At 46.8% G+C, this 144,179-nt stretch overlaps 1 protein-coding gene across 1 annotated transcript; it reads right to left on the reverse strand.

The window, feature by feature from the left end:
* Positions 1–44,082: 44,082 nt before the first annotated feature.
* BRF2 (BRF2 general transcription factor IIIB subunit) lies at positions 44,083–83,602 on the reverse strand. Its single transcript, XM_085634946.1, has 5 exons — positions 83,479–83,602; positions 55,203–55,371; positions 52,098–52,157; positions 48,424–48,745; positions 44,083–45,401 (listed from the first exon to the last, which is right to left on the reverse strand). The coding sequence occupies exons 2-5, from the start codon at positions 55,354–55,356 to the stop codon at positions 44,684–44,686; spliced, it is 1,254 nt and encodes a 417-aa protein (XP_085491072.1). The 5' UTR covers positions 55,357–55,371; positions 83,479–83,602; the 3' UTR covers positions 44,083–44,683.
* Between the last annotated feature and the right edge of the window lie 60,577 nt (positions 83,603–144,179).

Genomic DNA, 144,179 nt, shown 5'->3' on the forward strand with positions numbered 1-144,179 from the left:
CCAATCTGCCCCATTCACTCCAATCCGCCGTACTCCATTATACCGCAATCCGCCCCATTCACTCCGATCCGCCGCACCCCATTATACCCAGATCTGTCCCGTTCACCCCAATCCGCCCTATTCACCCCAATCCGCCACACTCCATTATACCCCAATCTGCCCAATTCACTCCAATCCGATGTACTCCATTATACCCCAATCTGCCCCATTCACCCAAATCTGCCCCATTCACCCCAATCTGCCCCATTCGCCATAATCCACCGCACTCCATTGTACCCGAATCTGACCCATTATACCCCAATCCGCCGCACTCCATTATACCCCAATCTGCCCCATTTACCCCAATCTGCCCCATTTACTCCAATCTGCCAGAGTCCATTATACCCGTCTGCCCCATTCACTCCAATCTGCTGAACTCCAATATAACCCAATCTGCCCCATTCACTTCAATCCGTGTTCCATTATACCCCAATCTGCCCCATTTACCCTAATCCGCCACACTCCATTATACCCCAAACTGCTCCATTCACTCCAATCCGCTGCACTCCATTACATCCTAATATATACCATTTATTCCAATCTGCCACACTCCATTATACCCCCAATCTGTCCCATTATACCCCAATCTGCCCCATTTACCCCAATCTGCACCATTTACCCCAATCTGCCGCACTCCATTATACCCCAATCTGCCACATTGACTCCAATTCACCACACTCCATTATACCCCAATCTGCCCCATTCACTCCAATCCGCCGTACTCCATTATACCGCAATCCGCCCCATTCACTCTGATCCGCCGCACCCCATTATACCCAGATCTGTCCCGTTCACCCCAATCCGCCCTATTCACCCCAATCCGCCACACTCCATTATACCCCAATCTGACCCACTCACTCCAATCTGCCACTCAATTATACCCCAATCTGCCCCATTGACCCCAATCTGCCCCATTTACTCCAATCTGCCCGAGTCCATTATTCCTGTCTGCCCCATTCACTACAATCCGCTGCACTCCATTATACCCCAATCTGCCCTATTCACCCCAGTTTGCCCCATTCACTTCAATCCGTCATGCTCCATTATACTCCAATCTGTCCCATTCACCCAAATCTGCTCCATTGACTCCAGTCCGCCGCACTCCAATATACCCCAATCTGCCCCATTCACTCCAACCCGCCACTCCATGATACCCCAATCTGCCCCATTCACTCCAATCCGCTGCACTCCATTATACCCCCATCTGCCCTATTCACCCCAGTTTGCCCCATTCACTTCAATCCGCCGTGCTCCATTATACCCCAATCTGACCCATTCACCCCAATACACCGCACTCCGTTATACCCGAATATACCCCTTTCATTACAATCCGCCACACTCCATTATACCCCCATTTGCCCCATTTACCCCAATTTGCCTCATTCACTCCATGCTCCATTTTACCCCAATCTGCCCCATTCACTCCAAATCAATGCGCTCCACTATACCCCAATCTGCCCCATTCACTCCAATCCGATGCGCTCCATTATACCCCAATCTGCCCCATTTACCCCAATCCGCCGAACTCCATTATACCCCAAACTGCTCCACTCACTCTAATCCGCTGCACTCCATTCCATCCTAATATACACCATTCATTCCAATCCGCCACACTCCATTATACCCCCAATCTGTCCCATTATACCCCAATCTGCACCATTTACCCCAATCTGCACCATTTACCCCAATCTGCCGCACTCCATTATACCCCAATCTGCCACATTTACTCCAATCCACCACACTCCATTATACCCCAATCTGCCCCATTCACTCCAATCCGCCGTACTCCATTATACCGCAATCCGCCCCATTCACTCCGATCCGCCGCACCCCATTATACCCAGATCTGTCCCGTTCACCCCAATCCGCCCTATTCACCCCAATACGCCACACTCCATTATACCCCAATCTGACCCACTCACTCCAATCCGCCACTCAATTATACCCCAATCTGCCCCATTGACCCCAATCTGCCCCATTTACTCCAATCTGCCCGAGTCCATTATTCCCGTCTGCCCCATTCACTACAATCCGCTGCACTCCATTATACCCCAATCTGCCCTATTCACCCCAGTTTGCCCCATTCACTTCAATCCCTCATGCTCCATTATACCCCAATCTTTCCCATTCACCCAAATCTGCTCCATTCACTCCAGTCCGCCGCACTCCATTATACCCCAATCTGCCCCATTCACTCCAACCCGCCACTCCATGATACCCCAATCTGCCCCATTCACTCCAATCCGCTGCACTCCATTATACCCCCATCTGCCCTATTCACCCCAGTTTGCCCCATTCACTTCAATCCGCCGTGCTCCATTATACCCCAATCTGCCCCATTCACCCCAATCCGCCCTATTCACCCCAATCCGCCACACTCCATTATACCCCAATCTGCCCAATTCACTCCAATCCGATGTACTCCATTATACCCCAATCCGCCCCATTCACCCCAATTTGCCTCATTCACTCCATGCTCCATTTTACCCCAATCTGCCCCATTCACTCCAAACCAACGCGCTCCACTATACCCCAATCTGCCCCATTCACTCCAATCCGATGCGCTCCATTATACCCCAATCTGCCCCATTTACCCCAATCCGCCGAACTCCATTATACCCCAAACTGCTCCACTCACTCCAATCCGCTGCACTCCATTTCACCCTAATATACACCATTCATTCCAATCCGCCACACTCCATTATACCCCCAATCTGTCCCATTATAACCCAATCTGTCCCATTTACCCCAATCTGCCCCATTTACCACAATCTGCCACACTCCATTATTCCCCAAGCTGCCCCATTCACTGCAATCCGCTGTACTCCATAATACCCCAATCCGCCCCATTCACTCCGATCCGCCGCACTCCATTATACCCAGATCTGTCCCGTTCACCCCAATCCGCCCCATTCACCCCAATCCGCCACACTCCATTATACCCCAATCTGACCCACTCACTCCAATACACCACTCAATTATACCCCAATCTGCCACATTGACCCCAATCTGCCCCATTTACTCCAATCTGCCCGAGTCCATTATACCCGTCTACCCCATTCACTCCAATCTGCTGTGATCCATTATACCTCAATCTGTCCCATTCACCCAAATCTGACGCATTCACCCGAATCCGCCGCACTCCATTATACCCCAATCTGCTCCATTCACTCAAATCCGCTGCACTCCATTATACCCCAGATCTTCCTCATTCACCCCAATATGCCTCATTCATCCCAATCTGCCCCACTCCATTATACCCCAATCTGCCCCATTCGCCATAATCCACCGCACTCCATTATTCCCCAATCTGCCCCATTATACCCGTATCTTCTGCACTCCATTATACCCCAATCACCCCAATCTCCCCCATTCACTCCAATCCGCTGCACTCCATTATACCCTAATATACCCCATTCATTCCAATCCGCCACACTCCATTACACCCCAATCTGCCTCATTGACTCCAATCCACCACGCTCCATTATACCCCAATCTACCCCATTCACCCCAATCTGTCCCATTCACTCCAATCCGCCACGCTCCATTATACCCCAATCTGCCCCGTTCACTCCAGCCTGCCACATTCCATTATACCCCAAACTGCTCCATTCACCCCAATTCGCCCCATTCACTCCAATCCGCCTCACTCCATTATACCCAATCTGCCCCATTCACCCCAATCTGCCCCATTCCATTAAACCTCAATCTGCCCCATACACTACAATCCGCGGCACTCCATTATACCCCTTATCTGCCACATTACCTCCAATCCGCCTCACTCCATTATACCCAATCTGCCCCATTCACCCGAATCTGGCCCATTCACCCCAATCCACTGTGCACCATTATACCCCAATCTGCCCCATTCACCATAATCCACCACACTCTATTATACCCCAATCTGCTGCACTCCATTATAAACCAATCTGCCCCAATCTGCCCCATTCACTCCCATCTGCTGTGCTCCATTATACCCCATTCTGCCCCATTCACCCCAATCCGCTTCACTCCATTATACCCCTAACTGCTCCATTCACTCCAATCCGCTGCAATCCATCATACCCTAATATACCCCTTTCATTCCAATCCGCCACACTCCATTATACCCCAATCTGCCCCATTTACCCCATTCTGCCTCATTCACTCCACCACACTCCATTTTACCCCAATCTGCCCCATTCACTCCAAACCGACGCGCTCCATCATACCCCAATCTGCCCCTTTCACTCCAATCCGACGCGCTCCATTATACCCCAATCCGCCCCATTTACCCCAATCCGCCACACTCCATTATACCCCAAACTGCTCCATTCACTCCAATCCGCTGCACTCCATTCCATCCTAATATACACCATTCATTCCAATCCACCACACTCCATTATACCACCAATCTGTCCCATTATACCCCAATCTGCCCCATTTACCCCAATCTGCACCATTTACCCCAATCTGCCGCACTCCATTATACCCCAATCTGCCACATTTACTCCAATCCACCACACTCCATTATACCCCAATCTGCCCCATTCACTCCAATCCGCTGTACTCCATTATACCGCAATCCACCCCATTCACTCCGATCCGCCGTACTCCATTATACCCAGATCTGTCCCGTTCACCCCAATCCGCCCTATTCACCCCAATCCGCCACACTCCATTATACCCCGATCTGACCCACTCACTCCAATCCGCCACTCAATTATACCCCAATCTGCCCCATTGACCCCAATCTGCCCCATTTACTCCAATCTGCCCGAGTCCATTATTCCCGTCTGCCCCATTCACTACAATCCGCTGCACTCCATTATACCCCAATCTGCCCCATTCACTCCAACCTGCCACTCCATGATACCCCAATGTGCCCCATTCACTCCAATCCACTGCACTCCATTATACCCCCATCTGCCCCATTTACCCCAATTTGCCTCATTCACTCCACGCTCCATTTTACCCCAATCTGCCCCATTCACTCCAAACCGACGCGCTCCACTATACCCCAATCTGTCCCATTCACTCCAATCCGATGCGCTCCATTATACCCCAATCTACCCCATTCACCCCAATCTGTCCCATTCACTCCAACTCGCTGCGCTCCATTATACCCCAATCTGCCCCATTCACTCCAATCCGCCACGCTCCATTATACCCCAATCTGCCCCGTTCACCCCAACCCACCACATTCCATTATACCCCAAACTGCTCCATTCACCCCAATTTGCCCCATTCACTCCAATCCGCCTCACTCCATTATACCCAATCTGCGCCATTCACCTGAATCTGCCCCATTCACCCCAATGTGCCCCATTCCATTAAACCTCAATCTGCCCCATACACTACAATCCGCGGCACTCCATTATACCCCTTATCTGCCACATTCACTCCAATCCGCCTCACTCCATTATACCCAATCTGCCCCATTCACCCGAATCTGTCCCATTCACCCCAATCCACTGCGCACCATTATACCCCAATCTGCCCCATTCACCATAATCCACCTCACTCTATTATACCCCAATCTGCTGCACTCCATTATAACCCAATCTGCCCCATTCACTCCCATCTGCTGTGCTCCATTATACCCTATTCTGCCCCATTCACCCCAATCCGCTTCACTCCATGATACCCCTAACTGCTCCATTCACTCCAATCCGCTGCAATCCATCATACCCTAATATACCCCTTTCATTCCAATCCGCCACACTCCATTATACCCCAATCTGTCCCATTTACCCCAATCTGCCTCATTCACTCCACGCCGCCACGCTCCATTTTACCCCAATCTGCCCCTTTCACTCCAATCAGACGCACTCCATTATACCCCAATCTGCCCCATTCACTCCAATCCGCTGCACTCCATTACATCCTAATATACACCATTTATTCCAATCCGCCACACTCCATTATACCCCAATCTGCAACATTTACTCCAATCCACCACACTCCATTATACCCCAATCTGCCCCATTCACTCCAATCCGCCGTACTCCATTATACCGCAATCTTCCCCATTCACCCCAATCCACCGCACTCCATTATACCCGAATATACCCCTTTCATTACAATCCGCCACACTCCATTATACCCCCATCTGCCCCATTTACCCCAATTTGCCTCATTCACTCCACGCTCCATTTTACCCCAATCTGCCCCATTTACTCCAAACCAACGCGCTCCACTATACCCCAATCTGCCCCATTCACTCCAATCCGATGCGCTCCATTATACCCCAATCTGCCCCATTTACCCCAATCCGCCGAACTCCATTATACCCCAAACTGCTCCACTCACTCCAATCCGCTGCACTCCATTTCACCCTAATATACACCATTCATTCCAATCCGCCACACTCCATTATACCCCCAATCTGTCCCATTATAACCCAATCTGTCCCATTTACCCCAATCTGCCCCATTTACCCCAATCTGCCCCATTTACCCCAATCTGCCCCATTTACCCCAATCTGCCACACTCCATTATTCCCCAAGCTGCCCCATTCACTGCAATCCGCCGTACTCCATAATACCCCAATCCGCCCCATTCACTCCGATCCGCCGCACTCCATTATACCCAGATCTGTCCCGTTCACCCCAATCCGCCCCATTCACCCCAATCCGCCACACTCCATTATACCCCAATCTGACCCACTCACTCCAATACACTACTCAATTATACCCCAATCTGCCACATTGACCCCAATCTGCCCCATTTACTCCAATCTGCCCGAGTCCATTATACCCGTCTGCCCCATTCACTCCAATCTGCTGAACTCCAATATAACCCAATCTGCCCCATTCACTTCAATCCGTGTTCCATTATACCCCAATCTGCCCCATTCACCCCAAACTGCCCCAGTCACTCCAATCCGCTGTGCTCCATTATACCACAATCTGCCATATTCACCCCAGTTTGCCCCATTTACTTCAATCCGCCGTGCTCCACTATACCCCAATCTGTCCCATTCACCCAAATCTGCTCCATTCACTCCAGTCCGCCGCCCTCAATTATACCCCAATCTGCCCCATTCACTCTAATCTGCCACACTCAATTATACCCCAATCTGCCCCATTCACTCCAACCCGCCACTCCATTATACCCCAATCTACCCAATTCACTCCAATCCGATGTACTCCATTATACCCCAATCTGCCCCATTCACCCCAATTTGCCCCATTCGCCATAATCCACCGCACTCCATTGTACCCGAATCTGACCCATTATACCCCAATCTGCCGCACTCCATTATACCCCAATCTGCCCCATTTACCCCAATCTGCCCCATTTACTCCAATCTGCCCGAGTCCATTATACCCGTCTGCCCCATTCACTCCAATCTGCTGAACTCCAATATAACCCAATCTGCCCCATTCACTTCAATCCGTGTTCCATTATACCCCAATCTGCCCCATTTACCCCAATCCGCTACACTCCATTATACCCCAAACTGCTCCATTCACTCCAATCCGCTGCACTCCATTACATCCTAATATACACCATTTATTCCAATCCGCCACACTCCATTATACCCCCATTCTGTCCCATTATACCCCAATCTGCCCCATTTACCCCAATCTGCACCATTTACCCCAATCTGCTGCACTCCATTATACCCCAATCTTCCCCATTCACTCCAATCCGCCGTACTCCATTATACCGCAATCTGCCCCATTCACTCCGATCCGCCGCACCCCATTATACCCAGATCTGTCCCGTTCACCCCAATCCGCCCTATTCACCCCAATCCGCCACACTCCATTATACCCCAATCTGCCCAATTCACTCCAATCCGATGTACTCCATTATACCCCAATCTGCCCCATTCACCCAAATCTGCCCCATTCACCCCAATCTGCCCCATTCGCCATAATCCACCGCACTCCATTGCACCCGAATCTGACCCATTATACCCCAATCCGCCGCACTCCATTATACCCCAATCTGCCCCATTTACCCCAATCTGCCCCATTTACTCCAATCTGCCTGAGTCCATTATACCCGTCTGCCCCATTCACTCCAATCTGCTGAACTCCAATATAACCCAATCTGCCCCATTCACTTCAATCCGTGTTCCATTATACCCCAATCTGCCCCATTTACCCCAATCCGCCACACTCCATTATACCCCAAACTGCTCCATTCACTCCAATCCGCTGCACTCCATTACATCCTAATATACACCATTTATTCCAATCTGCCACACTCCATTATACCCCCAATCTGTCCCATTATACCCCAATCTGCCCCATTTATCCCAATCTGCACCATTTACCCCAATCTGCCGCACTCCATTATACCCCAATCTGCCACATTTACTCCAATCCACCACACTCCATTATACCCCAATCTGCCCCATTCACTCCAATCCGCCGTACTCCATTATACCGCAATCCGCCCCATTCACTCCGATCCGCCGCACCCCATTATACCCAGATCTGTCCCATTCACCCCAATCCGCCCTATTCACCCCAATCCCCCACACTCCATTATACCCCAATCTGACCCATTGACCCCAATCTGCCCCATTTACTCCAATCTGCCCGAGTCCATTATTCCCGTCTGCCCCATTCACTACAATCCGCTGCACTCCATTATACCCCAATCTGCCCTATTCACCCCAGTTTGCCCCATTCACTTCAATCTGTCATGCTCCATTATACCCCAATCTGTCCCATTCACACAAATCTGCTCCATTCACTCCAGTCCGCCACACTCCATTATACCCCAATCTGCCCCATTCACTCCAACCCGCCACTCCATGATACCCCAATCTGCCCCATTCACTCCAATCCGCTGCACTCCATTATACCCCCATCTGCCCTATTCACCCCAGTTTTCCCCATTCACTTCAATCCGCCGTGCTCCATTATACCCCAATCTGCCCCATTCACCCCAATCCGCCCCATTCGCCATAATCCATCGCACTCCATTGTTCCCCAATCTGACCCATTCACCCCAATCCACCGCACTCCATTATACCCGAATATACCCCTTTCATTACAATCCGCCACACTCCATTATACCCCAATCTTCCCCATTTACCCCAATCTGCCCCATTTACTCCAATCTGCCCGAGTCCATTATACCCGTCTGCCCCATTCACTCCAATCTGCTGACCTCCAATATAACCCAATCTGCCCCATTCACTTCAATCTGTGTTCCATTATACCCCAATCTGCCCCATTTACCCCAATCCGCCACACTCCATTATACCCCAAACTGCTCCATTCACTCCAATCCGCTGCACTCCATTACATCCTAATATACACCATTTATTCCAATCTGCCACACTCCATTATACCCCCAATCTGTCCCATTATACCCCAATCTGCCCCATTTACCCCAATCTGCACCATTTACCCCAATCTGCCGCACTCCATTATACCCCAATCTGCCACATTTACTCCAATCCACCACACTCCATTATACCCCAATCTGCCCCATTCACTCCAATCCGCCGTACTCCATTATACCGCAATCCTCCCCATTCACTCCGATCCGCCGCACCCCATTATACCCAGATCTGTCCCGTTCACCCCAATCCGCCCTATTCACCCCAATCCCCCACACTCCATTATACCCCAATCTGACCCATTGACCCCAATCTGCCCCATTTACTCCAATCTGCCAGAGTCCATTATTCCCGTCTGCCCCATTCACTACAATCCGCTGCACTCCATTATACCCCAATCTGCCCTATTCACCCCAGTTTGCCCCATTCACTTCAATCTGTCATGCTCCATTATACCCCAATCTGTCCCATTCACCCAAATCTGCTCCATTCACTCCAGTCCGCCACACTCCATTATACCCCAATCTGCCCCATTCACTCCAACCCGCCACTCCATGATACCCCAATCTGCCCCATTCACTCCAATCCGCTGCACTCCATTATACCCCCATCTGCCCTATTCACCCCAGTTTGCCCCATTCACTTCAATCCGCCGTGCTCCATTATACCCCAATCTGCCCCATTCACCCCAATCCGCCCCATTCGCCATAATCCATCGCACTCCATTGTTCCCCAATCTGACCCATTCACCCCAATCCACCGCACTCCATTATACCCGAATATACCCCCTTCATTACAATCCGCCACACTCCATTATACCCCAATCTGCCCCATTTACCCCAATCTGCCCCATTTACTCCAATCTGCCCGAGTCCATTATACCCGTCTGCCCCATTCACTCCAATCTGCTGACCTCCAATATAACCCAATCTGCCCCATTCACTTTAATCTGTGTTCCATTATACCCCAATCTGCCCCATTTACCCCAATCTGCCACACTCCATTATACCCCAAACTGCTCCATTCACTCCAATCTGCTGCACTCCATTACATCCTAATATACACCATTTATTCCAATCCGCCACACTCCATTATACCCCCAATCTGTCCCATTATACCCCAATCTGCCCCATTTACCCCAATCTGCACCATTTACCCCAATCTGCCGCACTCCATTATACCCCAATCTGCCACATTGACTCCAATCCACCACACTCCATTATACCCCAATCTGCCCCATTCACTCCAATCCGCCGTACTCCATTATACCGCAATCCGCCCAATTCACTCCGATCCGCCGCACCCCATTATACCCAGATCTGTCCCGTTCAACCCAATCCGCCCTATTCACCCCAATCCGCCACACTCCATTATACCCCAATCTGACCCACTCACTCCAATCCTCCACTTAATTATACCCCAATCTGCCCCATTGACCCCAATCTGCCCCATTTACTCCAATCTGCCCGAGTCCATTATTCCCGTCTGCCCCATTCACTACAATCCGCTGCACTCCATTATACCCCAATCTGCCCTATTCACCCCAGTTTGCCCCATTCACTTCAATCCGTCATGCTCCATTATACCCCAATCTGTCCCATTCACCCAAATCTGCTCCATTCACTCCAGTCCGCCCCACTCCATTATACCCCAATCTGCCCCATTCACTCCAACCCGCCACTCCATGATACCCCAATCTGCCCTATTCACTCCAATCCGCTGCAATCCATTATACCCCCATCTGCCCTATTCACCCCAGTTTGCCCCATTCACTTCAATCCGCCGTGCTCCATTATTCCCCAATCTGCCCCATTCACCCCAATCCGCCCCATTCGCCATAATCCATCGCACTCCATTGTTCCCCAATCTGACCCATTCACCCCAATCCAACGCACTCCGTTATACCCGAATATACCCCTTTCATTACAATCCGCCACACTCCATTATACCCCCATCTGCCCCATTTACCCCAATTCGCCTCATTCACTCCATGCTCCATTTTACCCCAATCTGCCCCATTCACTCCAAACCAACGCGCTCCACTATACCCCAATCTGCCCCATTCACTCCAATCCGATGCGCTCCATTATACCCCAATCTGCCCCATTTACCCCAATCCACCGAACTCCATTATACCCCAAACTGCTCCACTCACTCCAATCCGCTGCACTCCATTTCACCCTAATATACACCATTCATTCCAATCCGCCACACTCCATTATACCCCCAATCTGTCCCATTATAACCCAATCTGTCCCATTTACCCCAATCTGCCCCATTTACCACAATCTGCCACACTCCATTATTCCCCAAGCTGCCCCATTCACTGCAATCCGCCGTACTCCATAATACCCCAATCCGCCCCATTCACTCCGATCCGCCGCACTCCATTATACCCAGATCTGTCCCATTCACTCCAATCTGCTGAACTCAAATATAACCCAATCTGCCCCATTCACTACAATCCGTGTTCCATTATACCGCAATCTGCCCCATTCACCCCAAACTGCCCCAGTCACTCCAATCCGCTGTGCTCCATTATACCCCAATCTGCCATATTCACCCCAGTTTGCCCCATTTACTTCAATCCGCCGTGCTCCACTATACCCCAATCTGTCCCATTCACCCAAATATGCTCCATTCACTCCAAACCAACGCGCTCCACTATACCCCAATCTGCCCCATTCACTCCAATCCGATGCGCTCCATTATACCCCAATCTGCCCCATTTACCCCAATCCGCCGAACTCCATTATACCCCAAACTGCTCCACTCACTCCAATCCGCTGCACTCCATTTCACCCTAATATACACCATTCATTCCAATCCGCCACACTCCATTATACCCCCAATCTGTCCCATTACAACCCAATCTGTCCCATTTACCCCAATCTGCCCCATTTACCCCAATCTGCCCCCTTTACCCCAATCTGCCCCATTTACCCCAATCTGCCACACTCCATTATTCCCCAAGCTGCCCCATTCACTGCAATCCGCCGTACTCCATAATACCCCAATCCGCCCCATTCACTCCGATCCGCCGCACTCCATTATACCCAGATCTGTCCCGTTCACCCCAATCCGCCCCATTCACCCCAATCCGCCACACTCCATTATACCCCAATCTGACCCACTCACTCCAATACACTACTCAATTATACCCCAATCTGCCACATTGACCCCAATCTGCCCCATTTACTCCAATCTGCCCGAGTCCATTATACCCGTCTGCCCCATTCACTCCAATCTGCTGAACTCCAATATAACCCAATCTGCCCCATTCACTTCAATCCGTGTTCCATTATACCCCAATCTGCCCCATTCACCCCAAACTGCCCCAGTCACTCCAATCCGCTGTGCTCCATTATACCCCAATCTGCCATATTCACCCCAGTTTGCCCCATTTACTTCAATCCGCCGTGCTCCACTATACCCCAATCTGTCCCATTCACCCAAATCTGCTCCATTCACTCCAGTCCGCCGCCCTCAATTATACCCCAATCTGCCCCATTCACTCTAATCTGCCATACTCAATTATACCCCAATCTGCCCCATTCACTCCAACCCGCCACTCCATTATACCCCAATCTACCCAATTCACTCCAATCCGATGTACTCCATTATACCCCAATCTGCCCCATTCACCCCAATTTGCCCCATTCGCCATAATCCACCGCACTCCATTGTACCCGAATCTGACCCATTATACCCCAATCTGCCGCACTCCATTATACCCCAATCTGCCCCATTTACCCCAATCTGCCCCATTTACTCCAATCTGCCCGAGTCCATTATACCCGTCTGCCCCATTCACTCCAATCTGCTGAACTCCAATATAACCCAATCTGCCCCATTCACTTCAATCCGTGTTCCATTATACCCCAATCTGCCCCATTTACCCCAATCCGCTACACTCCATTATACCCCAAACTGCTCCATTCACTCCAATCCGCTGCACTCCATTACATCCTAATATACACCATTTATTCCAATCCGCCACACTCCATTATACCCCCATTCTGTCCCATTATACCCCAATCTGCCCCATTTACCCCAATCTGCACCATTTACCCCAATCTGCTGCACTCCATTATACCCCAATCTTCCCCATTCACTCCAATCCGCCGTACTCCATTATACCGCAATCTGCCCCATTCACTCCGATCCGCCGCACCCCATTATACCCAGATCTGTCCCGTTCACCCCAATCCGCCCTATTCACCCCAATCCGCCACACTCCATTATACCCCAATCTGCCCAATTCACTCCAATCCGATGTACTCCATTATACCCCAATCTGCCCCATTCACCCAAATCTGCCCCATTCACCCCAATCTGCCCCATTCGCCATAATCCACCGCACTCCATTGCACCCGAATCTGACCCATTATACCCCAATCCGCCGCACTCCATTATACCCCAATCTGCCCCATTTACCCCAATCTGCCCCATTTACTCCAATCTGCCCGAGTCCATTATACCCGTCTGCCCCATTCACTCCAATCTGCTGAACTCCAATATAACCCAATCTGCCCCATTCACTTCAATCCGTGTTCCATTATACCCCAATCTGCCCCATTTACCCCAATCCGCCACACTCCATTATACCCCAAACTGCTCCATTCACTCCAATCCGCTGCACTCCATTACATCCTAATATACACCATTTATTCCAATCTGCCACACTCCATTATACCCCCAATCTGTCCCATTATACCCCAATCTGCCCCATTTATCCCAATCTGCACCATTTACCCCGATCTGCCGCACTCCATTATACCCCAATCTGCCACATTTACTCCAATCCACCACACTCCATTATACCCCAATCTGCCCCATTCACTCCAATCCGCCGTACTCCATTATACCGCAATCCGCCCCATTCACTCCGATCCGCCGCACCCCATTATACCCAGATCTGTCCCATTCACCCCAATCCGCCCTATTCACCCCAATCCCCCACACTCCATTATACCCCAATCTGACCCATTGACCCCAATCTGCCCCATTTACTCCAATCTGCCCGAGTCCATTATTCCCGTCTGCCCCATTCACTACAATCCGCTGCACTCCATTATACCCCAATCTGCCCTATTCACCCCAGTTTGCCCCATTCACTTCAATCTGTCATGCTCCATTATACCCCAATCTGTCCCATTCACACAAATCTGCTCCATTCACTCCAGTCCGCCACACTCCATTATACCCCAATCTGCCCCATTCACTCCAACCCGCCACTCCATGATACCCCAATCTGCCCCATTCACTCCAATCCGCTGCACTCCATTATACCCCCATCTGCCCTATTCACCCCAGTTTGCCCCATTCACTTCAATCCGCCGTGCTCCATTATACCCCAATCTGCCCCATTCACCCCAATCCGCCCCATTCGCCATAATCCATCGCACTCCATTGTTCCCCAATCTGACCCATTCACCCCAATCCACCGCACTCCATTATACCCGAATATACCCCTTTCATTACAATCCGCCACACTCCATTATACCCCAATCTTCCCCATTTACCCCAATCTGCCCCATTTACTCCAATCTGCCCGAGTCCATTATACCCGTCTGCCCCATTCACTCCAATCTGCTGACCTCCAATATAACCCAATCTGCCCCATTCACTTCAATCTGTGTTCCATTATACCCCAATCTGCCCCATTTACCCCAATCCGCCACACTCCATTATACCCCAAACTGCTCCATTCACTCCAATCCGCTGCACTCCATTACATCCTAATATACACCATTTATTCCAATCTGCCACACTCCATTATACCCCCAATCTGTCCCATTATACCCCAATCTGCCCCATTTACCCCAATCTGCACCATTTACCCCAATCTGCCGCACTCCATTATACCCCAATCTGCCACATTTACTCCAATCCACCACACTCCATTATACCCCAATCTGCCCCATTCACTCCAATCCGCCGTACTCCATTATACCGCAATCCTCCCCATTCACTCCGATCCGCCGCACCCCATTATACCCAGATCTGTCCCGTTCACCCCAATCCGCCCTATTCACCCCAATCCCCCACACTCCATTATACCCCAATCTGACCCATTGACCCCAATCTGCCCCATTTACTCCAATCTGCCAGAGTCCATTATTCCCGTCTGCCCCATTCACTACAATCCGCTGCACTCCATTATACCCCAATCTGCCCTATTCACCCCAGTTTGCCCCATTCACTTCAATCTGTCATGCTCCATTATACCCCAATCTGTCCCATTCACCCAAATCTGCTCCATTCACTCCAGTCCGCCACACTCCATTATACCCCAATCTGCCCCATTCACTCCAACCCGCCACTCCATGATACCCCAATCTGCCCCATTCACTCCAATCCGCTGCACTCCATTATACCCCCATCTGCCCTATTCACCCCAGTTTGCCCCATTCACTTCAATCCGCCGTGCTCCATTATACCCCAATCTGCCCCATTCACCCCAATCCGCCCCATTCGCCATAATCCATCGCACTCCATTGTTCCCCAATCTGACCCATTCACCCCAATCCACCGCACTCCATTATACCCGAATATACCCCCTTCATTACAATCCGCCACACTCCATTATACCCCAATCTGCCCCATTTACCCCAATCTGCCCCATTTACTCCAATCTGCCCGAGTCCATTATACCCGTCTGCCCCATTCACTCCAATCTGCTGACCTCCAATATAACCCAATCTGCCCCATTCACTTTAATCTGTGTTCCATTATACCCCAATCTGCCCCATTTACCCCAATCTGCCACACTCCATTATACCCCAAACTGCTCCATTCACTCCAATCTGCTGCACTCCATTACATCCTAATATACACCATTTATTCCAATCCGCCACACTCCATTATACCCCCAATCTGTCCCATTATACCCCAATCTGCCCCATTTACCCCAATCTGCACCATTTACCCCAATCTGCCGCACTCCATTATACCCCAATCTGCCACATTGACTCCAATCCACCACACTCCATTATACCCCAATCTGCCCCATTCACTCCAATCCGCCGTACTCCATTATACCGCAATCCGCCCAATTCACTCCGATCCGCCGCACCCCATTATACCCAGATCTGTCCCGTTCAACCCAATCCGCCCTATTCACCCCAATCCGCCACACTCCATTATACCCCAATCTGACCCACTCACTCCAATCCGCCACTTAATTATACCCCAATCTGCCCCATTGACCCCAATCTGCCCCATTTACTCCAATCTGCCCGAGTCCATTATTCCCGTCTGCCCCATTCACTACAATCCGCTGCACTCCATTATACCCCAATCTGCCCTATTCACCCCAGTTTGCCCCATTCACTTCAATCCGTCATGCTCCATTATACCCCAATCTGTCCCATTCACCCAAATCTGCTCCATTCACTCCAGTCCGCCCCACTCCATTATACCCCAATCTGCCCCATTCACTCCAACCCGCCACTCCATGATACCCCAATCTGCCCTATTCACTCCAATCCGCTGCAATCCATTATACCCCCATCTGCCCTATTCACCCCAGTTTGCCCCATTCACTTCAATCCGCCGTGCTCCATTATACCCCAATCTGCCCCATTCACCCCAATCCGCCCCATTCGCCATAATCCATCGCACTCCATTGTTCCCCAATCTGACCCATTCACCCCAATCCAACGCACTCCGTTATACCCGAATATACCCCTTTCATTACAATCCGCCACACTCCATTATACCCCCATCTGCCCCATTTACCCCAATTCGCCTCATTCACTCCATGCTCCATTTTACCCCAATCTGCCCCATTCACTCCAAACCAACGCGCTCCACTATACCCCAATCTGCCCCATTCACTCCAATCCGATGCGCTCCATTATACCCCAATCTGCCCCATTTACCCCAATCCACCGAACTCCATTATACCCCAAACTGCTCCACTCACTCCAATCCGCTGCACTCCATTTCACCCTAATATACACCATTCATTCCAATCCGCCACACTCCATTATACCCCCAATCTGTCCCATTATAACCCAATCTGTCCCATTTACCCCAATCTGCCCCATTTACCACAATCTGCCACACTCCATTATTCCCCAAGCTGCCCCATTCACTGCAATCCGCCGTACTCCATAATACCCCAATCCGCCCCATTCACTCCGATCCGCCGCACTCCATTATACCCAGATCTGTCCCATTCACCCCAATCCGCCCCATTCACCCCAATCCGCCACACTCCAATATACCCCAATCTGACCCACTCACTCCAATACACCACTCAATTATACCCCAATCTGTCACATTGACCCCAATCTGCCCCATTTACTCCAATCTGCCCGAGTCCATTATACCCGTCTGCCCCATTCACTCCAATCTGCTGAACTCAAATATAACCCAATCTGCCCCATTCACTACAATCCGTGTTCCATTATACCGCAATCTGCCACATTCACCCCAAACTGCCCCAGTCACTCCAATCCGCTGTGCTCCATTATACCCCAATCTGCCATATTCACCCCAGTTTGCCCCATTTACTTCAATCCGCCGTGCTCCACTATACCCCAATCTGCCCCATTCACTCCAATCTGCCACACTCAATTATACCCCAATCTGCCCCATTCACTCCAACCCGCCACTCCATTATACCCGATTCTGCTCAATTCACTCCAATCCGATGTACTCCATTATACCCCAATCTGCCCCATTCACCCAAATCTGCCCCATTCACCCCAATCTGCCCCATTCGCCATAATCCACCGCACTCCATTGTACCCGAATCTGACCAATTATACCCCAATCCGCCGCACTCCATTATACCCCAATCTGCCCCATTTACCCCAATCTGCCCCATTTACTCCAATCTGCCCGAGTCCATTATACCCGTCTGCCCCATTCACTCCAATCTGCTGAACTCCAATATAACCCAATCTGCCCCATTCACTTCAATCCGTGTTCCATTATACCCCAATCTGCCCCATTTACCCCAATCCGCCACACTCCATTATACCCCAAACTGCTCCATTCACTCCAATCCGCTGCACTCCATTACATCCTAATATACACCATTTATTCCAATCCGCCACACTCCATTATACCCCCAATCTGTCCCATTATACCCCAATCTGCCCCATTTACCCCAATCTGCACCATTTACCCCAATCTGCCGCACTCCATTATACCCCAATCTGCCACATTTACTCCAATCCACCACACTCCATTATACCGCAATCCGCCACATTCACTCCGATCCGCCGCACCCCATTCTACCCAGATCTGTCCCGTTCACCCCAATCCGCCCTATTCACCCCAATCCGCCACACTCCATTATACCCAATCTGCCCAATTCACTCCAATCCGATGTACTCCATTATACCGCAATCCGCCCCATTCACTCCGATCCACCGCACCCCATTATACCCAGATCTGTCCCGTTCACCCCAATCCGCCCTATTCACCCCAATCCACCACACTCCATTATACCCCAATCTGACCCACTCACTCCAATCCGCCACTCAATTATACCCCAATCTGCCCCATTCACCCCAATCTGCCCCATTTACTCCAATCTGCCCGAGTCCATTATTCCCGTCTGCCCCATTCACTACAATCCGCTGCACTCCATTATACCCCAATCTGCCCTATTCACCCCAGTTTGCCCCATTCACTTCAATCCGTCATGCTCCATTATACCCCAATCTGTCCCATTCACCCAAATCTGCTCCATTCACTCCAGTCCGCCGCACTCCATTATACCCCAATCTGCCCCATTCACTCCAACCCGCCACTCCATGATACCCCAATCTGCCCCATTCACTTCAATCCGCTGCACTCCATTATACCCCCATCTGCCCTATTCACCCCAGTTTGCCCCATTCACTTCAATCCGCCGTGCTCCATTATACCCCAATCTGCCCCATTCACCCCAATCCGCCCCATTCGCCATAATCCATCGCACTGCATTGTTCCCCAATCTGACCCATTCACCCCAATCCACCGCACTCCATTATACCAGAATATACCCCTTTCATTACAATCCGCCACACTCCATTATACCCCAATCTGCCCCATTTACCCCAATCTGCCCCATTTACCCCAATCTGCCTGAGTCCATTATACCCGTCTGCCCCATTCACTCCAATCTGCTGAACTCCAATATAACCCAATCTGCCCCATTCACGTCAATCCGTGTTCCATTATACCCCAATCTGCCCCCTTCCCCCCAAACTGCCCCAGTCACTCCAATCCGCTGTGCTCCATTATACCCCAATCTGCCATATTCACCCCAGTTTGCCCCATTTACTTCAATCCGCCGTGCTCCACTATACCCCAATCTGTCCCATTCACCCAAATCTGCTCCATTCACTCCAGTCCGCCGCCCTCAATTATACCCCAATCTGCCCCATTCACTCCAATCTGCCACACTCAATTATACCCCAATCTGCCCCATTCACTCCAACCCGCCACTCCATTATACCCCAATCTGCCCAATTCACTCCAATTCGATGTACTCCATTATACCCCAATCTGCCCCATTTACCCCAATCTGCCCCATTTACTCCAATCTGCCCGAGTCCATTATACCCGTCTGCCCCATTCACTCCAATCTGCTGAACTCCAATATAACCCAATCTGCCCCATTCACTTCAATCCGTGTTCCATTATACCCCAATCTGCCCCATTTACCCCAATCCGCCACACTCCATTATACCCCAAACTGCTCCATTCACTCCAATCCGCTGCACTCCATTACATCCTAATATACACCATTTATTCCAATCCGCCACACTCCGTTATACCCCCATTCTGTCCCATTATACCCCAATCTGCCCCATTTACCCCAATCTGCACCATTTACCCCAATCTGCCGCACTCCATTATACCCCAATCTGCCCCATTCACTCCAATCCGCCGTACTCCATTATACCGCAATCCGCCCCATTCACTCCGATCCGCCGCACCCCATTATACCCAGATCTGTCCCGTTCACCCCAATCCGCCCTATTCACCCCAATCCGCCACACTCCATTATACCCCAATCTGCCCAATACACTCCAATCCGATGTACTCCATTATACCCCAATCTGCCCCATTCACCCAAATCTGCCCCATTCACCCCAATCTGCCCCATTCGCCATAATCCACCGCACTCCATTGTACCCGAATCTGACCCATTATACCCCAATCCGCCGCACTCCATTATACCCCAATCTGCCCCATTTACCCCAATCTGCCCCATTTACTCCAATCTGCCAGAGTCCATTATACCCGTCTGCCCCATTCACTCCAATCTGCTGAACTCCAATATAACCCAATCTGCCCCATTCACTTCAATCCGTGTTCCATTATACCCCAATCTGCCCCATTTACCCCAATCCGCCACACTCCATTATACCCCAAACAGCTCCATTCACTCCAATCCGCTGCACTCCATTACATCCTAATATATACCATTTATTCCAATCTGCCACACTCCATTATACCCCCAATCTGTCCCATTATACCCCAATCTGCCCCATTTACCCCAATCTGCACCATTTACCCCAATCTGCCGCACTCCATTATACCCCAATCTGCCCCATTCACTCCAATCCGCCGTACTCCATTATACCGCAATCCGCCCCATTCACTCCGATCCGCCGCACCCCATTATACCCAGATCTGTCCCGTTCACCCCAATCCGCCCTATTCACCCCAATCCGCCACACTCCATTATACCCCAATCTGACCCACTCACTCCAATCTGCCACTCAATTATACCCCAATCTGCCCCATTGACCCCAATCTGCCCCATTTATTCCAATCTGCCCGAGTCCATTATTCCCGTCTGCCCCATTCACTACAATCCGCTGCACTCCATTATACCCCAATCTGCCCTATTCACCCCAGTTTTCCCCATTCACTTCAATCCGTCATGCTCCATTATACCCCAATCTGTCCCATTCACCCAAATCTGCTCCATTGACTCCAGTCCGCCGCACTCCAATATACCCCAATCTGCCCCATTCACTCCAACCCGCCACTCCATGATACCCCAATCTGCCCCATTCACTCCAATCCGCTGCACTCCATTATACCCCCATCTGCCCTATTCACCCCAGTTTGCCCCATTCACTTCAATCCGCCGTGCTCCATTATACCCCAATCTGACCCATTCACCCCAATACACCGCACTCCGTTATACCCGAATATACCCCTTTCATTACAATCCGCCACACTCCATTATACCCCCATTTGCCCCATTTACCCCAATTTGCCTCATTCACTCCATGCTCCATTTTACCCCAATCTGCCCCATTCACTCCAAATCAATGCGCTCCACTATACCCCAATCTGCCCCATTCACTCCAATCCGATGCGCTCCATTATACCCCAATCTGACCCACTCACTCCAATACACCACACAATTATACCCCAATCTGTCACATTGACCCCAATCTGCCCCATTTACTCCAATCTGCCCGAGTCCATTATACCCGTCTGCCCCATTCACTCCAATCTGCTGAACTCCAATATAACCCAATCTGCCCCATTCACTTCAATCCGTGTTCCATTATACCGCAATCTGCCCCATTCACCCCAAACTGCCCCAGTCACTCCAATCCGCCGTGCTCCACTATACCCCAATCTGTCCCATTCACCCAAATCTGCACCATTCACTCCAGTCCGCCGCCCTCAATTATACCCCAATCTGCCCAATTCACTCCAATCTGCCACACTCAATTATACCCCAATCTGCTCCATTCACTCCAACCCGCCACTCCATTATACCCCAATCTGCCCAATTCACTCCAATCCGATGTACTCCATTATACCCCAATCTGCCCCATTCACCCAAATCTGCCCCATTCACCCCAATCTGCCCCATTCGCCATAATCCACCGCACTCCATTGTACCCGAATCTGACCAATTATACCCCAATCCGCCGCACTCCATTATACCCCAATCTGCCCCATTTACCCCAATCTGCCCCATTTACTCCAATCTGCCCGAGTCCATTATACCCGTCTGCCCCATTCACTCCAATCTGCTGAACTCCAATATAACCCAATCTGCCCCATTCACTTCAATCCGTGTTCCATTATACCCCAATCTGCCCCATTTACCCCAATCCGCCACACTCCATTATACCCCAAACTGCTCCATTCACTCCAATCCGCTGCACTCCATTACATCCTAATATACACCATTTATTCCAATCCGCCACACTCCATTATACCCTCAATCTGTCCCATTATACCCCAATCTGCCTCATTTACCCCAATCTGCACCATTTACCTCAATCTGCCGCACTCCATTATACCCCAATCTGCCACATTTACTCCAATCCACCACACTCCATTATACCGCAATCCGCCCCATTCACTCCGATCCGCCGCACCCCATTATACCCAGATCTGTCCCGTTCACCCCAATCCGCCCTATTCACCCCAATCCGCCACACTCCATTATACCCAATCTGCCCAATTCACTCCAATCCGATGTACTCCATTATACCCCAATCTGCCCCATTCACCCAAATCTGCCCCATTCACCCCAATCTGCCCCATTCGCCATAATCCACCGCACTCCATTGTACCCGAATCTGACCCATTATACCCCAATCCGCCGCACTCCATTATACCCCAATCTGCCCCATTTACCCCAATCTGCCCCATTTACTTCAATCCGTCATGCTCCATTATACCCCAATCTGCCCCATTCACCCCAATCCGCCCCATTCGCCATAATCCATCGCACTCCATTGTTCCCCAATCTGACCCATTCACCCCAATCCACTGCACTCGATTATACCCGAATATACCCCTTTCATAACAATCCGCCACACTCCATTATACCCCAATCTGCCCCATTTACCCCAATCTGCCCCATTTACTCCAATCTGCCCGAGTCCATTATACCCGTCTGCCCCATTCACTCCAATCTGCTGAACTCCAATATAACCCAATCTGCCCCATTCACTTCAATCCGTGTTCCATTATACCCCAATCTGCCCCATTTACCCCAATCCGCCACACTCCATTATAGCCCAAACTGCTCCATTCACTTCAATCCGCTGCACTCCATTACATCCTAATATACACCATTTATTCCAATCCGCCACACTCCATTATACCCCCAATCTGTCCCATTATACCCCAATCTGCCCCATTTACCCCAATCTGCACCATTTACCCCAATCTGCCGCACTCCATTATACCCCAATCTGCCACATTTACTCCAATCCACCACACTCCATTATACCCCAATCTGCCCCATTCACTCCAATCCGCCGTACTCCATTATACCGCAATCCGCCCCATTCACTCCGATCCGCCGCACCCCATTATACCCAGATCTGTCCCGTTCATCCCAATCCGCCCTATTCACCCCAATCCGCCACACTCCATTATACCCCAATCTGACCCACTCACTCCAATCCGCCACTCAATTATACCCCAATCTGCCCCATTGACCCCAATCTGCCCCATTTACTCCAATCTGCCCGAGTCCATTATTCCCGTCTGCCCCATTCACTACAATCCGCTGCACTCCATTATACCCCAATCTGCCCTATTCACCCCAGTTTGCCCCATTCACTTCAATCCGTCATGCTCCATTATACCCCAATCTGTCCCATTCACCCAAATCTGCTCCATTCACTCCAGTCCGCCGCACTCCATTATACCCCAATCTGCCCCATTCACTCCAACCCGCCACTCCATGATACCCCAATCTGCCCCATTCACTCCAATCCGCTGCACTCCATTATACCCCCATCTGCCCTATTCACCCCAGTTTGCCCCATTCACTTCAATCCGCCGTGCTCCATTATACCCCAATCTGCCCCATTCACCCCAATCCGCCCCATTCGCCATAATCCATCGCACTCCATTGTTCCCCAATCTGACCCATTCACCCCAATCCACCGCACTCCATTATACCCGAATATACCCCTTTCATTACAATCAGCCACACTCCATTATACCCCCATCTGCCCCATTTACCCCAATTTGCCTCATTCACTCCACGCTCCATTTTACCCCAATCTGCCCCATTCACTCCAAACCAACGCGCTCCACTATACCCCAATCTGCCCCATTCACTCCAATCCGATGCGCTCCATTATACCCCAATCTGCCCCATTTACCCCAATCCGCCGAACTCCATTATACCCCAAACTGCTCCACTCACTCTAATCCGCTGCACTCCATTCCATCCTAATATACACCATTCATTCCAATCCGCCACACTCCATTATACCCCCAATCTGTCCCATTATACCCCAATCTGCACCATTTACCCCAATCTGCACCATTTACCCCAATCTGCCGCACTCCATTATACCCCAATCTCCCACATTTACTCCAATCCACCACACTCCATTATACCCCAATGTGCCCCATTCACTCCAATCCGCCGTACTCCATTATACCGCAATCCACCCCATTCACTCCGATTCGCCGCACTCCATTATACCCAGATCTGTCCCGTTCACCCCAATCCGCCCTATTCACCCCAATCCGCCACACTCCATTATACCCCAATCTGACCCACTCACTCCCAATCCGCCACTCAATTATACCCCAATCTGCCCCATTGACCCCAATCTGCCCCATTTACTCCAATCTGCCCGAGTCCATTATTCCCGTCTGCCCCATTCACAACAATCCGCTGCACTCCATTATAACCCAATATGCCCCATTCACTCCAACCCGCCACTCCATGATACCCCAATGTGCCCCATTCACTCCAATCCACTGCACTCCATTATACCCCCATCTGCCCTATTCACCCCAGTTTGCCCCATTCACTTCAATCCGCCGTGCTCCATTATACCCCAATCTGCCCCATTCACCCCAATCCGCCCCATTTGCCATAATCCATCGCACTCCATTGTTCCCCAATCTGACCGATTCACCCCAATCCACCGCACTCCATTATACCCTAATCTGCCCCATTCACTCCAATCTGTCGCACTCCATTATACCCTAATATACCCCTTTCATTACAATCTGCCACACTCCATTATACCCCCATCTGCCCCATTTACCCCAATTTGCCTCATTCACTCCACGCTCCATTTTACCCCAATCTGCCCCATTCACTCCAAACCGACGCGTTCCACTATACCCCAATCTGCCCCATTCACTCCAATCATATGTGCTCCATTATACCCCAATCTACCCCATTCACCCCAATCTGTCCCATTCACTCCAAACCGACGCGTTCCACTATACCCCAATCTGCCCCATTCACTCCAATCCGATGCGCTCCATTATACCCCAATCTACCCCATTCACCCCAATCTGTCCCATTCACTCCAACTCGCTGCGCTCCATTATAGCCCAATCTGCCCCATTCACTCCAATCCGCCACGCTCCATTATACCCCAATCTTCCCCGTTCACCCCAACCCGCCACATTCCATTATACCCCAAACTGCTCCATTCACCCCAATTTGCCCCATTCACTCCAATCCGCCTCACTCCATTATACCCAATCTGCGCCATTCACCTGAATCTGCCCCATTCACCCCAATGTGCCCCATTCCATTAAACCTCAATCTGCCCCATACACTACAATCCGCGGCACTCCATTATACCCCTTATCTGCCACATTCACTCCAATCCGCCTCACTCCATTATACCCAATCTGCCCCATTCACCCGAATCTGGCCCATTCACCCCAATCCACTGCGCACCATTATACCCCAATCTACCCCATTCACCATAATCCACCACACTCTATTATACCCCAATCTGCTGCACTCCATTATAACCCAATCTGCCCCATTCACTCCCATCTGCTGTGCTCCATTATACCCCATTCTGCCCCATTCACCCCAATCCGCTTCACTCCATTATACCCCTAACTGCTCCATTCACTCCAATCCGCTGCAATCCATCATACCCTAATATACCCCTTTCATTCCAATCCGCCACACTCCATTATACCCCAATCTGTCCCATTTACCCCAATCTGCCTCATTCACTCCACGCCGCCACGCTCCATTTTACCCCAATCTGCCCCTTTCACTCCAATCAGACGCACTCCATTATACCCCAATCTGCCCCATTCACTCCAATCCGCTGCACTCCATTACATCCTAATATACACCATTTATTCCAATCTGCCACACTCCATTATACCCCAATCTGCCACATTTACTCCAATCCACCACACTCCATTATACCCCAATCTGCCCCATTCACTCCAATCCGCCGTACTCCATTATACCGCAATCCGCCCCATTCACTCCGATCCGCCGCACCCCATTATACCCAGATCTGTCCCGTTCACCCCAATCCGCCCTATTCACCCCAATCCGCCACACTCCATTATACCCCAATCTGACCCACTCACTGCAATCCGCCACTCAATTATACCCCAATCTGCCCCATTGACCCCAATCTGCCCCATTTACTCCAATCTGCCCGAGTCCATAATTCCAGTCTGCCCCATTCACTACAAACTGCTGCACTCCATTATACCCCAATCTGCCCTACTCACCCCAGTTTGCCCCATTCACTTCAATCCGTCATGCTCCATTATACCCCAATCTGTCCCATTCACCCAAATCTGCTCCATTCACTCCAGTCCGCCGCACTCCATTATACCCCAATCTGCCCCATTCACTCCAACCCGCCACTCCATGATACCCCAATCTGCCCCATTCACTCCAATCCGCTGCACTCCATTATACCCCCATCTGCCCTATTCACCCCAGTTTGCCCCATTCACTTCAATCCGCCGTGCTCCATTATACCCCAATCTGCCCCATTCACCCCAATCCGCCCCATTCATCATAATCCATCGCACTCCTTTGTTCCCCAATCTGACCCATTCACCCCAATCCACCGCACTCCATTATACCGAATATACCCCTTTCATTACAATCTGCCACACTCCATTATACCCCCATCTGCCCCATTTACCCCAATTTGCCTCATTCACTCCACGCTCCATTTTACCCCAATCTGCCCCATTTACTCCAAACCAACGCGCTCCACTATATCCCAATCTGCCCCATTCACTCCAATCTGATGCGCTCCATTATACCCCAATCTGCCCCATTTACCCCAATCCGCCGAACTCCATTATACCCCAAACTGCTCCACTCACTCCAATCCGCTGCACTCCATTTCACCCTAATATACACCATTCATTCCAATCCGCCACACTCCATTATACCCCCAATCTGTCCCATTATAACCCAATCTGTCCCATTTACCCCAATCTGCCCCATTTACCCCAATCTGCCACACTCCATTATTCCCCAAGCTGCCCCATTCACTGCAATCCGCCGTACTCCATAATACCCCAATCCGCCCCATTCACTCCGATCCGCCGCACTCCATTATACCCAGATCTGTCCCGTTCACCCCAATCCGCCACACTCCATTATACCCCAATCTGACCCACTCACTCCAATACACTACTCAATTATACCCCAATCTGCCACATTGACCCCAATCTGCCCCATTTACTCCAATCTGCCCGAGTCCATTATACCTGTCTGCCCCATTCACTCCAATCTGCTGAACACCAATATAACCCAATCTGCCCCATTCACTTCAATCCGTGTTCCATTATACCCCAATCTGCCCCATTTACCCCAATCCGCCACACTCCATTATACCCCAAACTGCTCCATTCACTCCAATCCGCTGCACTCCATTACATCCTAATATACACCATTTATTCCAATCCGCCACACTCCATTATACCCCCAATCTGTCCCATTATACCCCAATCTGCCCCATTTACCCCAATCTGCCGCACTCCATTATACCCCAATCTGCCACATTTACTCCAATCCACCACACTCCATTATACCCCTATCTGCCCCATTCACTCCAATCCGCCGTACTCCATTATACCGCAATCCGCCCCATTCACTCCGATCCGCCGCACCCCATTATACCCAGATCTGTCCCATTCACCCCAATCCGCCCTATTCACCCCAATCCGCCACACTCCATTATACCCCAATCGGACCCACTCACTCCAATCCGCCACTCAATTATACCCCAATCTGCCCCATTGACCCCAATCTGCCCCATTTACTCCAATCTGCCCGAGTCCATTATACCCGTCTGCCCCATTCACTCCAATCTGCTGAACTCCAATATAACCCAATCTGCCCCATTCACTTCAATCCGTGTTCCATTATACCCCAATCTGCCCCATTCACCCCAAACTGCCCCAGTCACTCCAATCCGCTGTGCTCCATTATACCCCAATCTGCCATATTCACCCCAGTTTGCCCCATTTACTTCAATCCGCTGTGCTCCACTATACCCCAATCTGTCCCATTCACCCAAATCTGCTCCATTCACTCCAGTCCGCCGCCCTCAATTATACCCCAATCTGCCCCATTCACTCCAATCTGCCACACTCAATTATACCCCAATCTGCCCCATTCACTCCAACCCGCCACTCCATTATACCCCAATCTGCCCAATTCACTCAAATCCGATGTACTCCATTATACCCCAATCTGCCCCATTCACCCCAATCTGCCCCATTCGCCATAATCCACCGCACTCCATTGTACCCGAATCTGACCCATTATACCCCAATCCGCCGCACTCCATTATACCCCAATCTGCCCCATTTACCCCAATCTGCCCCATTTACTCCAATCTGCCCGAGTCCATTATACCCGTCTGCCCCATTCACTCCAATCTGCTGAACTCCAATATAACCCAATCTGCCCCATTCACTTCAATCCGTGTTCCATTATACCCCGATCTGCCCCATTTACCCCAATCCGCCACACTCCATTATACCCCAAACTGCTCCATTCACACCAATCCGCTGCACTCCATTACATCCTAATATACACCATTTATTCCAATCCGCCACACTCCATTATACCCCCATTCTGTCCCATTATACCCCAATCTGCCCCATTTACCCCAATCTGCACCATTTACCCCAATCTGCCGCACTCCATTATACCCCAATCTGCCCCATTCACTCCCATCCGCCGTACTCCATTATACCGCAATCCGCCCCATTCACTCCGATCCGCCGCACCCCATTATACCCAGATCTGTCCCGTTCAGCCCAATCCGCCCTATTCACCCCAATCCGCCACACTCCATTATACCCCAATCTGCCCAATTCAGTCCAATCCGATGTACTCCATTATACCCCAATCTGCCCCATTCACCCAAATCTGCCCCATTCACCCCAATCTGCCCCATTCGCCATAATCCACCGCACTCCATTGTACCCGAATCTGACCCATTATACCCCAATCCGCCGCACTCCATTATACCCCAATCTGCCCCATTTACCCCAATCTGCCCCATTTACTCCAATCTGCCCGAGTCCATTATACCCGTCTGCCCCATTCACTCCAATCTGCTGAACTCCAATATAACCCAATCTGCCCCATTCACTTCAATCCGTGTTCCATTATACCCCGATCTGCCCCATTTACCCCAATCCGCCACACTCCATTATACCCCAAACTGCTCCATTCACTCCAATCCGCTGCACTCCATTACATCCTAATATACACCATTTATTCCAATCCGCCACACTCCATTATACCCCCAATCTGTCCCATTATACCCCAATCTGCCCCATTTACCCCAATCTGCACGTTTTACCCCAATCTGCCGCACTCCATTATACCCCAATCTGCCACATTTACTCCAATCCACCACACTCCATTATACCCCAATCTGCCCCATTCACTCCAATCCGCTGTACTCCATTATACCGCAATCCGCCCCATTCACTCCGATCCGCCGCACCCCATTATACCCAGATCTGTCCCGTTCACCCCAATCCGCCCTATTCACCCCAATCTGCCACACTCCATTATACCCCAATCTGACCCACTCACTCCAATCCGCCACTCAATTATACCCCAATCTGCCCCATTGACCCCAATCTGCCCCATTTACTCCAATCTGCCCGAGTCCATTATTCCCGTCTGCCCCATTCACTACAATCCGCTGCACTCCATTATACCCCAATCTGCCCTATTCACCCCAGTTTGCCCCATTCACTTCAATCCGTCATGCTCCATTATACCCCAATCTGTCCCATTCACCCAAATCTGCTCCATTCACTCCAGTCCGCCGCACTCCATTATACCCCAATCTGCCCCATTCACTCCAACCCGCCACTCCATGATACCCCAATCTGCCCCATTCACTCCAATCCGCTGCACTCCATTATACCCCCATCTGCCCTATTCACCCCAGTTTGCCCCATTCACTTCAATCCGCCGTGCTCCATTATACCCCAATCTGCCCCATTCACCCCAATCCGCCCCATTCGCCATAATCCATCGCACTCCATTGTTCCCCAATCTGACCCATTCACCCCAATCCACCGCACTCCATTATACCCGAATATACCCCTTTCATTACAATCCGCCACACTCCATTATACCCCAATCTGCCCAATTCACTCCAATCTGATGTAATCCATTATACCCCAATCTTCCCCATTCACCCAAATCTGCCCCATTCACCCAAATCTGCCCCATTCACCCAAATCTGCCCCATTCACCCAAATCTGCCCCATTCGCCATAATCCACCGCACTCCATTGTACCCGAATCTGACCCATTATACCCCAATCCGCCGCACTCCATTGTACCCCAATCTGCCCCATATACCCCAATCTGCCCCATTTACTCCAATCTGCCAGTCCATTATACCCGTCTGCCCCATTCACTCCAATCTGCTGAACTCCAATATAACCCAATCTGCCCCATTCACTTCAATCCGTGTTCCATTATACCCCAATCTGCCCCATTTACCCCAATCCGCCACACTCTATTATACCCAAAACTGCTGCATTCACTCCAATCCGCTGCACTCCATTACATCCTAATATACACCATTTATTCCAATCCGCCACACTCCATTATACCCCCAATCTATCCCATTATACCCCAATCTGCCCCATTTACCCCAATCTGCACCATTTACCCCAATCTGCCGCACTCCATTATACCCCAATTTGCCACATTTACTCCAATCCACCACACTTCATTATACCCCAATTCGCCCCATTCACTCCAATCCGCCGTACTCCATTATACCGCAATCCGCCCCATTCACTCCGATCCGCTGCACCCCATTATACCCCAATCTGACCCACTCACTCCAATCCGCCACTCAATTATACCCCAATCTGCCCCATTGACCCCAATCTGCCCCATTTACTCCAATCTGCCCGAGTCCATTATTCCCGTCTGCCCCATTCACTACAATCCGCTGCACTCCATTATACCACAATCTGCCCTATTCACCCCAGTTTGCCCCATTCACTTCAATCCGTCATGCTCCATTATACCCCAATCTGTCCCATTCACCCAAATCTGCTCCATTCACTCCAGTCCGCCGCACTCCATTATACCCCAATCTGCCCCATTCACTCCAACCCGCCACTCCATGATACCCCAATCTGCCCCATTCACTCCAATCTGCTGCACTCCATTATACCCCCATCTGCCCCATTCACCCCAGTTTGCCCCATTCACTTCAATCCGCCGTGCTCCATTATACCCCAATCTGCCCCATTCACCCCAATCCGCCCCATTCGCCATAATCCATCGCACTCCATTGTTCCCCAATCTGACCCATTCACCCCAATCCACCACACTCCATTATACCCAAATATACCCCTTTCATTACAATCCGCCACACTCCATTATACCCCCATCTGCCCATTTACCCCAATTTGCCTCATTCACTCCATGCTCCATTTTACCCCAATCTGCCCCATTCACTCCAAACCAACGCGCTCCACTATACCCCAATCTGCCCCATTCACTCCAATCCGATGCGCTCCATTATACCCCAATCTGCCCCATTTACCCCAATCCGCCGAACTCCATTATACCCCAAACTGCTCCACTCACTCCAATCCGCTGCACTCCATTTCACCCTAATATACACCATTCATTCCAATCCGCCACACTCCATTATACCCCCAATCTGTCCCATTATAACCCAATCTGTCCCATTTACCCCAATCTGCCCCATTTACCACAATCTGCCCCATTTACCACAATCTGCCACACTCCATTATTCCCCAAGCTGCCCCATTCACTGCAATCTGCCGTACTCCATAATACCCCAATCCGCCCCATTCACTCCGATCCGCCGCACTCCATTATACCCAGATCTGTCCCGTTCACCCCAATCCGCCCCATTCACCCCAATCCGCCACACTCCATTATACCCAAATCTGACCCACTCACTCCAATACACCACTCAATTATACCCCAATCTGCCACATTGACCCCAATCGGCCCAATCACCCCAATCTGCCCCATTTGCCATAATCCACCGCACTCTATTGTACCCGAATCTGACCCATTATACCCCAATCCGCCGCACTCCATTATACCCCAATCTGCCCCATTTACCCCAATCTGCCCGAGTCCATTATACCCGTCTGCCCCATTCACTCCAATCTGCTGAACTCCAATATAACCCAATCTGCCCCATTCACTTCAATCCGTGTTCCATTATACCCCAATCTGCCCCATTTACCCCAATCCGCCACACTCCATTATACCCCAAACTGCTCCATTCACTCCAATCCGCTGCACTCCATTACATCCTAATATACACCATTTATTCCAATCCGCCACACTCCATTATACCCCCAATATGTCCCATTATACCCCAATCTGCCCCATTTACCCCAATCTGCACCATTTACCCCAATCTGCCGCACTCCATTATACCCCAATCTGCCACATTTACTCCAATCCACCACACTCCATTATACCGCAATCCGCCCCATTCACTCCGATCCGCCGCACCCCATTATACCCAGATCTGTCCCGTTCACCCCAATCCGCCCTATTCACCCCAATCCGCCACACTCCATTATACCCAATCTGCCCAATTCACTCCAATCCGATGTACTCCATTATACCCCAATCTGCCCCATTCACCCAAATCTGCCCCATTCACCCCAATCTGCCCCATTCGCCATAATCCACCGCACTCCATTGTACCCGAATCTGACCCATTATACCCCAATCCGCCACACTCCATTATACCCCAATCTGCCCCATTTACCCCAATCTGCCCCATTTACTCCAATCTGCCCGAGTCCATTATACCCGTCTGCCCTATTCACTCCAATCTGCTGAACTCCAATATAACCCAATCTGCCCCATTCACTTCAATCCGTGTTCCATTATACCCCAATCTGCCCCATTTACCCCAATCCGCCACACTCCATTATACCCCAAACTGCTCCATTCACTCCAATCCGCTGCACTCCATTACATCCTAATATACACCATTTATTCCAATCCGCCACACTCCATTATACCCCCAATCTGTCCCATTATACCCCAATCTGCCCCATTTACCCCAATCTGCCCTATTCATCCCAGTTTGCCCCATTCACTTCAATCCGTCATGCTCCATTATACCCCAATCTGTCCCATTCACCCAAATCTGCTCCATTCACTCCAGTCCGCCGCACTCCATTATACCCCAATCTGCCCCATTCACTCCAACCCGCCACTCCATGATACCCCAATCTGCCCCATTCACTTCAATCCGCTGCACTCCATTATACCCCCATCTGCCCTATTCACCCCAGTTTGCCCCATTCACTTCAATCCGCCGTGCTCCATTATACCCCAATCTGCCCCATTCACCCCAATCCGCCCCATTCGCCATAATCCATCGCACTCCATTGTTCCCCAATCTGACCCATTCACCCCAATCCACCGCACTCCATTATACCCGAATATACCCCTTTCATTACAATCCGCCACACTCCATTATACCCCAATCTGCCCCATTTACCCCAATCTGCCCCATTTACTCCAATCTGCCAGAGTCCATTATACCCGTCTGCCCCATTCACTCCAATCTGCTGAACTCCAATATAACCCAATCTGCCCCATTCACTTCAATCCGTGTTCCATTATACCCCAATCTGCCCCATTTACCCCAATCCGGCACACTCCATTATAGCCCAAACTGCTCCATTCACTCCAATCCGCTGCACTCCATTACATCCTAATATACACCATTTATTCCAATCCGCCACACTCCATTATACCCCCAATCTGTCCCATTATACCCCAATCTGCCCCATTTACGCCAATCTGCACCATTTACCCCAATCTGCCGCACTCCATTATACCCCAATCTGCCACATTTACTCCAATCCACCACACTCCATTATACCCCAATCTGCCCCATTCACTCCAATCCGCCGTACTCCATTATACCGCAATCCGCCCCATTCACTCCGATCCGCCGCACCCCATTATACCCAGATCTGTCCCGTTCACCCCAATCCGCCCTATTCACACCAATCCGCCACACTCCATTATACCCCAATCTGACCCACTCACTCCAATCCGCCACTCAATTATACCCCAATCTGCCCCATTGACCCTAATCTGCCCCATTTACTCCAATCTGCCCGAGTCCATTATTCCCGTCTGCCCCATTCACTACAATCCGCTGCACTCCATTATACCCCAATCTGCCCTATTCACCCCAGTTTGCCCCATTCACTTCAATCCGTCATGCTCCATTATACTCCAATCTGTCCCATTCACCCAAATCTGCTCCATTCACTCCAGTCCGCCGCACTCCATTATACCCAAATCTGCCCCATTGACTCCAACCCGCCACTCCATGATACCCCAATCTGCCCCATTCACTCCAATCCGCTGCACTCCATTATACCCCATCTGCCCTATTCACCCCAGTTTGCCCCATTCACTTCAATCCGCCGTGCTCCATTATACCCCATTCACCCCAATCCGCCCCATTCGCCATAATCCATCGCACTCCATTGTTCCCCAATCTGACCCATTCACCCCAATCCACCGCACTCCATTATACCCGAATATACCCCTTTCATTACAATCCGCCACACTCCATTATACCCCCATCTGCCCCATTTACCCCAATTTGCCTCATTCACTCCATGCTCCATTTTACCCCATTCACTCCAAACCAACGCGCTCCACTATACCCCAATCTGCCCCATTCACTCCAATCCGATGCGCTCCATTATACCCCAATCTGCCCCATTTACCCCAATCCGCCGAACTCCAGTATACCCCAAACTGCTCCACTCACTCCAATCCGCTGCACTCCATTTCACCCTAATATACACCATTCATTCCAATCCGCCACACTCCATTATACCCCCAATCTGTCCCATTATAACCCAATCTGTCCCATTTACCCCAATCTGCCCCATTTACCACAATCTGCCACACTCCATTATTCCCCAAGCTGCCCCATTCACTGCAATCCGCCGTACTCCATAATATCCCAATCCGCCCCATTCACTCCAATCCGCCGCACTCCATTATACCCAGATCTGTCCTGTTCACCCCAATCTGCCCCATTCACCCCAATCCGCCACACTCCATTATACCCCAATCTGACCCACTCACTCCAATACACCACTCAATTATACCCCAATATGCCACATTGACCCCAATCTGCCCCATTCACTCCAATCTGCTGAACTCCAATATAACCCAATCTGCCCCATTCACTTCAATCCGTGTTCCATTATACCCCAATCTGCCCCATTCACCCCAAACTGCCCCAGTCACTCCAATCCGCTGTGCTCCATTATACCCCAATCTGCCATATTCACACCAGTTTGCCCCATTTACTTCAATCCGCCGTGCTCCACTATACCCCAATCTGTCCCATTCACCCAAATCTGCACCATTCACTCCAGTCCGCCGCCCTCAATTATACCCCAATCTGCCCCATTCACTCCAATCTGCCACACTCAATTATACCTTAATCTGCCCCATTCACTCCAATCCGATGTACTCCATTATACCCCAATCTGCCCCATTTACCCAAGTATGCCCCATTCACCCCAATCTGCCCCATTCGCCATAATCCACCGCACTCCATTGTACCCGAATCTGACCCATTATACCCCAATCCGCCGCACTCCATTATACCCCAATCTGCCCCATTTACCCCAATCTGCCCCATTTACTCCAATCTGCCCGAGTCCATTATACCCGTCTGCCCCATTCACTCCAATCCGTGTTCCATTATACCCCAATCTGCCCCATTTACCCCAATCCGCCACACTCCATTATACCCCAAACTGCTCCATTCACTCCAATCCGCTGCACTCCATTACATCCTAATATACACCATTTATTCCAATCCGCCACACTCCATTATACCCCCAATATGTCCCATTATACCCCAATCTGCCCCATTTACCCCAATCTGCCCCATTTACCCCAATCTGCCGCACTCCATTATACCCCAATCTGCCACATTTACTCCAATCCACCACACTCCATGATACCGCAATCCGCCCCATTCACTCCGATCCGCCGCACCCCATTATACCCAGATCTGTCCCGTTCACCCCAATCCGCCCTATTCACCCCAATCCGCCACACTCCATTATACCCAATCTGCCCAATTCACTCCAATCCGATGTACTCCATTATACCCCAATCTGCCCCATTCACCCAAATCTGCCCCATTCACCCCAATCTGCCCCATTCGCCATAATCCACCGCACTCCATTGTACCCGAATCTGACCCATTATACCCCAATCCGCCGCACTCCATTATACCCCAATCTGCCCCATTTACCCCAATCTGCACCATTTACCCCAATCTGCCGCACTCCATTATACCCCAATCTGCCACATTTACTCCAATCCACCACACTCCATTATACCGCAATCTGCCCCATTCACTCCAATCCGCCGTACTCCATTATACCGCAATCCGCCCCATTCACTCCGATCCGCCGCACCCCATTATACCCAGATCTGTCCCGTTCACCCCAATCCGCCACACTCCAATATACCCCAATCTGACCCACTCACTCCAATCCGCCACTCAATTATACCCCAATCTGCCCCATTGACCCCAATCTGCCCCATTTACTCCAATCTGCCTGAGTCCATTATTCCCGTCTGCCCCATTCACTACAATCCGCTGCACTCCATTATACCCCAATCTGCCCTATTCACCCCATTCACTTCAATCCGTCATGCTCCATTATACCCCAATCTGTCCCATTCACCCAAATCTGCTCCATTCACTCCAGTCCGCCGCACTCCATTATACCCCAATCTGCCCCATTCACTCCAACCCGCCACTCCATGATACCCCAATCTGCCCCATTCACTTCAATCCGCTGCACTCCATTATACCCCCATCTGCCCTATTCACCCCAGTTTGCCCCATTCACTTCAATCTGCCGTGCTCCATTATACCCCAATCTGCCCCATTCACTCCAATCCGCCCCATTCGCCATAATCCATCGCACTCCATTGTTCCCCAATCTGACCCATTCACCCCAATCCACCGCACTCCATTATACCCGAATATACCCCTTTCATTACAATCTGCCACACTCCATTATACCCCCATCTGCCCCATTTACCCCAATTTGCCTCATTCACTCCACGCTCCATTTTACCCCAATCTGCCCCATTCACTCCAAACCAACGCGCTCCACTATACCCCAATCTGCCCCATTCACTCCAATCCGATGCGCTCCATTATACCCCAATCTGCCCCATTCACCCCAATCCGCCGAACTCCATTATACCCCAAACTGCTCCACTCACTCCAATCCGCTGCACTCCATTTCACCCTAATATACACCATTCATTCCAATCCGCCACACTCCATTATACCCCCAATCTGTCCCATTATAACCCAATCTGTCCCATTTACCCCAATCTGCCCCATTTACCCCAATCTGCCCCATTTACCACAATCTGCACCATTTACCACAAGCTGCCCCATTCACTGCAATCTGCCGTACTCCATAATACCCCAATCCGCCCCATTCACTCCGATCCGCCGCACTCCATTATACCCAGATCTGTCCCGTTCACCCCAATCCGCCCCATTCACCCCAATCCGCCACACTCCATTATACCCCAATCTGACCCACTCACTCCAATACACCACTCAATTATACCCCAATCTGCCACATTGACCCCAATCTGCCCCATTTACTCCAATCTGCCAGAGTCCATTATACCCGTCTGCCCCATTCACTCCAATCTGCTGAACTCCAATATAACCCAATCTGCCCCATTCACTTCAATCCGTGTTCCATTATACCCCAATCTGCCCCATTCACCCCAAACTGCCCCAGTCACTCCAATCCGCTGTGCTCCATTATACCCCAATCTGCCATATTCACCCCAGTTTGCCCCATTTACTTCAATCCGCCGTGCTCCACTATACCCCAATCTGTCCCATTCACCCAAATCTGCTCCATTCACTCCAGTCCGCCGCCCTCAAATATACCCCAATCTGCCCCATTCACTCCAATCTGCCACACTCAATTATACCCCAATCTGCCCCATTCACTCCAACCCGCCACTCCATTATACCCCAATCTGCCCAATTCACTCCAATCCGATGTACTCCATTATACCCCAATCTGCCCCATTCACCCCAATCTGCCCCATTCGCCATAATCCACCGCACTCCATTGTACCCGAATCTGACCCATTATACCCCAATCCGCCGCACTCCATTATACCCCAATCTGCCCCATTTACCCCAATCTGCTCTTCACTCCAATCTGCCGCATTCCATTATACCCCCAAATCTGCCCTACTCACCCCAATCCTCTGCACTCCATTATACCCCAATCTGCCCCCTTCACTCCAATCTGCTGACCTCCAATAGAACCCAATCTGCCCCATCCACCCCAATCTGCCCTTCACTCCAATCCGCCGCACTCCATTATACCCCGACCCGCCCCATTCACTTCAATCCGCCCCATTCGCCATAATCCACCGCACTCCATTGTACCCGAATCTGACCCATTATACCCCAATCCGTTGCACTCCTTTATACCCCAATCTGCTTCATTCACTCCAATCTGCCGCACTCCATTATACCCCAGATCTGCCCTACTCACCCCAATCCTCTGCACTCCATTATACCCCAATTTGCCCCCTTCACTTCAATCCGCCGTACTCCATTATACCCCAATCTGCCCCATTCACTCCAATTTGCCGCACTCCAATATAACCCAATCTGCCCCATTCACCCCAATCCGCCCCATTCGCCATAATCCACCGCACTCCATTGTACCCGAATCGGACCCATTATACCCCAATCTGCTGCGCCCCATTATACCCCAATCTGCCCCATTCACACCAATCTACCCCACTCCATTATACCCCAATCTGCCCTATTCACTCCAATCTGCTGAACTCCAATATAACCCAATCTGCCCCATTCACTCCAATCCACCGTACTCCATCATACCCCATTATGCTGATTCACTCCAATCTGTCGCACTCCATTATACCCCAGATCTGCCTCATTCACCCCAATATGCCCCATTTACCCCAATCCGCCGCACTCCATTATACCCCAATCTGCCCCATCCAATCCGCCATACTCCATTATACCTCAATCTGCCCCATTCACTCCAATTTGCTGCACTCCATTATACCCCAATCCGCCCCATTCACCCCAATCCGCCCCATTCGCCATAATCCACCGCACTCCATTGTACCCCAATCTGACCCATTATACCCCAATCTGCTGCGCTCCATTATACCCTAATCTGCTCATTCACTCCAATCCGCCACGCTCCATTATAGCCCAATCTGCCCCATTCACCCCTATCTGTCCCATTCACTCCAATCCGCCGCGTTCCATTATACCCCAATCGCCCCATTCACCCCAATCCGCCGCACTCCATTATACCCCAAACTGCTCCATTCAATCCAACCCTCTGCACTTCATTATACCCTAATATACCCCATTCATTCCAACCCGCCACACTCCATTATACCCCAATCTGCCCCATTTACCCCAATCTGCCTCATTCACTCCAATCCGCCACGCTCCATTATACCCCAATGTGCCCCATTCACCCCAATCTGCCGCACTCCATTAAACCCCAATCTGCCCCATTCACTCCAATCTGCTGAACTCCAATATAACCTAATCTGCCCCATTCACTTCAATCCGTGTTCCATTATACCCCAATCTGCCCCATTCACCCCAAACTGCCCCAGTCACTCCAATCCGCTGTGCTCCATTATACTCCAATCTGACCCATTCACTTCAATCCGCCCCATTCACCCCAATATGCCCCAGTCACCCCAATCTGCCCCAGTCACCCCAATCCACCCCATTCCATTATACCCCAATCTGCCCCATTCACTCCAATCTGCCGCACTAGATTATACCCCAAACTGCCCCAGTTACTCCAATCCGCTGTGCTCCATTATACCCTAATCTGCCCTTCACCCAAATCCGCCGCACGCCATTATACCCAAAACTGCTCCATTCACTCCAATCCGCCGAACTCCAATACACCCCAATCTGTCCCATTCACCCAAATCTGCCCCATTCACTCCAATCAGCCGTACTCCATTATACCCCAGATCTGCCTCATTCACCCCATTCACCCCAATCCGCCGCACTCCATTATACCCAAATCGGCCCCATTCACTCCAATCTGCAGAACTCCAATATACCCCAATCTGCCCATTCACTCCAATCCGCTGCACTCCATTATACCCCAATCTGCCCCATTTACCCCAATCTGCCTGATTCTCTCTAATCCGCCGCGCTCCATTATACCCCAATCTGCCCCATTCACCCCAATCTGCCCCATTCACTCCAATCCGCCGCACTCCATTATACCCCGACCCGCCCCATTCACTTCAACCTGCTGCACTCCATTATACCCCAATCCGCCCCATTCACCCCAATCCGCCTCATTCGCCATAATCCACCGCACTCCATTGTACCCCAATCTGACCCATTATACCCCAATCTGCTGCGCTCCATTATACCCCAATCTGCCCCATTTACCCCAATCTGCCTAATTCACTCCAATCCGCCGCGCTTCATTATACACCAATCTGCCCCATTCACTCCAATCCGCCGCGTTCCATTATACCCCAATCGCCCCATTCACCCCAATCCACCGCACTCCATTATACCCCAAACTGATCCATTCACTCCAACCCTCTGCACTCCATTATACCCTAATATACCCCATTCATTCCAACCCGCCACACTCCAATATACCCCAATCTGCCCCATTTACCCCAATCTGCCTCATTCATTCCAATCCGCCGCGCTCCATTAAACCCCAATCTGCCACATTCACTCCAATTCGCAGTGCTCCATTATACCCGAATCTGCCCCATTCACACCAATCCGTCCCATTCACACCAATCACCCCACCCCAATCTGCCTCAATAAACCCAACCCCAATCTACCCCAATAAACCCAACCGCAATCTACCCCGCTCTACCCAGACTCCCCTCTACGCCAATCTGACCCACTTCACTACAATTAGGGCTCCCGGTTTTATGGTATCTATTTTTTTGCCATTTCCGTCTGTAATTATCCGTATTTATTTTTTGGGCATTTTTTCTGTATTTATCCACATTTATTTTTGCCACACGCAAAAGAAGACGCTACAGCTAGTATTTTTCCACTTTTATGTAAATTAAAAACACAGCGAAAATAAAATGCCTTTCTACACTTGAAGTTGAAGGCATTGAGTAAACTTAGTGCTGTACTACTTCTATAATATACAAGAAATGCATTGCATTTGTTAGTACCACAGTATTAATTGATCCAACTTTCGAGTGCTACATACATTAGCCGCAATTCCCACAGTAAAAACGTCTGCTTTTTTCACAGTAATTATTTTTTTTTTTTTAATGTTTCCTTACCGGTGCTTTGGTAGCCATAGTTCATTCAGGGCACCTGTTGTCTTTTAAACTGCTTGTCATTGGATTAAAAATAAAATCAAACAGCCCAGAGCACACAGAGCAAGTGCTAAAACCTACAGAGCTCCTAAACTGGATGTGCTCTCAACGTCGAACCCCCACTGATTTTTAATTGCTGGACTGGAACCATCTCAAAAGGATACAGGCCTTTCTGTGTCTCTAAAGTAGTAAGGAAAAGGAGTGCTGTACGCCGAAAAACAGCCCCTGCCAACAGGAAGGTACCAACCCCCCTTGCGCCCCCACGATTAATGCACTTGATTTATGTCGGGCTATCAGTGAACATCATTGGCAAATTACACAAGGCCACAAGTTCCCCACAGTACTCTTATTGGGGAAAGGATATTTCCTTCTCTATTACATTCTAGTCTTGGTATTCTCCCACTCATCTGCACTTCTGGTCTGTCTCACTCTTGTCACTGTTGTCCTACTTTCCTCTTCCTTCTTTCTCAGTTTTCAGCCTGTCCCCATCTTGCTCTGGATTAAAGTAAGTCCAGGCTCCCAAAAAATGTGTTCTGGGTGATAACACCTTCACAGACGAGGTGCTGCAAGTACTGCAGGAGTGAGGGAGACACAGGTCAGGACCCTAGTTCAACAGGTGCAGTGTGCTCTTGGGCAGATGTGTACACATGTGTACTCCTTCTGAGTGCAATAAAATGAGTAAAATATAGTTGGGCGTAGGTGGCAGTAGTTATTTGTAGCTCTGCGAAGCTGCAAACCTGAAACAGCAAGCGCTATATAAATGAATACGTTGTTGTCACATTACACTCGATGCTGGAAAACGCATCTCTGTAGCTTGTGTTTGCCGTGTCTTTGAACCATGGCAAGGGGTGGAAAGGAGAACGCCTCACTCTCTGTCTCGATTCAGCCCAGGGGGGCCTTTCTTCACGGGGAGGAAACGCCAGGCATTCCCTGAACAGACCAGGCCGTGTCTGCCTCTCATGACATCGAGTTCAGGAAGAAATGCCCGTCCCTGGCAGTCCATTGTTGAAGGGCAAGGCGTGAACCCACAGCTCCTGAGTAAACGGCTCCTGGCACCCCAACACCAGGGTCTGGTGGCAGCAGGCACAATGGGCTGGTGTCAGCTTTCTCAAGGCCCGTGCCTTGTTCAGTTTTTATCAGAGCACCCGGGGAGCTTAGCTGCGATAAGCCCCAGGAGTTAAAAAGTTCTTGAGGCCAGCTCTCACTTCTCTTTGGAACTCCACGGGATGCAACAGCCCCTCCCCGACCTCATACAGGCTGTGGACAGCCAATCTTCATTCTGCCTGCAGATGTTATCACATTTAGAATGACAATGGGCCGTCTGCCTTTAACATAACGTGCACTGCAAGTGAGTGTATTTGAGGCAAGTGACTAGATTGTAGCAGAGGAGCTTAACGTGCGCCCGAGGTGTGCTTCCTCACTGCTGATTAGCACATGCCAGAAGGGGACCTCATCCATGCACAGATTTACTAGTATTTTTCTGTTTCTAAATATAAATACAGACAAAGGAAAATGTGTTTTCCATCTGTATTTATATGTAGAAACGTCAAAACGGAAAACCGGGAGCCCTAACTATAATCTATCCCATTCTACTCTACCCCACTCCAATCTACCCCAGCCCACTAACTTTTAGACATGCTGAACAGCAGCCACATTGTTGTAGAACAGGTCTAAAACACATCGCCAAAGCCAATAGCTCTTGCATAGGCGAGACCTATTGTCTTTACCAATGCTTGCTTCATAAGGTATTATGAGAAGTTACCCGAGTCCGGAGACCCCAGCTATACCGAGACATACATTTTCCATATGTAGATTGAAATTATATAGGCAGCGAGTTTAAAGTAGTTCCGTTCCAAGTCGAAGATCAGCCACTTCACTCTATGTGGTCATGTATAAATAAACATTCTCTAACTGAAAAATGCAAACAATTAAAGCGAGTCTTACGGGATAGCTAATCAAAGGCACTCAGTCACCCATAAACATCAACAAACAGTGGACATTAACTCAGAAAGCCCAAGCAACAGCCAACAGTAAGAAAATAGGAGCGCTCTTTTATTGTCATTCACTCCAAAGGAAAACTGCAAGGGCAAATATTACAAATGAGCGGTGTACAACACCAACCAGTGGATATCACCGGAAAAGTCAGTCAGGTTGCACTTTCTAATGCATCAAGTCCTCTTACAACACTAAAGTCGATTACTTTGCTGTCTACCCTGAAGTGAAAGGTGGTCAACAAATACTCCGGCTTCAGTGAACTGAGTGAATAATCCATAAGTGGCACAATTCAGGATGTAGTGAGGAGGTTTGGTTATCAGCAGAACGTTTCAGTGCAGCTCCCTTAAATCACATATGCAAGTCTTCCTTGAGCTAATTCTTCTGCTTGTGCAGTAGTGGGGATTGTAAAGCGATTCACATTGTGCACTTGGCTGAAAAAGAAACACAATCCAACGGTGCTGCTGGGGAAGTAGGTTTGGAGGCAGGGTTGGTGACTTCAGAGCAGTCTATCTGAGCTGTGGGGGGTGGGGGGAGGGGAGAATCCGTTTCAGCGCTGAAACATGGCCACACCTTTTACTACTCATCAGCCTCCTCCTATCTGGGTCATCAATGGTCAAATGAACATTTCATCTCAGCTCAGTCCCAAGGACGTGCCTTCAAATACTCATCCATCTCCTCCTGCGTACGCAACAACTGTTCTATTTCACTGTCAGAAATGTCCTCCTCTCCTGTGCAGGCCTGGACCTCAGACTGTTGTGGCATTTTAAGTTTTTTTCTTGGATTTTCAACACATGGTGGAAGAAACAACCTTTTTACCCCTGGTCCCCGCCCGTTTGCCAGTTTACCAGAGGGAAGGCAGGTCCCTTCTGATTGGTCATGCTGTTCATCAGTCATGCTTTCTGAATCATTCCTTGAACGAGACTCCTGTTGCTTAGTGCTTTCTGTGTGGAAAACAAGAGACTGTTTGAGCAAAAAGTTTCGGTGTTTCAGGATATCACCCAAGCACTGGACGGCCGTCTTGGCATTCTTGGGGAACTTATTTAGCCAGGGCAGATTGGAAGCCAGTCTTATTAGAACGCTGTAAATTTCTTTAAGCCGCTTTGTTGATGGTGGAGGCTGATCAATTTCCGCAAGTTTACAGAAGAAGGGAAGGGAGTTCTTCAAGCGCGAGGCTGGGCGCAGCGACTGCCATGCTAGGTAAGCAGCAGCGGTGATGATGGGAATGGGATGACGGCCGGTCACTAACCACGTATCACTGGCCACTTCCATGATCTGCAAGGTCCTCTCTGCCATTTTGTTTGCATCCTCTGAATGCGGAGCTGGAATGCTGCCATCACTCCGACACAGTCTGAAACTGGAAAAACAATACAGGGAAAGAGAACCGAGAGATGAATGAGGAGTTAGTCTTTGTTTAGGATCAGTCTTTTTTGAGTTTTGGACAACATCAACACAGCGATCTAACCTCAAAGTAAAAACAAAGGTTTATTGTTAAATCAACAAAGAATGGCTCAATTATTTTTTCACTACTAGTGGAATATTTGGGAAGACGTCCTGTCAATTTCAAAAGCTATAGGTGAAACACAACCGTTTCACAAAACTATTAAGTAAAAGTAATTTCCCCTGCATCAAAAGTGACCAACGGGTAAGAAGCTTCTGGGTCTCTGACCGCCCTTCACTCAAACTCAGGGGTAGTTGGAATTAAACATCTGGTTTTGTACATTGGTTGTCAAATCGGAAACCAGATGAGGATTTTAAGCTAATCATGGACGTAAAACTTTTATAGCAGGAGCTATAGTGCTACAACAGACCATCCAGTGCTGTAGGATCAAAGTTTAGGTAATATACTAAAAATTCAATTATTGCATATAAAATAAAGACACATTATACAAAGAATACATTGAAATTCTATTTTAGCGAATGAAAAATAATGATCAAGTAATTTAAAGATTTAAATTGAAAAAATAGTATGTACTTGGATATGCATATTATTGTTCTCAGTCATGCTACAGTCTGTTTTTTTCTATTTCTCAATGAGCAGCAGCCAGCAAGGAGATCTACGGAGAAGGGGAGTAGACTTATAATTTGACATTACTAAATCAAAGGTTGCAAGCAGGTACTTAAAAATTCAAGGTGTTGTACTGGTTAGGTTGTGGTATTTTATCTAGTTCAGTGTTTGTAAAGGTCGGGCTTAAGATTAATAATATATCGTAATTTGCTTTGAGGGTGTACTTACAAGTGATATTGTGAGGTTTGTAATATATTGTGCTCGGTTGGGACTGCACAATGTATAGTTTTAAATAAAAAAAAAAAAACCAAAAAAAAAACCACACTATAGACACCATCAATAAATGCTACTTCTTAAAAAAATAATGCTTCCTGATTTTATATTTCTTTTCTACACGTGGGTTGATGATCCGAGCACTGACGGGGACTTTAAAGATCTGATGCGTGCTTAATGACCCCTTTAAGCATGGGTAGTGTTGAGGTGGACATTTGTGTGGTATCAAAGGTGTCCATAAGAAAATCCTCCTCTACTGGGTCTGTATGCAGGGCTACCCCGTGGTATTGGGCAGCTCTGTGGAGGAGCTGGTTGAATCCGATATTGTCCTCGGGGGGGGGGGGGGGGGGGGGAAGGGGAGGGGGAGGCCTGGAGGGATAAATGTTACCCTGTGGGGTGTAAGGGACATCTGGGACACTGTAATCATCCCATGGGTCAGGGGAGCCAGTAGGGGTAGGGTCCCCAAGGGGTTGGTCGTCCGTACCTCCCCCTGCACCATCCGATGTGTTATCATCATCATCTATTGGGGTTGGTGATGGTGTGGGAGAGTGGTGTGGGTGGGGGAGGAGGAGGAGGAGAAGAAGGAATCCTTAATGGAGAGGTAGCAAACTCTCTCTTCTTTGGCGGCGGTGTGGGCGCAGGCATTTCTAGTGGTCTTTTCTTCATGCTGAGCATTAAATGACCAGTCTTAGGATCCTTCATTAAAGTCTTTTGGGTAGGATCTGGACGAAACAGTTCATCTGTGGAAGACAGATCCTTCGGAGTAGAGGGCTTCGGTGCCGTAAGTTCTTTGGGCGTCGACTCGATAGCGGTTCGAGGCTTGGAACCGTGTAGTTTTGAAGTGTCTATCACTTGGAACCGGTTGCTGTTTTTTCGGTTCAGAGGTCTTTGGTTTGAAAGAATCGGGGCCTTTTGGTGGGTGTTTTTTTAGTCGGCTCCGAGGGTGTGGTCGGTGCCGAGGAACTGGTGCTAGGCTTCGACGCCGAGTGCTTCGATGTGGGAGCAGCGATCGGCGTGGATGAGGTCGAGGACTCCTTTTTCTTCGGTGCCGGAGTTGGCTTGTCGGTACCGAGGGTAGGCTTACTCGAGCCGGAGTCGCCTAAAGGCTTAGTAGGATTCTTTACCGGGCCCAAAGGCGGGGCATGGGAAGCAGCGTCTCGGCGTGCACCTGGGCCCAAAGGTGGTACCGAAGCCTTTTTCGGCAGTGTCGAGGGAGGGGGTGGGTAGGGGTCGACGTCTGTACTCACGGCCCTTTGAGCTGAAGTGATGTCTTCGACGTCGGAATCGTCTGATTCGGAGGCGCCGATGATGGCTTCCTCGACTCAACCCTGCTCCGGAAGATCGACGCCCTCTTGAAAGATGCAGTCGGGGGTCGAAGATGACGAGCGCGCCATTGATCTTCGAGCTCATCGGTCCCGGATGGTCTTTTTGGAGCGGAAGGAGGCACACGCTGGACAGTCTCTGGCCTCGTGCTCCGGTGAGAGGCAGAGGTTGCACACCTCATGTAGGTCGGTGTGGGGAAACTTCGACCCACATCGAGGACACTTTTTAAATGGCGTCCTTTCCATGAGCCGGAGATGAGGCCCGGGTAGGCCCGAAGGCCTTTGTTGACGACCGGAATCAAACACTTTGAAGTTGAAGGGTCGCGTGTGGTTGGAAAACGCGAACGAAACAATACCGTCGAGAAGGGAAGGATTGTGCGTCGAAAGAGAAAACCGCTAACAATCTAGGATGGAGCCAATGCCCATGCGCACTATGATCCAAAGGAGGAGTCACACACCTCCTGACTTCCAAAGACTTTCCAAGACAAAAACAAGTGCAGACATCCGGGCCCAACACCAGATGGCGATCTATGCAGTGTGTAATCTGCAGCTCATATGCCTCGAACATGTGCTTTTTAAAGAGAACCTACACTTATTTTTGAAATCATGATTTAAGTGCACACTAAAAAGACTGTTCAAGCAGTCTGTAGCAATCACAGATGTGTCCTCTCCCTAGGGCCCCTGCTAACACCACTCATTGTTCAATAAACAGGATTAGTTGCTAAAGCTTCTGTGTATAAAATGTTTCTGTAAGTCACAAATGAAAGAGGACTTACCTCTTGCAGTGTGACTTTACCATTTCAGCCAAGCTCGCTGCTGGTACATCTAGCTCCAGTTCCTTCACAAGCCGGCCATATGTGCTGGCAAACAACAAAGAGTCTGCATACAGGAGCGAGCAGATAGTGCCCATGGTCAACGGCCAGGAGTGCTGTCGGCAGGTGATGTAGACGCAGCATCCCACTATGATCTCCTTCTTTGGCAGCGAGACTTGGTGAAAGGATGGGTGATGAAAAGCACGCTCAAAGTAGGATACAGCAGTGTCTTCAAAGGTATTAGGAAGTCTAAGTGTCCTGCACATATTGCGCACACGTATAATCTCTGAAGAAAAACAAAGAGACCATAGGTAACTCTTTTATCCTTAAAAGAGTCAAAAAGGCAAGAAAAAGTTGTAGTGGTAATACATAACAAAAAAGAAAGGGAATAGAAGGGACCTCTTCTCTGGGCAAACCACAATACATCAAACAGTAACTAAAAGCCGCTACAAATTTTATACAATGCTTCATATGAAAACTGTGAACCATTCTATAAACAAATAAAAGGAAAGCTATGTAAGAAAATGCAATAAGCTGATAAACGTATAATGGAAAGAGAAAGAGCTCAAATATCAAAGATGGAGACGAAAGGCAGAGATGGAAGTACTGTGGGACAAAAGAGTAGAAAGTGACAGAAACAAAAAGGCATAAAAAAAAAAAGGTTCAGCAGGAGAAAAAGTAATGTGAGCAAAACTTTTTATCCACTTTTTTTGATTTAGTTGAAGGGCTGGAGTCCTGTGCGTTGGTGGCAAGCAACAATGCTTTCAGGGCAAGTACATATATATTTTCAGTCTATGCGCAACAATTGGCAGTGCTGGACTTTGCTTTTCAGAAGTGCGAGTTACTGATCACTGACTAACAGTAGCACACAGACTACCTCTAGGAGAAAAGCAGCTATGAAATAAGAACCAGGCTCAAGCGTACTTAACAGACTATGATTTCCAAACTAGACTATTCATATACTAGGGAACCTTAAAGCAATATGGTTTGTACTGACAGGAAAGTTTTGAAGTATACGCCTCATTTGTGTGATTTGCCGTCCCACTTACGTAAAAGCAGACTTTGACCATTGTAATGATCCTTACTTAGAGAAGGCTGAGGAGGTGACTAGTCTGAGCAACCTCAATAATATCATCATCATCATTTAAGCTTTATTTCGACTGTTCATAAAAGCTATAATAGACATACAAGATAAAACAGTTAAAAACGTAAGAGAAAAAAGAGAGTTTGTACCGCGCATCTCACAATGGGCACGAGGAGGCTTCAAATCACAAAATTGTTGTTTTGGCAGCAAATTGCCTGCATGGCTAAAACATGTTAGTCCAGTGTGTAGAAGTCACTTAGGGTGCTCCATTAGACTACCCACAACAATTAATATTGAAAACAAGCCCATGTATGAGCCGGCAGATAGATACCATACCTGTTCGGCAACAGCGAATTAGGAGTTATGCATCATATAAAATCATTCGTACATTTAAAAATAGGATTCGTTGGTTAAAAATGAATGTGAAATGTAAAAAAACGAATAAAATATAATAAAAGCATCTGACAGAGGATCTCACAGGTTAAAAAAGAAAGCTTGGAGCTGTGTTAATGAACAGGGGGAGCTGGCACAATCTTACAGCGGTTTGGGTGTATAAAATAAAGCTTTGTACACAGCAAACGGGTTGATAACCTTGGGGCCCTCCCATAACAATCTGGCTGTACAATCAATCTGCAGTTAAGTGCTTGTGCAATACGTCTAATGCAGTTGAGGGTATCAAATTTAGTAGCTGGGGCCCGAAAACAACTTGGTCAACCTGGCCATTGCTGAAGTGGGTCATTATTAATTTCACTACAGTACTGAAGTGGGTAAATCCTCTGGTGAGTAATGTTAATGCGGACACTGTGCATCCCTCAAGCTGGTAGTTTGGAATCGGTTGAAGGCGAGTAATTGTCTAATGCATCCTATGTTCAATCTGTGGCATGCTTAATCAGTTTTTGAGAGTGCTTCTAAGCAGACTGATGATGTTGTAGGTGAGTGCTTTAGTGGGTCTGATAGAATACCTTCTGACTGAGGAAAGTGGAGAATGGCAACTAAGCAATGTCGAGTCTTCTCGATTACCAAACTGCGTGGATTTTTGCCAAAGTAAATTTACTCTCTGCCACCATGTGCATGATAACTAGTGCAAAATTGCAGGGGTGAAAGAGCCAGCACAAGCTAAAGGGAGGGCCAGCACAGGTGAGACGGAGGGCCAGAGCAAACAAGAGTGAAGGTGAGGGCCAGCGCAAGCGAGAGCAGGAGGGATAGCCAGCGCAAGCGAAAGTGAAAGGGGGGGGGCCAGGGCAAACAAGTGCAAAAGAGAGGGCCAGATAAAGCGTCAGCAAAAAAGCAAGCGCATAAAAGTGTAAGAGCACACAAAGAACGTGTGTCATAGAAAGCAAGAGCATGCAAAAGGAAGCGAGAGCGAGTAAAAGAGAGCGAAGACGAGAGCACAAAGGAGAGAGAAAGAGAGAGCGCTAAATAGCAAATGAACACAACAGGGTGAGCAAATGCAACAGAGAGCAACCATGTGGGATAGAATAAGCAGGCACAAAATAGAGCAAGCAAGCGCAAGAAAGACAGCCAGGACGAAAATGCAAAATAGAGCTAAAGAGCAAGTGCAAAAGAGATCAGAGATGAGAGTGCAGAAGACAGTACACAACAGAGCGAGAAATCACAAGAGAGCAGAAAATTGAGCGAGACCGCAAAAGTGAGCAGGCGCAAAGAGTGAAAGCAAGCACAAATGAGGGTAAACAGTAAGAGAGCAGAAAAGAGCGCAACAAAGCAAGAGAGCACAAAAGGGAGCCAGGGCAAGAGCACAAACACAGCCAAAGAGTGAGCATAAAAGAGAGCTAAATAGGAAGCGTAAAAGAGCAAGTGCTGCAGCGATCGAGCAAGCAGAGGGCAGGCAAGAGAGCCAGGATGAGAGCGCAAACTAGCACCAATAAGCAAGTAAAAAAAAGAGTACACAAAAAGGTGAGAGCTCAAAAGAGCCAAAGAGTGAGCACAAAAGTAAGCCAAAGGCAAGAGTGAAAAGCAAGTCAGGACGAGTGGACAACAGTCCACCCCACGCGCACAAGAGCCAACAAGAGGGGCCCCACCCCCCACAAGAGCGTGCCCCCACCCTCCACAAGAGTGGAAAGAGGGGGGGGGTGATCCCAAGAGCAGAAAGGGGGGGCCAGACCCCAAGAGCAGAAAGGAGGCCCCACTGCAAGAGCAGAAGGGGGGTGTCCCCAACAAGTGTAGAAAGGGCTCCCCCACAAGAGCAAAAAGGCCTCTCCCCCACAAGAGCAGAAAGGGGGGGGGGGCAAGCACCAACAAGAGGAGGGTGCAAGGGCAAAGGAGAGCAAGCGCAAGACCTATGCTGCCTGGTGAGGGGCCCAATCCTAATGCCAGGAACTTTCAGCCATGGGTCTGCTGCCGGCTAGACCAGACTTCAAAAACAAGTTGGATAGATTTCCATGATTAAAACTTGTTAGCTTTAAGCTGATTTATAATCCTTTATTGGAAATACTCTGATGTGGAAAGACTGATGTTCAGCACGGACCTGCCTTAGTTTTATTGCCTAAAAGTAGTGGGCAACAAGTGGAAATAATAAAAAAAAAGTTATTCTTACCACGCAGTTTACATCTACTAATGCTATCCTTCTCTCCAGTGCTCTCTGAAAACCGCACACCTGCAAATACAAAAAAGACACCAGACATTTCTTTAGCCTCATAACCATGTTTTTTTTTTTAATGTATTGGTTTCCGTTTCTTGCAGCAAAATACAAAAAAAACTGTTCATCCTCAGGATACATCATTAAAAGATCAATTCTCACAAGCGAATAATAAAATGCTAGCAAAGTTCTTCAATCGTAAAGTGCAGGGTATAAATTAAACAATATCAACCATACCTCAGAAAGTGAAAGTCGTAAATTATACCACAGAAGACAATAATTATCACCTAAAGGTTTAACCAGAAATCATAATCTTAAGAAAATCTTTGCAGATCATTAAATTCATCAAATAAATAACACTGTTCACCACTCAAATTAAAATGGTCATTATAAAAAAATTCTTTGCGATGGCAAGTTCATAAAGGTGCATTCTAAGTATTCGTATTATTCATAAAATAGAATCAAGTGCAGTGCATCAGTAACAGAATGCCGTTTCCCCCAAAATATTTGTCCTGAACTCCGATGCCCCCAGATCCATCCTTGCATTCACTGCACGTAGCATACTGTAGTAGTTTCTAAGATACCTTGACTCCATAAAGTAAATAAAACGGCATTTCATTTAATAAACAACTCAGCTAACTTCCAGAGCTTACACATTCTTCCTTTCCCTATCCTCTTCGCACACAGAAAGCACTTAAGCATATACAATATTCACTTTACCCATCAAGGATTGCAGTTTAGGAGGATCCTGCAATTTTCAAAGAGCAGTTATTATAGATTGTGCTAATAACATTGCAATAAACCACTAACTACGTACCGGAGCTGGTTTAATTTCCAAAAGTTGGGAACAACCTAACAAAAGTGCATTCACATCTACCATATACTCTATCCCAAGGGAGACCCACATACACCTCAGAGCCCCTACCCAAAATGACTGAACACCATCACATTCCCAAAAAATATGAATCAAGTAACGTATTCTGTGCATCTAGAGCATTCCTCTAAGATATTTGAATTATATTTTTGTAATAGTGAAGAGGTGTAGCACACCATCCACTGAGCGTAGAGTTGCTTCTGAAAATTTGCACCTCAATGCTTTAAAACGAAAAATATAAAGCCTCCAACCACTTTCCCCTGTGTAGATTTACCGTATTTTTTGATACCCATTTACTCCGATTGGCATGGAACAAGACCGTACAATCACTCCCAACAGAACGCAGCCAGCCTACCCAATAGCTGTTTTTCTTGGCTCTCTAGTAAATTGAAATAGCACATGAATCCATTCCTAGTAGGTTCAATTTGGAAAGGTTGAGGATTCCGCAATATAGAGGAAATTTGTAAACATGCCTATTTGTTTTGAGCCCAAGCTATATAAGACTAGGCTGAAGCACCTCCCAAGCAATCAATTCAATTCTCAATCACCAACTTTACCCTAGTTACTCTTCTCCCATCGGACTGAACCTTTTACCAGTTCATCAGAACATAAAGGTTCTAATAGGGGAGTCCGCATGTATCTTAGGAATCCGTAACCATCGAAAAAGTTGCTTCTGTTTAACTTTAAAAGTCAGAAGGGAGCGAATTCTCATCTCTTTAGGGTTCTTCGTTTGGGGAAAGGTCGGATCTAGGTGGAAATGGGCTCTGTCACACATAACCCGAAGAAGGGAATTATGAAAGGTCCGACACTTATGAAAGTCATGGTACCCATCATAAATTATTAAATGAGCAGCAAAATAATACAACCTCCAATTAGGAAGCCAAACAGAAAAGGTGTGACGTCCGATATCCTGCTAGCAAGAATTTTCATAAACATTGTATAATCCCTGTTGCCATCTATTGTATCTTTCTTACGAAACAAGTAAAAGGGGGAGGGGGGGGCGGGGAGGAGTGCGGGTGTAGAGACTCTTCAAAATATTAAACAAATTCTTCATGAAAATTCCGGTTTCTGGAAGCAGCATTCAATACCTCTCTGATGAAAACCAATCTTCTCCTGCAGGTTTCCCTCTAAACCAATAAAGGGCAATAAAGATATCAGCCAGGCTACATTATGTGCTGCTTCATTAGTTAACTTCTGGAGGCAAATACCAGCAGTAAAAAACAGCTCCCTCTTCCTCAGAGGACTATTGATCTGCAGGGTATAAAGGAGCTAAGTGCTCTTGAAACATTCCCTTTATTTGAGATGGTTCATGCATCAAGGTACCCATTAAAGAATTCAAAAGTTTAATGCTAGCATTATTTACTTGTCTGGATCTAGGCAGGCCAGCAGCCTCCCACTCACTTTACCTGCCTCGTATACTTGTTGACCAAATGTCCTAATATTTAGAATGTGCCTCTCCAATTAAACAAAATGATGTAGCTTATTCTTAGTTAGCTCTCTTTCCTTGAGATGTTGGGGGTTAACTACCTGCGTAAGATTAAGCTCTGCACACAAATTTATTTTATTTTTTTTCAATAAAGTGGTCTCCGACTGTTCCCTACTTTTCATATTTTTTATTTTTATTTTTTTTAACCTGAAAAGCAACAATCTCCCCCCCTGCATGGGCGCTTTAAATGCCTCCATCCATTTTTAATTGAAGAAAAGGGTTTATTCTAATTTTAAAAAACTGGTCCAGGCCACATTTCTTTAAAGGAATAATCTGCTAAAAGGCTCCATTTACAGACCAATGATTAGGGAAGACTGGTTTATCAGAAAAGGTCACCTCTAAACTAATAGCTGCATGATCTGAAAATGGAGTTGGAATAATTAAGGGAGAGGAAATGAACTAATCTTTACAAGTAAGAAAATAATCTATCCTGGGGGGCGGAGCAAAATCCAACCACAATTCTCAACTCAGTGTTACAAACCGCCTCGACATACACCAGTGCTACCTGCCCATCCTCTTGTGGATTTTAAGAGCTCTGAAGATCCTGCAAGGTGTTTATAGTGCTTTGCAAAAGCCCAAAATAAAATAATAAGATTAAAAGCTCAGACTCAGACAAGAAAATTATTTGGCACATAGCAGAAAGTGAAGACTGACCTACAACTGGACTCCTTTCAATTAGTACCAAGCATTCCAGTTCACTCACCTTGTGAAAAGCCTTCCTCTGCCTGTGTGGTAGTCAGGAGTCCCTCTGTCAGGATAAATCCACAAGCAGCACACACCAACTGGTTCTGGGAGTAATGAGCGTCATCAACTATGTCTGAGGACCCACAATCTGGGCATTTGCTCAAGTCAGACATTCTGGAAGTTGTGCTCTACAAAACAATAGAAAGGTTAATTACACTACACAGTGGCATGCTGAAAAAGCACAGGTTTAAACTAAGCATAGACTAAAGACTTGGTGATCACATTGTCCCAGCTACTAAGCGCCTCCTAAGCAGGATGCAGTTGGCTACACACCACCCCCATGTACGCACTTTACAAACATACATTATAATAACATGGCACACTGTATAGCGCGTTTCAATGACAGATGACGTACAATTGCTGCAATTTCTATAACCATGAACAAAACAACTGCCCACAAAAGATCAACTCATTCCTCTTACCCGTGCAATTCCTGGTCAAATGGTGTTATCAATGATTGACTACCCCTTCTCTCAGGCTGCCTAAATATGTAACAAAAAGGTAAGGAGGCGACATGTCCTCTATTTATACAGACATTCCACACACTCATCCCAATATCCGTTGATTATTTTTTAACTCTTAAAATTATATTTTTCCACTAGCTTCTGTACTTACGGATTGCATGGAAGCTAATGTCATGGATGAACATATTCTGAGTCATCTCAGAGTGAGAGGGACTCGTAAGGTAAGAATCTAGGATTGGGTAAATGGGTGTGCTTTCGTTAATACTAGTGCATTGCACAGAATTTCGAAGTGCTCATTAGCTGTAAAATGCACAGGTGCCTCTGCAGTACATATTCACTGACTGAGCTGCCTACCACCAGTTCTGGCCAAGAACAAAAAACAGGGGAACCCTACTCACTAAGGAACCAGGGTAGGTAAAGTACTTTCAGAAACAATGGTTCCTGTGGACTGGTGTTATCTTTTATGATATTAATAATTTGCGTAATAGCAATGTGAAGGGTTAATGTGCTGTCAGAAGGCAAAGAACTACCAATACCAACGATTGCATATATCACATCAAATGTTATGGTGTAGAACTGAGCAGTATATACAATATCAGAAAAAATGAGACAAAATTAAATAGACACTTGTGAGTATTGTCCCAGTGAAAACAGGAACCTCAAATAACAGTGCTAAATTGGGACAGTATTTTTTACAAGGTTTCCATAATTCTTTAAAAGTCGACCATCAAGTATATACAAAATGTGCAGCAGCTATATACAATGATATGCACTCATTAATGGTTCGCTTTGCGTTGACGGCGTTTCGATACTCTGTGCGGTGTAGGGTATCATCAGAACCTAGGGTTGTAGGGACATCTACAGAGAACAAGCATTTACAATGCAATGTTCTCGGCATTGTTAAAGTTAGAGCTATTGGCATTGCTCATGACATTATTTTTGTTTATGTTTTTGTTATTAAAACATTTAAAGAAACGGCATTGTTATTTACAATGTCAATAGCTTAATCTCTCTCAAATGCGAGACCTATTGCATTTGCACCCACACACAAAGCCACACACACAAAGCCACCCACACACACACAGACAGACACCTACACAGAGCTATTCACATAGAGCAACCCACACACAAATATAGCCATCCACACAGAGCCACCTACACACACACAGTTGCCCACACACAGACAGAGCCACCCACGCATAGAGCCACCTACAAAAAAAGCCACCCACAAAGAGCCACACACACACACACACATAGAGCCTCCCACACACAATTTATGAGGACACAGTTCCAAATTCAGCAGCTGTGGCCATAGGGCCACATCCTCTCCCCCACTGAACACTATACTGTCCCACTGAGAAAAACTCACACTGCCTTCAACTACAACCCAATTGCTGACGGCTATAAACACCTGGATGAGGCTCAATTTAAATGACGCAATAGACAAGAGCAATATGCGGCCTACAAAAAAAAGTAACATCATCCTGGAAAAAGCAAACACTCATAGGGGAATGCAAAATTTAGCAAACCATGTGAAATGCAAGCAGGAACAACATTGTTACCTTAACGCTTTTACACTCACTATTCAGAAATCAGCGAGTGCTTTTGCCTGAAAGGGGCCTTGAATGGTCCCAGTTCAATGTCCATTGCTGATATCCTTACAAAACGTTAGCAGTATGGTAAAAAGACCATATCCCTGGACGCAGAGCCGCAGTACACATTTTGGTTTTCCAATCCACACTTTGCAGTACCTCCAGGAATGGTGCACTAGATGCAAGCCCAGGGAAAACAAAGACAAGAAAACAAAAATAGCGCTTCACTGTCAAACTCTGTAAAAGTGGCGCTAATGTGTTTGGGTGTGAATAAAATCAATCTGGCCAGTTTGCTACCACTCTGTCTTACTTTATGTAGTTATTTTTCATATTTTTAACCTTTTATTCCAGATGCTGCACCTTAGAATTAAAATACGACATTTCCAACAAAAATGAATTTCTGTTTTGGATCCATTTCAAAGGGGAGCAAATAAAAGAAAGTAGAGGAAAGAGAGTGAGAACCCTATCTTGAAGTCAAGGCTTTCAGTAAGAGAAGAACTGCTAGACAGAAAGAGAGGGAAGAAGGAAAGAGTGGGGGGGGGGGGGCGCTGAAGAATTGTCGCACATGGCACCACCAGCACTAAAGCCGGCCCTGTGTGCGTCGAAGGTGCTGTACAAACCGTCAGATGCCCTTAACAAGTGCGGAATGAAGGAGGGAAGCCCTACCCCGTGATCCAGTGGAACATAGCTGAAGTGCAAGCACCTCTTCTCCTACTGCAATGCCCTGTGCACCAGTAAAATCGAGTACAACTATACAAATGCACGCGCCCCTTCACCCACTGCAATGCCCCGTGACGAGCCCCTTCGCCCACTGCAATGTTCAGTGTACCAGTAGAATATAACAAGGGGGAGTGCGCCCCTTCGTTCGCTGCAATGCCCCGTGCACCAGTAGATATAACAAAAGTACAGGCGCCACTTCGCCCACTGCAATGTTCTCCTGGCAAAGAGTACAATATATTTTCTTGAATTGTTTCCAGTGAGAACCACTGTAGAACTTAAGCACAATATACCCATGTTCCCATGGGTTGAGGGTTGCTCTTGTAGCTATAATCGTTGCTAGAAACCAAAGTCTCACAGAATATGACCAATGGCATAATCAGAGAGGCTATTACCAGAGTGCTCACATAATGAGAAAGCTACCATAATTTGCCACTTCGCTGCACAACACCAAAAAGGACACGTTGATTTATTTATCAAGTACAGTGCCTTAACACATACATAATTTTAAAATGCAGTATGTTTGTGACAATTAAGTGAGTCAGAACAAGATTTGCTATCATGTCCATTTTTTTGGAAACAGAGTTTAAAAAAAAATGCATATGATGGCCATTAGATTCCACTCATCATAAACCGCACTCTTTCTGATCCCACGACTTAAGGCCAAACGTGTGGCATCCCTCAAGTAACTTTTTTTACTTCAAGCATTACCGATACTGAATATTATATATGCAAAATCTTTCCAACCATACACACCGAAAGGGTGCCTAAGAACCCAATGCAAATCAAAGCACTTTCCGTCTTTGGCTGTGGTAAGAACAGGGCCACTGGAATTATGTGGTAGAGTCGACTAAATTATGCTGCAAGAAAAGGCAAATTATGTGGCATATTGCAGCACCGGTTATGATAGTATTACTGCATTATTTTGTAACGTTTACACATGGTAATACTGTCTGGATAAAGAGTTCACCTTTATTTGTACCAGTTTTCAACCAAATACAGAAACAAGCAACTGAAAGATGAGCACCTAACCTCTGTGAAAGAGTTTCCAATGCGCGCAAACACATTTCACAGCATTTTTAGTAACTTTTGATCCGTTTGAGCTGGAAACTATTTTGTTGTTGTTAAAATCTACAGATTATGGAGCAGATGAAGTATTATACGGCGAATCCAGTAAATCCATAATTATGAGAGATAAGCAGCGGCTGCAGAATTGCAGAATTCCAGTGGCAATGGGCATGAAGTACTATACTTATGCACCAATGCAATATAACACAATAACCATGTGTGACCATTGTGCTTTAAAATACATATTTCTTCCAAAAATTCTATCTAGGGCCTCGCCATTACTAGGTCCACCTGCAATACGGATTAATTGCGCCACGTAAATATATTGTTCAATTTGATTCTGAAAAGTTAACAGGTATGTATTTTCTGCTACATCTATTACGAGAAGGAGGTGGCATCAGCACTCAGAACACTGAATCTAAGCCTGGGCTACTTGACTGGAGACAGTAACCAACACAAAACAGATGAAGAGTTAAAGGTGCAGGTTCCAGACGGTGTAATCCCTTTGGGCCTGGGCCCGCACGAGAACACAATATTCCCTAGAAATTGTTTACAGAGAATTAGAGAGGATTACTCACCTTCTTTGACTCCTGACTGCTCATAGTTCTTGATCTGGGTTTTTGAGTTCTTGGCATGCGCTTTGTCACTATTGCCTGAAACAGTAGCCTCCCAAACAAGCACACCACTGCCTTTCTCCAAGGCAAAGCAGAAATGTCTCGGAGAAACGCAGCGGCGTTTTCCGATTCGGGGGCGTGTTTCTTTTTCTCTCCTCTTGCCATTGGCTGGAGGAGAGAAAAACACGCCCAGCTAAAAGCAACGAAAAAACACGCCCCCGAATCCGAAAAGGACGGGGCCTGTTCGGAGTGACAAACCTCTTCTCCAATGGCTGGCCAGCATTTAAAAGGCCAGCCAATGGAGAAGAGGGGCGGGTTCAAGCCCCTCTTCTCCAAGTCATTAAATCTCGCGAGCGAGACTGTGCGAGCGCAGCCTTCGCTAGCCGAGACCTAAAAAGGGGGGAGTAGAATCAGCATAGGACCCAATTAATGGCACAAATATGACTGAAGGGAGAAAGACTGTAGTGGGAATACCAGATAGTTACGCGCAGCCATGTGAGGAGTGTGTGCCAACCGTGGGTGAAAGGAATAGAAAAAGATACCTCACAATGGGTACTAATTGTGGAGAAAGGAAAGGTTAGGAGCCATAAGCACAAGGCAACAACTGCTTGATAGATTGGAGAAGGCTAAGAAAAAGCATGTCAGAACCGAGCTTCATGCTCGTATGCGGACGGAATACCTGAAGGAAGGGATTATACCACAGGGACTTCAGATTAGGAACGTCTCAGGCATCTTTTGTGAAGATCCAAAATTCAAAGGCAATTTCAGTCATATTTCTACGAAATGTTCACGCCACTGGATGGTCCTGGGTGTAGAAACAGCACTGGAACATGCCAAGGCAGAACTCAAAGAGATTGAGGAACTTCTCAGTGGTGACGGGATCTCAGAGGAAAGGAAAGGTTAGGATTTGAAGCTAGGAGTTATTCTTATTTAAGATTCAAAGCCTAGAGTTATTTACTTATTTAAATTGCATATAGGAGCTTTTACCCCAGTTGTGAGAGGAAGGGAGGGGCTGCTCGTCAAGGATAGCACAGCGTTTCAGTGGATAAATAATACACTATAGCATAGGATGGCTATTAGTGTGACGTGGGAACTCTCTAAAACAAGGGGGAACATATTAGCATTTGTCTTTCAGATACAGACTTTTTAATTTTGGTAGTGGAGAAATCATTACTTGTTGGCAATGTGTTCGGACCTAGGAGCTCCTGTTCCATTCAATATACGTGATTATGCTTTATTTTTGCCCTGCCCTGTAGGTACGGTCATCACTATTGTTGGGATATACAAGGCGGGTCCTGTGGGGAACAGGAACGGTGGTTAATTACCGGTGTCATGCCAAGTTTCTAATTATCACCGAAAAGGGTCCTGTATTTATCAGAGACCGGTTGTTTAGTGCGCATGGGAGCGGTTCTGGCAGGGATCGCATTTACCTTAGTTAACCAAGAGTTCTCCCAAATCGCGGGACGGTCCGCCGCGTGGTTTCATAAAGCCGCTTGAGTCAGCTCTGACCTGGATCCGATGACAGCGAGTGCCTGTTAACAGGCTTCTAAAAAGTACGAGATCCCGCAGAAAACGGAATGGACCATAGGCATCATTGTAGATTGCCGCGAGGTGGTACCATCCGGTTTTCGGTAACCAAAAGTAACTAGCATTTACAATGCAATGGTCTCGGCATTGTTAAAGTTAGAGCTATTGGCATTGCTCATGACATTATTTTTGTTTATGTTTTTGTTTTTAAAACATGTAAAGAAACGGCATTGTTATTTTCAATGTCAATAGCTTAATCACTCTCAAATGCGAGACCTATTACATTTGCACCCACACACAGCCACTCACTTAGAGCAACCCACACACAAATAGAGCCACCCACAGAGCCACCTACACACACACAGAGTTACCCACACACAGACAGAGCCACCACGCATAGAGCCACCTACAAAAAAAGCCACACACACAGAGCCACCTACACACAGAGCCTCCCACACACACATTGCTACCCACACACACAGAGCCACCCACACACACAGAGCCACCCACACACACACAGAGCCACACACACACACACACTGACTCTGTAAATATTTAATATGTATTTGTGTAACCTTAATCTCTTCAACTTTTCTAAATATGTAATCTGTAATGAATATGTAACTTAAAAATATGTAACTCTTGTCATGAGTACCGTAGTAGCTATACGTATTGTCACCTATTACTCAGAATTTCAAATGTAATGCTCTTTGCTCTATTGTAAAGCGTTGGGACACCTTTGGGTAATGTCAGCGCTGTGTAAAAACGCATAATTAAATGGCAGTCCCAGATCTTTAAAAAAATTAACGCAGACAAGGATTTGTAATTTTAGTTGAGTTAATTTCATCCATTTGAACTAAAAGACCTAAAAAACAATCAATCGAAATAGAAAAGTACTAGACAGGAGCATTGCGTCCATGGTGACGAGGAGGCATCAGCTAAGAGTAGGTGATGGTTGGCAGTCATGGATAGACAAGGACTCCTCCTACGAGTTGGCATCCTGTGGATTTCACATTGTGGGCAGCAGAAGCACGGGGGAGTCTTAACAGCCCCCCCCCTCACCAATGCATCAGTTTTTGCACACTCTGGTTCATCGACCAGCTTTGAACTCGCTCATTCATTAATTTTCTCAGAACACGGTGAAACGCTTTATTTTTATTTGTAGTTTTAAACAGGCGAACTAGGCCCAATGGCATTGGAGCACTTTACATACGCACCAGATGACTTTACACAAGGTCAGATTCACTATTAACGTGTTTAAGGCGAGATTAGGTGATTTGTCCAGAATCACAGGATGCTGAGCCGACGCCGGGACTCTGAAACTGATTCCAAAGTCGATAGCTCTAGCCGTTAGCCCACATCTCCTCCCACATGGGTCAATTAGAGAGCTCCGACAGCGAAAGCAGTTAAATTATCTTTATGCAAGTAGAACACCACATTAATGTTTTCCTAACAAATGCCAAAGTGGTGGGGACGGCTTTGTGCTATTATGCAAGCACCCCCAACCTCGCCTCTTTTTCCACGCATGGTGTGGTCTACTCCAGAGCAGCCCGAGTGGGAGATCAGTGCCCCCCTACATGGACAACCCTAAGCCCAGACCTACGCACCACGACCCCCACTCATCTGCCACCTCTCCAAACCCCAGGCTGTCCATACATATGGACCGAGGGTCGTAGCTGGGCCCAGCAGGAGGAGATTGCCTCTTTATCTCGGCGCCCTCCCTCTCCCGCACTCCCCCCAACCCCACAACAATACAAATAACTTCACAATGTCCCACTCGCCTCCCCCAAGCTTCTCACAGTCCCCGGGACGTCTGGGGCGGGGGTGGTGCTTGGGGCCCTCCTCATCACCCATTGGCTGTGACTGCAGTGGGCGGGACCGGCTCAGGAAGTGGGTGTGTCCGGAGACTGCTGAACTCGGAAAAAAAAGGTGACGCGGGGGGCTCACGTATGCTCCTCGTTATTTGACAAGGTACAGCGGGGGCATGGTGAGGGAAACGGGGACCAAGGCCGTCCTTCCCCTGTCACCCTGCCTTGCCCTCTGTTCAGGGGGTGCAGCTCTGCACTCCTCTAGCACGGCACCCTCTGTTTTTTTTCTTTTCAGATTTATATAGCGCATACTCGACACGAAGGTATTGCAGCGCTTCACATGAGCACAAGTTTAGAGCATACAATTCTATAGTTGCATTTGTTTCCTCGTTGCACTACTTAACCCCCACTAATCCCCCGGTACTGCAGAACTTCAGAGGGGACGAGCACCAGCCGGGCCGTGTACGGGGTACCATGGTGGACGGGGATGACGCCACGAACACCACCATCTTTCTCCGAGGTCAAGCAGAAATGCCTCGGAGAAACGCAGCGTCATTTTCGGATTCGGGGCCGTGTTTTTCTTTCTCTCCTCTTCCCATTGGCTGGAATGTTTACATTCCAGAGAGAAAGAAACTAAAAAACACACCCCCGAATCCGAAAAAGACGGGGCTTAAAAATGGACAGACGCCCCTCTCCTCCAATGGCTGGCCTCCGTTTAGGAAGCCAGCCAATGGAGAAGAGGGGCGGGTTCAAGCCCCACACTTAGAAACCTAAGATCTCGCCGGCGAGACTGCGCAAGCGCAGCCTACGCAGGCCGAGACCTAAAAATTGAAGAAAGACCTGAGGTTAGAATAAAAAAAAAAAAAGAAAAAAAAAAAAAGAAAAAAAGAGTAAATAGAATTTACGAAAAGAAGGAGAAAGGTTTGGCACAAGATGGGCTTGCGAGTTCAGGCTATATATTGCCGGCATGGCAGATGTACTTACGATATCAGGGATGCTCGACATGATGTTTATGTATTTGTGCCGGCGCATGTATCTAATTATGTTGAAGTGACAAGGGTGCATGCGATAGTAAAAATTGCGATCACGGTTGTCGGTAAACATGAGACATAACTTTTCAGATAGAACACCGCATCTTCACTGTAGTACGATTGTAATAGAGATCACATTAATTATGTATTACACAGTAATGTAGCATGGCTCATGTGGGTACATAAATAGTGGCTGTACGCTGCAGTGTTTCCCTTCATTGTCCGCATAGTCATTTTAAGACGACTGGTCATTCGTTAATATTCCATGCATCATTGTGATTTAGCCAATGGCATTAGAGCATGTTCACTGTCCTACATTGCGGGCAACATGTATAGCAGTAAATAACAGTAAATAACATATTTGCTATGTCCAAGAACCACTAATATGTATAACCACAGGAACTTACACATGGTGTGCTATTAACAAACACTCAGAGATCTGTGACACAAGTATTGGCACAAAGTATGTTATTTACAAGCAAGTAATCCGTGACACACAAGGATCAGGCAATGGTAACAACTTAGCTGTATATTGCCCCCAGAGTATGCTGGAACAAACTAGGTCTTGTATTTACATATATCGAAAAGCATCTGGAGGACAACTGGAGATTGCCTGTATGTGGATTTCTCAGTGTGAGTGGGTGTATCCTAATGTCTCAGTGTAGTCACAAAACCTCACCATTCTTCAACAGAGTTGAGGCCCTCCTCTATGAAGTTAATCCTCTCTATCCAACGACATTCAAGTCGTTGTAGAATTTTGGAAATGTCTCCACCCCTCTCTGGGATATTGGCAAAATCAATTACTTGCCACTTGATGTCATCTGCTGTGTGATTTTTCTCATCAAAATGAGAGACCAGGGGAGCATTGATTACCGATCTGAGTATCTGACTCCTGTATTGTCCAATCCTGGCTTTCACTGGTTGCTGGGTTTGTCCGATATATGGGAGGCCATATGGGCACCATATGCAATATATGACGTTGCGTGTGTTACAATTGGAGAAAAATTCCAATGTGTGTTTGACAAGTGAATGTTCAAATGTTTTGGTGTTAGATGTGGAAGGACATGAGACACCGTTCCCACATTTATAGTGTCCTTTGATTTCTGGTAGGCCCCATGCTGAGTGTAGTGTGCTGGGTCTGCTCGTGTTTGTCTCGGTAGATGAGCTAACCAAGTGGTCTTTTATGTTTTTCCCACGTTTGTAAGCAAACATGGGTATGTCAATGCGTGGGTCAATACTTCTGATGATATCCCAATATTTGGTTATCAGGTTACGGACTTAACTCGTGTGAGTGCCAAATGTGGTGACACAAATAAGTCTGTCTACTGACGGTTTTTCGTTAGTTTTTAGGAGTTCCTCCCTGGGGCAGAACCAGGAATGGTTCAATGATTTTCTCACCAATCTATTAGGATAGCCTCTGGTGACAAGCTTGGCTTTCAATATTGCTGCTTCACGCATGTAGTCTTCTTTGAGGGTACAATTTCTGCGTAGACGCAAAAATTGACCAAAGGGTAGCCTATCACATAGGGCACATGGGTGGTAGCTTCTATAGGATAGAAGAGTATTTCTCTCCGCCGGTTTCCTATGCAGGGAGGTGTATAACATCCCATTTGCATGATTAATGTTCAGATCAAGGAAGGAAATGGATGATCTATCCACAGTAGACGTGAATGTTAAATGTGTTTAGATACTGTTGAGGTACACAACAAAGTTGTTACAATCTAATTCACTGCCTGTACAAATAAGAAAAATGTCATCAATGTATCGTTTCCAACATTTAATGTTGGCACGGTACAAATTGGTGACACTTGATGCAAACTTCTGTTCAACATAGTCTATATATATATATATATATATATATATATATATATATATATATATATTCGCCAAATTTGGCGCAAAACTGCTCCCATGCTGGTACCTGAGCACTGTTGGTAGTAACTGCCACCAGATACAAAGTAGTTTGTTTGTAGTGCAATGCGAAGCAATGATATGCTAAAGGAGGTGGGTACCTGGATTTTTCTAGGCCTTGTCTCTAGTAACATCTCTATTACCTGAATACTTTCCTCTATGGGTATGTTTGTATAGAGTGAGGAAATATCAAGGGTCCCTGGCCAGTCAGAGTCAATATCATATGGCATTCCTTTAACCGGGTTGATCATATACATCGTATCTCTCACATACGTTTCCTTGACAGGGACAAAGTCTTTAATAAAATGATCTATATTTCTCCCAATGGGCTCTAAGATAGAACCACATCCAGATAAAATGGGGCGACCTGAAGGATTGGTGGTACTCTTGTGTATCTTTGGTAATGTATACAGGACCGGGGTTCTGGGACATTCTGTATTAAGGAACTCAAACTCCTTTTTGGTGATATATCCTTCATTAAACCCTTCTGTGGTGAGACGCAGTATGTCATTGCGAATATCTGGTAGTGGGTTGGCACACAATTTCTTATAGAGCTTTTCTTCTCTAATTTGTTTTAGGATCTCTGTGTCATAGTCCTTACGGTCTTGAACAACAATCCCGCCCCCTTTGTCAGCAGGTTTCAGGATTATGGAATTATCGTTTTTTAGTGCATTAAGTGCCTGACACTCTTGTAATGTGATGTTATAATGTATGTACTGTTTAGTAGTTTTTAATTTGTCCAAACCTTGTAGTACAAGCTTCTCAATAGCAAGTAGTTCAGGTGGCATCATAGCATTGGTGGTAAAAAAAAAGGTTGACGTGGTTGTAAGCCTGTTACTAAGTCTTGTGGGATTGGTTGGTCTTGTGTGATTGGTTCTTTGTCGCTGAAGAACAATTTGAGACATATCTTTCTAAAGAATTGGAAGATTTCTGCTTTTAAGTTGAAGAAGTTAGTTCTTTCTGTTATCACAAAGGATAAACCTTTGCTCAGGAGTGATATTTCTGAGGATGACATTATGTGATGAGACAGATTGAAAATGGCAATGGTTGCCATTGTGTCCATGTCTAGTCCTAGTACGGTTGGGGACCCCACTAATAGTGTTTGCGACGTGTTTGTCGTTCCCCTGGGTACTGATACCAGGTCTTGCATTTGGCTGTCCCTCCTCGATCTAAAAAAAGGCTTTCCTGAGCAGTTACCTGTTCTGCTGGGACCTGGTTGGGCGTCGGAATCATCTGATCCTCCTGAGGATTCAGAAAATGTAATGGGTTGGTTTCTCCTGTACCTTCCCCACGTGTTCTGTCTGTTCTGATTCCCAATCGTGGTGTAATAATCGTCTCTAAGAAAGGGGAATGATCTTTCTTTCGAAAAGTTCTTAATGTCTTTAGTAACCTTATCTGCCTTTTTTCTTCAGTTCAAAGGAATTGAAATCCTAAACAGTTTTATTCAATTTGTCCAACAATGTTTTGGCCTCTGAGAACCCGTCACCACTGAGAAGTTCCTTCTCTAACTCCTCAATCTCTTTGAGTTCTGCCTTGGCATGTTCCAGTGCTGTTCCTACATCCAGGACCATCCAGTGGCGAGTGTAGCTCCATAACTGGCTGAGGACGATTTATATGAATGCAGTATTTGTGCAGTGTGGAGCAATGAAGTGAGCAGCGGGCGAAGACGGCAGGCACTGTCAGGTGTAGGGTGTATTAACTGGCCATTGCTGTAAATCGCTGTGCTGAACTGGACTGTGGTCTGTGCAGAGCCCCGTTTTGAATGGTTATGAAATGGAGGCTGGTGGGGTCACTCTCTAAACAATAATCCTGTGGATTGTTCGATCTCAACTACAAACAGGTCCTGTATTAGCCTCGACTTCGCGGATCAGTGCGACGTGAGGGGTACCTAGATGCCAGCTGGGGCGGTGAGGAATACAACTATTGGCGTGAAGTATTGCAGCTGGGCTTGTTGGTAGTTACTAGAGCGCTTGGCCTGAAATCATGGGAAAACTGGACAAAACGCAGCCTTGCCTCACTTTTGAAATGCGCAAAACTGGGCGCACACAGGGCAAGATGGCATCAGACTCAGAGGCTGAGGCCCCTTCGGATATGGGGCCTACCCTCGAATCCACGCTCCTCGCAATGCAGCAAAGCCTGCTGTCGATAGACAAAATCAACGCCTTCAATTTGCGAATGGATCACACGGCGGCAAAGTTGGACAAACAAGGTACGAGATTGGGAGAGGTTGAACAAAGAGTGTCCACCATTGAAGACTATGTGCAAACGGTATCTGAGAAATCTCTCATCGTGGAGAAAGTGCTCGCCCTAATACAAGCAGAGAATGATGACTTGGAAGCTAGGTCAAGGAGGAATAACGCATGAATAACGGGGCTTCTGGAGTCCACAAATGCCGGAAAGATGGAACTATATATCGAGGGATTACTTAAGGACATTTTTGGCGCTGAGAATTTATCACTTATGTTGATGGTTGAGCGGGTGCATCAAACTTTAGCGGCGCGCCCCAGTCCTGGAGCTCCACCGCAGCAGATTATGGCAAAGCTGCTGAACTATCATGATCGGGATACAATTCTTCGGTTGACACAGGAAAAGGGGCAGATCACGCAACAGGGGAACGGGCTTGCCTTTTTTCACCAGACTTCACTAATACTGTCCAGGCTGCACAGAGGGAGGTCATCCCCACTAAAAAATTGCTCCAAGTAGAGGAAATTCCATACGCCATGTTGTACCCAGCGAGGGGGGGGTGGAGTCTAGGATTTTCACGAATCCAAAAGCCGCAATGGAACATGCGAAACGACTAAAGAAACGGCAACGAGGCACAACGAATAACCCAGATACAGATGAATAGTGGCTTCAGGATGGTAACTAAGGCTGGACGGTAATGCATGGTGGGGTGCTGCATGGCCTCAGCTGGCGGACTGGAATGTAGAAGTGTTCTGCACTATTGCTTGATTTAGATCTGCCTGCAGCTTTTGCTATAATAACATGCCTCCTGTGTGAATTGACTACGAGACTATGATTCCACAGCGGTGCACGTTAAATATGAGAGACTTTGATATGTTGCCAATGCACCATGTATGGCGAAGAGGCATGCGGCCGTGTTGTATAATAAACACAGTCGGCCACTAGTGGAGGGCTTTATGCACCCTAGTGCCCTCATATGGGTGCTCCCCATTTATTAATTTGGGTTCTTGGGGGGGTGGGGGGGGGGGGTTTATTGTGTTCTGATTGGGTTGTCTTTGGCAGGTTGGGGGTGCTGAAGTTGGTGGGGGGGTGAGGGAGGCAGTGGCGCTTGGGGCCGATAGTTCAGATTACAGCAGAACGGGGTTGTTTACAGTTTACACTACGGCAGTGTGTGATGAGTGATATACCTATAACAAAATGACTTTTAATCTGGTACAGGTGATGCGATAAAACTAATGACCTGGAATGTACGTGGGTTGAATAACCCTAATAAAATTCGAAATGTGCTCGCTTATTTTTGATAGGCAAGTGGTGCAGGTTGCGTTTCTCCAGGAGACGCACCTTACTAAAATCACAGAACTACATGTTGGCTCTCAGTGGGCAGGGTGCAAGTGGCTTCCTCATGCTCTTCATACTCTAGAGGTGTGATGATCTTAGTTAAGAAAGGGACCCCCATATACATTTCTTAGTTCGGAACAGGATGAGCAAGGTAGGATAATACTTGTTTTGGGCAAGTTGGGGGATAAGATGGTACTGTTTGTTAATACATATGGGCCTAACTGATGATTCCACCTTTTTTAATGACATATGGAGACGAATTTCCTCCTACCCTACATCATTATTCATATGGGGCGCTGATTTAAATGTGTGCTTGGATACCAGATTAGACCGTTCTACCAATGGGAAGCAGGTGGCTCTGATTTTGACTAAGTTGATGGAGGCAGAGAGCCTTATTGATGTATGGAGATCACAAAATCCATGGGTGAGGGAGGGTACATGGGTCTCTACAGTGCATGGATCGTAATAACAGCTTGATTATTGGTTGATATTCCGGGTGGCGGCCCCTGAACGGTCTTGGTAAAACACCTGGCGAGAACATGGTCGGACCAGTCATCAGTGCTTATTGAGCTGCACAAGACCTCCGTTTCAATGGCGGTTGCAACCGTCCTTCCTTAAGGACAGTTTTCAGAGCTGAACTTAGGATGGCAATTCATAATTTTTTCTTGGAGAATGAAGGTTCAGTAGACAGTGCAGGCAGGATATGGGAGGCATTTAAAGTAACAATAAGGGGAGTGTGTATGGGGGCACAGGCTTGTGTGCTGAAAGACCTTAGAATAGAATAAGAAACCTAGCAGATATAATTTGCATGTTAGGGCGGGACTATGAGCGATGTCCAACAGCCGCTGTGTTGGCACAGATTAGAAAGATGGTCTCCGGGCACAATCAAACTGCAGAGCAGGAGATACTGCATAAATCGCGGCGTTCCAAGGCACCTTACTATGGGGAGGGTGGATGACCTAGTCGCTCGCTGGCGCATAGGCTGGCAGCCCCTAGGGAACAAAAGCACATTACTGAGATTCTTGATAAGGATGACGTTGTTAAATATTCCAAGCCTGACATTAGTAAAATATTTATTGACTTCTATTCTAAACTATGTGGGGTCAGGCAAGAGACAGCAGAAGTTGATGTGAATGCTTATTTAGAGGATATAGCGTTGGGATGGTTGTCTGATGGGCAAAAAGAGTATTTGGTGCAACCATTTGATGAGGAGGATGTCAAGGAAGCAATCAGGTATCTTCCTACCTGTAAAGCGGCAGGGCTGGATGGCCTGTCCAGCAAGTTCTATAAAACCTATATAGATAAAATTGCTCCAGAATTATTAAAAGTCTTTGCAGAAGCATATGAGACTGGTGTACTTCCCCCTTCCCTTAGGGAGGCCTTGATAGTTACGCTTCTGAAACCTGCGAAAATAGCAAATAGATGTGACTCTTACTGACCGGTCTCCCTCATGAATTTAGACACGAAGATTCTGGCTAAAATGATAGCAGCTAGGCTACAACCTTTGATCCCTAGTACTTCCGGACCGGACCAATCTGGGTTTGTTCCTAAGAGATCTACGGTGCACGATTTTTGCAGCATTACATCATTTGGATCCAGTAACTCTGGCAGTTGCTGTGCTTCTTGATGCAGCAAAAGCATTCGATTCCCTCAAATGGAGCTATATGTTTGTGGTGCTACGACGATGGGCATGCCGCCTTTTTTTAAAAAATGGATCCAGATATTATACACCAACCCGGTAGCACGAGTGCAAGTAAATGGATGGGTGTCAGACTACGTTGCAATTTGTAGGGGCACGCGACAGGGCTGCCCATTGTCCCAGCAATGTAATCACTGAACAAATCTCACGTTGGAGGCATCTGCGATTGTCATTCGCAGATAGAATCGCTGTTGTGAAAATGAAAGTGCTTCCCAAGTTGCTGTATGTTTTTATCAACATACCAATTAAGCTAAATATCGCCTCTTTTCAAACATTACAAGCTTGCTTACGGTCACTAATTTGGGCTGGCAAGCAGCATAGGTGCTGCTCGAGCACGCTGACATTACCCTTCGAAAGAGGTGGCTTTGAGGCGCCAGATATACGTTTATATTACCTCTGTGCTCAGGCGCAGTTTGTGCACTACTGGCTGTTTCGGCAGAAATACATGCATTTGTCGGTGGAAGCAGATGTGGTGCATCCAATGCCATTGCCAGCTAGGATCCTCCATAGCAGTAATAGTGGTAATAGCAGGGAAATTAATCAAGTTGATTGCACGGTATGGGCATGAACGCTTTAACCAAACGAGCGGGCAAAGTACATCTATGCACCAAATTTGCCAATTGAGGCACATCCGGGGATATCAGTGGTGCAAGAACCGGGGGCTCTTAATATTCTTCAGACGGTGGAGATTACAAAATTGGGAGATATGTAATGGAAGAGAACTTTCCTAACAATGGCAGAGATTCAAGCTGGGCAACAGAATACACTCATGCAAGGGCTTATATATGCCAAATTGCGGGCAGCGGTCTGAGCTATGTGGCCTGATTTTCAAAAGGAACCGCAAATGCTGAGGGCATTGCAGACTGTTTCGAGGGGTGGTGAATGTAGGGGATTGATAACTAGAATATATTCTGCTTCTCAACATGAAAATGAATGGGAGGATTCCCCAGCATTGGAAAAATGGAATGCTGTTTTAGAGAACCCCATGTCACATGAAAATTGGGAAATGTGTTGTAAAGTGACGTCTAACTGCCCTTTGCAATCTGCAAATTATTCATTTTAAATATATACAAGAGATATATTATATGCGTGTTAGGTTGTTTAAATTTAGTCTGCGTGAAGATGCAAGGTGTATTAGATGCCGTCAGGAAAGTGCGGTCTTCTTGCACTTGGCGTGGTTGTGTCCTGCCATATTTAAATTTTGGAGTGGGGTTGTAGGAGCAATATCTGAAATGACATCTGACAGTATAGCTTGTGAACCGGAAGTGTGCCTGTTAGGTCTGTTGAATAAATTCAAGCCATGTAATAGACGGATTGTGGCAATAGCTAAACTTATGGCTAAACATGTAGTTGCAATGTACTGAAATTCTAACACTGTACCGACTTTGAGAAAATGGGTTTGTGATCTTTTATATCGTAAGGAACAATTGAACATGTACACAGAGGAGTTACCGGAGATCTCTAGGCCCATTGATTTTTGGGCTCCACTGCTGCCTACCCGATGGCACACCCTGATATGGTTTAGATAGACGCTACTATGGGTTTTACAGAATATGAGAAACATTGGACGATGTGTTATGGTATTGCTATGCACTGCTGTCTTTATGATGCTTAGCTGTAATGCCTGTATATGCCTCCTTTTCTTTCTATCTCATAAGGTTGGGATAGGGTAGAGGGAAGGGGAGGGCTGTTTGAACAAATGGTGGTGGGGGTGAAAGAATCGCAATAGTGATCGCTGAATCCTACATTGATGTAATTCACCATTGACAAGGTCTGTGATTGCATTATTCACTGTATGGTATATTTGCGATTTAATTTTTAACAATTTTAAAAATGATAAAGTGGACACTCTAAGTCAACAAAGCAGCTCACTGGTGTAAGCAAAACGTGGGATGCAGGGTTAATGTGGCCAATAAAATCATTATAGCCTGCAGGGTCAGGCGGGTAGGACCCTTGCCAAAAGACACTGAGGGGGGCTGTGTGGTAATACATTTTAAGGACTTGAGCTTTGTACATTTCTTACTATCTACTCTGTATCATCAGTCACATCAAATCACTAAAATAGGTGCTTTGCCTTTGGATTATTTTTACTGGTGTCCTGACAGACCAAGGGGAATGACTTCTTATCCACTATGCCTCTGGCCCCATCTTTAACTTCTAATTGTTCAGCTAGTACACCACTTGCTTCTTTCCGAACTTCAAACCGATTTGGCCCATTGCAAAGTCTGGCAGATATAGATGGACGTACCCCGTCTCCCAACCAAGACAGTCTTTTCCTGTCACACCCGCCACTAATCTTGACCTCGTTTTAGATTATTCTTTGGCTGCATCTACACCTCATATGGTTAAGCCAGCCCCTGTCTTACCTAACTTACCTTTGGGCCTCTGGTCAAGTCATGGAATATAGACTGAATTCGACATAAATTAGCAAATGAAAACTGGCCATCAACAATAAATAACTGACATAGTTAGCTACCAAGAGACATGGTCAAATGATCCTATTTATTTACATAGTTTTGAAACCTTATACATACCTGCCATTCCTTCACCTACTGGAAGAAGGATAGGAGGCCTGATCACATTTATCTCGTTGGCTTAAATGTTAAAGTCTTATTTTCAAGCCCCAGGCTTCAGATTTGATAGGTGTCCCAGTCAAATGATTTAATATAATTTTAATACATTTTTATCATAATTTGTTTTGTTTTTTTAAACACAGCCGAATATATTGACGAATTGGAAGCTATTCTTGAAAGACTACTGTCTAGTGAAAAGAAGCATATTTCATTTTGTGGGCTGATGATCTTAATATCAGCATGTGCAATCTTAGTGGTAAACAGGTTTGCGGAGTCACGAACGTAAAGGGCGAAAATGTTAGCCAACTTTACCCCTAATGCTTATGGGGAAGCTCTTAACTGCTTAAAACTCACCCATGACCTTTAATTTTCATGGGGAAGATTATAGCAATCCCATCTACCTTTGTTGGTAGGGGGTGTGATCAATTTCATCTTACTCTCAGAGGATTTGAGCTCTCGGAGGAGCCACGAGGTACATGCCTTTCCCCTGAGCGATCATCCTATTATCATAAGTTTTTCTTCTCCTGCTCAAAACTGCTCTAGACTAACAACTACAAATACTTTGTTTACTGAGTAGCACAAGGAGAAGCAGATAAATGGGCTCAAATTGATGCACATAAGTTATTCAAAGATCTGGTTAGCAAGAACCCCGAGGCGGTTGCAAATTGTCTCTCAGAAGAGGCAATGAAGGAAAATTATGGAGCGTTTCAGACCTGTCCAAGTTATTTCATCCAATGCAGACTAGAAGTAAACCCACCAGTGCCTGCCCAGTCCACAGATGGTTTAACGCAAAGTGTACTATGGCTTACAAAGCCCGAAAAAATGCCACCAACACGACACCCCGCAACTCGATAATAGTCAGGGTGGTTAGGAAGGCCTATTGATAGGCACTTCATAACAGAAAAAAAGAATCAAGACAAAGCTTGGGACGATTTTGAAAGGGACAATCAAGCATTTTGGGAAGTTATAAAATCGACTTTTTTTTTTTTTTTTTTTTTTTTTTACACGCTGTCGGGAATTTATTGCCTCATTCCCAAACAGGAATTGGTGACGGATTTTGAGCACATATTAACTTGAAAAACTCAAATTCTGCAAGCTTCGTTGAGTCCCCCACGATACCAAACTAACATTATCAGAGTCTATCACTGTAGCGGACGTATCCAAAGCTATTACTAGTTCCCCTGCAGGAAAGGCACCAGGCCCCGATGGGGTACCTGTTGATTTATTTAAGTAGAATATCACTTTTTGGGCCCCTTTACTTACCAATGTTTTTAGAGCCATCATTAAAACTGACCTATAGATGCTTGGCGTGAATCAATCACCGTACCCATCTTTAAGAAAGGGGAAAGGAGTCGCCGGCAAATTTATCATCCCATATCCTCATCGGATTCTTCAGCTAAATTAAGCAGGTGTGTTATCCCAAGTGTAAGAAACTGGCTCTATATATACTGCACCAAAGTGAGATACAGTGTGTATGCAGTCCAAGAGTCTCCAGAGGTTTGCCAGAGGTTAAAGTTAGATAGAACCTTACTCTCTAAAGTGGTAGCTTGGTCGGGCAGTATCAGAGGACAGTGTAAAGAATTTGATGTACACAGTCAGCAAATGGTCTCACACACAAGAACTGAACTCTAGGCCAATTGTTTTGTATAAAAATATATACTGTTTTATTTCTAGAACCAAGCAAACCTGGTACAGGTAAGCATTTAAATACTTTGCAGTAGTAATCTACTTGTTTGAACACAGTTCAGAATTGCAGTATAACTGGTACTGGTTTTGATTACAGGTTGATGAAAGCAGTTTGCAACACATTGCAGGTATAGTACATTCAATTGAATGGGCTTTTTAAGTAAAATGCAGTTAATTACTTTTCAGATAACGTTTCTAACCACAGGACGGGATCCTAGATTCAGCCCTGGGACATTTCCTGAAAACAGGTGAGTAAATGCGTTTTGGTTAAAAGGTATGATTTTTAAGGAATATTATTGTATTTCAAAAGTTGACACTTAGAAACTTTTTCACATAGAATCACCAATGTTATCCTGTGGGAGGAAATTCACTTGGCAAGTAAGTTATGTTATCATTACTTTTTCTTACTCAGTGCTGGATCCTGGATTCAGCACTGGGACATTTCCTGAAAACAGTTGGGAAAATGAGTTTTGATTAATCGGCTGATTTTTAAGGAATATTTGCAGTTTTCAAACGTCGACAATTAGAAACTTTTTAAGAGAAAAGGTGTCAATGTTATCCTATGAGGAAAAATAAGTTATCGGTTTCAAGGTAAGTAATCGGTCTTTTGAGTTAGGGTTCTGGGGTTAGACTCAGGGTCTCCCAGGGTCAGTGATGCACTGTTGTTGCACCTTCAGCGCCACTCGGGCGCAGAGTGTTGAGGCCCAATGTTATCCTATGGGGATAGGGGGACTCCGGTTGGTGGCTGCTGGCAAGCAGGCCACAGGGTTGTGGAAGCAAAGCTCCTAGGGTTAAGCTCAGGGTACGTTGGGAACCCAGTTAGCACCAAAGGTGCACCCTCAGTGGCGCTAGTGCAGCCGGGTGCAGGGTGCAGTTTTGAGGTCGGGTGCCCTGTTGAATTCAATATACATTCCCCGGGACAAAGAAACACTGCAGGCTCAGGGACGAAGATCTTCCAGGAGGGACCACGACTTCGAGGGGTAAGTTGGGATGGTTAGGCACCACTGGGTTGGGCACACAAGGCCGTGGGGCGTCGGGTGCAGGGGTGCCTTTAGACATCAGATTTTCTTACCTGCTCTGGTCGCGGTAGGGGAGGTCTCCTGGATTGAGGCTGCAGGCGTCGTCTGGAGGCTTGAGGTAGGTCACCGGATCTCGGGTCAGGATCGCCAGGGGGACCTCCTCGTGGTGTTTGTTCACTCGAACAGGGGCCGGGCTTGGCGGGTGCAGAGTGTGCTGGATTCGCGGGTCCTGGCTGGCACCAGAAGCTGCAGTTCAAACACATCCGGTGATCACAAGAGAAACAGCTTGGAAAGTGAATGCAGGCAGGTCCTCCGGGGTTTTTGAGGTTGCTGGCCGCTGGACACGCCGGGGTTTTGCAGGATGAGGTTCGAGGGTAGACAGGCCTGTAGGGCTGGGGCCAAGTCAGTAGGCGTCGTCCTCTTGTTAGCTCTGCACGGCTTCTTGTCCTTCTTTTCTTGTGGTTGCTGGATCCGAGGAAGGAAGGTTCAGGGTGCCCCTAACCACTATAAATTAGGGGTGCTACAGGTAGGTAAAAAGCAGGGACCAATGGGTCCCTTCCTTGGGGTGAGTACACCCCCTATTTTGCCACTCTCCAGTGGGAGGGGGGCAGGAGCCTGTCCCTGGTTGGCTGGGTCCCCCATCCTCAAGATGGCGGGGACTCAAGGTTGTGCGTCACCTCGCCTCCCCCACCTTAGAGGTGGAGTTGGCAGAGGTGGGCACATCTCTCTTCCTCACTTTGTTTTTCCCGCCAGGTCTCCCGCCCAAAGTGGGGGGTAGAACCAGTGGGGACCAGTTGCCGAGTACAGCAAGTGGTCTGGAAAAGCTCACAAAGGTGGCATGCCTTTGAAGCTTCTCCTTCGTGAACCCTGCCCATCCTGGGGGAGGAGGCTTGGCACCTCGTTCCAGGATGTGCATTGTTTCAGGCCCCCCCGAGAGCAGCAAGCTCTCGGCCCAGGGGTCCAGAAACATGTCTGGTGGTGGCAGCCTGCGCAGCCCCTCAGTCAGGTCACTGGGAGTTGGTCGAGTTTCAGGGGGCATCTCTAAGATGCCCTCTGTCGTGCATTTTACATTAAATCCCACACTGGCATCAGTGTGGGATTAATGTGCTGAGAAGTTTGATACTAAACTTCCCAGTCTTCAGTGCAGCCATTATGGTGCTGTGGAGTTCGTAATGACAACCTCCCAGCACCATATACTCTTAATGGCAGCACTGCACTTACAGGGCCCATGATTGGACCTGGGCACTGTAGAGGTACAGGGCTCATGCACCTGTACCCTCACCACTGGCATAGGGCACCAAGCTAGAGGGGTGACTGATGTATGCCAGGGAAGTGGTTTGTGAGCATGGCACACAGGGATGTGGGCCATGTCGTCTCTTGGTTTTGTTCTGCACCCAGACACCCAACCTGCAAAGGCAGTGTGTGTGTGCCAGGGTACAGGGCCTCTTAGGGTGGCACAACTGGTGCTGCAGCCCTTAGGAGCCTTCTCTGGTCACAGTGCCCTGGGTACATGGGGTACCATTTACCATCTCTAAGATGCCCTCTATCGTGCATTTTACATTAAATCCCACACTGGCATCAGTGTGGGTTTAATGTGCTGAGAAGTTTGATACTAAACTTCCCAGTCTTCAGTGCAGCCATTATGGTGCTGTGGAGTTCGTAATGACAACCTCCCAGCACCATATACTCTTAATGGCAGCACTGCACTTACAGGGCCCATGATTGGACCTGGACACTGTAGAGGTACAGGGCTCATGCACCTGTACCCTCACCACTGGCATAGGGCACCAAGCTAGAGGGGTGACTGATGTATGCCAGGGAAGTGGTTTGTGAGCATGGCACACAGGGATGTGGGCCATGTCGTCTCTTGGTTTTGTTCTGCACCCAGACACCCAACCTGCAAAGGCAGTGTGTGTGTGCCAGGGTACAGGGCCTCTTAGGGTGGCACAACTGGTGCTGCAGCCCTTAGGGGCCTTCTCTGGTCACAGTGCCCTGGGTACATGGGGTACCATTTACCAGGGACCTACCTGTGGCCAGAGCTGTCAATTGGGTTTTGTTTTGGGGAAAGAACACAGGCCCTGGGGTCCTGACTGGCAGGGCCCCAGAGTGCATCAATTCAAAGAGTATCAGTAGTCTGGCAACAAAAAAAGGGGGGGGGGTTTACTGCAACAGAAACCCACTTTCTCACACTAAGTAAACGTGAAGAATGGGCAGAGGCACACTCCTTTTCTGAGGTACAGTTTGGTTTTAGACCATACTTTTGTACTGTCGAACAGGCACTTATTCTCTCCATACGTCAAGGCCAGGAGAGGAGCCATCCATATGGGATTCATGAACCTCTCCTGTGCTTTGGAACTAGTGGATAGGGAAAGATTGTGGGGATTGATGGAAGCAGCAGGCCTTGAACCTCCCCTACTAGACTTTGCAAAAAGACTTCATTGGGACACGCTTATGAAGTTATACACAATCCTGTGACTGTCCACAAGTTATAGAAGTTACCAGAGGGGTAAGGCAGGGCTGCATATTGGTGCCCTTATTTTATATAAATGCTTTAGATACATTTTTTGTCTATAGAGCCGTAGATGTTCCTAGAATAGGATCACATCTTGTTCTCGTACTTTTGTACGTGGATGACGTGGTCCTTTTGGCCCATACTGCAAATGCGCTACAGATTCTTTTATATGGTTTTAATGATTTTTGAGCGCTCTTAATTTACAGATGAACCAAAGGAAATCTTTTGATTTGACTAGCGGTCCAAGATTTACTCATTTAAAATTGCTTCATATTGGAGGATTTCCCATTAATGAAATCTCAACATTTAACTATTTGGGTATACTTTTTTACTCCAAAATGACATGGACTAGATACTATAATTGCCCAACGAGCACAGAAGATGCTGGCCTCTAGTGAAGCAGGTTTTAGCTTTGCAAAAAAGCTGGGTCATAGGCCATTTAAAGAGATGATTACCCTCTATAAAAGCAAATGTGTTTCAGCAGGCTAACATAGGGTGGGATGTGGGCTTATGCAAAATTAGGCCCCCTTAAAATTATAGAAAATAAGTTCTCGAGCAGGATTGTTATCAATCACCAAATCTACCCCAGCCTCATTTCTCATAGTGAATTTGGCCTGTGCTTCATAGAAGACGAGGCAAGCTTGGCACCCATTCTCTTTTTGCAAAAAGTGCGTGTTACTCCTGAACTAAGCTTCTCCCGCAAACTAGTGGAGGACTGCCGCAAATTAAGTAATCCAACAGCTATTTCATGGTTAGCATATGTTAAGAAATCTCTCAAATAGAGGGAGAGAGGGAGGAAGAGAGAGGGGAAGAATTGTATGATTTTTTTTAATGTGGTCACCATCGCTCAATATGTCCCGCTCTCCACAACCATTGATATTGAGCCATATCTCAGTTGTGTAGGGAACCCAAAGTTAAGACTTTACCATACCCGTTTAAGACCATGCACAGTTCATTACCTAGTGTCATTTCGTCAAACAGGGTCTTGGTTTAAATCACTCCCATGTTACCCATGTAATGGCATTTCGACTCCATCTACCTCACACGTTATGCTTTTTTTGCACATTGTATCATACTTTTAGAGCCCATTATTTCAACAGTTTTTTGCAGGCCAGGACTTTTAGATCACATAAGAAAGGGTTGCAGTATTTTCAGCACCTAAAATTCACAGCTTTATTTCATGTGGCTTTAAGTTTTATTGCATCCGCTTTAAATTTAAGGAAGATGTACACTAATTGATTAGGACTGAGTCTTGATATTCGTTCAAATTAGTTTTATTAAAATAATTATATTTCCCATTTATAAGGGTATATAAATAGTTTATGCTACAATAGAGCTTTTTGGAAAACGCAACCATGTTTCTCTGCATTTGCTCGCTGTGGACTTTTTGGGAGACTATTGTTTAATAATGACTTTTTAAGCTTCAACTTTCAAATTGTGTATCGATTTATTTTTGCATGATGTGCATATATTTTCTGTGTGCTTTTATGGTCATTAATTTGACTGAATAAAGAATTTTGATTGATTGAAGTTCAAAAGATGATTGATAGCACACAAACTAATCAAGCTGGGAACCGGTGGTTAAAAAGGTGTCCTGGGTCTTCATTCCCCAAATAGACCACAGCTGGGGTGGCAATGATTACAGTGGACAGCCAAAGGACTGCTTCTGTCTTGGGCTCTGAGAAACCATGTTTACATAACACTGTTTACTTGCAGCATATTTAAGTAAAGTGATAAAACTAGGATTAGATTCAGAGTTCCATGACTATCGTAAAAACTGCACCACACTGAGTGGTTGTGTCTGCCAACCCCAGTTTATTTCCCATACTTGAGACTGAACCAGCGGGCCGTGGAGGAGACAGCGGTTACAAGGCAGATTCTCCTTTTTAGGTCTCGCATGAGCCAGCGCTTATAGCGCTGCTTTGGCGAGAGTTTTAGTAAGCGGGTTTTGGAAGTGCTAACCTAGTGGCTTTTTTCAGGCCTCCAGCTTGCGTTCGCAATGGCGTGCACAGCTGCTATACTGGTTTCTAGCATTCCTCGCATGGCCGGCTTTCCTCCCCCTCTCTCACCCGCTCCTCCCCCTCCCTTACTGCACGGAAGAGTTTCGTGAGATGCTAAGGAGGTAACAGACAACAGGCGCCACTGGGCTCAAAGCCAGACATGGCCATCCAGCTTGATTAATGGCTTGGCATTTGCAAGTGTTACCAGTACACAAACCACGGGCGCCAGGAGAGGACAAGCCATACCAGACATCCACCTTAATTTAAGTTGCAACTGTGCTGCAATTCCGTTTCGATTTTAACACAAAATCTTTTATGCAGGAAAAGCTTCACATTTTTAGGTCTCGCTGATTATATCAAAAGTAAAGAAATAGATGTTTTTTTTCTATTTCTTTACTTTTGGTATAATCGCAGCACACACGCTTTACTTTTAATATTACAAGTAAAGCACGGGTACCGCGATTATACCATAAGTAAAGAAATAGAAAAAAACATCTATTTCTTTACTTTTGATATAATCGCGGCACCCGCACTTTACTTTTAACATTAAAAGTAAAGCGTCGGTGCCGCGATGCTGGTTTATAATCTTAGTATTTTGCAAAGACTACATCCTTTCCTTCAAAGGACTCAGCGCTCCTTATTTACTTTAACACCAGTTTGCATTCAAGATCAAACAATGAAGACTTCCCCTACTTTCATGATAATGAACTGCAGAGAGCTCACTAATACTCTAATGCCTCTGTCAGGGATTTGATGCTTCCTCACACCCTGTGTAAAACATTGGCTCTATATCAGACCTGTGTTCCCTGAGTCCACTCCTCCCCAAAAGGCTGGCCTTCAGTGGGTCAGATTTCACTCATGTCTACAAAGATATGCACGTTGGGCACACAGTTTAATCTAACACGAATCTAACATACTGAATGTGACCCAGAGAGACAACAACATTTACCTCTATTAAGAGAGCCCAGCGCAATACGTGAATGGCTACAACAAGATGACTAATTCAAATTTCAGAAAGTGTGTGTAAAATTCTTGATGTTCTATCTTACTTGAAGGGTGAAGGGTGAAAGGTGATACCTCAAGGTACCTTGCATTCAGTTCAATTCAGAGCCGCAGCATCATTGTCCCTACTGCCAGCACTTCCCGCTGAGATGAATGGTTTAAATGATGAACCACCAGGCTGCTGTGAGGCCCTTAACAAATAGTTCTGTACACTGTGAAACCCCTACTATAGTACCACAGCCTCAAGCCTTCCAATGAGCCTTCCCAGTCAGCCTTCATTGGATAGGTGGGAGAAAGACCCAGGTGTGCCAGTCCTCCATACTAAAGATCTCGGATGTATGCCAAGCCCTTTGTTAAATAAACATACGTGACACCAGAGCAGCAGGGCTAAGCTGTAGTTGATGTAAAAAGAGAATCCTCAGAGCAGCAACACCCATTGAATGCACACGTGGTCAGCTTTCCAGGGCGAGGTTTCCTGTATAATGTAGATCTCAAGGACGAGCTCTGCTAACTATGGAGCAGCAGGCAAAACTAACAAGCATTGGCATAGCCAATAGGCCTCGCTTTTGGGGCCTTATAAGTATTTAGTTATACAGCACAATATCCTCGGTGCAACAACAGCAACTGTTGCATGGCTAAACACTTATAAGGTCCCAAAGGCGAGACCTATTGGCTATGCCAATGCTTGTTTTACTTGATTTTATATTGTGATCTTTTTTCCTTTCAGCTTTGTTTTAATTTATCTTTAAAAAATGTCTCCCATGGACAAGCAGAGCCATCCAAAGCGTAATAACATAGCTGTAAAATATTTATGAGCTTTGCTTGAATTAAAGACACGTATGTTCCTGGTTTCCGACATTATGGTACTCGATTATCTGGTAAAAAAAAAAAACTATGCTTCGGTCTCTGAAATTTGACATAAAAAGAGCTGGCACCTGTACTACAGGTGCAGTACTAAGTTGGGGCGTGGAGGGATTTTTTTAACGTCTTCGTTCAAACTGATTCCTTTGAGAAACCCCTTCATTTTCTGCAAACTGTTAAACGTGCATTTTTATGTTAACACAGTATTAAACAACACTCGGGCTCGCTGTCACAAGGCTGCGAAGCTAGGGCAAGAACCCCCTGTTCATCTGTGCTCTCTGTGACGAGAATTGATTTGTTCGCTTATGAAAAACTCAACATAAAATGACACTAGCTATTTTAACCATTACACTCGGTTATATTTGTGTCCTATTCTGATTTAAGACTCACCATCATCAGCTTGTATGAAATAGGCTATGTACGATTAATGCAGCTGTAATGGTGTTATTGACGCCAAAGCAGATATGCTATAAATTGTGAGTATGAATACACTTTCGTAACAGTGGTCTTGTTTTCATTATAACAACCCTATTTAAAAAAACAAGGAAGCAATTTTGTCAGAACATTCTTTTCTTCACAAAAGAAAAATAGAGATATAAAGAGTAACATAACCACATGCCGCAACTTACACGGTGCAATCCAAGAATTCAAGGGAATGATGTCTTCCTCACACTTCCGGGTCGATAAACAACCAATCACACGACTAAACTGGAAAGCGTCTGGAACCAGGTTGTTATATGAGGTTTGTAGCGCTGAAGGATCTCAACCAATCACAGTTCGCAGCACAAAAAAATCGATGTTCTGATTGGCTGGAATGCTACACGTGCCCCTGGTAAGACGTCCTCCTGTCGACTGGTAACGCCTGTTTTTGTGGAGTGTGTTAAGTACTGGAGTGTCGGACTTTGCTCGAGCACTATCAAATATGTGTTAGTGTTCAGCCTGTCCAACCGGGCAGAGCATGCTAAACTGCTTGCCGCTGCCCTTGTGAATGGGGAGAGTATCGCGGACGAAACTAGTGGGCGGCCTAGGTTGGTAAAGGTGGGCTAGCTACTGAACGAACGCTCGAGCCTGAAGGTAGCGTTGGAACCTCGACCCTAAAACGTGCCGACCTTTCGTTTGGCGGCCTGCCATTCTTTTCCTACCCAGGATGTTGTGTTAAGGCGAGAACTGCTGACGTCTGAAGGGGGGTATTCCGGTTTCAATCTCGGTGGTCGTTTCAACATCTTTTTATTCTAGGACACATTACGTAATCTCCCTAGTGCACATAGATAATGAATGCACAAAGAGCTGAAAACAAAACCTTACCATAAGGAAGACCAATTGGTCCCAATTTACTGGCTGATATGTAAAACCAGAAAACATGGATAACACGCTGCTTTCCTAAATATTTTGTGTGATCTGGAGCAAATATTTAATTTCACCAAAACTCCTTTTTCTTTGTTATTGCACATGAAAGCGCTTTCAAATCTGTGAATTTAATAGACTATAATGTTCTATACTCTGGGCCATGTACAGGGTTTACATGAGAACTGTTTCCTTTTACCTCACTAATGATTCATGTTTAAAAATCAACACTTCACAGTGCCATAATGTGGCATACTGATGTCAAAGCTTCTATATATATATTTTTTTTAAACTTTGAAGAGACTATCGTATCTTACCTGATCTTTATTGTAAAAATTAACATAGCAAACATTTTCAGGGCTTGGCTCGTGCTCGAGCTCCAAACTGAGTCAGACGCTCGGCTCAGCTCTCGTCTCACTGTTAATGTGTTGCTCGCCAACCTTTACCAGTGGTGAGAACAGTGGTCGAAGTGGGCGGGAACGGCAGGGCACGGCGTGCCCCTACTTCTTTAATTCTATAGATTCCGTGCCACTACTTTTTTATTTGGAACATGCGTCCCTGGATGTAAGAAATATCCAAGCACTGCAGAGAAGGCTGGCATTAGTGGCTGTTTGGGGACGGGCGGGGAGCAGAGAAGGAAAAGGTCTCCGTCTCTTGCTTCCTGCCCAAACAAGACAAGGAAGGTGTCCGCTTCTGCTCTGCCATTGGCAGCTGCCCCCCCCTCTCTTTCTTACTCTTATTCCCTCTGTTTGTGTAACTCCTCCTCACTTACCGAAAACCGTGACTCAAGAAATGGTTCTCACCCTCTCTTTCTTCCTGTCGTTCATTTGTTCCCCTGTGAAATGGATGCAAAAAAGAAAAACACTTTTGTTGGAAATGCCGTTTTGACATTTTTCTATTCCAAAGTGCAGCCACGGAAATAAAAGGTTCAAAATATGAAAAATCAATAAATAAAGCAAGACAAAATGTTCTTAAAGTGCCCAGATCGGTTTTATTCAAACCCCAAAAACATTAGCGTCACTTTACTCAGTTTGCCAGTGAAGCGCTGTTCTTCCCCGGTGGGGAAGTGCGCCAAACCTGGAGGTACTGCGATACCTGGTTGATGGGTGGATTGGAAAACAAAATGTGTACGGCGGCTTTGTGTTCACGAATGTGGTCTTTTTAAACCATACTGCTTACGTTTTGTAAGCATATAAGCAGTGGACATTGAAATGGGTCCTTTCTGGGCCCTGTAGTTTTCAGGCAGAAGCACTCACTGATTTCTGAATAGTGAGTGTAAAAGCGTTAAGTTCACCATGTTGTTCCTGCTTACATTTCACAAGCTTTATTTAATCTTTCATTCCCAATGAGTGTTTGCTTTTTCCAGGATGTTGTTACTTTTTCCTTTAGGGAGCATATTGCTCTTGCCAGTGCTTAATTTGAGTCGCATCCAGTTGTTTATAGCAGGTCAAATTGGATTGTAGTTGAAGGCAATGTGAATTTCTCTCAGTGGGGCAGTATGGTGTTCAGTGAGGGAGCGGATGTAGCACTGGGGGCAGAGCTGCCGAATTTAGAACTGAGGAACCAGGTTCAGCCTTCATGAGCAGTCCTCCAGACCACTCTCCTGAGGGAGCACATTCCCACGCTAGACCTTAGAAGACCCTGCAAATCCGGAAAAGCCCTGGTGTCTTAACACCAGCAGGTGGACGCTAGCAGTGGCGTGTGGGTTCACCTTGAAGGCTTGCCCACCACAATCCATACTGAAGATCACCTCCAGTCTTGCTGGCAGGCCTAAGAAGTAGCAGACCCTAGAGCATCAGTGAGGTCACAGGACCCCTGAGAAGAGCTGACACTAGGGTGATGCGACCGGTGTGTCCGCAACGAGTGCTGACTTTGAGTGGGGGCATTGTATATTATGGTTTTAAAAGCACTTGCTGCCTCCTTCCTGGCCTACAGCAATTTTCGGCAATAATAAAAATGTCATGATAACTCCGGTGAATAAACGTCTTACTAGAGCGAGATCGGAGTTTTGTCTAGTGGAAGTTTTGACTCATGGAAAGATAGCGCAGAGGGTTAATGTGCCTGCTGCTAAGAACATGTACCATGCCCATCACAAAGTGCACATATTGTAAATAGGTTAGTGGGTTACTGCTTTTGACAGTAAGATCCTTTTGCTACTTGCAGTTTATAAGTTAAAATCCTAACAAAGAACAGTGAGCTATTAGCTTTCATCTTAGAGCTGCATACAAACTGCAAGGTATAAACTAGAGCTTTATGTTTTTTTTCCCTAAGCCTTTGATTATCCTAATGTTGCAAAAAGTGTTCATTTGGATAGAAATCAATAATGATTATTAAAGGGAACCTCCAATCATGGTATTAAGTTTTAAATTCTGAGTTTGTGTTTCTCCATATCAATCACTATTAAACTATACTGCCTACTAATATGGTTGTCATGTGACTCCTACACCTTGTAGTCCTTTGTCTGATGTAACATTTCCCATACAGTGCTTTACTCATGTAAAATTGATTGTCTCTGTGTATATTTCTGACAACAGAAAATCCATGGCTCAGAAACAAATGGCTTGTTCTTCCACTTTTAAGCATATTTGGGACATTCTGTGATTAGAAACATATCCCACTTTGTGAATTTATTTTAATGTCAATAACTCGTATTAATCGTTAAATAATCATGTGTATCCATTGGTTGAATTACATAACATAATAAGCTGTAAATGGTCAGTGAAATGCCAAACAAATACTAAAGATTGGGATGTTTTGCCAATCCTGGCCACACCTCTAACTCCGCCCACTGATCCAATCCTCAGGTTATTCCCACCCTCTGATTCTCCGCCCACAGTTCCCCTACTTTTTTTCCCCCACTTCAACCACTGGGTGAGAATGATCGAATGTTGGAATGCTGTATGTGGGATGGAGGAGGGTAGGACTAGCCTCTGAAAGTGGCAAGGCTAAAGAAGCATACGTAAGAATCGTTTCCAAGCGGAGTGGCTTAAGTGTATAATTTGAGCTGGTAGTTGCAGGTAGGACTAGCAGCGCTTTACCCCCACATTTTTTAGGTCTCGGCTGGCGTGGGCTGCGCACATGCGCAGTCTCGCTGGCGAGATTTAATGATTTAGAGGGAATTCTGTAAAGGGCTTCAAGCCCTGCTCCTCTTTCCCATTGGCCGGCATCACCGTTTTTGCTAAACGATGGCCAGCCATTGGGAAAGAGCACTTTCTGACGTAGACTTTTCAATTTTTTTCGGTCGGCCCAATTGGACAGGCTCGTCCGCTTTCCGGATGAAGTGAAATTGTTCTTATCTTTATGGGGCCATGTGTTTCAAACGCATGGCCCCATAAAGACAAGAGATTCTCTTTTACTTTCGGGGCCGTGCTTGTTACTAATCAAACAAACCCCAAGCCGGATTTCTCTGTCGTACGAACCCCACATTTCTTCTGAACAGATTCGCTCTGTCTTGCTTTAAACATATTTTTAGCGGCGCGCACCTCGGAGCATTTTTGCCTCGTGTTGTCCTTCACACACAAGGCTGCACTTTACATATACACACAGTGTGTGCGTTTGTTGACCCCGGTTCATGCATTGCGACTCTTTGTGGGACAAAGGGTGGAGGGTGGGGCCGAGCCCCACTGTCGCCTCACAAGACCCATATTCATATTAATAATAATCATCATAATATCCGTCGTCTTAGTGACAGTGCCATTCTTATTAATTCGATTTTTCGTTCTGCTTATTTTATTGTTGCCACTGAAGTTGTAATTCTGTTATTCTTGTTTTGACGCTCAAACCTTCGACAATAATGATTATATTTCTTCCGGCGATGTTTGACGCCCAGGTGGCTTTGTGTTTGCGATTTGTGACAGAGATAAGAAAATCTGTTTATTTAAGATCATATAAATTATTATTTTTACCGGTGACAGCGTCTGTGTGCAGCTCGGGGGGGTGGGGTTCATGCTGCGCAGGAGTTTCCGCATGGGTCGGTAGGTACATGCACCCTCAGGGGAGCCTCCCCCAACCTACCTCTGTCTGGGGTTATTGGAAATTGGGGGGGGCGGGTTCCATCCCTGATATTATATATCCCGCCACCCTCCCCAGCCTGTAGCAAAGTCTGAAGCCCCCCCTGGCATAGGACAGATGGGCTCGCACAGCCCCCGCCCTACAAGGGACACGCAAGGGATTCCTCACGTCTCATTTTTCATGTTTTAATTTTCCTTCATCTCAAGTTCATCTTCTGGAGAGAGACGGGCTGAACATGACTGAGGCGCGGGGGCTTCTGGAAGATTCCAACCGCCTGCCGTGGTCCTTGCACCGCATCACGGGGAGAGGGGCTAATTAGAGGGGTGTCAGTTCCATATTAGAGAGGCCTCCCCCGGCCCTTCTGACTCTCCTGCTCCAGATCCCAGAGGAGAGAAACGCATACCGCCTGCCCGCCCGCCTGTCTGTACGCGTTTCCGTCTGTCAATGAATTCTGATTTGTCTGTCTGTCACCACAGGGGCTGTCCAGTGACCCAGAGGTCGGACCCCTCTTTCACCAGTCCTTTAACTCTAATATAAATAACCCCCAGACTCAGCGCTTTAGAAAGTTTGTTTCATGACATTGCCAGTGTTTTCAGCACTTTGGGGACCCGCGCGGGCCCTTTAAGAATGTGACGTCCCACATTACATTGTAGAGGCTGTCTATCGACACACAGACATACACATATTGTACAAAAGATTCCTGGAGCTCGTTGTAAATATGGCCTGGACCTGGGAGGCGGAATGAACACCGCCCTCTCATTCCAAGTAGCCAAAGGTTCGCTGCTTGTTTTGTTGTAAGGTGAGGGTGGGGGGGTGGCACACAGACACCACAAGCACCAGTGCTGCCCCTCCCCCTCCTGTGCACTCAGACACCCCAAGCACCACTGCTGTGCTGCCCCTCCCCCTTGTGTTCACTCAGACACCACAAGCACCACTGCTGCCCCTCCCCCTCGTGGGCACTCAGACACCCCAAGCACCGCTGCTGCCCCTCCCCCTCATGTGCACTCAGACACCACAAGCACCACTGCTGCCCCTCTCCTGTGCACTCAGACACCACAAGCACCGCTGCTGCCCCTCCCCCTCGTGTGCACTCAGACACTCCAAGCACCACTGCTGCCCCTCCTCCTTGTGTACACGCAGACACCACAAGCACCGCTGCTGCCCTTCCCCCTCATGTGCACTCAGACACCACAAGGACCACTTCTGCCCCTTGTGTGCACTCAGGCACCACTGCTGCCGCTCCTCCTCATGTGCACTCAGACACCACAAGCACCACTGCTGCCACTCCCCCTCCTGCTCACTCAGACTCCAGAAGCATCACTGCTGCCCCTCTTCCTCGTGTGCACTCAGACACCACAAGCACCACTGGTGCCCCTCCCCCTCCTGCTCACTCCGACACCCCAAGCACCACTGCTGCCCCTCCCCCTCGTATGCACTCAGACACCACAAGCAGCACTGCTGCCCCTCCCCCTCCTGCGCACTCAGACACCACAAGCACCACTGCTGCCCCGTGTTTCCTGTGAACTGATGCAGCCCACGCTCCACTACTGCCTCCCCTTGTGTACTCAGGAAGCCCAAACACCACCATTACGGACCCCTCTTTCACTGCTGCCCCCCTTCCACTGCTACATTTTCTTGTCCCCTCATAGCGCTGCTGCTTCCTCCTCAACCTGCTCCCCTTTCCTGGTATTATTGCCCCCTCCCAGTACTGCTGGCTCTCCTAGTATTGCTGCCCCGTCGTTGCACTAATGCCCCTCCTAGCGCTACACCCTCCTTGTACTATTACCCCTCCTTGCACTGCTGCCCTCTCCTAACCCAGCAGGTCCACTCAGTATTTCATCCATCTGAGGTTGATAAAATGAGTACCCTTGAGTTTTAAATTCCATATTGTCACCACTTCATTCAGTGCTTCATTCTGTGTCCTCGACCCCTACTCGGGGTGTTTTATTTTATATTCTGCAAATTTCAGGTGATTTTAATTGTATATTCTCACAACTTCTCTCAGTGCTTCATTCAGTGTACTCACCTCCTTCTGGGGTTTTTTACTCTGTATTCCCAAAGTCTGCAGCGTTTTTTATTATTCTATATCGTCTCCCTTCTTGCATTACTTCACTCTGTGTTTTTAGGTCTCGCCTGGCGTTACAGCTCGCATGTGCTGCTCTTGCCATGCGAGGGCCTTTTGGATTCAATATGGATTCCATGTGCACATGTACGGGTGGACAAAATGTGCACGTGTATGAACAAGAGATGTGCACATGCTGGCACCAAACTTCCCAGAGTTGCGCCCCTAATTTTTCTGCCCGAGCAGCCAAGCAGAAAGAGCGATTAGTCTGCTTGACTTCTGCCGACAAAGTCTGGCAGCCTTGGGACCCGTCTGCCTCTGCTGCCCTCTCCTCCCCGAGCACGAGAGCCGTGCTACAGCTCATCAATGCTGTACCATCCCTCTGTGGCATCCTCCGTGCACGCTCCTCTGCCATCCGCATGTGCCTAAGCCCTAACGCTCGTCCACCCGACGGTGACCTCCAGTTAAAAAATAATTAGAGAGGCCGCAGGCTTGTGCCTCTCTCTCTCACCCGGCTGGCGGCCCCTCTGTGAATCTGTCGCCCAGCCACCCTGGGTCTCCCCGTTGTCCAACCGCCTCACCCCATATGGCTGCTTCTTCATTCACAAGCCCTTTCACTACTTCACAGCCTCCCTTTTAATCACTCCCTCTTCTCCTTTCTCTGCCCCTTTCTCTCACTCACACATACTCTGTCACTCCCTTTCTCTTTCTTCCTCTAAACTTGTCTCTCCTCCCTCTGCTTTTCTCTCTCTCACATTTCCTCTTATGCTCTATCCTTCTCTCCTCCTCTTTCGCCCCACCTTCTCAATTTCCATAGACATGTAGATACAATTCCTGTTGCTCTTAGAGTGGTACCGTAAAATGCAACTTTTTTGACCCTGCTTTAACTCCCGCACTCCCTCTCATGCCGTCAAATTATGGCCCCTTTATTACCCAACCCAGGCTGCCTTCTGATGGAAAAGTGAGACCAAAGGGCAATTATACAGTATCACTACTGCCAACAATATAATGAGGTTTTGGGGTGAGCGGTGGTACTAGCAAGATGTTGTGAGGAAAGGGTGCTAAGGGTCTCTTATCAAGAATTCATCGGAACAGAGGTCCCCTCGTCTATAGTGACACTCCCCCCCCCCCCCAACCTCCCCAAAGTTGGCTTCCAGTGTTCTGCGGCATGATTTACTGTGAACAGATATGAACACTTAAAATGTACTCCTATTTTAAGTTGGAGCTTTCGCACAGTATTTCAGGCACTGGTGTCGTACTTTGCAATTTGGGACCGCGTAGGAGGCAGGGCCCTACCCCTGTCTATCCCGGTATTAGCGAACCGCGAATGGTCAATGCGGTATGTACAAGTGCTTTGTGTAACGTTTTAGCTATGAATGCACTGTGTATACGTTATTATACATTGACTCCGTGGGTCCATCTTAGAGCGGTGGCCATCTTATGGTTGCCCTCACATAGGCTACATATCATGAAGCAAATACGGGCCTTTTAGAGCACATGTGCCTTCCTTTGACTGCTCTGTGACCTGGGCAGCTGGCTCCGCTGCCCCAGGTCAGTCCGGTCCCACGAGCTCCCCGTCCTACGGCCACCTGTGATTAGCATCAGGGCTTGACACACCATAAAGCCTTTTCATCCTACACGAGCCTCCAGCTAATCTCTTTCACACCTGACTGTTCCTGCTTTATTGCTTGTTTCCCAAACAGGAGATGTTGGTGTTTATTGGGGCCTATCGATATCTGATGTGGGATCTGAGCCTTGCTGGGTAAATAATTGTGGGCTGGCTTAACTGGAATGTGGGATGGTCATCATGACTCTGCCTTTTCGTTTGTAATGTATACCTATGAATGACCATGCCATAAAACAAGGAATGTGTGCCTGAAGCATGATATTTTGTATTTAAGGAGAAGCTCGTTTCTGTAATTTTAAGCAGTCTCCTGAGAACATACACGCTGCTGTACTTCTAGGATATCTGTAATTGGTCTGCAGCCAATAAACTGATCTTTGACTTCACCCAGAAGACTCTGTGTTTCTGTAGGTCTGAAACAGGAAGAACCCGAAGTCATAGGGTGTGTACCCCTGCACCGCTGGGCTTAAAAATCCCAGTACTTCAGTTGGCGCCCAATGTTGGGCGATTTCAGCGGTACCGGTCCAAGCCAGAGGTTCGTGAGGAGCTTCGTGTGGAAATTCTGGAGGAAGGCCGCCACTTCATCGACCCCTGCATGTCGACGTGGTCCGAAAGTCTTTTCTGCGAGGTTCTCCGCGTCCCGACGGCTACGAAGGACTGCTGCCCTGATTAATCGCCCTGTTTTGGACCCTTGACGATTTTGGTAGAGCGAAACAATCGAGAGAGTCTTCTGGTGACGGCATTGATCATCGATATTCAGTTAAGTATAAGTGGAGCGTCTCCCAGTTTGAATTTGGTATCCTTCGGGATTATTTTGATTTGGAGTTTGCAAACGCCAAAGCCAGAGGACTCGTGTATTCACGAGACTATCGTAATCGATAATCCTTTGAAGTTTGGAACTAGACTAGTGAGCAAAGATGCCTGGTGCTAGTGTATTTGGAAGATTGTTTTGTTTAAGTTGTGGAAGGGATTTCCAGTTAGAGGATTCATGTCCGGTTCCTCCAATTGGAACTCCAACTTATGAGCTTTATGTAAAACATGGCGTGGGCCCCATTGCATATAATGAAGTATGGATCCGATATACCAAAAAGGACGGTGTTTTAAAATGGCCCCAAAATGGTAGTTTCGATACAGATATCTTAGATAATTTGGAAGTGAAATTGTTTAAAAAGAAAGCCCGGCCGGCGATGGTTGATTCTTTCCGCCTATGGCGAAAGGAAGCCAAACAGAAGGAAATTAAGCTAGCGAAAAGAAATAAGAGAGAAAGAGGTATGTCAGTGATGCAAGCAGCTGTGCAATTTAAAGATAATGAGGAGGAGCAAATGAATGAGCAATTGCACAGACAGCGCAAACTAGGGATTGATAAATGTTACCCTGTTTTGTCACCCCTTGTGCAAGCTGAGACAAAAGAGAAAGATTCCCTAATGTCCCATTTGCTAAGTTCGCCACCCCCGTATGCGCAAAATGCCACAGCACCTCCACAGCTTGTAAATGTGCAGCCTCCAGTAAATATGCCGCAAGCCTTCCCGCAGCTGCCAGCTCCTCTTCAGCTGGCTCCTATCCCTGCAGTGCAGCCCTCTCAAGGGCCGCCAGTTTTGTTACCTGTTACCCCTGCGCTTCCTGCGACTTTGTCTAGCACGCCAGCGGCTTCCCCTGGCGCTCCTTCTTACACTACCCAGGTACCTGTATCTGAATCCGTTTTTCTTCCCTCTGTCTATCCCCCCGTTTTCGCCTCCACTTCTCCTTCAGCACGACAACGACTAGCTAATGTAGTTACTAGTTTGATGTCGCCTCTCTTTGGGTCATCCAGCGCGACTCCTGGCTTACAGCGTAAGCAATTGCGCAGTCAGCTGCCTGGTCCTGACGAGAAAGAGGTGTTAGATCATCTGGCGCGTAGGTGGATTGGCTTCCCTTCACTCTATGATGTGGAATCAGTTGTTAACGTTTTTCACCAATGGGATGCCCCAAAACAGAGGTATGTCTTTGATAAGATGTGTGAATTCCTCTGTGAGGAATTGGAGGATAATGGTGCAAACCCAAACCCACAGGAATTGTGTCGAGTGCGATTTGATTTTGAAACAGGTATAATTGTGGGCCCCAATGTAGATAAAGCAGTTGCGACTTTACTGTCCCTCAGAAATGGTGATTGTCAGCAATCATTGTTCGAACAGGAACTCCCTGTGGGGAAAAAGGTAAAAGCGCGCCAATATCCGATGCGTGAGGTTCCCCCAGTTTGGAGACCTGCTGATCCAAATGCTGTTCCACCTGTCTTAGCACATTTTCAGCGTGTTTGGGTGCATGTCCCATGGAAGCGATCTGAGGTGTTAGCGCTCAAGCAGACATTGCCTGACCCCCGTAAAAACCCTACAGGTTATTATAAGGAGTTATCCCAAACTGCAGAATCGTGTGTAATGAATCTGGCTGACATAGATATGTTGTTTGGGAATGTGGTTTCACAGCCTTTATGGGGATCCATCCGTAATACGGATCATGCGGCAGAACTAGGGGGTACATGGGCTAATATCGTTGCTGCAGACGCTAGACAAGTTGGTGGCGCGAAGCCTGACCCTTTGGTAGCAGCACTTCCTGGTAGAATTATTACATACATGAAAACTATAATGCCTGCGATGCGCGTAAATTGGGATAAACTATCCGCATGTAAGCAGAAGAAAGATGAGACAGTGTCCGATTTCTTTACCAGGTTTGAAGAAATGTTTATCGACCACAGTGGTCAAGACATGAGTACTGAAGGTGGCCAACGGTTATTTGTTGATAAATTTGTACAGAACCTACTTCCCGAGTTATGTAAGTGTAAGGATCAGTGGTTCTGTTCCGCAGGAGCGCCAGGAATCCTGAAGAGAAGTCCTCTGTCGTCCCCCACGCCCCTTCCGCTCTATCAGACTCTAGAGCCAGGAAGGACGCTAGGGAAAACAGGGAAACAAAACAAGGGTAGGCGGGGGAAAAAAGGCAGATCGTACGGTGGACCACTTCTAGGTAACAGGCAGAACTTCACAGCTGTAAGACAAAGACACTTTGTTAATGTGCATTAATATCCCCTTTTCCGGTCTAACCTTGTGTGAGTGAAAATACACCTACCACGCTGTTTTTGACTTAGGGAATTCTCAGCATGTATCTTATTGTAGACGTCCAGACCCCTATGTGAATACACAATAATTACAACCAATGTTCACTACGTTCCTGAACCATCAATCTATAACTGTAATGGTGGCGCTTACCCCTCTCTTCTGATTAGAGTGAATAGGCGGAATGCTAGTCTCTTTGTGTGTCCACAGATAATCTGAGGTGAGTATGACAACGAAAAGCTGCAGGGAATATGGATGAAAAAGAATATAAGGAATGTGCGTGAACAACTATCTCCCGAATATTCCCCTGCAATGACTGAAGGTTACCGTGTTATTTATGAAGCACCACTGTAACCTATGGTACAACCCCAAAGGTCCACGCTAGTTTCTCCTGCCTAATGTGGGGGGTAAGGAAATGCGAACGGAACTGAAGAGTTTCAAATAAACAATATGACTCTGGCCAGAAGAGTCAGAGAGAATCCTTAACCGCAGGATTCGAGTAAACCAAGCACAAGAATACCAAAACAAGGAGCTAAACAAAGAACCGCCCCGTGAGTAGCACCAAGCTACCAACACCGAGGCCTTACTTGACAGAGGCTTCTGAACCGTGGGCGACTGCAGCAGGGCAAATGGACCAGAGGGTTGTCCCCCAACAACTCCGGGAAATACAAACACTGCCGCACAAGGAACAGCACGGCTCGTACAGTCCGCGAAACCACGACCTCTGAACCGGAAACAGGAAACTCTATCAAACAGGAAGGCAATACAACGACGAGACGGAAACGGGCTAACAACTAGAACGCTAAGCAGCGTTAGAAGCCCTCAATGCTCCTTAAATACCTTCCGCGTCTCCAGGCATGACCGCGGGGCATGACAGCACACTCCCCCTAAGAAACTCTCCCCTGGGTTTGGGTTTGTCAGGGTACCGATGATGGAACTGCCGTACCAACCGGGGGGCATGTACATCACGAGCGTATTCCCATGTGCGTTCCTCCACCCCATACCCTTTCCAATGCAACAGATATTGGAGAGAACGTCCCCGGGTGCGCGAGTCCACAATGTCCTCAACTTCATATTCCTCTGTGTCGGAAACAAGGACAGGAGCGGGTGATCTAGGGAGACTTGTGCCAGGCTCAACAGGTTTTATCAAGGACACATGGAAAACCGGATGAATCCTAAACGAAGCAGGTAACTCGAGCTTCACCGCCACTGGATTGACCACTTTAAGGACAGTGTAGGGACCGATGTATCTGGGAGTAAACTTGCGAGGACCCTTGAGTGTAATGTTCTTTGTGGAAAGCCACACCTTATCCCCTGGAGCATAGATCGGTTCCAACCTCCTGTGCAAATCAGCCCCCTCTTTATATCGTGTTTTGGCCATGTCTAGCTCCTCCAATGTCTTAACGTGTAGGCTCTGTAATTTCAGTACTAGATCAGTGACAGCGGGGGTAGGGCAGTCACTCGAGACCCCCACAGGCAACAACTTCGGATGGAAACCGTGGGAACAAAAAAAAGGTGTCATAGTGGTGGATGTATGTGGACTGTTATTATACGATATTTCTGCCAACCATACCCACTCGTCCCAGTCATCCAAGGAGTGCAAAGCTTGATTCCTTACATATTGCTCAAAACACTGATTGACCCTCTCGGTCTGGCCATCTGACTGCGGATGATGGCTAGAAGATAGTCGCACATCAATCCGTAGTAGAGCACATAAGTATTTCCAAAACCGAGATACAAATTGAGCCCCTCTATCTGAGATCAGAACCGAAGGCAAGCCATGGAGGCGGACAATGTGCTGTAAGAAAATAGAGGCCAATTCTGAGGCTTTGGGTAGACCAGGTAAAGGGATGAAGTGTGCAGTCTTAGTGAAATGATCCACAACTACCAGCAAGGTGTTATTCGATTTCTTCGTTACTGGTAGGTCCACTATAAGATCTAGGGAGACCGTATGCCAGGGACCCGGAGGAGAGGCAAGAGGCAGGAGAAGACCCACGGGTTTCTGATGGGAACTTTTGGTTTGGGCACAAACATGACACGTCTTCACGTAGTGTTCTATGTCGCGCAACATGGTTGGCCACCAAAACTTTTCCCGTATGGTCTTAGTGGTTTTCTTTATTCCGGGATGCCCTGACAGGGGATGTGAATGATACCAATCTAGTACCTGGGCTTGCAAATCAAATGTAGGTAATACTACACCTCCCTGAACGCAAACAATCCCATCCACCGTGCGAGTCTCATGCGACCCTACAATGGCCCGCATGTTCGCCGAGAGCTGACTCTCCCTAACGCGATTCTGAAATACAGCTCCGGTGATCACACCTCCTATGATGTGTTCCTCGGGGATGATAGATGGAGCTTCAACCGGATTCTCTACATGTTGAAACCCCAGCCGGGATAGGGCATCTGCTTTGCCATTTCTAGATCCCGGACGGAACTGTATAGTGAATTCATATTCACAAAAGAATTGAGACCAGCGAAGTTGTCTCATGGACAATGCCTTGGTTGTCTTAAGGTACTGAAGGTTGCGATGATCTGTATAGACAACAACAGGAAACCTGGCTCCCAGTAGATATTGCCTCCACTCCTCAAAGACCTTTTTTATCGCCAATAATTCTTTATCACCCACAGCATAGTTGTATTCAGCCGGAGTGAATTTATGAGAGAAATAAGCTACAGGATGACACTCGCCACTCTCTGGATCTGTTTGACTCAGGACCCCTCCTACTGCCACCTGCGAGGCGTCCGCCTCCACCACGAAGGGCAAGGCCGGATCAGGATGTCGTAAGACAGGAGCGCATGTGAAGGCCTTTTTCATGCGCTGAAACGAGGACTCAGCTGCAGCAGACCATACATACAAACTCCCCTTCCGCAATAGCGCAGTGAGAGGAAGTGCCAATTCCGAGAAATTCTGAACAAAACGCCTATAAAAATTGGCGAACCCTAAAAACCTTTGAAGCTCTTTGACCGAACCAGGCGCCGGCCACGAAAGGACTGCTTCGACCTTGATGGGATCCATACGGAGTCCTTGGGGCGTGACAATAAATCCCAAAAAAGGCACTTCTTGCGTATGGAAGGAGCATTTTTCCAGTTTGCAGTACAGATTATTATCACGCAAACGTTCTAACACCTTTCGGACATGACCCATATGTTCAGACAGAGAAGAGGAATAGATCAGTAAGTCATCAATGTATGCGATGACATGAACGTCCAGCATATCCCAGAGCACCTCATTGATGAAGAATTGAAATGCTGCTGGAGCGTTACAAAGCCCAAAGGGCATCACTAAATACTCAAATAATCCGTATTTCGTGCAGAAGGCCGTTTTCCATTCGTCTCCCTCCTTGACCCGTACCAAATGGTAGGCGCCCCGTAGATCTAGTTTAGTAAAATACCTGGCGTTGCGTATTCTGTCAAGGAGGGAAGCGATCAGAGGCAAGGGATAACGGTTTTTGATGGTGATAGTATTCAGTCTCCTATAGTCAATACAACACCGCAAGCCCCCCTCACGCTTAGGAATGAAAAACAGGGCTGAAGAGGCAGGTGATCTAGACGGTCTAATAAACCCCTTCTCCAACATTTCATCCAAGTATTCCCTGAGATACAGGTTCTCCTTCTCCGTAAGGGCATAGACTCTACTGCACGGAATCCTGGCTCCAGTCTCAAGGTCTATTCTGCAGTCATATACCCTATGCGGAGGAAGAATCTCTGCTTCCCTGGGATCAAAAACTGTGTACAAGTCTTCATAACAAGCAGGTAATTCGGGTACAGGGTTGGCCACCTCAATCTCACGCGGATGCTGGATCACCGCCACTTGAGCCTTACTGTGTGTATGTGGGCGGAACGTGAGGGTCGCTTCTCTCCAGTCAATAATGGGGTTATGCGTGTGTAACCATGGAATGCCTAGGAGAACAGGTATTTGCGGCGACCGAATTAAGTCAAATTCAAGGACCTCGTGATGATCAGGTTGTATGTGCATATGGAGATTAACTGTCTTATGAGTCACTGGCCCCGAGACAAGCGAGCTCCCATCTATCGTAAAGACCTTGGTGGAAACGTCTTTCACGACACAGGGGATTAGATTACTCCTTGCCCATTCCTCATCCATGAAATTCCCAGAAGCCCCTGAATCAATCATGGTGGATACATGAATGCCAAGATTTTCTACAGAGAGATAGGTTGATACATAGAGGTGAGGGATAGGTGTAATGTCATGTTCAGTAGAGGAGACTGTTAGACCAGAACTGCCCAAGGCTCCCGTCTCCACGAAACCCCGGCTTTCTAGTTTCCCGAACTCTTGAATGTATTGGGTTTGATTGGGCATGTCCTTAGGAAATGACCAGCCTTTCCACAATATAAACAGAGCCGATTCGTTCTCCTCCTTTGCCTCTCCTCCGCTGACAACGGCCCTCTCACTAACCCTATCTGCATAGGCTCGCTGTCATCTGTACCCTTCACAGCTTCCACTCTCTTCTCCTTAGCAGGCACAAAACGTGGTTCGCCCTTTCCTTTTTCAAGTTTTCGTTCTTGGAGGCGATGTTCGATCCTAACCACTAAATCTATCAGCTCAGTACAGACAGAGGGCAAGTCCACAATTTGAGAGAGGGCATCCTTTAGATCATCGCGGAGCCCTCTATAAAATAAAGTGCTCCGTTTTTCCTCGGGCCAATTGGCCTCGACCACTAATCTCTGAAAGGAGGTAATGTAAACCACCAAATCCTGGTTACCCTGTCTCAAAGCTAACAATTCAGTGTCAGCTGAATGGGTGTATGTATGCCTGTCGAATAGTTTACGAAATTCCCCTGTAAAGGCAGAGTAATTATATAAGAGGGGATCATCGCGATCTATCAAGGGTATAGCCCAATCTGCGGCTGCTCCACTGAGGTAAGACACTAGAAAGGCTACACGGGCTTGATCCGTGGGAAAGCAAGAGGCTTTACACGAAAAATGCAGCTGGCAGTGACTGAGGAAAGCCCCGCACCTGGAAGCATCCCCCGAGAATCTCTCAGGAGGGGCCAAAGGGATGGAGGTAGGGGTAGTGACATGGATCACGGAGGGCGCGGTTTCGACTCGCCCCCCAACAGCTCCTGGCTCGTGCCCGTGCTGCAGAGAGTCGAGTCTGGTAGACAAAGCCTGTGTCTCCGCCTGTAAATTACCCAACATGCCAGCTAAATCGGCAAGAGTGACTGCTCCCAGGTCCATGGCGCTCGGGCAGAACTATCAATTTCAGGCTTAGCGTTCTGTAAGGATCAGTGGTTCTGTTCCGCAGGAGCGCCAGGAATCCTGAAGAGAAGTCCTCTGTCGTCCCCCCACGCCCCTTCCGCTCTATCAGACTCTAGAGCCAGGAAGGACGCTAGGGAAAACAGGGAAACAAAACAAGGGTAGGCGGGGGAAAAAAGGCAGATCGTACGGTGGACCACTTCTAGGTAACAGGCAGAACTTCACAGCTGTAAGACAAAGACACTTTGTTAATGTGCATTAATATCCCCTTTTCCGGTCTAACCTTGTGTGAGTGAAAATACACCTACCACGCTGTTTTTGACTTAGGGAATTCTCAGCATGTATCTTATTGTAGACGTCCAGACCCCTATGTGAATACACAATAATTACAACCAATGTTCACTACGTTCCTGAACCATCAATCTATAACTGTAATGGTGGCGCTTACCCCTCTCTTCTGATTAGAGTGAATAGGCGGAATGCTAGTCTCTTTGTGTGTCCACAGATAATCTGAGGTGAGTATGACAACGAAAAGCTGCAGGGAATATGGATGAAAAAGAATATAAGGAATGTGCGTGAACAACTATCTCCCGAATATTCCCCTGCAATGACTGAAGGTTACCGTGTTATTTATGAAGCACCACTGTAACCTATGGTACAACCCCAAAGGTCCACGCTAGTTTCTCCTGCCTAATGTGGGGGGTAAGGAAATGCGAACGGAACTGAAGAGTTTCAAATAAACAATATGACTCTGGCCAGAAGAGTCAGAGAGAATCCTTAACCGCAGGATTCGAGTAAACCAAGCACAAGAATACCAAAACAAGGAGCTAAACAAAGAACCGCCCCGTGAGTAGCACCAAGCTACCAACACCGAGGCCTTACTTGACAGAGGCTTCTGAACCGTGGGCGACTGCAGCTGGGCAAATGGACCAGAGGGTTGTCCCCCAACAACTCCGGGAAATACAAACACTGCCGCACAAGGAACAGCACGGCTCGTACAGTCCGCGAAACCACGACCTCTGAACCGGAAACAGGAAACTCTATCAAACAGGAAGTCAGGCAATACAACGACGAGACGGAAACGGGCTAACAACTAGAACGCTAAGCAGCGTTAGAAGCCCTCAATGCTCCTTAAATACCTTCCGCGTCTCCAGGCATGACCGCGGGGCATGACAGTAAGAAATTAAAAGATTCCGAAAGTTCTTGGGCTGTTTCCTCTTCAGCGCAAATACTGGCTACTGCACAGTATTATGAGAATAGAGATAAAGATGAGAAGGATAGAACAGATAAGAAAACGTAAGAACTGAAAACAAAGGTCCTCTTGCAGCAGGCTTATCCACCACGTGGAGGACAGAATAACTATAGGCAAACCCAAGGTATCTATCAGCAACCCCAACAGTTTCAGAATAATCAACAAATGAATGGGTATTATCAACCACGTATCCCTGTAGGTCCCAACCAATGTTCATATTGCAAAGAGGAAGGTCATTTTAAATATAGTTGCCCTAAATTAATGCAGCGTAACAGTAATGCGTATGGCGCAAGAGGTAGAGGTGGTCAGCAAGCTCCTAGAGGCAGAGAGCGTGGAAATGTTCCCCAGAACGCGCGTCCTCTTCCGCCTCAAAATACCATAAATAGCTTTGATCAGCAAGCCAACGCAACTGGTAATACAGCTCAGTACTACAATAATGATTATTATGCAGAAGACGACAATGTAGAAGATAATGTTTACTAGGACAGCCGTAGACAGAGAGAGGGAGTTGTTTCAGTGCCAGTGGATCAGAGCGGACCTTATGTTAAAGTAACTACAGCAAATGTAACGGAGCCCTTTCTGCTGGATACTGGTGCTGCAAAGAGTTCAATTATGCATTCAAAACTCCCTGGCGCGCCTTTGTCTGGCGAAATGAATGTTTCAGTAGGTTTTTCTGGCGCCCCAGTTAGGAACCCGATTTGTAGTCCTATGTCACTTTCTGTTGGACCTTGTGAGCTAAAAGCACCCCTCATCCTAACGACAGGATGTGGTGAAAATCTGCTAGGATTAGATTTGCTAAAAAGATTGCATGCCACATTATATTGTTCTCCCTCAGGAGTACAACTTACATTAGGTAAGAAAGTGATTTCCCCAATGTATTTGTCTAAGAATGCAATGCCACCTGAATTGTCATCCCTTCCGGATGGCCTTTGGGCTACTGGTCCCAATGATGTGGGTCTTCTGGAAATACCGCCATACGTGGTAACTTTAAAAGCCAATGTTAGACTGCCACGTATTCCCCAGTACAAGATCTCCAATGAAGGTCAGAAAGCTTTGTTAGCAATTGTCAGCGATTTGATTAAAAAGGGTGTAATTGAAGAGACAAGAGGCAACGTTTGCAATAGTCCTGTTTTACCTGTCTTAAAATGAACGGACCCTTCACAGCCACCTGTTTACAGATTTGTGATTTATCTTAGAGAGGTTAATAAGATTGTTGTGCCACAGTTTCCAGTTGTCCCTGATATAACTGCCTTGTTAACCATGATTCCAGCCTCCGCTGCATGGTTCTCAGTGATCGATCTAAAGAATGCTTTCTTTAGCATCCCAATTGCAGAGGAGAGCAGAGACATTTTTGGCTTTAGTTTAGGAGGTCGCAGCTTCCGCTTTAAACGCGCTCCCCAGGGCTACTGTGAGAGTCCATCAATATACAGTCAGGCTTTAAAAGCGCAGCTTGATGCACTGGTTTTACCCAGTGGCGCTATTCTTATTCAGTACGTTGACGATTTACTAATCGCCGCGGATACTGAAAAGATTTGCAAAAACGCTATCTTGTCATTGTTGCGTCATTTGTCTGCCTTCCATCACAAAGTGTCTCTCTCAAAGCTGCAATATTGTCGACAAGAAGTGACCTACTTAGGTCATCTCTTATCGAAGGAGGGAAGGAAACTGACCCCAGAAAGAATTCAAGCCATTGCACAGTTGAGTGTGCCAAGAACACAGAGAGAAGTACGTGCTTTCTTAGGCATTACTTCATACTGTAGGCATTGGATTCCCAATTGTTCCTTGTTAGCAAAACCTTTGTTAGCATTAACATGCAAAGACACACCGAATCCTATCCCATGGTCTGAAGAGTGTCAGAAAAGTTTTTGGGAATTGCGTAATGCATTATGTTCAGCTCCTGTGTTGGGTACCCCTGACTACAGCAAGCCTTTTACATTGTATGTTCATGAGAAAGATGGTTGCGCATTATCAGTGTTAACACAGCCCTTTGGCGATAGACCGCGTCCATGCGCATATTTTTCGTCAACCTTGGACCCGGTAGCGAGGGCATTGCCAAGTTGTCTGAGAGCCACAGCCGCCGCAGCTATGTCTATTCGACAGTCTGCTGGCCTAGTAATGGATAACACATTGATTGTTATGGTTCCACATGCTGTGGACACATTGTTAAACAGGACCAAGACACAACACTTAACTAGTGTGCGATTATCCGGATATGAGCTGACACTGTTAGCAAACCATATACACATGAAGAGATGCAACACGTTGAATCCAGCTACACTATTACCAATTCCAGCAGACCTAGATGAGATTGAGCAACATGATTGTCTGTTCAGAACAGAAGAAGAGACGAGAGGAAGAGTAGATCTTAAAGATACTCCCCTGACTGAGTGTGATGGTACCTTCTGGGTGGATGGCTCGTGTTTCAAGCTTCCGAATGGTGATACGACTGCTGCATATGCTATCACGACTTTGCACACGATTGTTGAAACTGCACGTGTGCCACAAAATTCGGCTCAAGCAGCAGAATTGATTGCCCTTACAAGAGCATGCGTGTTGTCTGAAGGAATGAAAGTGAACATATATACGGATAGCCAATATGCCTTTGGCGTGGTGCACAGTTTTGGGCGATTGTGGAAAGAACGTGGGTTCCTGACTTCGCATGGAGCTAAGATTCAGAATGGCAAGTTGGTGAATGATCTCCTTGAGTCATCGACCCTACCGTTACAAGTTGCGATTATGAAATGTAGTGCGCACAAGAAAATCACTGATGATGTTGGTCGTGGTAATGCGTTTGCTGATGAAGTCGCGAAAGAAACAGCAAAAGATGTGAAGACTCGAATGTATGTTGCAGGCCCTGCCAGATGGGTTGGTGATGTTGGAATGTGTGAAAACACAATAGAAAGTGTAAAGTCCCTTCAAGCTGAAGCCACAGAGAAAGAGTTGAGCAAGTGGAGAGAAAGTACGGGTAAGTTGGATGAGAATGGTTGTTGGGTCGAGTTGTCAGAACATCGGCGATGGTTGTTACCTGATGCACATGTGCTTCCAGTGGTTACTATGGCACATGGGATGGCACATATCAGTATGAAAGGAATCTGTAAGTTGTTGGCTCCAGTATGGCAGAATGCTGGAATTCCCAAGTGTGCAGAGAATGTGGTGAAGAATTGTATGGTATGCTTGAAATACAACCCTGGTAGGGGAACCCCAACTCCAGCTGGTCATTTTGCGCCTCCATCATATCCATTTGAAGTTTTGCAGCTAGATTTTATCCACATGGAAAGGTGCAACAACCTGAAATATGTATTGGTGGTTGTTTGCGCTTTTTCAAAATGGATAGAAGCCTATCCCCTAAAGGACAACACTGCTCTATCCACAGCCAAAGCCCTTGTGAAGGAATTTTTCCCTAGGTTTGGAATGCCAAGAATGGTGTGGAGTGATAATGGGAGTGAATTTGTGGGTCAAGTAATGAAGAATGTGTGTGAGGGATTAGGGATTAAGCAGAAGTTCCACGCTGCAAATCACCCCCAATCAGCTGGATTAGTAGAGCGCTACAATGGCGCTCTAAAACTTAAGCTGGCCAAAATCCAGGCGAGCTCCGGTCTTAAATGGCCTGACGCTCTGCCTCTAGCACACCTGTCCACCAGAATGACCGTACACTCACGAGTGGGACTTAGCCCATACGAGGTTATTTTTGCCCGCCCGGCTAATGTATGGGGTGTGCCAAGACCGGCGAAATTCAGCGAAATCGAACATCCAGTACTGCTTGATTACTTGTACGAATTGACAGCTAAATTGCGTGTTTTATACCAACAGGTGCATGATACTCTCCCCCAGGCCTCTGAAGCTCCAGGACACCCTATCGACCCTGGCATGTGGGTTCTGGTGAAGAATTTCCAGCGCAAAAGCAACGATGAGCCTCGTTGGATCGGCCCTCATCTCGTACTTCTGTCTACAAGATCAGCTGTTCGAGTAAAGGGGAAAAAGAACTGGATCCACGGCGCCCACGTCAAAAGGATCCCTTTGCCTCTGCCGTATGACCAGTGGGTCCAGGAGGGTATCGCTGACTCTGAAACAGACACTGTACCTCGTTTTGTGCCGTTCAGTGATGCACGCGTAAGAGGCACAGCTTCAGCACGAGAAAGTGACGATATTTTGCAAGAAGCTGTGCCACCGTCAATTCGATTGGACACCACAGAGCCTGAACTCTTGTTTCAAGATCAAACAGTACCTGGCCGTCTCCACTACAATCTAAGACCAAGGCCTATGGACAAATAAATATTCTTTTCCTTACCTTTTTGGTTTTTGATAACCATAGCTCTCCCATCTGAAGGACTTTCTTGATTTTTGTTTTTCGAACCACCATCCGGGTTCAGCCGCAGGGTCGCGGTGCCAAGACTTTGGGGTACAGGCCGAAGACGTTAGGTCAACGGTTCTGGTTGGTCTAGGGCGTTCCCTGGACTGACAGGCGTACTCCTTAGCAGAAGATACTCACCCGCCGCGAGAGGCACGATTAGAGGATGGAGTTTTTCAAGCTGGAGAGACTCGCTGAGGAAATGATCTTTAAAGCAAGAATGTGTAAAATAATGAAGAGCAAACGTTTTGTATTTTTATGTTTATATTATGTAGTATGGTAGTGTTTACTGTAGGATTTGTATTCTTCTCCTCTCAAGAGCCCATTGCAACCACTGAACAGCCTATACCTCCTCCTACTGTCTCCTCACACTCTTTTCACCCTCTGCCTGAACATGAACAAGCTAGACGATCAGAGTTTGTAAACAACTCGTTTATTCAGCTACTGCACCAGCACCAACTAGTCATGAATACAACCAATTGCTGGGTGTGTGGTTTAATGCCACATACCATTAATAAGGGTATTCCTTATCTAGTGCTGCCGTTTAGTTACAATGGATCGTCATGGGCATTCCAGAGCATGTTTCTCTTTGCTCTAGATGCATACTCCCCGCGACAACCGCGTTCCATCAGACCTAGCACCAATAATAAAGCTTTAATGAAAGGAGTTGCCGATATGAGCAGAGATATCGACGCATACTCATCTATACCCAAGGAGGAATTGAGAGCTTATGTAGGGTGGAACGCGATGGGGTATAAGTATTAGTCTGGGTGAAAGACAGCGAAAAATCTCATCCCCAATTTGGGTCGTACCCCACATAGGTCGGTTCTGTTTACAAGGTAATGGTCAGAATCCTAGAGCTCAATTGGGGAGAAGTGATTGTACTGAAACATACACCTTTCCGTCACAGTTTTCCCCTGCGTTTTTGGCTGCCAAGGGTACATATTTTATCTGCAATGACCGAGCATATACATGGTTGCCCCCTGATTTCTCGGGCACATGTTATATTGCAAATCTGCTACCGCCAACATTTACTGCTGCCTCTGACTATCACAAGACCAGAGTTGTGAGAGGCGTGATTAGTAAGGAGGATACTGCCGGTCAGGAAGCAGGAGATTTCTTTTTGGGTTTCCTGCCGTTTTGGGGAGCTATGGTCAATAGTAGGAACCTGAGACAACTGACTCGGGTGGTTAAATCCACCGTTAATGTTACGGCTGGTGCCCTTGGTAATTTAACAGCTGAGCTCCAAGCGGATCGCCTCATGACTTTGCAGAACCGCATGGTTCTAGACGTTATACTTGCAGACCGCGGTGGGGTATGTAAGGTTATCCAATCTAGTTGTTGCATTTTCATACCAGATAACGCTCCAACAGTTTATCAAGCCATCTCCAAACTACATAAAATATCTGAGTCCATACACGTGGATTAAGGAGATTGGTCACTGGTGGGGTGGTTCTGGGAACTGATATCTGCCTGGGGTTGGAAAGTTCTGATGGTCATTGGAATGATCTTAGCCATCCTTTTCCTGTTCTGTCTGTGCATACAGTGTGCTCCTGCGATATGTGGCCTCTGTGCTACATTATGTGTAAGGAAACCTGTATCGAGGGACGAGCTAAGTAATATGATGATGCTACAGCAACATCTCCATGACTTCATGAATATTGACCTAGACTCGGATTGATGTGAGCATAGTTATTGCCTATGTAAGGGCAAAAGGAGGGTCTGTCGTACTTTGCAATTTGGGACCGCGTAGGAGGCAGGGCCCTACCCCTGTCTATCCCGGTATTAGCGAACCGCGAATGGTCAATGCGGTATGTACAAGTGCTTTGTGTAACGTTTTAGCTATGAATGCACTGTGTGTACGTTATTATACATTGACTCCGTGGGTTCCATCTTAGAGCGGTAGCCATCTTATGGTTGCCCTCACATAGGCTACATATCATGAAGCAAATACGGGCCTTTTAGAGCACATGTGCCTTCCTTTGACTTCTCTGTGACCTGGGCAGCTGGCTCCGCTGCCCCAGGTCAGTCCGGTCCCACGAGCTCCCCGTCCTACGGCCACCTGCGATTAGCATCAGGGCTTGACACACCATAAAGCCTTTTCATCCTACACGAGCCTCCAGCTAATCTCTTTCACACCTGACTGTTCCTGCTTTATTGCTTGTTTCCCAAACAGGAGATGTTGGTGTTTATTGGAGCCTATCGATATCTGATGTGGGATATGAGCCTTGCTGGGTAAATAATTGTGGGCTGGCTTAACTGGAATGTGGGATGGTCATCATGACTCTGCCTTTTTGTTTGTAATGTATACCTATGAATGACCATGCCATAAAACAAGGAATGTGTGCCTGAAGCATGATATTTTGTATTTAAGGAGAAGCTTGTTTCTGTAATTTTAAGCAGTCTCCTGAGAACATACACGCTGTTGTACTTCTAGGATATCTGTAATTGGTCTGCAGCCAATAAACTGATCTTTGACTTCACCCAGAAGACTCTGTGTTTCTGTAGGTCTCAAACAGGAAGAACCCGAAGTCATAGGGTGTGTTCCCCTGCACCGCTGGGCTTAAAAATCCCAGTACTTCACTGGGAACCCAAAGCTGCCGGGCAAATTTGTCGGACCAGCTCCATGGAGGAGCGGGTGGCATGCAAGTTGAGCTATTGGCATTGTAAATGACAATGGCATTTAATTATGTGTCAATTAGCTAAAAATAGACAAGCATTGAAAAGGCAATAGGTCTCGCCTTTGACTATGGTAAATCCATTTGCTTTGCTAATGGTATTGTATAGCAAAGCAAATGGCTTTACCTTAATAAAAGGCGAAACCTATTGCATTTTTAATGCTTGTTGTAGTTTTATTATCATTGAACTCTGTCCAATGGCATGGCATAGCGCTTCACACGAGCACCAGTTACAATACATAAGGTCAGATTATTTACTTATTTTTAGGCACAGAGAGAATATGAGCACCAGTTACAAAACACAAGGCCCAATTTTTTTTTCTTTCTTTTTTTTTAAGGCGCAGAGAGATTAAGTGGTTTACCCAGAATCAGAACATTGAACCAACGCCTGGACTCAAACCTGACTTCCAATGATACTTTGGCTCAGAGCAAGAAGGAGAACATAAAAAAGTGGGGTGGGGGGTGCATAAGTAGAAAGTAAGAGGTGGAAAAACTGAAAAAGGGAGAAAGCAGACAATGTTTCCATTCTGAGGCAATGACAGTGAATTAAACATTACTAAGGTATGCACAATGCTTAATTTGAACCAGTGGTTTCCAGTGCTCAGCCCAACACTTAATTTTATGGCACGACGAGGAGGCCAATATTATGCTATCTCCTTTTATTGCCAGCTTACACAGCAGCAACAATTAACAAGAATTTAGAACTTTGAAAACATTCTAATCATCTATACGGTCCAGCAACAGGCAGCCATCTTCCTTCTTTTATTGGTGCTGCTCACAAGATAAGTAATCTTTACTCTCTCCTTTCAAATTATCTTTATAACTGCCTTTAATGCGAGCTACAATTAAGTATATGTTTACTTAGATCTTATTAGATCATTTGCGCTATATTGTGCTTACTGTATGCCTGCAAGATGCAAATTTATTGACTTTAAGGTATTTACACCCTTCTCTTTCCCTACTTCCTAACCCTTGGGCTGCCCCCTCCTTCACGCTTGTCACGCGTATTCCCCCTGCCTCGTAACCCAAGACTTCCTTTCCCTTGTCTCCCAGAGACATCAAAATCTTGCCCCTTCACCGTCAAGCGCCCCAGATTCAAAAGACGCGCCAGGGCCTCACTCGACCCTGTGCGCCCTACTTTCTCCCTCAATGCGGCTCACACGGCCGGCTCCAAGGCTGCTGGCGCGTACGCAAGCCGATTTCACAAAAAAAAACGCTTACCACAATAATTTAGCCTCTCCCCTTAACACTGCTCCTCGGGGCATAATAACGCTCGCCTCTCTCCAGGTGCGGCCGCAACTCCCAACGCGATCACACCTGGACTATTTTCAAAGCTGAAATATGAAACTAGGGAGTGAAGCCTCGATTTAACAAATTAGAGGAAAGAACCCTTCACATACATCAAGCACGTCATCACATCGTTCATTTTAACCTGCAAACAACAGTTACAACTTGAAGGAGAGCATCTTTTTACCCCAGCTGCCCTCTGCTGGACGAATATCTATCCTAATCCCGCTAAATAGGCACTTACACTGTTTATATGGTTACCTTATATAGTTACCATATATATAATAATTATTTAGTTACATATAGTTAATATAGTTACTTAAAATGTCCGAGCAACAGTTAGACTCCTTAGTTGAGGGTAAATTCGAGGAAATGGTAAATAGGGCTTTAGGAAAATTGATGGGGTCGCTGGATGAAAATTAGAAGTCCTTTCAAATAACCAAGTAAGTGACCAACCCGGCTCTTCATGGCCTGATAAATCTCAGAATAAAAAAGGCCATCAGGTGACCACCCTCATAAAAAATCTAATAAATCTAAAGGGGTCATTGAGGGTCTACCGGATGACGCCGGTGATTTACTCAGTGTGTTTGACACTGTGGATGGGCATGAAAGAGGCCCGATTGTCCCTATATCCAGTGAGTCTGATGATGACCAGACATACGAACCGGAACTAGAACTGTCTTGCTCTTCAGAGTTCGACTCTGATTACGAAAACTCACCCATAACTAAAAAAGGAACATCCGATGAGGCATCAAAGGCCTCTGGGTCTAAGATGGGGATTCTTGACCCACTTGGAGACATGTTTGATCCCCTCATGATAAAATATCCCCTGTCACCTGAATGGACCCCCTCTCAGCATGTGGCTTATTGTATTACCTTCTGGTTGAGAAGGGAGATCCCTAAGGAAGTGAGGTCTCGATTATGATCCGAATGCCCTTGGCCATCCCTCCCTGATAAGATAACCGTAACGCCCGAACTCGACCCAAAGGTTGTGTCATTCATCAACAAGGGGGAAAAGACCCTAGAAGAGGCCTAGATAAAGGCTTAAAGTCTGCCAGAACTCCTGGACATTACTGGCCCCTTACTAAAAATCTTCGAGATGGCCGCAACGGCTTACTTGAGCAAAACTCAGGTCGACCCAAAAGAACTGCAAGAGTGGGCACAGAGAGCTGTTTGCCTCCATTGGAACGCAAACACTGCCCTTTCAAATGAAAGAAGGAAAAGCATTTTCTGAAGCTCGACCCCAAACTAATAGAGCTTTCCAATAAATAAGGGGGACCATCTTCCCAGGGCCAACTTTTTGGCGATGACTTCATAAAAGAGATGGCGAAATATGTGGAGATCTTCAGCTCCATATAGAAGTCCTAAAAGGAGATACGAAAGGCGTTTCACGATAAAGTTTTTGGACCAGGCGAACAAGGGGTTGGTTTCCCAGCCAGGGTACACCTTCCTCAAGACCCTACATGGCACGAGGCAATAGGCCCTTCCAACAAGCCTATGGCTCCTATTCTAAATTCTACCCCCAAAGACAGAGAGGCCACTTCCGAAACACCAGAGGCGACAGAAAAACGTCTTATCAGGTGCGTCATATGAAAGACCTTTCAGATTCCCCTATAAAGCTGGGAGGGAGACTAGCCCAGTTCTGTGGAAACTGGAACTTAGTGACATAAGACCCTTGGGTGCTACAAACGGTCAGGGGATACTGAATAGAATTCATAGACACCCTTTCAATACAAAATCCCAAGGGAAATCAGCTTTTCGCAAGAGCACTCAAAATTGGTAACAAAGGAGGTACAAGACCTATTGGACAAAGGTGCCATCAGAGCGGCAGCCGATCCAGGGGTTGGCTTTATCAGCAACATCTTTTTTGTGGAGAAAAAGAACAAAGAGATGAGGCCAGCTATAAACCTCAAAGATTTAAACGAATGGGTGGTCTACCGACACTTCAAAATGGAAGGTATATATCTGTTAAGAGACATCCTAAGGAAAGGGGATTGGTTAACAATATTAGACCTCAAAGACCTTACTATCCCCATGTGGCCCCCCACACCAAAAATACCTCCGCTTCACTTGGCTAAACAAAATCTGGGAGTTCTCCAGTCTCCCGTTCGAACTATCCTCAGCACCTTGGTGCTTCACAAAGGTACTCCGGCCGGTAGCAGCCTGTCTCAGGGCAAAAGGCATAAGGTTAATAATATACCTAGACGTCATCCTAATAATGGGTCAGTCTAAGGACATTGTATCCCTGCATACTCAGTGGGCAAGAGAAATCTTAGAGAAACTAGGATTTGTTATCAACCTTAAAAAGTCATGCCTAACTCCAGCACAAGACCGTCAGTTCCTGGGGTTCATCGTAGACATAAAAAAGGTCTTATCAGAAAGGTCTCCTATCCTCAACCATCCAAGCCATATTCCCGGGCCCACTCTACAATTGAGCCCTCCAAATACTAAAAAATAGATGCCTTCGCATAAATCACTCATACTCTCAAACGTTGTCCCTAGATCAGGACTCAAGGGAGGAACTAGAATGGTGGCTGAAGAACGCACAAGCCTGTAACGGGAGGGCAATCTTCAGGAAGGAGCCCAAAATGGTGATAGTTTCAGATGCAAGCCTAGAGGGTTGGGGAGCAAAATGCGGAAGTTATTCCAAAGGGGGACGTAGGTCAGACTAAGAGAGGAACATGCACATCAAGTGCTTGGAACTCTTAGCTGGCTCCTTTGCAGTCCGCAGTTTCATTCAAGAAAGGATGAAATGTTGTGTAATTCTTCGCATGGACAACATTTCAGCAGTCCAATATGTGAGCAAGATGGGAGGACCATGTAGTGCTTGTAATTTGACACAATAGGACACACCTGGACCCTGCACTCCCAAGAGGAGGCAAATGCACTACTGCACCTTTAAACAACACAAGTTAAACAGCATTCCCAAAAGACGAGGCAATAAAACAAGACCCAGCACTCTCTTAAGGCGAGGCAAGAAAACAAATTCAGGTGCATTTAAAGTGACGCACACGTTTATTATTTCAATATTTTAAAAAGAAAGGCAAAATATATCAGTTAATGCAGACTCCCAAATATCAAGTAATTCAAGTGCAAAACCAGAATAAAATGTAGCATATATACATGTAGCAAAGAAACTTAGAAATTATGTACACAAAGTAAGGACCACCTAACCGATCGATCATGCAACATCCTTTACACCTCAAGCTGGACAGCCCAGGAAGGAGTTCGATCGGGACCCAAGTTTAGTTTGTTTCACAGCAGTACGTCTACTCTGTGAACGAGCTCCTACCCGCCCGAGGACTTCCAGCTTTTAATACCTTTACTCAATGTGAGGTGAAGGTTCTAGAAACCTCGCCCCCTTTCTTCTGTTGCAAAAACCGAGCTGGCCGTACTGGTCTGTGTCAAGGTCAAAACAGAAGCTGGCTAGGCTCCTGTAGTTTGACTTCGAGACAGAGCTGTACATTCCGCACATTCCCTGAAAGGAACCAAGCATGCATCCCGCAGACACAACATGTTCAAGTTCACTCTGATTGGTGTAGAGCAAAAAAACAAGTGAAAAGCGAAAACATGCCCTCCCCACTTTGCAGCTATATGCGAGCACAGAAAATGGAGTCTGTTGCACAAAATGGAGTCAGCACAGAAAATTGAATCAATTATGCTGAATGGAGCCAATGGTCAATATATCATTCTTAATATCAGTACATTCCACCCTTTGACCATTGGCATTCATAACATATCGGGCTAAGATCGACTGCTTTAGGTCGATGCATAGATAAGAGATTAGGAACACACTGGATACAACAACATAATGATATAAAGATACATATTACTAATATTATCCCACCTAGAACAGAGCAAAGTTTACCAAAATCCGGCCAGCACCCAAACAACCAATCCCACCACCCTTTTTAGGTCTTGCATGCGCTGCATAGGAGGACCTTTAGCCGTCGCTCTGCTCTTTTAGAAGCACACACTCGTGCTTGTGGCGGCATCCACCTTGCGGGAGCGAGCAGTGGCGCGCATGCTAATTGGCTGTTGCTCGCTCCCGCAAGGCGGATGGTGCCACAAGCACGAGTGTGCTTCAAGTCATTACGCAGAGCGCAGGTGACGTTCAGCGTGAGGCGCGCGCGCGCTTGTTTTTACATGACGTCAGAGTTCTCGTACTGCTACGAGAACAGTGCCTGTAGTACAGACCGTGTTGTTATTCGCCTTGTTTCCTTTGTCCCCTCTCAAATCTCACTCGAGGCTCTTTGGTACACTTGATCTCTAATCTTCCTTTATGCTTCCTAATCTTTCACTTCATTCCTTCCCCTCCTATTTCGCATCCATGTAAACAATAGCTCATCGTGATGAATCAACTTTATTTTTTTACATCTCCCCATAAGCCCATAATGCTCGTCTTCTCTTCCCCCATTTTCTCCCCTCTTTACATCTCGTCTTTTAGCGCTCTTTAATCTACTGCTATATAGTCAGCCTTCATCTTTGCATCCTTTATACTCCCCCCACCCGCTGCACTCATATTATGAAGAATCTAAGCTCGCTTCCTCAAACCCTAAATGCCATTGCCCCTTGTTTCCCCGTTTTACCCCACTCTAAGATTTGTTGTTGTTCCACCTACCTTATACTGTGACGCTCTAAGTTTCCCTTACTCTGGCCTTCCTGCAGTTCTGCCCCATTTCCTTAGAAACTTTGCACGTGTGGCAAAATGTACCAATTTTCTGCAGTTATCAAGCCATTTAATCACCACTTCACCAGTCAACTCTACATAAGCACGTCTTGCGTCCCTCTGCACAGTGCACTTCACATAAACTTGAAAAAACAAATAAATAAATTGCTTTCTGGCTATAGCTGTATTGTTCAAAAGTGGGCTGCTATTAAGCAGTGTAAATGCATTTGCATAAAAGAAACAAATGTAAATTTATTAAATTCCACAAATTCATAGTCGACAATAAAATAAAGGCAATCCTGCGTAATAGAAAGCTTACTACAAAAAGAAACAGAGTAACATTACACAAACGTATAATGTGTTTCTTCTAGATTGGGATTTCAGTGTTAAAATAGTAAAACTGAATATCAAATTGAAACTTAAAACTGATGTACTATAACAAGAAATGTACTAAAGTTATAATATATTCATCATTGGTGTAAAAAGTTACATTTTTCCTTATTTTTATGTGACAGGGTAGGGAAATGAAATAATTCCGAGCAAGTTCAATATTTAAGAGAACAAGCATTGGTGTGTTGGAATAGTGTTTATTTTAGATGTAGGGTTGATGTGAGATTGCCTTGTAAACAGAGAACATTTTTCCATACTGTTTATATTTTAAATATGTTTTAACAAAAACAGAACACTAGTATTTTCAGTTTCCAATTGTAAGTCATGCACCAAAAGGTTGTAAAAAGCATTTACATCAACATAATAAATGTAAGTATAATTAGTAAGCATTACCAATGCGTCAGTCAAACCTTTTAGTATTAATTTCTAAATCATCCCATCATGTGATCCTTTGTCATCTTGAAAAATAAAACAGTGGTGCTGAGCTGCACAGTAAATAACATCAAACTGCATTTACATTAAACAAGAAATTTTAAAAGGAAAAAATCCCATTAAATAGAACCATAATAAATACTTAACAGCTTCTAAAAAAACATAACCCATTTGTAAATTAAAATTGGCAACCATTCAGGCAGTTTTTATCGTTTTATGTTCAATAGGTACATCTGGAGGTCATGTTTATTCTCCAATTAAACATTATTGCCCTTTGCTAACATCAACAGATATTAAGTGCCCACCACACAATTGGAGACCTAAGCCTAAAAGACCCACAACAAGGGGAAAGGGGAACTCGCAACAATGTATGTGCCTCAATAAGGCTTTGAGTGCACATCTGCCAGACACCCACAATTTTAGGACTTGGTTGGTAACAGCTAATTCCCTGAATTCTTGAGTGAGGGCTAAATTTAAAAGAGAAAACATCGGTGGAATGTTCCCCACTACACAGTCATGTACTACTGAAAATCCCACTGTTGGATTATCTTCTGGATTTAGCACCTCCTCCATAAATTAGAGATTTTCTAATGACATTCAACTCTAAATCAAACACTTAGTCTGCATCATGTCCCTGTGCCACGTTTTTAGGTGTCGCCTACGCAGCGCGCATGCGCTGCATAGGAGGGCCTTTAGCCGTCGCTCTGCTCATTTTCATGCACTGCACTCGTGCTTGTGGTGGCATCCACCTAGCGGGAGCGCGCAGCGGCGCGCCACAAGCACGAGTGCAGTGCTTGAAAATGAGCAGACTGCTCTCCCAAGTGCGCACGCGCCACTACCGGGCTCACCTCCTGCCCCCCTCTCTCTCATGTGCAGACCACTCGTGGGCTGTGTATTTCCACAGCACTCTCACTCAGTCTCTTACAAAGCTCACTCACCAATACTCCCTGGTCACGCATACACGTCGCTTTCACTCAGGTTTCTTTCACAGAAGCTTCTCAAACGCAGCTCACTAACATCCCACACGATGTTGTCATACATGTGACGCTTCTCTACAAAACATGCACAGCTCACACACACTCAAAGTGTACACACTAACAGCCCCCGTTCCCCTGCCCGCCTCCCCGCACCCTCCGCGCTCTTCACCGCCTCTCCTTCTCACACAGAGCGCAGTACTGATGTCCCGTCTTGTACTAGCATCCTTTCATTCTCCGACTCCCTTCAGTGTAGTGCTGCGTTCTTCCGGGCACGGGGCTTGATGGTAGTGAAGCAGTGGGCTCTGCCCGGGTCATGCGGTAATGTTGGCTGAGGCTGCTTTGAGTTGCTCTTGCTTTATTGCCTGGTTTGTCTCAATTATAGTGGTTTGTTTGTTTGCTTTAGATCTTTTGTTTGCACGTTTCTGATTGGCGGTCTTCTGCTGGGGTGTCTGTCGCATTCTTCTCGATCTCATTTTCTTCTTTTGTTTATTTTTTTTTACCTTCTTTTCAGGGTTTTTCTTGACCTTTGCGGTCAGGTCACGTACTTGCTAGCTCACTACTTTGTCTTTCTTTTGTCCTACCCCTGTTGAGAGTGTGATAATCACTTTCCACCTGAAAGGGGGGAGGCGTTACTGCTGCTCTGGACCGTTGCTTGACACCTTCTGAGGGAGACCTACTTATGGTTAAGATGCTTCTTAGGAGGGGGGTTAGAGCTGGGGAAAAGTTGTGTTGTGGAGCCAGGGAAAAGTTGTGTTGTGGGAAGACTCCCTGGTAAAGGCTACACTGGTACCCACAGCTCTCATCCTCCCCTTGGAACTTCGCACCTTGTAGTCCTTGTTGATTAACGTCCAACCTCACCACCTTTTGTAGCTCCTGTGATGCTCCTTTATTTAGCATCCCTACTCCAAGACATCTGATTGGAAGGGATGAAAGAGGGAGTGGGAGGGTGCAGAATGTAGTGGTTATAGTGTGGTGCGGGACGGGATGGCATCGGTTGAACTCTGCTGTGGGACCACAAGCCTTACCCACCCTACCACTGCTGCTTCTTCTGCTTCCCGACTTATCCCAGGCCACAGCTAGCCTCAGTAGCCTTTTAACTGTCTTTCTCCCCTGCCCCTGGTCCGACTCTTGGGCCTCAGACCATGGGTACTGCACATGAAGGTCAGGGGGAGATCGTTAATCTTTAATCTGTTGATCTGATCTCAATCCAAACTCAATACAGACCTGTACCCACTATCCTTTGGGACCTTATAAGTGTTTAGTCATGCAACAGTTGATGTTGTTGCACCAAGGATATTGTGCTGCATAACTAAATACTTATAAGGTCCCAAAAGCGAGACCTATTGGCTATGCCAATGCTTGTTTAATTTGCTTTTTAGCTACTAAAGACTGATCTGCATCAAATTTGGCACTCTCTCGAAGTAGGCAGCTTCGGTCCAGCAAGCCAAATTTCACTCAGGGAAAAAAGGAGGTAGAAACAACGTGACTTCCTATTTTAGCCCCTCTGGGAAAATGTACTCGCACCTACAGCTACATTCGCTGAACTGATTTAAACTAAACTAGGCATGGCATAAATGTGGAGCTTTATTCAACAAGCATTTTTTATTGGTGTTAATTTGTTCAGTAGTTTTTGAGAAAATAGTGTTTAAAGGGGATGAAAGGTGAGGTTTTAAAGGGTTAACACTTTTGTACGGTTCATTTAAGTCCGAGGACAGTATGAGAACTAAACTTAAAAAAATAAAAGCCTCATACTAGACAAGTTCACTTTTTGACCTTTTTAGGTTGGTGGGCTCAAAGCAGAGGACGCAAACCTGAAGGCTTAGATTGGCTGGCTGCAACAGAAAATTGTCTCCTGCGGCTGGTGTTACAATATGGAGATCCCAGTGCCCCACAAGAGAAGGCAACATATGCACACACTAACCTCCCTCCCTCCAGCCCCAGCCCTCAAAAATGATAAAATGAAGTGTGCCATAGCTCAGACGCTATTTTCCCCGAGACTGCAGATTCAATTCACCTAAAATGACTCCAGTAGTCTGCAACTTTGAGAACTAGACCAGTAGACTCTAAAGACCCACAAAGTCTAGGGCTTTGACAACTACACTATGGGCAATCTATGCCGTTTTTGTTCATATCTGCCGACTACCAGTCCAATTTTAGGTGAGTCAACACCAAGATCACCAAAAATAGTCCTGCTCACAAATTTGTAGGCTGAGTAAAAATTAAAAACAAAACCTACATAAAAATGCCCCCTTCACTTAAGTTGTGCCTGGAAAGTTAGAATATTTAGGGGCTCACAAACTCTGAACACTTTTTTCCTTGCACGACCACAGACCAGTCAAGCCTAGCAATGAGTGCTGTAGTACCTATGTAGTCAATTGAATACTTTACATTCAGAGCTGCTCATTGGTTGAGATTTCACTGATATTCATAACTTATATCCTCACATCAGGATCGAGGTCAATGTGAGATGTACTGCCCACTGGTTGACTGAATAGTAATGTTAATCAATCGTTTTGGAACATGAATCCCATTCTATCTATACTGTTCTTATTTAATTATTTATGATTCGTAGCCCCCTCTAGTAAGCTATTTGATTTACGTTCCATGGGCAGAATTGTAATCATTTCCCTCAGTGACTGCCCATTATATCATACAGTGCATGCAAATTGTGAAAATACATTTCCTAAAATGTATGTAGATGTGAGAAATGTGTGTTAAATCCATGACTATAAATTCTCTGAAGGTCTGAAAAGGTAGAGTCCATGATGTTCCTGTACAAAAAAAACTCTATTCCCAATTTTTAAATGGGCATAAAGTTCCTAATCTTGATTTTGACCATGCAGCGTTTTTGTACTTGGTGGTGGTTTGGTGGTTTCAAGTCTTTATTTCGATTTTACATCATAAAAGACAATTAAAAGCAATAGAAATTAGACATACATAAGATAGTTAATTTAAAACCATCACAATTACAATTTCATAAATTTCAAAAAACATTTCAACGTTAAAAATAGAATTAAACAGTATGATAAAGACCTAATACATGAAAAAACCCGTTGAGAAGTTAAAAAAACAAGAGCAAGATCAAGGTGCCTGCAGATATCTTGCTCTAATCACCCATGCCCACCCCTGGAATTTGGCTACGCCCACAACTACCACCTCAGAGGTATTGGTACGAAGCACCCATATAGCCTCAGCACTCCCTCTGACTTTAAGATGGCGGCAAATGGGCCTAATCCATTTGCTTCTTGGAGCATAATAAGCTGGACATGCAAATAGGAGATGGCCAACACTCTCCTTGTGACCAATGCACCAGGGGCAGAAATCACTCGCTCGGTTAGACCAGTTCTTAGTGAAGGATCTTAAGGGCAGAGACCCTACTCGGAACTGGTGGTAGAGCTTTTTGTCAAGTGTCTTACTTATAACGTCCCAGTAATTCTCCAGGAAAGGGTCCAATTTATGGGACAAGAACCTTCCTGTTAAGCTAGTAGAATCTGAGGCGATGACTAATGCTTGGCGAACAAAAGCCCAATAAAGTGCTTTAAATTCCTGTTTTGAAGGAAAGGTGGTTGAACCCGGGGAAACCCACAGCTGATTAAGACCCATGTCATCCAAGATCAATTTCACTTCACGAAGCCAGGGTATACTACTAGACCCCCAAATAGATCTTACTTCCTCAAGTTCCCTAGCAAAGAGGCTTAAGTCTGGGGAAGTCCAGATACGTCTCCACAGGGCTACTAGCCTGTATCGAGCCATTTCGTTAATTGGGTTGCAGCCCATATCCAGACATAGTGGTTTGATTGGAGCTGATTGGGGGAGTCCTACCAGTTTCCGCAAGAATTTATTTTGAACTTTCACCAGGGTTGATAGGTCCATATGCCCCCAGAGGTCTGCCCCGTACAATATCGCGGAGCTTACCTTGGTAGCATAGATCTTAAGTGCGGGTTTGACACGTTTAGTTAAGGACCTTTTTTGCTCCTGCAGAAGACAACCAGTAAGGCGAGCAAATTTTAGGTGTAATGTGTCAACCTGTGGTTTCCAGCGGAGACGGTAGTCCAAGGTTACTCCTAAATAGGTCATAACCTCAACTTGTTCCAAACCGACTCCATTCATGCTCACTGAGCTCCTAATGGGGCGACTTTTAGTTAGAACCATAAATTTAGTTTTGCTCACATTGATTTTTAAATCGTTGACATTACAAAACTCCTCAAATCGGGTCAATGCGATTTGCAGACCACTACGAGTCTTTGAGTTAAGTAAGGTGTCATCGGCAAAAATGAGCATAGGGAACTTGGTCCCACCCAAAGAGGGTGCATCAGTGGGGGTCTTAGCAAAGAACTTGACCACCTGGTCAATGAACAACAAAAAGAGTGTAGGTGCCAGAACGCAACCCTGACGGACGCCACGTGTTACGGGGAAGCAATCGGTCACCTGCCCTTGGCCTCCCCACCTCACCCTAGCAAAATTTCCCTCATGTAATCTTACAATCATGTCCAATAATTCTAACGGCAGTCCCAAATTTCTAAGAACGGTCCAGAGTTTAGCCCTTGGCACAAGATCGAAGGCCGATTTCAGATCTATAAAGGCTGCGTAGATGGACCCGCCGCCCAACAGCACCACCTTCCAGTAGATCAGTCAAAATCTGAAGACCTGGTCAATGGTGCTGGTACCTGATCTGAAACCGGCCTGTAGGGGGGACAGGATACCCTCCAACTCCATCCACCCCTGAACTCTGGCAAGGACCATCCTTGCGATGACCTTTTGAAGTGAATCAATTAAACTTATGGGACGGTAGTTTCCCGGGACTGAACGGTCCCCTTTTTTAAAAATGGGGAGAATCTCCGCCCCCTTCCAGGACACAGGGATCCGGGCCCCCTTGGCAATAGCATTCGCTACCGCAGTTATATAAGGAACCCAGAGTTGGGGATTGATTTTGAATAGATCATCCCTGGCGCCTTCCCCCTTTGGACCAGGCGGAGCGCAGACTCAGTTTCCAGTGGCGTGAAGTTTAACTCTTGGTTAGGAGTAAGGGTAATTTCCTGCTTGGTTAGTTCAATGTCGATTTCTAAATCAGGATCCATAAACTGGCCAGAATAGAAATCAACCCATGCTTCTGCAGACACATGATTAACTGGAGTTTGGGAATCGAGGTTTCTGCCCCACTTAACGATTTCCCAGAACTTGATCTGGTTGCCAGAAGTACAGGCGTCCAATAGGTCAGACCAATGTAGGTCATCCCACTCCTTTTTTGCTTCCCACTGAATTTTTTTGTACATTGAACGTGCCTCTTTTATATCGCTGGAAATCCTAGATTTCACTGCTTTGACTAAACAACTATGTGCCTCCCTGCAGTTTTTATTGTACCATTTCTCACGGGATCCATATGCCTTTACTTTGCCTTGTGTGGGTGGAAGGGTTAAGAGGGCCTTAAGATTAGCAAAGCACCGTTCTTGAACATCACAAATCTGATCACTAACATCCATGGTGGGGGCAAGAATCGAAATGTCGGTCAAAGTCGACGAGCCTACCTTCATTATGCTATCTAAAGGGGTCGGATCCTCCACCACCCTGGACCATCTGAGCCTTCTTCTATCGTTTGTCAAGATAGCATCACCTGTTAGATGAACAGCAGTTATAGACCTGCCAAATCCACCTGGGAGTCTCATGCTTAATGACAAAGGGTTGTGGTCACTTTCAGGACGAGACGCAACTTCCATATCATCCAAGAGTGACCAATATTCCATTTTTAACAAGATGTAATCTATTCTACTTTTCCTCACCCCATTGTCAAAAGTGGGTTTTCCATCCTTATCAGAGGCCGTACGACAATTGGTTGCCCTCAAACCCCAGTCCAGACACAACCCCATCCAGTGTAAAGCTGCCTCAGAGCCTCTTTTAATATTCTTCAAAGACAGCATCGGGATATTCCAGACAGTGTCCTCCTCAAACCCCAGGTCCTCCCCCGCATTATAAAGAGGCTCAAAGGTGCAGTTGAGGTCCCCTGCTAGGACGAGTAACTTGTCTCTCCCTATCCCTTCAAGGTAAGAGTCTAGCACATCTAGGATACTAGGACAGCGCCCTCCAGGTAGACCACGTGCATAGATGTTAATGACTACAATGTCCTGGCAGTTATCCTTACTTAATCTAATTCCCAAGAGGTCCGGGTTATCCAGAACAATTTCCATTGGTCGGTAGCCAATGGACTGTTTAACCCAGATCACTAACCCCCCCCCCGATGCTCGACCTTTATTGCCCCTTATTGCTGGTTTAAAAAAAAATTAGGAACCCGGCCCTATGAATTGGATCAGGGGCCCAGCTCTCCTGGAACAGTAGGATATCAAAAGTATCAATAAAATCCAGCCAGTCCTCTGAAGCCATACGCCCCTTCAACCCTGCTACATTCCATGATGCTAATTTGAGTGTCACGACCTGACTGGGTGTTGTTGTACTATGCATGCTACAATGATCCACTCCCAAAGATGAGACTATATTAAATTGGGAACCCTCCACCATGTTGTCATCTTGGTGATGATATGCAGAGTCCACCACCTTCTCCTTCTCCATGATGACACCCCCCTGGATAGATACCTCAGTACAGACTCTGTCAGCCCCACCCACTTGGTTACCCAGAACACTCCCGCTGCCAGCTACCGGGTGAAGTCAATCGATACACACCAGGCCAGAGAGGGGTTCGTAGTGATTAGACAATAAAGGGTACTGCGGGATGTAAGGTGTTCTATCAGCAAGATATCTCCGAACAGGTCTTCTAGGGAAGGTATGACTAGAGGGGAACTCGCAGAATCGTTTGGGTTAAAAATATCCAAGGCCCAGGGTCTGCACATCACCCAACCTCCCAAACCTTGCTTCCCTACGCAGGAAATCTACCACCCAGGGATCCTTAAAGGATATAATGATGCAGTCCCCCTCTAGGTCCTTGGTACAGTGGCCCACCCATTCAACTCTTCTCACAAACAATATTTCAGTCGAGGAGGAGGGGGGAAGAGGGCCGTTTTTATTTAGCCAGAATACGACTTTGTTTCTGAGGTCCCCATGTGATTCATTTGAACCCTCCCTAAGTGGGGCAACACCTGTTAGAACTATCGTGTATGGGGTGGCTTCTGAAGGTAGGTCTGTACAGGGGGGTGCCCGTTTATTTGCTTTTACAAGGGGAATAGGGGGGTTGATGGATCTGCTCGCCTTTACTCCATTACTTATTTTCGGCTGTGATGATGTACTCGGAACAACACTCGCATTATCTTGTACCCGAGTAGCCACAGGAGGTGTAGGGATGTTCGGCTGGCATTGTTGGTTAAATTTAAAGGAAGCCTTCTTTGGCACGTGTAGCAAAGTGGCTGGTACAGGCGTACAATCATTATTCCCAGAGCTCCCCCCTGCCACTGAGCCCTTGTTTTTAGTAAGATCAGGCTTAGTGGATACTGGTCTAGCAGATGCTGAGAATGGAAGTTTACCTATGGTTACATTTCTCTGGCCTTTGGAATTACTCGAAGAACTAGGATTCCCCAGGGCATTTTGAGGGTTAACTATCTTTTTTAAAAAGCCAGTATTGGTGTTTACAAGAGTCTCAAGTGCGTCCAATTTTAAGGTCATCAAACGTGTTCTTTCAAGTACGGGAAGTAAAAGAGTTTTAAACACAGCTTCCATTATGGCCAGCAGGCTATCATCACTACTATAACAGGTAGGACATGGGTCCGAGGACCCAAAGGGGATATTGGGAGGGCACAGGGGATCATTTAAAACCAAGACCGGGTGTGAGGTGGGGGTGACTTCGGGGATTATGATGGTGGGCTGAGCTGGAGCATTGGGTCTTTGGATCTTAGTAACACCCCCCTCTGGTGGCCCTTGCATCTTTTCCTTTTGCGGGGCACATTTCTCAGAGAGTCCTCATCCATGGATGAGTCTGACTGAGATTGACTGGCCAGGAGCACACTGCCCACATCCCCACTACCTTGTATGTCGTCAGGGTTTGAATCACTCTCTGAAGAAGTCAAAGATAGACCTTCCCCCTCCACCTCACGGTGCACATCCACCGCGGCTTCGACCAAGTGGTTGCTCGTACTCGGGGCCAGTGCATCAGGGCTGGGTATTGTTGCCAATTTTCCTAATGAAGAGCGTTTCCCGCTAACCAGATCTAATGAAAGCCGTTTTTCGACCATGGCTATCTCTTTTTCAAGAATACCTGTAGCCCTGGTGATAAAGGCGTCTAAGGGGCCAGAGACTACACCCTTGGTAGTCTGCAGCTGTACAGTGCGTTCCTTTCCAGAACGTAAAGGCATGGTTACCACAACAGGGTGATGTTGACACAACGATATGACCAAAAAATATAAAAGAGCAGGGGGGTGGCCCAACCCACCCACGACCAACCCCGGACGGCCACAGACGGTCCCGCCCTTGTCCCGGGCTTCTCCCAGGACGCTCCCGCGCGCTCCCGCGCAACGGCAGGCTATTACTGCTAAATACACACGGGGGGGCGTGACAAGCAGGTAGAGCGGGCCAGGTGTGGCAGGTTGGCCAGGCAGGGACTCCTGGGAAATGGAGTCCCTGCAAGTCTGCTCGCAGCCCTGCTAGTGTCCCTCAGCACGCCCCAGCAGTCCTCCAAGTGTCAGCACGAAGTCCGGGGCACCCACTGGTCTCCTCCTCGAAGCGGCACCCGCGCAGCGGGTCCGGCAAGATGTAGCGCAGCTTACAGAGCTGCGGAAGGGTCCGATGGGAACAACCACCAGGCGAGGTCTGTTCAAAAGGTTTCCCGCTGGGGAAAGGAACAGAAGAGCTTTAATCACACTGGGAGTGCGGGGGGCGTGACAAGCAGGGAGAGCGGGCCAGGTGTGGCAGGTTGGCCAGGCAGGGACTCCTGGGAAATGGAGTCCCTGCAAGTCTGCTCGCAGCCCTGCTAGTGTCCCTCAGCATGCCCCAGCAGTCCTCCAAGTGTCAGCACGAAGTCCGGGGCACCCACTGGTCTCCTCCTCGAAGCGGGACCCGCGCGGCGGGTCCTGCGAGATGTAGCGCAGCTTACAGAGCTGCGGAAGGGTCCGATGGGAACAACCACCAGGCGAGGTCCGTTCAAAAGGTTTTTGTACTTTATTTGATGATGTATTAAAATTCATATTGCCTGAGTAACGTTGTTGCCTCATCTGATTGTTTTTTTACACATGATCAAATTCCCAGTATATCAGAGATGATGCGTTCCCATCATGTACTGCTTAGTAGTGTGTTTCTATTGGGTAATTAATATCCTTGTTCGTAATCGCTCGTAGATGCTCCAGTACTTCTGTTTTTGAACTGGCATTTATTGCTACCAGTATATATCATGTTATACAGACATTTGAGGATGCATATGTACTTTAGCAGATAGTGTGTTTTCAAATCGAGTATGGTTTACCATTGACTAAATATTTTGTTAAATCCCCTCATACAAGCTTTACACTTCAGACATTTTCAGAATCGGTTACTCTTAGTTCGACCCAACCAGAGTTGTTAAATTTTTATTTAGTGTTTGATGGAAATGGCTGCTTGTTAGAATCATAGATAATGGGGGTGCCTTCTTGAAAGTTAATTTAAGAAAAGAGCTGATCCAATATTTCAAATCTGGATCGCTACCAAGTGCCAATGTTTTTCCACGATACCCCTGATTTCTGACTTCTTTGTGGCAGGAAATTATCAGTCTGGTATTTCATTGTCCTGTGTTTCTTTTACCTTGGTGTTTTTAACAGTTTCGCTCTTTTTGACAATTTTGATCGTTCCTCTGTTTTGTCCAAAAGATGTTGGGGTGTCCTTGTGGCAGGGCTCTTCTTTTTGTTACTTTATATGTATAATCAGCTCTTTTTCTATGTAACAGTTCCTTTTGACCCTCAACATTTCTCCGTATGTATACTTCCTTTTAATTTCCAATCAGGATGGCCAGAAGCATGTAACACATTCTTTGTAGCAGTACTTTTCCTGAAATTATGGTTTCAATCTTGTTATTCTCTATGTAAACCAGCGTAGACCATAATTCTATTTTCTCTGCACTGATAAAATGTTAGATTGAGGTTGTGTGTTGTCATTTAAGCTCAGAAAGTATTCCTTAAACACGGCCATCTCACTTCAGAAACAAATCATAAAATAGAGGAAGCCTAATGATAACCATGCCCATATGTTTTTCGTGCTTGTCTGTCCAAGCAAATTCCTTCCATGGTGAGATTCACAAACTTAGGAAATTCCCCATAGCTGTGCAGCAGGTTTGTTGCAACATTTTGTTGCCCAGGAGAAAGTAATTATTTTAGTGTAATCTCAACCATTTCAATTATCATATCAGTATGATCTATTTTAATAATTTGTTTTTAAGGAAGTATGTGCATGAACTTAAACCTAAATTGTGATCAATACAAATATAGTGAGCGGTAACAACCATTGTTACTATGTGGTAATTGTCATGCTATGGAATATCTTGTAGGTGGCACATAAAATCTTTAGTGTCACATAGGTAAAAGCTCGGTTCTTTAACCCCAGGTGTGAAAATGTCAAATTCAGATGTGTTTTCATGGAGATCCAATGTTCGAGAATTCTGGTCTACCCGGTGAGTTGCTGGCATCCTTGTGCACGCTCGGAAGGGGGGAGAGATTATATTGTTGGCATTATTGGAAATTCTACCATGAAAAACCTTGCTTCTTTTTCACTTAATAGTCTGCATACTTTAGTTATGTAATTTATCACACTTTCCAACACCTTCCTGTAACACGTTTTGGATCATTTAGCTGTCTATAAGTTTCTTTCATGTAGCCTTCTCTAGACAGGATCATTGCCTTTTTAGGTCTCGTCTTGCTATCGCGTAAGCGATCGCAAGGCGAGACTATTGTAAGGGGGTTTTAAAAGTGCTCCCAAAAAGCAGATTGCATGGCTAGCACGCGCACAATCACGCGCATCGTGCCGCCATTCAATCCGTTTGGCATCGCACTTCAAAGGGTCCGCTCCTCCGCCTGGAATGCGCTCCCCCGCCCCCAAGCGCGCGCGTGCCACGCTCCGCCGGGCTTGTCTTGTTTTTTTAAGCCAACCTTGTTTTCCTCTTCCCGAAGCAACATCTCTTCCCCTGGCTTATGGCTACTGAAGCAAAAGCTTCCGGCTTCTACTTGACCCCCTCCCATCACCAGCATAGTGTTCAAGATGCTCCTGCACTATTGCCACACATGAGCGCGTGCATTTGTAAATGAACGGCACCACATTCACTTTAGGCGCGCCTTTAATTGTATTTATTTTCATTTCTTTCTCGAACGCACACAGCAGCCTGTTCTTCCCCCATCCCCCAATCAGCCCGTCCCGATGTTCTGTTGAGAGATCTCGCTGTCCTGTCTGACCCTCATCTACCCACCCCTCCTCCACTCTTAACCATTTCCCTTTGCTGCTGTCTCCTGAGCACCCCTCTCTTGTTTTATGTGTGTGGTCATTGTACATTGGTTGTGCGAGTATGCATGCTTCTGTCTTGTATGTGTGCGTTTATGTGTGTGCTCTTTTGCGATTATGCATGCTTCTGTTTTGAATATGTAAGTGTGTGCGTGCTCTTGTGCTGCGCGTGTGCGAGTATGGGAGCTTCTGTCTTTTATGAGTGCGTGGGTTGGCGTGTGTGCGTGCTTTTATCTTCTATGAAAGCGTGTGTTGGTGTGTGTGTTGGTGTGTGTGCGTGCTTCTGTCTTGTATGAATGTGCGGTTATGTGCGTGCGCTCTTGTGCCGTATGTGTGCATACGTGTGTGTGTTGTGCATGTTTGTGTATGCTTTCATTGGCGTTGCCCAGGCTCACTAGAGGCAACAGTGGGCATGCACGCGCCCACGCTATGCACTGGCGGTTGCAGTGCCCATCCCCCAAGAAGCAATACAATTACATCCCAATCATGAATTATTGAACACGCTTCACGTCTTCCAAAACACAGGGGTGTCCCTCCTTCGACCGGCACAGGTCCCTAATCCCCAGCGGGGTTCCCTGGCGTGCGAGTGCCCTGCTAAAACATAATCTCTTTAGAACCACCCACGGCTTATTAATATATGGCGGGCGTGCGATCCCCTGTTCGTAAGTGTCCTTCCGGGTCTTACTACAGCGCCAGTCTTAAAATAAGAAATAACCTTTCCTGCAGCTCTTCTGGGGAGGCGGAGGGCCGCGTTTGAACCGCAGCGTTTCCTCCTATTAATAATTTTAATTGGCTGGGGTCAGGTGCACTGGAAGGCGACACGTGTGTGGTATACGAACACGTGCTTGTCTCCTAGTTACATCTGCCGCTTATAAGTGAAATAACAGGATCGGAAAGTTGTTGGAAAACGACGTTATAAGCTCCGAGGGATGAATTGACACATCACACCAGATACCGGAAATGCAGACACGGTTTCAGGAAAAGGCTAATTAGCTAAGGATAATTGTGTTTATTTGTGAAAGACGGCGATTGACGAGGGCTTCTGGTGACATTTGTACATTAATCCAGACAGGGGCGTCATTCAGGGGAAACCGATGGGCAAACTCGCTATCAAAATCAGAATGTTGAGACTTGAAACTTCCGTGATTAACCCACCCTCACTTCTGAGCTTTTCAAATTAAGTATGCCCCCAACATGGTTTCTAGATTTAATACATAGGAAAACAGCCAATTTACTTGCCACAGCCAATATTTTTCAAATTAAGTCTGTCAATAATGATTATAACAAGCATTTGCAATGCAATAGGTCTCGCAATTACGCGAGTTTGAGCTATTGGCATTCTAAACGACAATGCCTTTTTGGTTTTGCTTATTAAAACATAAATAAAAGGCATTGTCATTTACAATGCCAACAGCTTAAACTCGCGTAACTGCGAGACCTATTGCATTGCAAATGCTTGTTCTGCTTGTTATATTATAATAGTGCCATCATTCTTGAGTTGATTGTGCTGTAAGTTCCACTTTACTAAGTCTCATTTTTATTTGATACACTAGTGTCAGGTCTGTTTCATGTCTTGTTTTACGTCCAATGCCCTCCTTGTTATTGAATGTTTCTTTTACTACATGATATATACTTGTTGCTTTATTCGTAAAAAATAAGTGCCAGTGTCCAAAGCGCTGCTCAGACGAACACGGCTGGCCCAATGAAATGTCAGAGCACGAATAACATGGGTGTGCAGCCATGAGTCCACCTCAGGCCTCTCATTCGTTGTCAGACACGCCCTGCCCCGTTATCTCATTCTTACAAGTATCTGGTTTCTCCCTTGAGGATGGATTTAATGTAATTCCTTTCCTCAGTCTTTTTGTTTTGTTCCTTTTTCCTTCTGTTGGTCTAGGGAAATGCCTGATGGCGGGAATTAAGTGCCGGTACCTAAAAATAAGTGCCGGTGCCCTCCGCCGGCTCACATCAAGCACTGCTTACACTTGTCAAATTCAGTTTCAACTAAATCAAAATGTATATCCGGGCATCTCCAACGGGTTTCCGTTGTGACAAATAGTTGATCGCCATTTCTAATTCTTTTTCCACTTCATCGACTTCCCATACCACGTTTCCATTAGGTTGCCTCTGCCTGCATTTCATTCCTCCTTTTCTTGTTTCTCTCCTTGGTTTGTTCCTTTTGGGTCACCCGTCCTCCTTATCTGGTTCGATTCTGATCCAGGTTTAGTAGGCTGATCTTGTCTGAAAAAGTAAACCTGAGTGCATTCATGTTTTTTGTGAAATACATGCCTTCATCACCCGATTCAATTTCAGAGCTATCTGTGCTCTCACTATCCTTGTTTAGGCTGTGCAGTCCCTCTCTTTCACACTGTGCTTCAAACCATTTGGCCAACATATATACCTGCCCATTATCATAATCATTTTTATTTTTTGTTTTCTTAGTTTCATCATTTCCTCATGTTTTTTAAACTTTCCACCATTTTGTCATATTGCTATGTTAGTTTAATTTTGTTTTCCATACTGTTTATTTCTTTTTTCCAGATAATTATTTTTCAAGTTTTTCATGTGCTTTTCTATTTTGAGTCTAGACCACACCATGTTGCCATCAATCAATTCTTGCAACATCTCTGCACTCGCATCATGATTGCTCCGCATTAGCAAAAATATCAAAGCCTCATGGAATCCAGGTTTACTTCCAGGTACTTTTCTAATTAAGTGATTTCCTACCAATTGTTTATTTCCTTAGTTTTTATGGGCTAGCTTGACAGCACAGTTGTCGCCAGACATTTGTGTGTGACCAGGAGAGGGACGGCTATGTTTCCACCCACACGTTGGGAGCCAGGAGTACATGTTTTAGTTGTGAAGAACGTGTGCATTTCCACAAAAAAGAGCTTGCCCTCCAGATAGCTGGCTAGAAGCCAGACCAACTGGCATTGCCAATGCTTGTTGACCTTGCTAATAGCTTTACTATCTGTTGTCAAGTCATCTGCAATCCATTTTTCTTTTCTTATTATCAAAGTCCTTAGATCTAATCCCTTCTGTCAGGTTTTTTTCATCAAATAGTTCTGTTGTGGCTCGCGACCTCCTAGCCTTCCTAGTCTCCAGTTAGCCGTTTTTAGGTCTCGCCTACGCGGCGAGCATGCGCAGCTTAGGAGGACCTTTAGCCGTCGCTCTGCTCTTTTTTGAAGCACACACTTGTGGTGGCATCCACCTTGCGGGAGCGAGGAGGCACGAGTGCTTGTCCCTCACGCTTGTTAATAGGTGTGTGACGCGCAGCGCACTTTCACTTTAAGCATGGTAGCTATTTCACTGTTGCTTGCTTTTGTTTACATGCGCACGCGGAGGTATGGCTTCACTAGTTTGTAATTATTGTGTGGCACGGCGCACTTAAAAAAAATTAAATAATTGGGGTGTGGCACAGCACACTTTCACATTTAAGTATGGTAGCTGCCTGGGGCGTGGCCAAGCCGCCGACCAACATGGCCACGTGACATTGAAGCTCCGCCATCCATAAACAGGGATGAAGAGATAATCTGACTTAAATATGTCGTAACAGGATGCCCATTGACCTGAAGAGCTGCCCCAAGATGACGGGAACGCAATGCGGGGTCTGAGAGGTGCTGAAGTGGCGGCGCAAAGAAGAAACAGGCCTCGGTGAAGTATGGGGGAGGAGCTAATCTTTGCGGCCGTCCCTGAATCTGGAGCCCCACAGACGACTGCAGCCCGCACCGAAACACGCCATCGGAGTTGGAGACCCCGCGACCCGGAAGGTAAGTCTGACGGTGGTGTGGGGCGGTTTGCGCTTCCCCCCCCCTCCTGTACCCGCCGAACTGTCGACGCGCACAGCCCCTCTAAACGTACAGGCCAGCGCCCCCTGTCGCCTCGCCTCCAATGAGCCGACCCCGCGGGGACAGGGCCCGCGGTGCGTCGTAACACCGACTTGCATCTGGCTGGGGGCGTGGGAGGCAGAGACGGGGGGCTGTGTCGCCGCTCCCCTGCCGACCAGTGCTGCGCCTCTGTGCGGAGTTGGGTCCCTGGGAGGCAGCGTGCTGAACAGTCGCACACACAACTGGCACTTCCTCGTGGTGCTTCCCCTCGGCTGCCGTTCCTCAGGCGCTCCATAGTACTCCTGTCCCACAGGGCAGCCAGCATCGTTGCGGGCTGACACCAGCTGCTTGGACCACTGCGGAGGGCAACCCTCCCACGTACTGCCCTGCCCTCGGTCCTCACGAATAATGATCCCCAGATTAAAAGACCAAGAGCGACGGCGGCTGCCTGATCCCACTTGGGCCGGCTTCCGGGGCCTGGGGCGCTCCGGGGGAGATCCCATCTTCACTGCATTCCGGCCACATTGCTCCTAACTCCCCTGGTGAAGCTCGGGGAGAGACGCCATCATTTCGCCTCAAATTGGACTACCTGAGGTCACATGTCAACTGCAAGTTTCGACTACATGCACTGCCCGCTGACTGATATGGCCATTGGTATGTGACGAGTCCCCTTCGTTCCCCCTCCACATTCTTGCGTGGCCCTCCCATTTATCTCAACAATTGCTCTGGGAGTCAACGGCTGGCTAGGTCTCGTGTCCCATCGCGGCCACTCGGCAAGCCTTTTTTGTCCACCTACCTGCTCAGACCCTGGGTCACTGCAGTCCAGATCATACGCCGGCGCCATCGACTATTCCTCAGTCTGCCCAGGCACCATATCGGTCATTGCCACAGCCCTTTTCTCCTTACCCATCTACGGCATGGGCCGCAAAGACCCTAAACAAAAGACCCTGCCATTCAAGAAAATTGCGGACCACGCCCCAGAAGAGGAACCAAACATGGCAGAGAGCAGCACAGGCACCACCAGTTTAGACACCCCTGCTGCACAGGCACCGGCCCTACTGCTGGAGATGCGGGCTGGATTCTGTGCTCTGGATGGGTGTTTTGATGGCCTAGACAAACGTTTACATGACACGGGGGCCAAAATACAGGCACATGACCGGCGGTTAGATGTGGCAGAAGCGAGGATCTCGGACATCGAAGATGGAACAGCGCAATCCCTCAAGCGGCTAGAACGCGTGGAACGCATCCTCAAAGATGTTGCCATAAAAAAATGAAGATCTCGAAGCGCAAAGTCGGCGCGATAATGTACGCATTCTTGGGGCACCGGAGTCAACATCGACAGGCAGACTAGACTTGTTCGCTGAGACTCTGATGGCAGATTTATATGGCAGAGACTCCTTCACACCAGGCTTCGTTGTGGAGCGTGCACATCGCTCACTGGGCCCGCGCCCAAACCCCGGCCTGCCTCCTCGGCCCATCATTGCCCGCATAATGAACTTTCGCGATCGAGACACGGCACTGCGTCTCGCCAGAGAAAAGGGGGACTCAGGTTGGCAGAGCTCCAAAATCGCACTGTACCCAGACTTCACTCTCATGGTACAAGAGGCCCGCCGCAAGTGCAACGGGGTCAAGGCCACCCTCAGAAACCTGGTCTTGAGATATGGCATGCTATATCCAGCAAGACTGAAGGTGGATGTCAATGGCCGGTCACGCATCTTTGACACCCCGACGGAAGCACAGGAGTTCTGCCGCACTTTCAAACAGAACACCATTCGAACCGGTGGAGAGGGAGACGGGACGTCGCCGGCGAGAAGCGACTCTAACGCCAGCATGGAACTATTCTCCAGCTCGGGCACGGGCTGACACAAGTAACTTGTTACGAATTGTGCTTTCATGTACTTAAAATGGTTATCCAATTCCAGTTCATCAGTATGACTCCACTGTCTGCTTGGCTGGCGCGGCGTTGCCGCCCCCCATGGTTTACACCTTCTGATTTTCTTACTTGGTAGCAGCATATACCTTGTTGGGGATTTGGTAAATTACAGCGTAAAGGTTATTGGTATTTTTGGGTAAATCTTAAATTTTGGGAAATGCCTCCCTCCTTTTTGGACGAGGCTTGTCATGTAAGAATGTTTATTGTTTATATATAAGATTTTGGCTCAGAGGTTGCCACTTGGTTAATGGCACGTTTGTTGTCGCATTTTGAGAGTAAATCATGTTGCTCTTTTAAACCACGCACAAGACACAGCTGGGATGGTACAGTTGGGTAACGTAGATGGCCCCTCAGGCCTCTCCCTTATGACCTGGAACGTTAGGGGCCTTAATGACAATCGTAAATGAAGACATATTCTGCATTATCTTCTCAGACACAACATTGATGTGGCTTATTTGCAGGAAACCCATCTGACCCACTCCGCTTCGCAGCCAGCTTGGGCACACACCGCTATTTTGCAAACTACAATAACTATGCCAGAGGGGTAGCCATTCTTATTCACAAAAGAGTTCCGTTTAGCCTAAGCTCCGTTATTGGTGATAATGACGGCAGATATGTTATTCTTACAGGCTCACTTATGGGACACAAGGTGGCATTGGTGTGTCTCTATGCTCCGAATATTGACGCACCTGAATTCTACCATGCTCTACACACACAACTGCTAAAATTAGATCCCAGCTTATTTTTATTCGGGGGAGATTTAAACCTGCTCCTCAACCCCGCATTAGACAGCACAGCCTCCACTCCAGACACTAAACAGCGCTCCCGACACGCCCTTAAGGCCATCTGCAATCATTTTGGCTTAATGGATATCTGGCGCCAGCGTCACCCCTCCCACACAAACTATACACACTGCTCTGGCCAACACAACACTTGGACGAGGATAGATTATTGGTTGGTGTCCCCTGCTATTTCTAATTGGTTCAAGTCTCTTGAGACGCTCCCCAGAACGTACTCTGATCATTCCCCGGTCCAACTCTGTCTGAACATTCCCCGCCCTGAGGGATACGAACAGCAGTGGCGCTTCCCTAGCCACGCTCTCCTTGATGACTTGTTTAAAGAAGAAATACGCGAAGCAATCGAAGAATACTTCACACTAAACACTGGGTCGGGTGATTCCCATTCTACCCTCTGGGAGGGTTTCAAAGCATACATGCGCGGTGTCTGCATCGCTAAACATTCAGGGGTACTGAAAAGCCTACGTACCACTATTTCCCGAATTGAACGGGAAATTGCTGCCCTAGATGACGCGGCAAGGCACTCCTCGACCCCAGCAGACATGGGCTGACGAATGGCCTTGTTGCTTGAATTCTGTGACTCCGCAGACCGCGAGATCCTTTTCATGGGTAAATATCAGACAGCCAGGCGTTACCTAGAGAGCGAGAGGCCCGGCAGGGTACTGGCGCAGATGCTAAGACCCCCATATAACAAAAACTGCTTAAGCGAGATTCATTCTGCCTCAGACCAAGTCCTCACTACCACTCCAGACATCCGTAAGGAATTTTTAGAATGCTTCATTACGCTATACTCCACTAAAACAAGCACTGACACTACAGGCCAGGAGGCTTATCTATCAGAAATTGCATTAGTATATCTTGAGAAAGACATGCAAGACTTTCTCGCTGAACTGATAACTGAAACTGAGGTCCGCGTTGCCATTGCCGCTCTGCGTTGCTCCTCAACCCTCGGTCTTGATGGCTACACTGGGGACTTCTATAAAACCTATGCAGACCTCTTGGCCCCACAACTGATTGAGGTATATGCAGAGGCCCTTGAAAAACAGATGCTGCCTCCCACGTTACGAGAAGCAGTTGTGATCCTCCTCCCCAAACCAGGAAAAGACTCAACGCTATGTGAGTCATACAGGCCACTGTCCCTCTTAAACCTAGACTATAAAATATTGGCTAAAATAGTGGCCAACCGTCTTTCCCAGCTGATGGAATACATAATTTCACCCGCTCTATCTGGGTTTGTCCCCACAGGTCCACCTCCTTGAATCTTAGAACGCTTTTCTCGGTCCTCCATAGAATCGACCCCTCGGTACCTGCGGCTGCCATCCTCCTTGACACGGCTAAAGCCTTTGATTCGCTGGAACGGCCCTTCTTCCTCTCGATAATGTGGCGTATGGGTATGCCGATTGGTTTCATGACAACCACAGCAATGCTTTACAACTGCCCCACGGCCAGGTTGCGAATCAATGGCACTCTATCCCGACCTTTCTCCCTGCAAGAGGCTCACGACAGGGCTGTCCCCTATCGCCCTTACTATTCATATTAGCCATGGATCCCTTGATATGACATTTCCAGGAACAACATTTGCAGAGAGGCTTGCAGTTCAACACCGGCCTCCTCCTTGTCTCCCTATATGCTGACGATACCATCCTATACGTCAGAGATCCCCGGATAAATCTTGATCCCCTCATCAGGGAAATACTCCGCTTTGGTCTATATTCAGGTCTTGGAATAAACTGGCATAAGTCGGTTATATTCCCACTCACCTCTAGCACGACCCCCTGGGAATGTGATTTCCCCCTAAAGTGGTGCTCTGACTCCGTTAAATATTTGGGCATCCATATTCATTTGGACACAGCCCAAATCCTTCGACTGAACTATGGTCAAGCCATAACCACACTTGAAGCCCAGATTGAAAGATGGATACTCTTGCCTTTATCCATGGCTGGACGGGTCGCAATTCTCAAAATGGTAGTCCTACCCACATTTTTATATTTTTTTAACAACATTCTGACCCCCCTCACAAACGGGTTCTTCTTGCACTTACGCAAACTTCTCATTCGTCTGGTATGGGAAGGCAAGCAGGCCCGCGTCCGCTGGCAAATTCTTACTCTGCCATATGAGAAAGGAGGCTTTGGCGTGTCTGACTTCAAACTATATTATTTCGTTGCACAATGTTGCTTTGCACATGCGTGGTACCATCCAGATGCGTGAATACCCTATCTTCGTCCAGAAGTGGATTTTGTCCTCCCGGATCGTCTCTCTGCCGTGCTACCTAAGGGTATTCCACGTGATCCTGCCGACATACAAACTGTATCCACCACTAGCTGGGCCTGGGAGAAACTCCGAAGGCTCATCGCAGCTCCCATTGTGTATTCCCCTGCCTTGCCTGTCACGACCGCCCGATGGGTTCCCATTACTGGAGAGAGACTGATTCAACATAAACTCACCAAATTTGACATTACAACGTACAGGGACTTATATCCTGATGGCCACATTTTTTCCCCATCAGAAGACGCTTGATTCCAGACAGCCACATTTATGGACAGTTTTGCCCTGTGTCGCATACGTTCTGCACTACGCGCTGCATTACCTGGCTTCCCCTCGAGCCTGAACCCTTTCCCCCCCTCACACTCATCATCGAAAGCCCTACTGGGGCACATCTCATTTCCAAAATGTATAAATCCTGCATAATTGTACGTCCCGTCCGTGACGATAAGATACGAGCTGACTGGGAATCTGATCTTGGGCACTCCATCACAGACACACAGTGGGCTAAATGCTGTGCAATGACGCGAAAAGTTTAATTGAACAGTAGACACAAGCTACTACACTACAAATTCCTGAGGCAAACCTATTTCACCCCGGCTAAGGCACATCGCCTGGACCCCTCTAGACCACACACTTGTCACAAATGCAACGCTCCACACGCTGATTTTGCCCATCTCACATGGACCTGCCCCAGGATTCGCACATATTGGGAGGAAGTGCACAGCACATTAGGCACCATTACTGAATTGACCATCAACCCCATTCCTGAAATCGCTTTATTGGGATGCACTCTAAATTTTCCCAAACACCTCAGAAAAGTTGTGACACTCAGCCTGCTGTTGGCGAAACGTGAAATAGCAATCCTATGGGGTCGCAAAACTGCCCCCGATCTAAAAGCATGGCTGCGCAGCCTAGCCTATTGCAACACAAACAGCGAAGTATACGCTGAACTCATGCCTGGGTCCTCTCGGCCTAAAGACATCTGGGGGCCATACAGACTATATATAAATGGCCTACTACAAGACGCCAACTCGCAACCGCACAATGGCATAGTCCCAGAAGGTAAGGGGTAAGCCACTTACACTACCACACATATACTCAAAGCCACTGGTCCCACCTTATACAAGCAGACTAGTTGGTTACTGCACAAAACTATTTGCACCTATTGACATACGGAATGGTTGATCTACGAGATAACACTGCCATTGTGCATATCACATTAACGGGGAATAACCTAGAAGACTGTTATGTTGCTGTAATAAGATACTATCCAGCTAATTTGTACGTATAGATGTCAAACTGTGCCTGAGCCTCTTACGCGATAACAACTGCTATATGCCCTATTAGATTATGTATGATCATCATGCCTTGATTTGTAATTCATTAACAGATGTTTGCATGAATCTCTTTCTTGCCAAAAGATAAATAAAGTAAAAAAAAAGTATGGTAGCAGCCTCCATCATTTGCGCACAGCAAAAATGTCATCTCTGAGGCCCGTTTGTTTGTGAGCGGGCGTTTTCACCAGAAGTGTTTCTACAGTGACACCTATCCACATGCAAGCACGCGCTGCTCAGCAGAACGGTTCTGGGAAAACTCTATTGAAGAGTTAAGCTGTTACGAGGCTTCCTGTTAAGGATCTTGCAGCGTACTTCCACTTCAAGTATGGTCGCTGTCCCCATCATTAACGGGCTGCAAACATATCATCTCTGGGGCCCGTTTATTTTTGTGCTGGGGTTTTGACCTGAAATGTTTCTGCAGTGACACCTTTTCACACGCAAGCACGCGCTGCTCAATAGCACAGTTCTGGGAGATCTCTCTATTGAAGAGTTCAGCTGCTACGAGGCTTCCTGTTGGGGATCTTGCACTGCATGTAAGGTAAGGCTTTGTTTTTACCTTTTAGTGCATACTTATATAGTTTTTACAATACAGCCCAACCTCGATCCGAAGGTGTTAGAGCACATTACAGGCGCCCAGTTACATTACTCGAGGCCATGTATTGTTTATAGTAGGCTGCTCCGGCTATAACATCACATCTCAGGTAGAGGTAGGCAGAAGCCACATGAAAGCTTCTTTCTTTTACAATCCAATGTTTTCAGTTATGTCACTTCAAGTCAGGTGAGGGAGGCTCAGGGCACAAGTCAAGGGTGGTCAGAGACCCGCTCCTTAATTGTTATGGGGGGGTTGATCCCCTTTGCCCGATCTGAAGGAGCCTCAAACATCTTACTTTTTTAAAGTATTTATTTGTTTTTTTAAATCCATGCAGTCACCTTTACATGTTCATTACTATTCCCAAAGGCACACGTATGACTTAGTGTGTACTAACAAACAGTCCTTCTCTGTAATAGTTCTTTGAAATATACCCCTATCTAACCTATACACTCATCCCATCTTCCGTTTTCATGAACTTGTATTAAAGCACCATTACTAACTCCTATTAACTTAATCTTCTTCAAAGAAACATGAGGTCATGCATGGAACAGTTTCCTGAGTGCACAGCACTAATCCAAATAACCATTATTGGCTTATAGCTTGCAGACTAACCATTAACTTTGGAAATCAGACAGTGGGTGACCTGACGTGAAGCCTTAACTCCTTGTCAGGAATAGTAAGCGCTATATAAATACAATGACAATTCAATACAATACTTGCAATTGGTGCACAGTGTTTTCACCCACCATGCAACATTTTCCTTCTTATTGATAAGAAGAGCCCAGGGTGGCATTGACTGAGTGGGAGGATCTGCCCAGGAATGACCCATTTATTTCTTAATAATGTTAAATAAGTGATATTTTCATTTTTTATGTTATTAAAAGTAACAGCAGGAACCAAATATATAATACTAGAACATTGACATTACAAAATATACACCAACCCCCTTTTATTTTCTCAGAAAAATCTGGAGTTTTTTAATGTGACAAAGAAATTATTTTTAAAATGTCAGTCATTTTCTCAAGTAAAGTACCCTTGGTGTTTCAAAAACAAAAACACATGATTTACAAGAAGTAAAATAAATAAAAACATATTCTTTTAACATTTCTTTGAGTTGCCTTCTGCTCATTCCAATGAGGTCCCTGGCCATAATGTCGTCACCGGAAATTATTGCTCTGCATCTTTAAAGTAGTACTTAGCCTGAATACACAAGCTTTCTGTGCCAGGACCGGTTACTCTCTCAGTTCTACACTGATAGGCATTACTTTTGCACACCAAGTGCTTACATGCCGTCCATCATCTCCCCTCATCAGAAGGTGTGCATCTGCAGAATAGCTTGGTGAGCAGCCTTGAGGGGCTCACCTACTGCTAAGGCAACCTTGTCGCCCTGATCCAAAACCGCATATTATTTAAAGTTAGAAACAAGCAAAAAGCAAGAACTGCTGTCTTAACCTGGCTGTCCCCTATGCACTTCTTTTTTCATGGACCCCATGTTCAGTGCAAAGCGCAAGCAAGTTAATTACCCTGTAGTTACACCTTCACATGGCAAGTTTTCCAAAGTTGTCTTAAGGCCATTTAAAAAGTAGTGGCTCTATTTCTTGTTTTCGTGTGATTTTTATTTTTGTTAGAGCTCGAGGGCAGGAATTGCCAGTGCCTGCCTTAGCTTCATAAATTGCTCTCAGGTTGCAGGCACAAATCGATAGGCGGTAGCGCTACTGAAAAAGAAGTAACCTACTACCTCTTATAATTGGTCACATTGGCATGTATGGGGTGGTCTCCATCAGCTTTGCATGCAATGGTGGTGGTCTAGTTTCTAAAGGCTTTAATGTATTGCCCCATGGATGTCAATCTCAGATGAGTGTTTGATCTCTGGTTTGAGATATTTAAATGGTTGGTTGTCCAAGATGTGTTTACTGGCATCTACTGCTAAACATGGTTTCTCAAGAAACGACTATGTGGTCATGGAGCTCTTGGTAGATATGCGAAGTGCTTCCCTGTGCTCTTGAAGGAATCTGGCTGCCCTATTGTTGCTTTTTTTTAAGCGTTTGTATGAACATTACAAGTACCAGTAAGTAGCGATTGAACAATGTTGCATTTACAGGTGCTATAAATATTCTTGAAATTCTCTAGATAGCAACGACCACCTCTGGACCAGTGGTTCACTCGCACTTAATCTCTAAGGCTGAGTTTCAGAATTATTTGTCAGTTATTAAAGGTATTATCTATCAGGCAGGGTGACTACTCTTGCGGATGCAGTGAATGTTAGATGGCTTGCTGCTCCTGTGGCCTGACAGGAAAAGTATTACATTTTGTTTTATTCCATGTTTTACAGCTCTTGAGAAAAATAACAGCAAGTTTCATGGACCGCCCAAATGCCTTTTATTTATAAGTTTTAAAAAGAACACATAAATAAAAGGCTTTGTTGATTACAATGACAATAGCTCAAACTCTGGTAAATGCAAGACCTATTGCATTGTAAATGCTTGTTCTACATCCTGCTTGACATCTTTAGCTAACTTATGTAAAGCTTCAATGTGGGATTGAATTCACTTAGAATGATCTGAAAGATTAAAGCAACACATTCCCTCAAAGTCCGAACATCCATGATCATGTTTTAAGAGTAAATAATCAATTGCGGCTCTGTTCTGTAATATAGCTTTTCTTGCCCCCTGTACATCTAATAATAATTCTGCTAAAGCAACTGATGTATGATTAATATTTTTCACCATCAAACATGCTAATTCACTAACCGTCCTAGAATTATAAATGGTTAGGCCTGGAATTCCTACTATTGAAGCAGCTAAACTAATATATTCAGACTTAAATAGTAGAATCACAATGTTCACTGAGTTGAACAGGTTCTCTCGTATTCCGAACATGTGATGATGGATCTAATGGGAACATCATAAGGCCTAATCTAGTAAAGGCACACGGTCCACTTGTGATATTTGCTGGAATATACTGTCATCTATCGGGTCTCTCATGTCGAATCCTCTTGATCGATTTGTGGCTCAAGTGGGTCCACCCCTTGATAGCCTCAATTCTGAATGCTATAATAGCTCAGAAGATTAAGGTGATAAAGTGAGGGAAGGAAAGGATGGGGACAGCAGGGAGGGAGACCTGAAACGAGAAACAACACCTTGAACACTGGATAATAATCACCAACGTAAGGTATATAGAACTTCTCTTTCTCTTATTACCTGTAACGGAAAAACAACACAGTCCTGTACAAGAGCACACAAGGAAATGTCCTATCCCTGTCTAGCCATGGTGATGAAAGAAGGTAGCTGAAATAAAGAACTAACCAGTGAATAGCTGAGCACGTTTGTTATAGACACATGCTCCTGAGCCTGTAACACCATCAAGGACATACACACACAATACTCACCAAAAAAATAACGATACCAAGCGTCACAGGGGATGAATCCTAGTAAGACCTCATGACCCCCAGTAATAAACAATTATAAACCAAGCGCTGTGAGGGCAAAGGAATCCTAGGTTGTGCTCTTGTATTTGTAATGACCAATAATGATTCTTATCCAGTCAACCAATTCAATATAGCATCAATGAATAAATGTTTCTTCTTCAAAGGCTAATTGCCAACAGTCAAGCAATAAAGTTTTGTCAGAAGGCACTCCGTAAATGTTTTTTGGGTCAGGGCAGCACATTTTTCCATTGAATAACTGCCCACTTATTAGTTCTGGCACTCAGAATGAAGTATATCCCAAGGTAACTTTGCAGGTTGAGTCAAGATATCCCAATAGAAATCACATCCCACCACCTTACCGCACCAGACAACGCTGTTCCTTCACATCGTGCAGCTACAATCCTGAAGCAAAATAATCTGCTTCGTTTTCAATCCGGAAGCCTCTTTTGAGTGTTTCTGGGTTGACGTCATCACGCCCGTTCCTTCTGTTGGAACCAGGAAGCATACAGGAGCTGTTTACCTCCTGAACACTGTGCCACCCTTCACGGAGCCTCTCTCCATGTTGCAGGTAAGAGCGGAGGGTAGCCCGAGTCACTCATATGGAAGCATTACTCTCTGCACCCCCCGCAGCACCAATGGGAACCGTAACATATACGTATATGTAACATTACCACATGGGAATAACCACCCTACAGGCAATGTAACATGCCTGAAATGACTGGCAGCAGATACATTTTTGCAAATCATGTTATTCTGCATATTTTTGCATGTACTTTCATTTTGATTTTTGCATAGTTTGTTGTTCCCACGTCATTTGTGACTCAGTTCCTTCAAGTAGTATTTGAGCACATTTACCAATGGTAATGGGGTCACAAGTCAAATTATAGCAAATTTCGCCTTCAGAAATATTGAATGTTATCACTTGTGTTAGATTCTTCCAAGTATCATCAATGGTTTCTGGACAAAATCGGCAAAACTCATAAGGTAACAAGTGAGTTCTCACATCATGTTCCTCCACTGCCCCATCAGCATTTGTGACATTGAATGTCTGCAACAGCACACCGACAGGGGTAGGTATAGCTACGAGGCACGTGGAAATAATATCCAGGGTGCTTTTCTTGTTTATCATGCAAAAGTACGACCTGTTGAGGACTGTCTGTGCAAGATAGGACCACACATTGTCAGGTCGAGTCAGCAGTGGTGTTGATTTGCGCAGTCGGCTGGCCACTTCGGAGTAAGAGGCTCCCGGCCCCACTCGAACATGACCAAACACACTCCAGCGAGTGCAAGCAGAGCCCAGACATGCCATGCTGTGATCTAAAAGAACAGAGAACAAACAGGTATTATTCATTCTCGCAAGTAACATTTATCAGCAGACACGTGTTCCCATTTTTCCTGCCCAGGTTTCATGATTAACAGGACATTGTCCCTTTCCTGTTGCAATAACCTCTGCCTGTTCGGGGGGAGTATTTGGAGGTTCTACCAACACCTTGGCTCCTGGATTCTTGTCAGTAGAGCCAATCCCTCCTTCCCCACGCACGGAGGGAAGGGCTGGGGCAGTCCCCTTCTTGACTATCCCTCCGTATACTGGCATGATCACTATTTGAGCGACTGTCTCCAGGTTGTATTATCAAATCAGCATCTCCACTATTCAGTAGGATGACCTTGATTTCACCTTGATAGTCTGCATCAATGAACCCTCCCAGCACTTGAATGCCCTTTAGAGCCAATCCAGATAGAGGGGCAATCAAGCCAAAGTGCTCTGGGGGAATCTGGATTCCCACTCCTCTTTCAATGAGTGTTATATCTCTTGGTTTGAGTCTGTACAGTTTCAAGGCATGCAGATCAAGACCTGCAGCCTCCGGTGTCGCCCGGTACGGAGCCAAAGCTCCAGGAGCTGTCTCCCAGTAGAGAATGGTATTGATGGCTATATGAGGCTGAATCTGCTAGACTGGGGTTAGCATTCACATCAAAGGGGTTTCTGCATTTGCTAAGGGTCTATTGTTCAGTATTTGCAATGCCTCATTTAAATGATCTCTCCAATTTTTCAATGACCCATCAGACAACTTTCTCAATTGATCTTTCAACAATCCATTCATGTGCTCAATCAGACCCGCAGCCTTCTGGTAATACAGAATATGAAAGACCCACTCAATGTTGCGTTGTACACAATAATCCTGCACCAATCTGCCTTTGAAATGAAACCCATTGTCACTTTGAATCTGTAATGGAATTCCATAATACAAAATCAGCACGTCTAACGTTTTCAATGTGTTCAACTGAGTAGCACGTTTACATGGAAATGCTATCAAATAACCAGAGTATGTTACTACAGCCGTGCACACATATTGATATCCTCGACTAGTTGGCAGGGGCCCAATGTAATC

The sequence above is a fragment of the Triturus cristatus genome, chromosome 11 (assembly GCF_964204655.1).
Source record: "Triturus cristatus chromosome 11, aTriCri1.1, whole genome shotgun sequence".
NCBI lineage: Eukaryota > Metazoa > Chordata > Amphibia > Caudata > Salamandridae > Triturus > Triturus cristatus.

Bases quoted from the DNA above. Each gene is read 5' to 3' on its own strand.
- BRF2 (XM_085634946.1), bottom strand. From the start codon at position 55,356: ATGTCTGACTTGAGCAAATGCCCAGATTGTGGGTCCTCAGACATAGTT. The intron at 48,746-52,097 runs GTAAGAATAACT...GTTTTTCTTCAG, and splicing joins TAGTAGATGTAAACTGCGTG to AGATTATACGTGTGCGCAAT. The intron at 45,402-48,423 runs GTAAGTCCTCTT...TTGTTTTTCCAG, and splicing joins GTAAAGTCACACTGCAAGAG to TTTCAGACTGTGTCGGAGTG.